The sequence below is a fragment of the Notolepis coatsorum genome (genome assembly GCF_963971535.1).
Source record: "Notolepis coatsorum genome assembly, chromosome: 2".
Taxonomy (NCBI): domain Eukaryota; kingdom Metazoa; phylum Chordata; class Actinopteri; order Aulopiformes; family Paralepididae; genus Notolepis; species Notolepis coatsorum.
Genome location: NC_140166.1, coordinates 15,153,191 through 15,297,369, shown reverse-complemented (window position 1 = coordinate 15,297,369; position 144,179 = coordinate 15,153,191). Strand labels below are relative to the sequence as shown.

Here is a 144,179-nt window from a genome sequence, read left to right as displayed (position 1 = left end):
TCTGTCCCCATTCTAAGGAATATTGTTATCTTCCAAATAAAGCTGATGAGGTTAACCTGCCCAGAGTCACTGTCTAGTAGGTGTGTGTCTGTGTGTAGGGGGGGGGTGTAAAGGAGGGAGGAGAGGAGTGAAGGAGTAAAGGAGGGAGGAGAGGAGTGAAGGAGTAAATGAGAGAGGTGAGGAGTAAAGGAGGGAGGAGAGGAGTAAAGGATGGAGGAGAGCAGTGAAGGAGTAAGGGAGGGAGGAGAGTAGTGAAGGAGCAAGGGGGAGTAAAGGAGGGAGGCGAGGAGTGAAGGAGGGAGGAGAGGAGTGAAGGAGTAAATGAGAGGTGAGGAGTAAAGGAGGGAGGAGAGGAGTGAAGGAGTAAATGAGAGGTGAGGAGTAAAGGAGGGAGGAGAGGAGTGAAGGAGTAAGGGGGAGGAGAGGAGTGAAGGAGTAAGGGGGAGGAGAGGAGTGAAGGAGTAAGGGGGAGGAGAGGAGTGAAGGAGTAAGGGAGGGAGGATAGTAGTGAAGGAGTAAAGGAGGGAGGAGAGGAGTGAAGGAGGGAGGGAGGAGAGGAGTGAAGGAGTAAGGGGGAGGAGAGGAGTGAAGGAGTAAGGGAGGGAGGATAGTAGTGAAGGAGCAAAGGAGGGAGGAGAGGAGTGAAGGAGGGAGGGAGGAGAGGAGTGAAGGAGCAAGGGGGAGGAGAGGAGCGAAGGTGTAAGGGAGGGAGGAGAGGGGTGAAGGAGTAAATGGGGAAGGAGAGGAGTGAAGGAGTAAATGGGGGAGGAGAGGAGCAAAGGAGGGAGGAGAGGACTGAAGGAGCAAAGGGGGGAGGAGAGGAGTGACGGGGGGAGGAGAGGAGTGAAGGAGTAAGGGGGGAGGAGAGGAGTGAAGGAGGGAGGAGAGGAGTGAAGGAGTAAGGGGGAGGAGAGGAATGAAGGAGTAAGGGAGGGAGGAGAGGAGTAAAGGAGGGAGGAGAGGAGTGAAGGAGTAAGGGGGGGAGGGAGGAGAAGAGTGAAGGAGTAGGGGAGGGCGGAGAGGAGGGGAGGAGAGTGAGACAAAGCATGTCCATCATCTCATCTTCTGTCAGAACCAATGTCCCTCCCCTCTACTTCCTGGAAGACAGAAAATAGACTTGTCAATCAAATCCAGTAATAGCCACTGTGAGACACTTTAACAGTCAAACAGTGGAGACACAACATTAAGCTGCCAGGAGGGAATTCATTATAGTAAATTGCCAAAATTGTCTCTTTGAAATGTTAAGGAGACGATGTTTAATGTGAATGAATGACTTTTGAAACAACTTTTCAATCATGTCTCCAGTTCTGCCTGTCTGCCATCCTGGAGAGGAGAGATCAGTTTGAAGTAAATGCTCACATTAACTAGACACTCGCATCCCAAACTAAAATAGCTGTTTAGATCAAGAGGGTCTTTCTTTTTCAAACTCAAAATGACAGAATCTCATCATTAACTGTCACTCAGTTATTTATTTGAAAAGAAAAATCATGCTCTTCATTATTCCTTTTTGTTTAACAAAATTTGAACCAAGGCTGAAAGAGTTTCTATGTATCCTCATAGTGTCCCAGTGTGTTATTAGAACACTGTGTTGGAACAGGACTTTATCATCTCATTCAGCTGCCAAGCTCCTCAAAGCCGGCCCTAGACTTTTGGGGCCCAGGAAAAAGATTATTTGGGGGCCCTTCCGTTTACCTTAGGTCATTCCTCTGCACCATTTTGATATTTTGTCATACAGGAGGAACCCTAAGAACCATCCAGTCATTAGATCAGAACCATCCAGTGATTAGATCGAGTCGAATAGGTTCCAATATTCCATTCTAACAGTGAATATATATAAAGAGGTTGCTTACCAATAAGGGCTTTAAAGATAAACAAATACCAGTGTTTGTTGCACCTTTCTGCAAGAGATGGCCAACCCACCCTGTCCTCCAGGACAGCGGTTCTCAACAGGGGTGCCTCAGCTGCCAGGGATGCCGTGAGATTTCTCACAAAAAAATCTTTTTTAAATAGAATTACAGAAAATTATCACTAAAGTGCTATGTGTTGCAGCTGCACTGTTTTCCATGGAAATAGCATATTTGGAACTCTCTCATAAGGAATAACTAATTGAAATCTCATCTTATACCACCTGGAGAGTTCGTTTCAGTGAAGTGCCCCTGGACACCACACTCAGACCAAAATGTGTCCAGGGGCACTTCACTGAAACAAGCTCTCCAGGTGGTATCAGATGAGATTTCAATTAGTTCTTCCAAGAGTTTGGATGGAGATGTGTCAGGAAGCTTTGTCTCAATGTTCTCTGTAAAGGGGTTCTTTATCCAGAGTAACTTGGTGATCCTTTTCTGTATTTTTTGTGTTTTTGAGAAATGGTCAAACTTATCCAAATATGCTATTTGATTTACTACTACAAACAGTGTAATGTCAACAGTACTAAGCACTTAAATAAATGTTATTTTGAAAGCAAGCACTTTTGTCATCATTGTATTGTAGCAAAAAAGACAGGAGGGGAAAAGTCTATTTTTTTTTTTAAACTTAAATTTTTATTAAACATTTATAGACATAGAACACAACATATACAATAACATCAACAACACTATTAAACAGACAAACAAGAAAAAATGTAATACTCAAAAACAAAATAAAAAATACTGACTTGAGCAGAAATTCCACAAACATAAATAATAAACATAAAACAGTTGTCATACCCTAAACAAATTAAAATAAAAAAGCTAACTAAAGCAGCATTTTGTGACATGGGTTCAGAGACCCTCCTTGAACCTCTTTCCTCCTTTACCCTTCGCCCTCTTGTGTTGCATTTGGTTCTTCCTCTGTGATGTCGTTTTCGTTCCCCTTGTAATCCTCCCACTTTCCCCATCTTTCCCCAAATTTCTCTTCCTGTAACCTCAGCATGTGTGTTATCCTCTCCATATCCTGTATCTCCTCCACTATTCCTACCCATTGTGCTATTGTCGGTGGGTCTTCTTTGTACCACAGTCTTGTTATTGCTTTTCTGGTCGCTATCAACATTATCTTTATTAAATATTTGTCCCCCCCTTGTATTCCCTCGTGTGTCAGGTCTCCTAAGTAAAGCACCAGTCCTGTTTGTGGTAACCCTAATATTCTGATCATTGCCTCCCCTATCTCCTCCCAATACCCCTTCAGCTTCTGACATCCCCAGAATATGTGCGTGTGATTTGCCCCCTCCTTCCCACACATCCTCCAGCATGCTCTTTGTGTTGGTGCATATTTTCCCTTCAGCTCTGGGGTTATAAAGAATCTGATTATGTTTTTCCATCCAAACTCTGGGGAAAAGTCTTTATCGTATTGTTAGCGTTTGTGGCTAGGGGAGATTTGTAGAGACCCAAATGCTGGACAGTGGAGGGAGGAGAGAGCCGAGGCACGAGTCGACGTTGTAATTGACAAACTTTACTGAGTGTAGTCAACAAGTCCGACCAGGGACAGGCAGGGCGAAGGGCCGAGATCCCGGAAAAAAATGGGGACGAGGACACGGAAAACGAGCCGGGGGGCGGAGAAAAGAACCCAGGAGGGGCACAGCAGCAGGGGGGCCGGGGAACGACCAGAGGGGAGCCCGGAGAAGGGCCCACAGGGCACGGGACCAGGGGCACTGGAGAGGGGGACAGAGGCCCGGAGAGGGGGGCTGGAGACAGGGACAGAGGCCCGGAGAGAAGGGCTGGAGACAGGGACAGAGGCCCGGAGAGGGGCTGGAGACGGGGACCCGGTGAGGGGCTGGAGACGGGGACAGGGACCTGGCGAGGGGGGCTGGAGACAGAGACAGGCCCCGAGAGGGGGGCTGGAGACAGGGACAGAGGCCCGGAGAGGGGCACTGTAGAGGGGGACAGAGGCCAGGAGAGGGGCTGGAGACAGGGACAGAGGCCCGGAGAGGGGCACTGGAGAAGGGGACAGAGGACCGGTGAGGGGGGCTGGAGATGGGGACAGAGGACCGGCGAGGGGTCTGGAGATGGGGACAGGGGCCCGACGGCGGAGGCCGGACACTGGGACAGGGGCCTGGTGAGGGGGCCCGGAACAAAGGGGCGAGGGCAACAACTCCAGAGCAGGACCCCGGACGGGGGCCACTCCAGGTGCAGACCTCGGGACCGAACCAGGGGGCCCGGAGAAGAGGGGCGGAGGCGACGGCCCCGGAGCAGGACCTCGGACAGGGGCCACTCCAGATGCAGACCTCGGGAACGAACCAGGGGGCCCGGAGAAGAGGGGCGAAGGCGACAACCCCGGAGTAGGACCCCGGACAGGGGCCACTCCAGGTGCAGACCTCGGGACTGAACCAGGGGGCCCAGAAAAGAGGGGCGAAGGCGACAACCCCGGAGTAGGACCCCGGACGGGGGACACTCCAGGTGCAGATCCCGGGACCGGGCGCAGGACCCCGGACGGGGGTCCCTCCCGGCGTAGACCTCGGTGCAGACCTCGGCGTTGACCACGGCGCAGACCACGGCGTAGACCACGGCGCAGGGCTGGGCCAGACGAGGAGCCTGGACCAGATGAGGAGCCTGGACCAGACGAGGAGCCGGGACCAGACAAGGAGCCGGGACCAGACGAGGAGCCGGGACCAGACGAGGAGCCGGGACCAGACGAGAGGCCGGGACCAGACGAGGAGCCGGGACCAGACGAGGAGCCGGGAGCAGACGAGGGGCCGGGACCAGACGAGGAGCCGGGACCAGACGAGGAGCCGGGACCAGATGAGGAGCCGGGACCAGGCGACGAGGAGGGCCCGGGCGTGGAGGCCGGACCGGACGCAGAGATGACACCCGACGTGGGAGCCGGACCAGACAACGAGGAAGGGCCGGGTGCGGAGGCCGGACGTCGAGACGGGACCAGGCGAGAAGCCGGAGGCAGGCGACTCCCTGGGGACAGGAGCAGGGGCACGACCCGGACTAGACGTCGGGGTCTCCCCGGGAGCCGGAGGAGGAACAGGGACAGCTAGAGCTGCTCTAGCAGGGGCTAAACTGGCAGTAGAGACTGAGTTAGCTACCTGGGTAGTGCTAGCTGCAGGACCTGTGCTAGCTGCTAGGGCTACACTAGCCGGCGGGGCTAAGGCGCTAGCAGTAGGAACTCTAGCGTGCGGAACTGAGGGACTAGGGCGTAGGAACCCTAGCAGACGGGACCGAAACGCTAGCAGCAGGAGCTCTAGCGGACAGGACTAAGAGGCTAGCAGCAGGGGCTCTAGCAGACGAGACTGAGGTGCTAGCAGCAGGGGCTCTAGCAGACGAGACTGAGGTGCTAGCAGCAGGGGCTCTATCGGACGAGACTGAGGTGCTAGCAGCAGGGGCTCTAGCGGACGAGACTGAGGTGCTAGCAGCAGGGGCTCTAGCGGACGAGACTGAGGTGCTAGCAGCAGGGGCTCTAGCGGACGAGACTGAGGTGCTAGCAGCAGGGGCTAAGCTAGCTGTTGAGACCATGGGGTTAGCCGACGGGGCGGCTCCAGGGAAACTGACCTTGCTAGCTGAAGGGGCAGTCCTAGCAGTGGGGAAACTGACCTTGCTAGCTGAAGGGGCAGTCCTAGCAGTGGGGAAACTGACCTTGCTAGCTGAAGGGGCAGTCCTAGCAGTGGGGAAACTGACCTTGCTAGCTGAAGGGGCAGTCCTAGCAGTGGGGAAACTGACCTTGCTAGCTGAAGGGGCAGTCCTAGCAGAGGGGAAACTGACCTTGCTAGCTGAAGGGGCAGTCCTAGAAGTGGGGAAACTGACCTTGCTAGCTGAAGGGGCAGTCCTAGCAGTGGGGAAACGGACCTTGCTAGCTGAAGGCGCAGTCCTAGCAGTGGGGAAACTGACCTTGCTAGCTGAAGGGGCAGTCCTAGCAGTGGGGAAACTGACCTTGCTAGCTGAAGGGGCAGTCCTAGCAGTGGGAGACATGCTGGTGGTAGAGGCTACATAGGCAATTTGGAGTAAGCTAGCAGGGGCTAAGCTAGGTGCAGGAGCAGTACTAGCTGCATAGAGTGCTAGCAGTGGGGGATGTGCTAGCTGTAGAGGGTACACTAGCAGGAAGAGCTAAGGTGCCAGCTACAGAGGCTACATAGGCGATCTGGAGTAAGCTAGCAGGGGCTAAGCTAGGTGCAGAAGCAGCACTAGCTGCAGAGAGTCTGCTAGCAGTGGGTGCTATGCTAGCAGGCGGGGCTGTGCTAACCACGGAGGCCATGCTGGCCGAAGGGGCGGTCCCAGCATCTGAGGCTATGTTAGCTATAGGGCCTGTGCACACAAGGGCAGCTAGGTAGGTAGCTACTGCAGAGGCTGCTCTATCACCAAAGGTTCTGCCAGCTGCAGAAGCCTCGCTAGCAGTAGCAAGAGGCAGTAAGCTAGTGGTAGAGAACGAGCCTACACTGAGACTCCTAACAGAAGAAACCCTTGACTTAGCTGTGGGGGCAGAGGTTCTGCTATCTGCGCTAGCTACGGGAGCTAGGCTAGCGGCTGTGCTAGTAGCAAGTTCTCAAGTTCTCAAGTTCTTTAATAGTTGTCATACAGAAGTACAGAATACTTTCATACAAAATGCTTCTTACTGTTACGCTCCAGAGACTGTGCTAGACAAGATAGTATCAAATAACATAATAACATAATATAGCATGAATTTAGAAGAAGAATGAGGTCACAGTTGTTCGGTATAGACATATGTACAATGTTCTGAGTTACCATATAATATACAATACACAATACTATGCAGTGTACTAATGTACAGTACTATCTAGTGCAAAGCAGAAATGGGATGAGGTACAATTTTAGGTACAATTTACAGTAAGGTGTACGAGTTGTAGTGCAATCCTTCATCCATAAATATAAAGTGTGGGGAGTGGGTGCTACAGTGTGTTTGTTTAAAGTGGGTGTGTGCTATAAAGTGTGTGTAGTGGGTGCTACAGTGTGTTTGTTTAAAGTGAGTGTGTGCGTGTGGATGTGTGTGCTATGTGTGTTTGGTGGTTGTTGTTGTGTAGTGTTCATTCATTGTTCGTTTAGCAGCCTGATGGCCTGGGGATAGAAGCTACTTCTGAGTCTTTCTGTGCTCGCCTTGAGACTCCTGTGTCGCTTGCCTGACGGCAGCAGTTCAAAGAGGCAGTTGTTCGGGTGGCTCGAGTCCTTAATAATTCTCTTAGCCTTCCCCTTGCAACGCTTGTTGTAAATGTTCTGGAGAGTGGGGAGCCCCCCTCCAATTGTGCGTTCGGCTGAACGTGTCACTCTTTGTAGTCTGCTTTGGTCTTTTGCAGTGCTATTCCCAAACCAGGAGGTGATGTTGCCGGTCAAGATGCTCTCTATTGTACATGAGTAGAAGTTCTTAAGGATCTTCTGGCTGACTTGGAACTTCCTTAGGCGCCTGAGGAAGTAGAGGCGTTGTCGTGCCTTCTTTACCACACTGTTAATGTGTATGGTCCATTTCAAGTCCTCGGATATGTGGGCTCCGAGGTACTTGAAGCTGTTGACTCTCTCAACCGGTGCCCCGTCGATGCTGAGGGGGCTGTAGTCCTTGACCCCCGACCTCCTGAAGTCCACAATCATCTCCTTTGTTTTGCTGACGTTCAGGGAGAGGCTGTTTTCCTGGCACCATCCCGCCAGGACCTTGACCTCTTCCAGGTAGGCCCTCTCGTCGTTGGCAGAGATCAGGCCCACCACCACTGTGTCGTCAGCAAATTTGACGATTGTATTGCTACTCCGCTGAGCCACACAGTCGTGTGTGTACAGGGAGTAGAGGAGGGGACTCAGAACACAGCCCTGGGGGGCCCCTATGTTGAGGGTGATGGATGAGGAGGTGCAGTTGCCTGCTCTCACCACCTGGGGTCTGCCAGTCAGGAAGTCCAAGACCCACTGGCAGAGGTCATAGCCCAAGCCCAGGTCCCTGAGCTTGGCTATGAGTATGGAGGGGACTATGGTATTGAATGCCGAGCTGTAGTCGATGAATAGCATTCTCACATAGTTCCCCTGCCTCTTGTCCAGGTGTGATGCTGCTGTGTGCAGCACATGGGATATGGCGTCCTCCGTGGACCTGTTGGGGCGGTATGCAAATTGCAGGGGGTCCATGTTGATGGGGAGGGAGGAGCAGATGTAGCCCTTTACTAGCTTCTCAAAGCACTTCATGGCTATGGAGGTGAGAGCTACAGGGCGGTAGTCGTTGAGGCAAGCAGGCTTGGATTTTTTGGGTACAGGGATAATAGTGGACTTCTTCAGGCAGGTGGGGATGACAGCCTGTTCTAAGGACAGGTTAAATATGTCAGTGAATACTGGGGCCAGTTGGTCGGCACAGACTTTTAGGACGCGGCCGGGGATGCCGTCCGGACCTGCTGCCTTCCTGATATTCACTTTTTTAAAGGTCCGCCTCACCTCATGCTCTGTTACCCTGAACACTGCGCCTCCATCAGCAGCCGACCCCCCCCCCCCCATTGCCGAGGCTTGTGAGCTGGTGTTGTTATTACCAGCATCAAACCTCGCATAGAAGGTATTGAGGTCGTTTGCTAAGGAGATGTCATTGTTCAGTTTGAGGGAGGCGCCTTTGTAGTCTGTCATCGTTTTGAGCCCCTGCCACATAGCTCTAGAGTCAGCTTGTTCAAACTGGAGTTCAATTTTATCCCTGTAGCGCCGTTTGGCCTCTGACACTGTCCTCCTTACGTTGTGTTGCGCCACCTTGTGGTCATTCATGTTGCCTGCCACTAGGCCGTCATTGTATGCTTTGGTGCGCTCTCTCAGGGCTTCACGGACGGATTTGTCTACCCAGGGTTTTTGATTTGGGTAAACTTTCATTTTGGTAGTGGGGATTGTTTCTTTCACCCTAGTACAGACATAGTCCAGCACTGTCTCCGTGTAGGCATTAATGTTATCTGTGTCGCGGAATACAATCCAGTCTGTGTTGTGGAACACTGACCGGATCGTATCCTCTGACGTCACATCCCATTTCTGCACCTCTCGCGAGACTACGGGAGTACTTTTAATTCTTTGTCTGTACTTTGGTGTAAGGAAAATGGATGCGTGATCTGACTTGCCAAAGCCACTATCAGAATGAGCCTTGTAGCCACCTTTAAATTGCGTGTAACAGCAACACGCCTCTGGTGTTGCAAGTCACATGCTGGTAGAAATCAGGCAATACCTTTCTCAGATTGGCGCTATTGAAATCTCCCAGTACTAAAATGGCGGCGTTAACGTTCGTCGCTTGTATATTATTTACCTCGTCGTGTAGTCTGGAGAGCGCGGCGTTGTTGTTGGCTTGCGGTGGAATATACACTCCGACCAGGACGATCGCCGTTAACTCCCTCGGGAGGAAGAAAGGACGACACTTGATGGTTATATATTCCAGTTCTGGGGAGCAGTAGTTGGATAATTCCTTCACGTTCGTTGGATCACTCCAATTTTTGTTAAACATGAAGGCAATACCTCCACCACGTTGTTTACCGGACTCTGATTGTGTCCGATCCTTCCTATGGATAAAGAAGTGATCCGTTGGTTGAATCGCGTGATCTGGAACCTCCGGTGTTAGCCAAGTTTCGGTGAAGCAAAGGACATTGCAGTCCCTAACGTCTCTTTGATATTGAATCCTTGCTCGGATGTCATCCAGTTTATTGTCTATTGATTGTACATTGGCTAGCAATATACTGGGAAGTGGTGTACGGTGTCGTCTGGATCTCAGCCTGTTTCGGATCCCAGACCTTTTTCCTCGACGTCTTTTCCTGGGGTCTAGGAACAAAGGATCCGGTCCTAGTCTCCGGAGGATTTCTTCCGGCCATTGATGTGGTTCGGAAAGTTGATCCAGCGAGTAATCCAGTTGGTAAGTTTCCCGTAATCCAATGTCAATGATTGACTGACGGTCATACACATATAATGCACCAACAGTTGGTGCAAATAAAACTCCTAATACTATAAAAATTAACAAAATAAAGCACAGTCTCGTCGGAGCGATCAGAAAGGCAGCCATCACAGCAGCGCCTATAAGTGTGTGGGCTGTGTTAGCAGAGAGAGCTAAGGGGGTAGCTGTCGAAGCTACAATGGCTACAGGGCCTAAGCTAACCACAAGGGCCTTGCCGGCCGACGGGGCGGTCCCAGTACCAGAGGCCTTGCTAGCTATAGGACCTGTGTTGGTTGAGAGAGCTAAGGGGATAGCTGCCGAAGCTACAATGGCTATTCAGATTCAGATTCCTTTATTGAGCCATTTGTGTAAAACACATTGGTAATTTTAATTGTTGCAGCAATACAGTGTATGCACTTTCTTTTCTTTTTTCACAGTAAACGACAACACCAACACAGACACATGACAAGAAACGAAACAGTGCAGTGGAGGATTAATCAATAAATTACATATATATATATAAAGTGAAGAGTGCAGAGTTCCAGTACGGACTAGTGCAGTGCAGTCAGTGTCATTGTGCCAGTGTCACTTGGGGGCAGAGGGGGGGGGACCTGAGGCATTGATCAGCCTGGCGGCTGAGGGGAAGAAGCTCAGTCTGTGACGAGCTTTCACAGCCTTTGGGATCCTCAGCCTTCTCCCAGAGGAGCAGGGTGAAGAGGCTGTGACCGGGGTGGGATGGGTCGGCCATGATCTTCCTCGCCCTCTTCAGCGCCCTGGAGTCGTGCAGGGACCTGAGGGAGGGCAGGGGACAGCCGATCACCCTCCGCGGAGCGAATCACCCGCTACAGCTTGGCGAGATCTTTGGGGGCTAAGCTAACCACAGGGGCCTTGCCGGCCGGCGGGGCGATCCCAGCATTAGAGGCTTTGTTAGCTATGGGGCCTGTGTTAGTTGAGAGAGCTAAGGGGGTAGCTGCCGAAGCTACATTGGCTACAGGAGCTAAGCTAACCACAGGGGCCTTGCCGGCCGACGGAGCGGTCCCAGCATTAGAGGCTCTGGTTGCTATAGGGCCTGAGCTGGCTACCTGGACAGCGAGGCCTGCGGAGCCTATGCTAACTGCTATGGAGGCGGTACTAGCTACTGGGCTAGTACTAGCTGCCGGGGCGCCTGTAGCCTTTCTCCAACGCGTTCGTGTTTCCGCGTCTCTGATTGGCCAGGTCATGTGACATGTACGCCCAATCGTGGGACCGCAAGTTTCTACACTGGTTAAGCTTAGGCTCTCTTTCGAAGTTGGTTAAGGTTAGAGTTTGTCTTAGAGCATGGCGATAGAACGCCTGCCCTGATTCCAAACTCTAACCTTAACCAACTTCGAAAGAGTCGCCTAAGCTTAACCAGTGATAAACTAGGCGTTAGGTAGTTTGCAGGCTGTTCGACCCGGAAATAGGCGCAGAACTTGCCATCCCACGATTGGCGCACATGTCACATGACCTGGCCAATCAGAGCGCAAAACGGGAACCCGGAAACACGGATGCGTTTGAGAAAAGCTACACGCTGCCGGGGCAGTGAGGACCACGTGGCCTATGCTAACTACTAAAGGAGCAGTGTTAGCTACTGGGCTAGTGCTAGCTTCCTGGGCAGTAAAGGCCGCTGGGCCTATGCTAACCGCTATAGGGGTAATACTAGCGGTGGCGGTTATGCTAGTAGGACTAGCTGAGGTGCTAACCACCGGTAGTCTAGCAGGTGAGGCTAAGCTAGCCTTTCTAGCACTACTAGCTCTCCGAGACCTACACGCAGCGTGAGCTACGCTAGCAGACGGAGCTACTGAGGTCTTACTTGCGGGAGAGGGTGTGCTGGAAGCCGTGGCTTCGCTGGGGGCAGAGGACCAGAGCGCCCAAATCAACAGTCCCAGCTGCCGGTCGTATTGCGCGAGCAGTGGAGCCTGCTCCGCGCTGCACGTCTCACTTGCGCAGGTGAGCAGCGCGTGCAGCTGCATCCTTTCCAACAAGGATGAAGAGCGGAAATCTCCCTTGAAGAAACGCTCCACGGTAAGCAGCGCGTTGCTTGCTCGGTCTCTCCCATTGTCCGCTGGGTTCAGGTGAGGTTGCGCCATTCTGTTAGCGTTTGTGGCTAGGGGAGATGTGTAGAGACCCAAATGCTGGACAGTGGAGGGAGGAGAGAGACGAGGCACGAGTCGACGTTGTAATTGACAAACTTTACTGAGCGTAGTCAACAAGGCACACGTTACAGGGGTACAAAACAAAACCGAACTTAAAACACGGGAACAAAAACCTCAGCAGGGCTGGAAAATGTGGCTAGGAAGCAGGAACAGACTCACAGGGGAAATAGAGAATAACAAGGCTTTCACAAAGGATAAGCATAGTAGCACGACAGGATAACACAGGGGAGGCAGAACACAGCACGGAAGGGTACTGCGACAGGATAACAAAACAATGGCGCGACACTGGTAGACGGGGTGTCATGAATATATAGAGGACTAATTAGACTGACAAGAAACAGCTGGGGCTGACAGGCTAGGACACATGAATAATAATAAAACACTGGGAATACAGGACTAGACGAACATATGAATATGAATACACACACAGGGAACAACAGGGTTAGACTAGGACATGACTAATAGGCAGGGACATTACAGATTACATGAGACCAGGCTCTGAGCCAGGCAGAGGCTATGACATGTGATAGAATGAAAATGAACGATGACACTAACAAATAGTGCAGAAGGCGACAACCCCGGAGTAGGACCCCGGACAGGGGCCACTCCAGGTGCAGACCTCGGGACTGAACCAGGGGGCCCGGAGAAGAGGGGCGAAGGCGACAACCCCGGAGTAGGACCCCGGACGGGGGACACTCCAGGTGCAGATCCTGGGACCGGGCGCAGGACCCCGGACGGGGGTCCCTCCCGGCGTAGACCTCGGTGCAGACCTCGGCGTTGACCAGAGGAGGAGCCGGGACCAGGCGACGAGGAGGCCTCGGGCGTGGAGGCCGGACCGGACGCAGAGACGACACCCGACGTGGGAGCCGGACCAGACGACGAGGAAGGGCCGGGTGCGGAGGCCGGACGTCGAGACGGGACCAGGCGAGAAGCCGGAGGCAGGCGACTCCCTGGGGACAGGAGCAGGGGCACGACCCGGACTAGACGTCGGGGTCTCCCTGGGAGCCGGAGGAGGAACAGGGGCAGCTAGAGCTGCTCTAGCAGGGGCTAAACTGGCAGTAGAGACTGAGTTAGCTACCTGGGTAGCAGTAGGAACTCTAGCGTGCGGAACTGAGGGACTAGGCGTAGGAACCCTAGCAGACTGGACCGAAACGCTAGCAGCAGGAGCTCTAGCGGACAGGACTAAGGCTAGCAGCAGGGGCTCTAGCGGACGAGACTGAGGTGCTAGCAGCAGGGGCTCTAGCAGACGAGACTGAGGTGCTAGCAGCAGGGGCTCTATCGGACGAGACTGAGGTGCTAGCAGCAGGGGCTCTAGCGGACGAGACTGATGTGCTAGCAGCAGGGGCTCTAGCGGACGAGACTGAGGTGCTAGCAGCAGGGGCTCTAGCGGACGAGACTGAGGTGCTAGCAGCAGGGCCTAAGCTAGCTGTTGAGACCATGGGGTTAGCCGACGGGGCGGCTCCAGGGAAACTGACCTTGCTAGCTGAAGGGGCAGTCCTAGCAGTGGGGAAACTGACCTTGCTAGCTGAAGGGGCAGTCCTAGCAGTGGGGAAACTGACCTTGCTAGCTGAAGGGGCAGTCCTAGCAGTGGGGAAAATGACCTTGCTAGCTGAAGGGGCAGTCCTAGCAGTGGGGAAACTGACCTTGCTAGCTGAATGGGGCAGTCCTAGCAGTGGGGAAACTGACCTTGCTAGCTGAAGGCGCAGTCCTAGCAGTGGGGAAACTGACCTTGCTAGCTGAAGGGGCAGTCCTAGCAGTGGGGAAACTGACCTTGCTAGCTGAAGGGGCAGTCCTAGCAGTGGGAGACATGCTGGTGGTAGAGGCTACATAGGCAATTTGGAGTAAGCTAGCAGGGGCTAAGCTAGGTGCAGGAGCAGTACTAGCTGCAGAGAGTGCTAGCAGTGGGGGATGTGCTAGCTGTAGAGGGTACACTAGCTGGAAGAGCTAAGGTGCCAGCTACAGAGGCTACATAGGCGATCTGGAGTAAGCTAGCAGGGGCTAAGCTAGGTGCAGGAGCAGCACTAGCTGCAGAGAGTCTGCTAGCAGTGGGTGCTATGCTAGCAGGCGGGGCTGTGCTAACCACGGAGGCCATGCTGGCCGAAGGGGCGGTCCCAGCATCTGAGGCTACGTTAGCTATAGGGCCTGTGCACACAAGGGCAGCTAGTGTCACGTTTTAGACTCAATCGTGAAAGTTGTAATAAGATATTTAAAGATATAAGAGATGAAACACTTTTGAAGGTATTTATTATAAAAAGTGAACAAGCAATGTAATATAAAAAGTGAATAAGCAAAGTATTTATACAAGGTGAATATAGCAAGGTACAATTGAAATCTAGATTGTTACAACCGGCCGGTCGAGTATATAAAAGAAAGAAAAAACAGTCGAGTCATTGTGGGTCAGTCCAGCAGTCTCATCCGTGGAGTCCAGTCAGTCCGTCCAGTCAGTGTCCAGTCTCCAGCAGAAGTAAAAACAGAGAAGAAGAAGTCCCCCTCCTTCCCTATTCGAGTGTTTTATTAGCGATCCCATAGTCCAGTGTGTATGTGGTCTCTGTCCTGAGTGCACGTTGTGTGTCTGTGTGTATTGGTCCGCCTGTATGTCTGCCGTGCACGAGTGCGTGGTACGCACATTTACGTGCGCATTTGTGCGTGTGTGTCTCTATGATAACGATCTGTGATTAATGGAGACTGGAATATGTGACCAGTGGTTGACCTGGTCGTATATTAGTTGGCTTGTGGCATTTTGTCATAATGAGTTGAATTATTTGATCCGGGCTAGTCTGGTGGGATCTCTCACCAAAGAAGTCACTGTGTGCGCGTTGAGAGCGAGGGTGTATGTATGTGTGTGTGTGTGTGTGTGGGGGGGAGATGTGTGCGTGTGTGTAGGTTTGTGTGTGTGTGTGCTTTGAGAGTGTGGGGGTGTGGAGTGAAAGTATATGTGTGTGTGTGTGTGAGCTTGTCCTATGTGTAAGTGTGTGTGTATCTGGTGTGTGTGTATCTGTCCTGTGTGTATGTGTGTGTGTATGCTTGTGTGTGAGAGGGACGGAACCACAGCCTGCACCAAGGGTCAGCAGGTCACTGATAAGAATCTGTGAGTGGCCCTCTGGCTGGGAGAGAGACGTCTTTTTAAGGGAAACAAACTTTGTACAGTGTAATGATGGGAGAATGTCTCTGCTATAAATTTACATGATATACGTGTCATATTTCAACAGTCCCCCCTTCCCTAACTTTAGTTAGGGAAAAAATGAAATATAAGGGGGACCATATGCAAAATCATCAACAAACAACCAAACAATAAAAAACACACCCAACCGGCCGACCCAACATATCATACCGTAAAAAGCACAAGAGTCAATAGAGAAATGGCACAATCATCAACTTCTCCACTGGTCACATCAAACAGAGTCCTGCATGTGGCCAAAAAACCTCCCGAGACAATCCACGGCCTAGAAAGGACGGCCTACTAAAGAATATACTTGAATAACAATTCGCTCAAAACTATGATATAATTGGAGGATAAAAAGCTCACATCGTCCCATGTCCCGATATATGGTGACGGCCCTTGGCGCAGCCCACAGTACATCAGACTCACTGTGAGTTGTTAAACAGAACATAACAGTGTACAACAGCAATCCGTGGCAATCAAGCGGAAGAAGGAGAACCAGCCACACATAGCCCGGCGGGGGGGTCATGGCCACAACCCCCTCACCAGAGTAAATGTGAACTTGGTCCGCCCCTGTCAAAAAACCGCATGAAAACAAATGACACGTCAAAACAGGAAACAAATTATCTACACAATAGCTACCTCTAAAGGACACAGGAATGGAGACCACTCCAATGTTCCTACTAACACCTAGCAAGAACAAGGCTGCGGATGAATCAAACACATACCACAGACCTCAACCTCACTAAGCATGAACCTGTTAAAAGGCCAAAAAAATCTAATATTGAAGTCCAGGAAAAAACGTCCTTGGCACAGGACACCGCCGTCCAACGTCCGCGATAAAGAATTGCAATAATAATTACTGTTCCTGGTGGACCCCAGGAAGACCAGCAGGCTATGGCACCAGCCAGGGGATCCGTAATAAACCCAAATAAAATCAAATAATAGGTAAAATGACTAAATGTATGATCCATGACTGCTCACTACTCCGTCGTTATAGACAGCTAAATGCATGCTCGTCTCGCATCGGAGCGTGGCGGCGCTGCCTGCGCAAATAAAAACGTCTCCCATTTATCAAAAGAAAAAACAAAACACCTGGTTTTATCGACCCGCTTCTCCTATTTATAGCAACTGCAGTATCCATATTCCAATTTCATTAACATAATGTTCTATGATTAGTGCAGTGACCGCTTGTCAGTGTCACACACCCCCCATCCTGACAACGCGCCCGACGCATATCGTTCTTATTCGGGCCGGGTAATGATAAGTTGTGGACGTCGGCTGAACCGAGCGCAAGGGGCCCACATCGTCCAAAAGAAAACAATGCCCCCGGCGCCGGCAGGAACATGCCTCGATCGAGCGCACGTTGCTCCAATAAAATAGGCGGCGCGTCCCAGTATTGTATGCTCTATATACCAATACGTGCGTCTTCATCAATGCAGTCCTGTGTGAATTATGTGCGTGGTCCCGCAACGTTACACATCTACTATGTATCGCAAGCGGCACGTCCCCGCGCCGCGGACCAAAGAAATAATAATAACAACAACAACATGATGATTATGACGAATTGAAAACGGGGGACCCTGATGCAAACAAGACGAAAGTCCTTCTCCCCCCTTTGTATGGCACGCAGTCCGCACACTGCGTGTAACTATAATTATGTAATAACATATAATGCAGGACCTCTTTAGGGGGTCTTTAATCGGCATGCAACGAACTGGACCATGAGTCCGGAATTAAAGCAATTTTCATGTCTTTGGTATATATTTTATTCCATGGAAGGTTACGTTTGTCAGAGCCAAACGAATGAACAATGAAAATGATATCTGTATCGCCCCACTAGGCATATTATACTTTATGGTCTTCGTGCCTTGCGTTTATCAATAATACGTTTATTCATGCATATGTAATACGTGAAAACCCTGATATAGGACGCAGCAGCTGGGAGCAGAAAACGCCCTCAGACACTTGCGGGTTTGCATTGAAAGCGAATAGCTGTAAATGCATAGTCCATATGTGTCTTTAAAGATTTCCAGTTCCAGTGTTCTATTGTCCATTTTGCATGTATAACCAGCTATTATATATTTAATTAGAATATCAGAATTCATTATAGAATGATGATCAGTGCGACTGTACCCCACAATATGGTTAATTCGCATTAGAAAAGATAAAGATTGCTGGTTTAACAGCATCTATAAGTGTGGTAATAACGCAGATATTGAGTGTATAATATTTCTGTGAATATGCGCGTGGTGCACGCCTCTGTATCCAACCAAAACGAAAACGATTGCTTCCAGCCCACGAGTCGCGCGTCCGTGGTGGCTGGTGGGCCGGCAGTGCGCACGGCGGTGTTCAGAGTGGTCGCAACGAGAAGTCAGGTACCCACTTCCCCTATATAGCATAATATAATAATATACTACCCGCTCCCACAACTGCTTACATAGCATAATATAATAATATAATATAATACCCACTCCTTCTCAGATTTGGAGTATATACCCGCCTATCTTTAATGAACTAGATACATTCATCTAATCGTCAACGCATAGTCAGAAACTGCAATGCCAAGAGGGTTCAAACAGATTCCGGTTCCACAGACCTCCCCTCCCTCGTGCGGCCGCAACGAAGGATTCAAAAGTCTGCGAAGCCAAGACCCCTCCTCGCAGAGCAGCACAACCATGCAATATGAACGATACATACTTTAACAACAATAGGTTGGCCCCCCACCACCAATATATTCATTTTAATATAATGATAATGGTCACCTTACCAAGAACAATTATAGCAATGTATATATACCATGCATTACTATAGCACTCTACACACACCGTTCTCCGACGGCGAGGCCTGGAGCCTGCATCATACAATATCTGACAAATATACACCATGGCAAGGAAACAGCTAACGACCTATGGATATAGCCTCTAAGACATAATAAATATTCCACACATTTGGAGATAAAATAACACTTAGAATTTAAGATTCTGCTTTGGCACTAACCTGTGGCACTAACCTGTGGCACTAACCTGTGACACTAACCTGTGGCTCTAACCTGTGGCTCTAACCTGTGACTAACCTGTGACTCTAACCTGTGGCACTAACCTGTGGCACTAACCTGTGACTAACCTGTTTAATCGACTAAGTTCATTTTGCAGACTAGGATTGCAGTTGGCTGACGCAATTAAGAGACTAAATCAGGACTAAGCGAGGCAGATCAGTCCTTTGCCCGTAATCTGTTCGTAATTCTCACGCACTTCAGACCTACAATCCTATGTTTTTGTCTACTTAATAACTCTGGCTAGGGTTCAAGTCCCTGTACATTACAGCCAGGCCTCCCTGAGGTCTTTGGGTTACCCTAACTTGGTGTAGAAAAAAGAAAGAGAGAGAAAGAGAAAGGTGTGAGGGGGAAAAAAATTAAATAAAAAAATTCTAGTAGTGTAGATTGCACCTTGCTTCTATTCATTTCAACAACACAATTCAATGGGTTTACTTATATTTTTAGCAACTTATTCACAAGACAATAATGAGAATGCATCCACTCATAACGGCTGTTTTAACTATGCAGATTTCGACTTAATGTAACAGGTTTTTCTGCTTACCTTTGAGAGTGGATCCTCTGAGTGGATGTTCAGTCAGTATTGTCCGCGAAACAGGTTGGCAAGTCCGAATGAAGGCCCACCCAGGGAAAGCCAAATTGTCACGTTTTAGACTCAATCGTGAAAGTTGTAATAAGATATTTAAAGATATAAGAGATGAAACACTTTTGAAGGTATTTATTATAAAAAGTGAACAAGCAATGTAATATAAAAAGTGAATAAGCAAAGTATTTATACAAGGTGAATATAGCAAGGTACAATTGAAATCTATATTGTTACAACCGGCCGGTCGAGTATATAAAAGAAAGAAAAAACAGTCAAGTCATTGTGGGTCAGTCCAGCAGTCTCGTCCGTGGAGTCCAGTCAGTCCGTCCAGTCAGTGTCCAGTCTCCAGCAGAAGTAAAAACAGAGAAGAAGAAGTCCCCCTCCTTCCCTATTCGAGTGTTTTATTAGCGATCCCATAGTCCAGTGTGTATGTGGTCTCTGTCCTGAGTGCACGTTGTGTGTCTGTGTGTATTGGTCCGCCTGTATGTCTGCCGTGCACGAGTGCGTGGTACGCACATTTACGTGCACATTTGTGCGTGTGTGTCTATGATAACGATCTGTGATTAATGGAGACTGGAATATGTGACCAGTGGTTGACCTGGTCGTATATTAGTTGGCTTGTGGCATTTTGTCATAATGAGTTGAATTATTTGATCCGGGCTAGTCTGGTGGGATCTCTCACCAAAGAAGTCACTGTGTGCGCGTTGAGAGCGAGGGTGTATGTATGTGTGTGTGTGTGTGTGGGGGAGATGTGTGCGTGTGTGTAGGTTTGTGTGTGTGTGTGCTTTGAGAGTGTGGGGGTGTGGAGTGAAAGTATATGTGTGTGTGTGTGAGCTTGTCCTATGTGTAAGTGTGTGTGTATCTGGTGTGTGTGTATCTGTCCTGTGTGTATGTGTGTGTGTATGCTTGTGTGTGAGAGGGACAGAACCACAGCCTGCACCAAGGGTCAGCAGGTGTGACGTACGTGGGTTGGTCATTATCATTATTACTGTATTTGGAAGACCATGTGAACATTAGATTAGTATCGTTTGTATGTGTGTGTGTGTGTGTGAACAGGAGAGCTAATGATATCTCTTCTTTTCTTCCTGTCAGGTGCTGCCCGTCCCTATACTGAAGGGTGCTGATTGCCTAATGAAACACAGCTGATGGCAGTCACATCAAGAGGGGCGGGTGCACAAGTAGCTGACAGCACACACACGTCAGGAGTCTCGTTGCTGGAGTCACTTGCCTTGTGGTATAGTGGGGAGGCTGCTGTCTCGCTTACCTATGGCCTGAGCACAACACTGTGTGGCACGGTGCTTGTTTGCATGGAGTGTGGGTTAGACTCCACAGCTGTGGTGGCCGGAGATGGGCCTAAGGTAGTATTGTGAATACTAAGTGTTTGTTGAGTTATCTCATATGTATGTCTTGTTTGTCCTCCCATACCTTTTCCCCTTTGTGTGTGTGTGGGTTGAAATCCCCACCGACGACATCCCCTTTTCCCTTTGGGAAAAGGGCTGTGGGTTGAAACCCCCACTATACAATAAAACCTGATTTACCATTTGAAAACGTCTTTGTTTACTATCTGCCTACCCGGGACTGTTTGAGAAGCATTTTTCTACTGAGGGGGTTGTTTTTTGCTCATGTACCACCTGCCCAGTTACTATCTTGTATGGTCGATAGACCTCTGTACATGACATGGGGGCTCGTTAAGTTTGCGCAATTGTATGGTTCCTTGTTGGTAAAATAACGGGGTGACTTGTCGATTGAAGCATATCAGGTGTAATAAGATAGCGTTTTCTAAATTGGTAAGTTAGTGGGTTCCATTGTCCGTGCACAGTTGATTGATGTAAACCATTATTGTTGTGATCATAAATGTATAGATGTAGCAGTACTGACTATCTGTATGTCATGTATGTCATGTATGTCATATATGTCTATATGAATTGAAAATGGGGGACCCTGATGGAAACAAGACAAACGTCTTTCTCAGGTCTGCATCCCCTTAACAATTGTATGTATTGAGCCGTACTGTATTGTACCCATTCTGCAATCTGTTAAATAAAGTTTTCATTCATTCATTCATTCATGCTCTAACCATTCTATTTTTCTGCCACATAGGTAACAGGGGGGGGTCACCTGCTTGGCTAGAGGGTGGGGGGCACGAGTCGTGATTCCGGTGGAGCGCGCAATGAAATCGGTAAGCGATTGAAGATATGTGTAGCCTTTCATCCAGGTAGTGGAGTAGTTTATCTGGGATAGGCTAGAGTGACAAAGGTGACTCCTAGTTGAGTGGTTAGGACCATTTGTTATTATTTTCTTTTAGTAGATGTGGTCAGTTGGATTGTTTTGGTTAAGAGGTATGAAAGCAGAATGTGTCTATTATTATTGTGCACGGTCATGGTTAATTAAGTGAGGACGTGATATATATGTATATATTTTTTTTACGCACGCATAAAAACATAATATGGCTGCGTCGGCGTTTGTTTTTGAAGCCTTTGTGGCGGATCCGACAGAGGATCAGGTGGAAGGTTGCACTAAGGCGGAATTAGGCCTTATTGCTAGGCATTATGATATTGCTGTGCAAAATTCCCAATCCAAGGCGGATATGAAGGCAGCTGTTATAGCGGGGTTGGTGGAGCAACAGGTGTTTAGCACGGCTCAGGGAGTAGTGAGTCATAGTGATCAGGAGGTTGCACACACTGGCGAATGGGTTGACTCTCCCTTACGTGATCTTAACCCGGAAGGTGGTGCTATTAGGAGGAATGGTAGTACGGCCGGAGCTGAAAGTGAGGGCGCGGGCGATTCGGATAAAGACTCCACGTCTTCTGGCCATGCGCGCTCTAGTCTGCGTTTTGCCCGTCTCCAGATGGAGGAGAGAGCTCTGTTGCGCAGAGAGGACAGAGAGGACAAAGCAGCTGTACGAGACAGAGAGGATAAAGCTGTACGAGACAGAGAGGACAGAGCAGAGAGGACAAAGCGAGACAGAGAGGACAAAGCGGTTGTACGAGACAGAGAGGACAGAGCAGCTGTACGAGACAGAGAGGACAAAGCGGCTGTACGAGACAGAGAGGACAGAGCAGCTGTACGAGACAGAGAGGACAAAGCGGCTGTACGAGACAGAGAGGACAGAGCAGCTGAGAGAGACAGGGAAGAGCGAGGAAGGGAGAAGGAGAGAGATAGAGAGCTCCAGATTACACTGAAGAGGATGGAGCTGGAGAGTGTTGGCTCTTCTTCGCCCTCATCTGAAGGTGGCCAGGGCAGTTTTAATGTTGGGCAACATATTGCTATGGTTCCTGTTTTTCGAGAATCTGAGGTGGAGGCATTTTTTGTTAATTTTGAGCGGGTAGCGGGGGCTGCGAATTGGCCGGAGGATCAGTGGGCACTATTAGTGCAATATAAGCTCACGGGTAGGGCTCAGGACGCATGCCAGTTTTTATCAAAGGAGGACAGCATGGTATATGAGAAAGTGAAGGGTGCTGTCTTGCGCGTATATGAACTGGTGCCGGAGGCGTATAGGCAGCGGTTTAGGGGACTAAGTAAAGCTCCCTCGCAAACACATGTCGCATTTTCCCATGAACAACGGATGGTGTTCACTCGTTGGTGTGAAGCGTGTAAGGTGGATGGGGTCGAGGCTTTGAGCGAGTTAATCCTCATGGAACAATTTTAAAAATTTGTGCCCGAACACATGATAATACAGTGGGAGGAGCGAAAGGTTTCTACCCTCCAGGAAGCTGCAGTTTTGTGTGACGAGTTGGCAATGATCCACAAAAATGTTTCTGCATCACATGTTTCTGTACGAAATGGTGTGTATGTAGGAGGGGGCGCGTTTTCTCCGTCGGGGCCGCCGTATCACGGAGGTGACGAGCGACCATTCCGACCTCGCTCACCGCCGTCTCGAAATGCCTTGGGTGATGAGCGAGCATTCCGATCACGCTCACCGCCGTCTGAAAGGGTGTGTCATTATTGTAAAAAAGAAGGGCATTTTGTGAAGGACTGTCATGCGCTAAGGGATCGACAGGAGACCAGGGAGTCAGCCCAGGAACCGAAAGGGGTGGGGTTGATTGGTACGGTGTCATGTCCTGACCAGCATAGCTCTTTTGAGCCCTTTTTGTTTGATGGTTGTGTGTCCCTGTCGGGTAAAGTTAAGGACTACCAACGGGTGAGAATACTCCGTGATACAGGAGCCTCTCAATCGTTCATCCTGGCTGATGTATTACCATTGGATGTGGACTCCTGTCGGTCGAGCGGATTGGTGAGAGGTATTGGCATGGGGTGTGTGCGCGTGCCGTTGCTTAAGGTGCATGTACAGTCTGCACTGATCACAGGTTGTTTTCCGGTCGCGGTTCATTACATTTACATTTAGTCATTTAGCTGACGCTTTTATCCAAAGCGACTTACAAGTTCTGTACGACAAGCCATCAGGAAGGGCACAACTCTATCAGCTGAGCAACAATGTTCATCAAAGTGTTGAGTGCTACAGTGTAGGTTAGTTTATTAGGACAAGTGCATGACAGTACGGTTAGTTAGGGTTAGATTTTTTTTTTTTTTTTTTTTTTTTTTTTTTTTAATTCAGATAATGGTTGAAGAAGTGCGTCTTTAGTCGACGGCGAAAGATTGGACGTGATTCGGCTGTCCTAACTGGGGTGGGTAGTTCATTCCACCATTGTGGGGCAAGGACTGAGAATAGGCGACTTCTCTTTGATGACCCTCCCGGAGCTTGGATAGGAGTACTGTAGGTCTGAGGCGGCCAGAAGATGCAGAGCGTAGGGGTCTTGAGGGTGTGTAGTTAGAGACCATTGACCGGAGGTAGGCGGGAGCGGTTCCCTTTGCCGCACGGTATGCTAGGTCGAGGGCCTTGAAGCGGATTCGTGCAGCAATGGGGGTTCGCCCATGTTTTCCCGTAAAGGGCGTGGATTTCGTCATGGGGAATGATATCGCTGGGGGTAAGGTCGTCCCTGTGTTGGAGGTTGGAGACGCTCCATTTACTAACTTGTTGTGTGATGCATTGATTAATAATCACCCCAATGTCCCTTCTATTTGTGCTGTCCCTAGGCATTTTGAGGCGGGGGATGAGGTGTTTATTGCGCTGCCCACGCCTAGTACGGTGCTCACTGCCCGGTTCTCAGGACCTTATGTGGTAAGAGGAAAGGTCTCTGCCACTAAGTATATGTTGCATACGCTCGGGCGGCGGAGGAGGACACGCTGGTGTCATGTGAATAGGCTAATGAAAAGTCCTGCCCGCGTCTCGTCGGAGTTGAGATGTGACAGGACTGTTGTTTCACATGCTGTGTTGTGTTCTAATGTACCTTACAGGACGCACGGGGTTGATGTTGGGAGTGCGAACACCATTGAGCAATTCGCGTATGGTTGACTACAGTATACCGTCATGGCCTCGGTATGAGGAAGGTGCCAGCCACGTCCGGCGGCTGATGCGTCTGGTATTGGGTGAGGTGGTAGTTGACCGTGTGGGCCCAAAATAGGGGCATGTGGTCTATATGGAGTGTGATTTCTATATATTTTTGTTCTGTTGGTACTAATCGGATGTTGGTTGATAATAAGTGATAATGTTTTGCTAACCCTGCGGGTTCGCTCTTATGGGGGAGGTGTGACGTACGTGGGTTGGTCATTATCATTATTACTGTATTTGGAAGACCATGTGAACATTAGATTAGTATCGTTTGTATGTGTGTGTGTGTGTGTGAACAGGAGAGCTAATGATATCTCTTCTTTTCTTCCTGTCAGGTGCTGCCCATCCCTATACTGAAGGGTGCTGATTGCCTAATGAAACACAGCTGATGGCAGTCACATCAAGAGGGGCGGGTGCACAAGTAGCTGACAGCACACACACGTCAGGAGTCTTGTGGCTGGAGTCACCTGCCTTGTGGTACAGTGGGGAGGCTGCTGTCTCGCTTACCTATGGCCTGAGCACAACACTGTGTGGCACGGTGCTATCTTGTTTGCATGGAGTGTGGGTTAGACTCCACAGCTGTGGTGGCCGGAGATGGGCCTAAGGTAGTATTGTGAATACTAAGTGTTTGTTGAGTTATCTCATATGTATGTCTTGTTTGTCCTCCCATACCTTTTCCCCTTTGTGTGTGTGTGGGTTGAAATCCCCACCGACGACATCCCCTTTTCCCTTTGGGAAAAGGGCCGTGGGTTGAAACCCCCACTATACAATAAAACCTGATTTACCATTTGAAAACGTCTTTGTTTACTATCTGCCTACCCGGGACTGTTTGAGAAGCATTTTTCTACTGAGGGGGTTGTTTTTTGCTCATGTACCACCTGCCCAGTTACTATCTTGTATGGTCGATAGACCTCTGTACATGACAGCAGGTCACTGATAAGAATCTGTGAGTGGCCCTCTGGCTGGGAGAGAGACGTCTTTTTAAGGGAAACAAACTTTGTATAGTGTAATGATGGGAGAATGTCTCTGCTATAAATTTACATGATATACGTGTCATATTTCAACACTAGGTAGGTAGCTACTGCAGAGGCTGCTCTATCACCAAAGGTTCTGCCAGCTGCAGAAGCCTCGCTAGCAGTAGCAAGAGGCAGTAAGCTAGTGGTAGAGAACGAGCCTACACTGAGACTCCTAACAGAAGAAACCCTTGACTTAGCTGTGGGGGCAGAGGTTCTGCTATGCGCTAGCTACGGGAGCTAGGCTAGCGGCTGTGCTAGTAGCCTGGGCTGTGTTAGCAGAGAGAGCTAAGGGGGTAGCTGTCGAAGCTACAATGGCTACAGGGCCTAAGCTAACCACAAGGGCCTTGCCGGCCGACGGGGCAGTCCCAGTACCAGAGGCCTTGCTAGCTATAGGACCTGTGTTGGTTGAGAGAGCTAAGGGGATAGCTGCCGAAGCTACAATGGCTATTCAGATTCAGATTCAGATTCCTTTATTGAGCCATTTGTGTAAAACACATTGGTAATTGTTGCAGCAATACAGTGTATGCATTTTCTTTTCTTTTTTCACAGTAAACGACAACACCAACACAGACACATGACAAGAAACGAAACAGTGCAGTGGAGGATTAATCAATAAATTACATATATATATATAAAGTGAAGAGTGCAGAGTTCCAGTACGGACTAGTGCAGTCAGTGTCATTGTGCCAGTGTCACTTGGGGGCAGAGGGGGGGGGGGGGACCTGAGGCATTGATCAGCCTGGCGGCTGAGGGGAAGAAGCTCAGTCTGTGACAAGCTTTCACAGCCTTTGGGATCCTCAGCCTTCTCCCAGAGGGGAGCAGGGTGAAGAGGCTGTGACCGGGGTGGGATGGGTCGGCCATGATCTTCCTCGCCCTCTTCAGCACCCTGGAGTCGTGCAGGGACCTGAGGGAGGGCAGGGGACAGCCGATCACCCTCCGCGGAGCGAATCACCCGCTGCAGCTTGGCGAGATCTTTTGCCGCTGCAGCAGGGAACCTGCAGCGGCTATGGGGGCTAAGCTAACCACAGGGGCCTTGCCGGCCGGCGGGGCGATCCCAGCATTAGAGGCTTTGTTAGCTATGGGGCCTGTGTTAGTTGAGAGAGCTAAGGGGGTAGCTGCCGAAGCTACATTGGCTACAGGAGCTAAGCTAACCACAGGGGCCTTGCCGGCCGACGGAGCGGTCCCAGCATTAGAGGCTCTGGTTGCTATAGGGCCTGAGCTGGCTACCTGGACAGCGAGGCCTGCGGAGCCTATGCTAACTGCTATGGAGGCAGTACTAGCTACTGGGATAGTACTAGCTGCCGGGGCGCCTGTAGCCTTTCTCCAACGCGTTGGCCAGGTCATGTGACATGTACGCCCAATCGTGGGACCGCAAGTTTCTACACTGGTTAAGCTTAGGCGCTCTTTCGAAGTTGGTTAAGGTTAGAGTTTGTCTTAGAGCATGGCGATAGAACGCCTGCCCTGATTCCAAACTCTAACCTTAACCAACTTCGAAAGAGTCGCCTAAGCTTAACCAGTGATAAACTAGGCGTTAGGTAGTTTGCAGGCTGTTCGACCCGGAAATAGGCGCAGAACTTGCCGTCCCACGTTTGGCGCACATGTCACATGACCTGGCCTATCAGAGCGCAAAACGGGAACCCGGAAACACGGATGCGTTTGAGAAAAGCTACATGCTGCCGGGGCAGTGAGGACCACGTGGCCTATGCTAACTACTAAAGGAGCAGTGTTAGCTACTGGGCTAGTGCTAGCTTCCTGGGCAGTAAAGGCTGCGGGGCCTATGCTAACCGCTATAGGGGTAATACTAGCGGTGGCGGTTATGCTAGTAGGACTAGCTGAGGTGCTAACCACCGGTAGTCTAGCAGGTGAGGCTAAGCTAGCCTTTCTAGCACTACTAGCTCTCCGAGACCTACGCGCAGCGTGAGCTACGCTAGCAGACGGAGCTACTGAGGTCTTACTTGCGGGAGAGGGTGTGCTGGAAGCCGTGGCTTCGCTGGGGGCAGAGGACCAGAGCGCCCAAATCAACAGTCCCAGCTGCCGGTCGTATTGCGCGAGCAGTGGAGCCTGCTCCGCGCTGCACGTCTCACTTGCACAGGTGAGCAGCGCGTGCAGCTGCATCCTTTCCAACGAGGATGAAGAGCGGAAATCTCCCTCGAAGAAACGCTCCACGGTAAGCAACGCGTTGCTTGCTCGGTCTCTCCCATTGTCCGCTGGGTTCAGGTGAGGTTGCGCCATTCTGTTAGCGTTTGTGGCTAGGGGAGATGTGTAGAGACCCAAATGCTGGACAGTGGAGGGAGGAGAGAGACGAGGCACGAGTCGACGTTGTAATTGACAAACTTTACTGAGCGTAGTCAACAAGGCACAGGCCACGTGAGCGGATCGGCGCGGCCGAGAAATCCGCTCTTCGCTCTTTAAAGCTTGGTCCGCTCCGCTAATCACTCATGTTGACCCCGCCCCCAAGTCGCTCTCCGCTCGCTCCCCGCTCACCTTGAATCGAGCGCTCCCCGCTCCCCGCGCCAGATCGCTCGGCAGTTTTTTTTCTTCTTTTTTTGGAGCATGGTGTAAATGAGCTCAAACTACAACAGTCTACACCCCCTGGGCCCCTTAACAATTGTTTGTATTGAGCCGCATTGTAATTGTAGCCATTCTGCAATGTTAAATAACGTTGTTTATCCATTCACTATCTCTATTAAGCGATGATAGGCTAGCCGAGCCACAATGCTATGGTCGCTGCCATTAACGTTAGCATGTAAGCTAACGTCAACAACAATGGCGTCGATACTTTTTCTAACTGGATTGAGTGTGGGCGTCTCTACAGTGACAAAGCCTGAACGAACAGCCTATCACAGGTTCACCCTTCTCATTGGTTGAAAATGGCCTTCATGTTTGTACATCGCCATCTGTTGCTTTGGCATTGTACTGCATGTATATATTACATCAGTGTTAAACCACTGTGAGCGGCCTGGAGTGGATTGGAGCGGAGGAGAACTCTCGCTCCGGACGTCGCGCCGACTCATTTTAAAACCCACTCCTCGCTCACGTCAAAACCGGCCGCTCCGCGCCCCGCGCCGCTCACGCTCCGATCCGCTCACATGCACTGACAAGGCACACGTTACAGCGGTACAAAACAAAACCGAACTTAAAACACGGGAACAAAAACCTCAGCAGGGCTGGAAAATGTGGCTAGGAAGCAGGAACGGACTCACGGGGGAAATACAGAATAACAAGGCTTTCACGAAGGATAAGCAGAGTAGCACGACAGGATAACACAGGGGAGGCAGAACACAGCACGGAAGGGTACTGCGACAGGACAACAAAACAATGGGGCGGCATGAATATATAGAGGACTAATTAGACTGACAAGAAACAGCTGGGGCTGACAGGCTAGGACACATAATAATAATAAAACACTGGGAATACAGGACTAGACGAACATATGAATATGAATACACACACACAGGGAACAACAGGGCTAAACTAGGACATATGACTAATAGGCAGGGACATTACAGATTACATAAGACCAGGCTGTGAGCCAGGCAGAGTGATATGATGACATGTGATAGAATGAAAATGAACGATGACACTAACAAATAGTCCAGAACGGCGTAGTACCGCCGATGAGCCCACGATGGTGCTGAGGATGAATGCTCAAAAAGTCCAGATTATGACATGTATGTAGGGGTGCCCTGGAATATTTTATTGGACACAGGAGCAGTGGCGGCGGGAGGGAGGGGCTAGCAGGGGCTTAAGCCCCCTCTGAAAAAGGCTTAGCCCCCTCTAAGCCCCCCCTCCCAGTTATGTTTTTTTATTTTATTTATATATAAAATACATTACGAATTCCGTTATATTGGACATTTGTGTCTTTGTGAAGCTGTATATATATCTATTCATCATATCTATGGCTGTCACTATAGCCAATTGAAATGCTAGAAATGGTCACGTGGACTGGAAGAACCAATGGAATTTCTCTTTCACTTCCGCGTTTGGGATGCCGTCGTGCTTTGGAAAAACAAAACAAACGTCTTTGGATAACTTCTTTGCGGAAATACCATGAGCCAGAAGAGGAGCCTACGACCTATAAAGCTTCTTTTAATAAACAGGAGTCATACTTAACTTTGACATTGGCTTTTGGAGGACCGAAACAATAATAACCAACCGGTGACTCTCGCGTGTTGACATGGTAACCCGTAGCCCCTTTCGTGACTGTGATGCACGGAGTGAATCCACAGTCACTTGCTCCTCAATAGGAAACCAACCTAGATTTACCATGAAGGACTGGTTCTAACCGAACCGTTCTGTTTCATTAGGGGATCCGCTTGGCATCACTCATGCACTCCCTCGCGTACGTGCACGCGCACTGAATAAATTCCACAAATGTACCTTTAATACCAGTATTAGTCTGACCACACCCCTCATCAGCTTACCTTCATAAGCAGGTGTGTGGTCACCTGCTCTCCTTCTCGCTTTCAACACAAGGAAGTGCCTCGGTAGTACCCCACTTGACGTGTTGATTAGTTGAAAAGAGTTGTGACAAGTCTACATTGTGCTTAATTTTTTCTTCTCTCATATCCATTGTAAAGAAAAAGTTTGGGTCATAATGTATTCTTCGGAGAGTAGACCCGCTAGACCTACTCTTCACCAGCGGTTCTCCATTCCCGCCTCCGTCGTGCGTTCTGGTGCTGGGCTGTTGCCACTTTCGTGGTTGCCGACCCAGCCCAGGAGACAGCCGATGGATAGTTTGCCTCTCCGAAGAGCCGAGGAGTCGGTGCCGTCGCTCCGGCGATGGCCTGATCTCGACTCTGGTTCCAGGGAATCGTCCGTTGGTGAACAGGGGGTTGTCTTGGAGCCGGAGGATTTGCGACGCAAACTTTTTGCGTCTGCCCCGTTCACGTCGCAAGATGGTAGCATGCAGGCGCGAACGGCCTGGTTTTGGGGAACTGCTGGAGACCAGCGAGGATGCGTCCGGCTCTGGATTTCCGATGGAAACTGAGGACTTCATGGAAGAGGCGGACGGATTCGTGTATGATGGTCCCGTGGAGGAGAGTATCCCTCCTATCCAGGAAACACCGGAGGGGGGAGAAATGGCTCCGTGGGACTCCCTGTTCGAAGATGTCGAGGAACCACCTTGGCCTCATCAGCAGGATGCCCTACTATCGGCCACATCAGACTGTGGCTCCTTGACCAGTTGCAGCCTGCTGCATGTGAGGGATGCGGGTTCGGTGGAGGAAGGTCCGCAGGGGGAACTGCAGGCTTTGTTTCCCGAGCTCATGGCGGTAGCCGCCGCCGCAAACGGCGTGCCGCTGCCGCTGCCATTGCCTGCACCTGTCCCTGATGATCTCATAGGTCATCGCTGGCAGCGTCGCCCAGTGAGAGGGGTGGACGTTGTCTACCCATTTTTCCCCTCAATGGGGGCCTATGTTCGTCAGGGTCAGGCGGTTGTCAACATCATGGGACTAACCCCCACCTACGTACCAGTTACGCGGGTGTCGGGGTTAGTCAAAGGTATGGGGGAGGGCGTGCCTCGGCTTGATAGTCCGATGGCCGCTCTCCTCTGTCCGGATATGGTGTGGGAACCCTTATGCAAGCCGGTCCTCCAGGGTAGATCGGCTAGGCGATTGGCATATTGGGGTGACCAGTCATTCATCGCTGGTACACAATCGCTGGCTGCGGCGTCTAACATCGCCCACCTGGCTAGATTTGTATCGGGGATTATGACGGGCGGCACGGATCTGAACGAGGTAAAATGCGATCAGATCACCCAGGCGGCAGGAGCTGTCCTGCACCTTTCCCAGGTGCTGGCCATAGCCATGGGGAAAGTGCGCGCCCTGGCCACCCTGGGCCAGCGTCATCTTTGGCTGGAGCAGGCCCGTGTGCCGGAACGGAAGAGAGCCCCTCCTCTGACGGCCGCCCTCTCCGACGCTGGTCTGTTCGGGAAGGCCCTGCGGTTGATGACCTCAACATGCAGAGAGATGGCAGAGGAGAGATCCATCCTCCAACCCCATTTTCCGCCTCCCGTCCTTGCCGGTGGAGTCAGAAGGCTTCCACGACGTCGAGCTGTCTCCGTCGTCCCTACCACTGCCTCCGCCGCCGCTGCTGGCCCCTCCAAGAAGGCCAGGAGAAGAGACGGCGCTTCTGCTACCGCCGGGCCATCCACGACCGGAGGAGACGGTAGGGAACATCGAGACCAGCAGACAGTAACCTACTGTCCCTCCGGGGCTCCTCGGGGTGGCAAGACTCGAGCGGCGCGAGGTGGCAGACGCCGCTGAGAGTGACTTTTCCCCTCTGTGTCCCCTCTCCTTTACACCCTCCCCGGCCCCTCTATGATTTTGTGCCTTAAAAAAACTTGTGATAATAAAAAGTTCCCCGACATAAGGGGGACTATGTTTTTTGGCCAAACAAACTGTGTGTTTCTTCAACAAATCATATGGTGGGGTTGTGTAAATATGAATCTGCACTTTTACGTTGTGAGATGAGTCGTGTTGTGTTACGAGATTAAGCAAGGTCTGCAACATACACTCAGTCATAGGGGGTTCTATTAGCCTGACGCTCCACATGCAGGTAGAAACTGGTGTTATTCCATTGCTTGAACTAAGTATATGTGTCTCACAATGCTGTGTTGTTAGTTGCAGTAATACTCGTACACACACGTTCCACGGCCTAGCCGTTACTCTCGGTCAGCGTTTTTTGCTATGTACGACATAGTCAACGGGTGTAGGATTCACACACATGAGACTTGTTTTTGTTGTAAATCCTGTTCACATTTTGTGGGTAGCGGGCATTGTATTAGCTTACGCTATACATTAGCATTCTACCGGAGGTTTTCAAAATGGCTACGGTTGTTTTCTGTGTGTAGGGAACGAAGGGTTTTTTGTGAGGGGGTGTCGAATAAACCCCTCCTTCCCACTTGATTGGTTTAGGAGATTTTTATCTCTTCTGCTGAGCCAGTCAGGGCCGAGCCGGTGAGACGTCTTGGCAGGGGGGGGGGGGGGAGGGTTATCCTGCCAACTCCTATTACAAAGAGGAGCCGGCAGAATTTCCCCCCGTCATAGCGGTGTTGCTATGGCGACGCCTTACATGAGTTACGGTGTCTTAAGGTGTCGAGTTAGAGCGTAGGGCTCACGGGTCTGCTGCGCTCGATTTATGTGTAAACTTGAGTCAGTTGGTCACGTGACTCACAGTTGGCATGTCTTTCTCATGACTACCACTCGTGTGGGAAGGTTTTCTGGGAGGGTCTAGTCTTTACTCTCTGATTAAAAAAGAGTGACTGGATGTAAAATCATGTGAAAACGGGTTTTTTACTCCCAGCTGTGCAGTTGGGTTCATACGGGTGATGCTTTTTCTTTATTATTATAAAGAGTTGGATGTGTCTATATGAATTGGAAATGGGGGCCCCTGATGGAAACAAGACTAACGTCTTTCTCAGGTCTGCCTCCCCATACCGATTGTGTGTATTGAGCCGTACTATGTTGTACCCTTTCTGCAATCTGTTGGTTAAAGTTTTCATTCATTCATTCATGGAGTTGGTTGCATCCCGCCCTCTTGTCGTTCCCCTGGGCGTCTTGGGGATTCAATAAGATGGTCTAAATAGCCTATTATTGATGTGGATATGCCCAACGCACACATAGTGCTAGCTCAGGATGTTCTGTTGGACATTAGGTAACTGACTGGCGCGCCTTGATTGCTTGGGGTTAAAACAGCGTTTTTATAGAGCAATTGGGATGGGGGTTTTTCCTCTTCCGACGCCCTGTGTGGTTGTCGACGGGTTCTCGTTCATATCAGGGGATGATATTGGAATGGATCTGAACATATGTGGAAGGGTCTCACGCCCTGGGGGTGGGCTGCCGGGCGCGGTTCGCACCGGAACGTCTGAGTGGCGCCTTCTTTTTATGTTTAAGATCAACACGCATATCTGCCCCTTCTCCTGGAGTTGGCATGTCGGCGTAGTTAGGGCATGGGACTGGTTCTGGTCGCGCTGGTCCGGATCAGTTGGACCCGTTGTCCGCCGGGGATGCAGATCTGCTGTTCTGGTACCCTGAGGGACTTGGGTTTTTTCAGGGGGAAAAATGCTAGGTCGGTCCGGGTGTCACAGGGTTGAGCGCTATGGAACCCTTGTTGGGTACATTGTATTCTACTCTGTCGTAATGGCTTACGGCCGTGCCAACCTGTACGCGCCCGATCTCGTCGGATCTCAGCCGCCATGCAGGTTGGTCTTGGTTAGTACTTGGTTGGGTGACCTCCTGGGAATACCAAGTACGGGGTGCTGGGGCTGGTTTTCCATTCTTACGCTCTTCTCTTATGCATGGCAAAGCGGGGCCTGTTGGGGTGGTCTTGACCTCCTCGGGGGACCCTGTGCTCCCACGTATCACCGGGCCCGGTCCGAAGTAATGTTTTCGTTGACCCGTAGGCCCGGGATAACCCTGTTGGAAACTGGAACACGGGCTGCGACAGCGCAGGTGTGTTTTGGGTTTTTTTCCTGAGGGGTTATGGGACCAACCACCGCATAGGGTAACACCTGGGTGGTTGGTTCTCTGGTGTGTTGCTGCAGTGTCAACTCCCGGGTTAACCGGTTGAGGGTGCCCCTGCACGTTCATGACGTCTGCCAATCGTGTCAGCCTTCTCTGCCTCGACCCCTCTGGGTGGTTTTTTTTTAAATGGAGCCTTGGTCATGCAACAACGCCGGCATACGCCCCTTCCGCCGGTGCGGCTGTGTTCAGCTGTCCTTTCTGGCGCCTGTCTCGTCCGCAGTCTCCAGGCTAGGGTTAACAGCCTGTTGCCTGGTTTTCCTCGGTGCGCTGCCTGCTTCCGTTGGTTAACCTTTTTTGTGTGCTTACGGCCATGCTGACTGCCTGTTGCAGGGTCAGTGTGCCAGGCGGTGTACTATTGGGGAGGACAGGGCCCGCTCGGCTGAGGGGCCTTTGTCCGAATACGCTGGCGATGTGGGGGGCGGGGCACTAAGTGCCCACCTGGTGGGGTCTTGATGCTGGCATCATGGACTTCTCCGGGCCCCCGTTCCAGGGGGTCCAGTCCCTTTGGTGGGTCTGGGTCTTCCTTCGCGCTCCGCTGCTATGGCCTTGCCACGGGGTTGGGTTTGCCCTTGACCCCGTGATTCTGGGGGCAGTAACGAGGTTGTTTCCCTCCGTTCGTTCCCGGGTGGCATGTGGGTTGTGCGTGTGTGTAGTCGTGGGGTCAAGCCACGGTCTGCTCACCCTGTGCGTTGAGTTGCTTGAGTGCCTCTTCGCACGGTCGGGTCCGTCGCCCTCCCGGGAAACCTCTAATAGGGGGGGTGCCCTCCATTAGGGGGGGTCGGGGGGGCTCGGCCCTCCCTGTTCTGTTGGTTGTGGGGGGCCTTCAGCGGGGTGTATTTGTCGGCCAGTGGCTCCGCTTGGCCTCCCTGTGTGCATGAGTGATGCCAAGCGGATCCCCTAATGAAACAGAACGATAGGTTATGACTATAACCAAGTTCTGTTAATTAGGGGTGACGCTTGGCATCCGACGCCGCTGCAGCCCTTGACCTCACCTTGTGGTGAAAGCTTGGGTAGGAGGAGAGCAGGTGACCACACACCTGCTTATGAAGGTAAGCTGATGAGGGGTGTGGTCAGACTAATACTGGTATTAAAGGTACATTTGTGGAATTTATTCAGTGCGCGTGCACGTACGCGAGGGAGTGCATGAGTGATGCCAAGCGTCACCCCTAATTAACAGAACTTGGTTATAGTCATAACCTATCGTTCGTTATACAAATATCACAGAGACATTTCAAAGGTACTCACAGCTGCACGAGGGTTTCAAACAGAGATACGGGATGGTTTGAAAGCTCGGCGTTGCTAATAAACATTTTAAATATATTTTATAAACTGCTCAAAACGGCATTATTTCCGGCGTTGGGATTAGCAACGGCGAGCTTTCAAACCATCCCGTATCTCTGTTTGAAACCCTTGTGTAGCTGTGAGTACCTTTGACATGTCTCTGTGATATTTGTATAACGAACGGCTTGGCCAGAACCAGTCCTTCATGGTAAATCTAGGTTGGTTTCCTATTGAGGAGCAAGTGACTGTGGATTCACTCCGTGCATCACAGTCACGAAAGGGGCTACGGGTTACCATGTCAACACGCGAGAGTCACCGGTTGAGCATGGATTTTGGAGGACCGAAGCTAAAACAATAATAAGCCCAGCTGCCCAGGGCAGGGCTGCCTGCATTGTGGTGAGTGTTGTGTTTTAATAATAATAATACATTCAATGTATAATACACCCGCTGTTACAGCACACACACACACACACACACAGACACACACACTGGAATGTTGGGTCGCTGTGCCCATTTTAATGTCGGGTCGCTCTGTCCATTATAATTCATTAGCACCTGCTATAAACAATCCAGCCCCCCCAGAGCTCCTCCAATGCCAATTCTCTGGCGCCACTACTGCACGGGAGCCTTGGCAGCAGAAAGGTTGAGAAATTCCTGCTCCAGGACACAATGGTGAGTATCTGTCAGCAGTTATAAATCTGAGAGCTGAGTGATGAACCGAGTCCGAGTTGAAGCTGCAGCATGCCTATGAACTACATCACCACCATAGTCCAAAACTGTCAAGAAGACATTCAACTATTCTTTTTCTACTAATCAGAGGAAAGCTGGATCTGTCTGTACAGGTACCCAATTCTCTGTCGCAGCTTGGAGACAAGATTATCCACATGGAACTTAAATGTGAATGTCTCATCAGATCATGTAGACGCTTCTAGTGACGCCTTTCTCTGCGTTTCCCTAAATCATCCTCGAAAGGCCTTATCCCACTTCTAATTGCAAGATAAAGCTGCCCCCAGCTGCTAAAATCTATTTGGTGCGAATGTCATGTGCACTTATCCATGCATTGTTAGAGGGCTTCAATTAAGCTCAGCAGACAATTAACCCTCTTCAACTTTCTCTTTGTTATTTGTGTGCATCAGTGATTCATTATTATTATCTACTCATGTTTCTTCAACTGTACAGCACGTTTATTTTGTAATTTATAAATGACCATGTACATTTATGTATATGCATAGATTATTGAGTTTAATTGATTATAAGAGGCTTGTAAATGTAGGATAAGTCTTCTCTAACTTGTATAGTATATTATTAAAATACTGTCCTCAGAAGTATGTTGTCACAAAGTACATGACGATGTTGTTATGGCAGCAAAATACATAAATGTAATGTGTTTCAAATACATGTAATGGAAATACTGGCCATCTCTGTCACACACACATGTGCGTGCGTGTGTGCGCGCGTGTGTGTGTGCGTGTTTGTGTGAGAGAGAGAGTTTGTGTGTGTGTGTGTGTGTAAGATTAGAGAGAGAAATCATCTTAATTAATGAATGGGTCAGAGGTCAGTTAGAGAAGCCATTTTAAGTGTAGGTTCCATGCTTTGGTTGACGGTTTGATTGGTGTCAGAAATCAGTTACATTTCTTACTGTTAGTTTAGAGACATTTTCTAACGTCACGGAATTGACTGAACAAATAAATAAATACATCCACAGAGCTTTTAGAAAGGTGCAGAATAAAAGTATTGCTTTTTCCCCCAAAAAAGATTTTGGTGGGTTCAAAATTAATGTTGTTGTTTACATGATAGCAGCAATCATCTCCACTCAATTTGTGTGCAATGATATTGACCTGGGAACATTTTTATCATTTGAATACCTTGCTATTGTATTGAAAACAGAAATGCCAGTAATATGTGTGACATTGTATCGACCACCAAGGTACTCGCCACTCTTCATACAGGAATTTTCAGAACTCATATCGATCTGCATTACCAGGTATGATAGAATCATTCTTAATGGAGATCTAAATATTCATATCAACAAAAAGGATGACCCCAGGGGTTGTGAGTTTCTGAACCTACTGGACAGTTTTGGACTGATGCAACATGTTCACGAGGCCACCCACCAACATGGCAACACTCTGGACCTACTAATAACAACAGGGCTAAACATTGAGAATATATCAGTAAAACAAATTCCAATTTCTGACCATTATTGTGTGTTCTATGGTACAAGCCTAATATTACATAAGACCAGAAGCGAATTCCTAGTTCACAGAAGGCTTCTGGACGCTAGAGCTGAAGCAAAATTCTCTAGTATGATGAAATCATACGACCAATGCAGTAAATCCTCCTTAAATCAGCAAGTGCAAAACTTCCACAACACCTTGTCAACCGTGTTAGATACTGTTGCCCCTCTAAAGGTTAAAAAGGTAAAAACTGATAAAACCAATGTTAAAGATAACAAGAGAAAATGTAGGATAGCCGAGCGAAAATGGAGGAAACTCAAACTCACAGCTCACTTTAATTTATACAAAGACGCCATGGGCGCATACAATAAGGCAATACAACTTGCAAGAAAGGAATATTTTTCCAAAATGATCTCAGAAAATATGGGTAACTCGAGGGTACTTTTTTCCACCATTGACCGGCTGATTAACATACCACCCCCCCATATACCGCAGCAATCAGCCACAAAATGTGAAGAGTTCGCAGTTTTCTTTAATGAAAAAATATCATTGATTAGAGCAAGCATTACCGCTGATATGGATCTGGCTATGAGTGAAACCCCACCTGAGATAACTATGGGGGAATTCACATGTATTACATTACCTGACCTCTGTAAGATTGTCTCTGAGTGTAATTCCGCCACCTCCTGCCTAGATCCTATACCAACAGCATTTCTCAAGCGGGTGTTTGATAGTGTCTCAAATCATGTCCTTGAAATCATAAATATGTCTCTTCAAACAGGCACTTTTCCAGATGCATTTAAAACAGCTGTAGTAAAACCACTACTAAAGAAAACAAACTTAGATGTAAACGAACTAAAAAGCTATAGGCCAATATCGAACCTTCCATTTATCAGCAAGATATTAGAAAAGATAGTCTCAGTACAAATAAACTCCTTTCTCAAAGATAATAACATCATGGATGAACTACAATCAGGTTTCAGAACAAATCACAGCACTGAAACTGCCCTTACCAAAATAGTTAGCGACCTCAGGCTAAACTCCGATGCTGGCAAAGTCTCAATTCTTGTCCTATTGGACCTTAGTGCAGCGTTCGATACGATTGACCATAATATCTTGATCAGTCGTCTAGAAAGACTGGTTGGCTTTTCCGATCATGTACTAAATTGGCTCATAACATACATTAAGGGAAGAAGGTTCTATGTTAAGCTTGGAGACAATGTATCCGAGGAACATAACAGCAATTTTGGAGTCGCACAAGGAAGCTGCCTTGGTCCATTACTCTTCTCACTATATATGCTGCCCCTCGGGGACATCATTCGAGACCACAATGTATGCTTCCATAGTTATGCTGATGATACACAACTATATATCTCCGCAGAACCAAATAACACTACAGCCATACAGTCCATTACAAATTGTCTGTTAGCAATAAACAAGTGGATGAACAATAACTTCCTAAAATTAAACGAAAGCAAGACCGAAATCCTATTGATCGGCCCAAAAGCGAAAAGGGAAGTGCTTTGTAAAAACCTGGGGAGTCTGTCATCCTATGTAAAGACTGAGGTTACAAGCCTAGGTGTCATCTTGGACTCAGACCTGACCTTTAAGTCTCATATAAATAAGGCCATGAAAACGTCATTCTTCCACCTAAGAAACATAGCGAAAGTAAGACCTTTCGTAAATAAAAAGGATGCAGAGAAACTTATTCATGCTTTTGTATCAAGTCGGCTTGACTATTGTAATGCACTGTTCACTGGTCTTCCCAAAGCAACCATTGGGAAGCTTCAGCTTATCCAAAACTCTGCAGCTCGATTACTAACTCATACAAGGAGAAGAGAACATATCACTCCAGTCCTGGCCACTCTGCACTGGCTTCCAATAACTCATAGAATTGATTTTAAGGTCCTTTTCCTAACATATAAAGCTCTTAATGAGCAAGGCCCAAAATACATAGCAAATTCCCTAGTTAGTTATCTGCCCTCAAGAACGCTACGGTCATCCACTACAGGTTTACTAGACACGCCCAGAAACCAAAAAAGGATAGGAAGTATGGCATTTGCCAACTATGCCCCAAAACTATGGAACACACTACCAACACACATCAGAAACGCCAGCTCTATACACATTTTTAAAGGAAAATTAAAAACGTACCTATACAGTCTAGCTTACAAATAGTTATGGCTTGGAAAAACCTGATGGATCCATGAGGCTAGGATAAGCCTTGTGGACCCAACTTTTTAGATGAAGGAACGGGTACATAGGAGACACGCCTCCAGTTTTTCAAAAGTTTTTGACACGCCTCAGCTTCTGAGCTGAAGGAGTGTTTTTGCGGACCTCCCAAACTTTCAAACTTTTTAGATGAAGGAATGGGTACAATAGGAGACACGCCTCCAGTTTTTCAAACGTTTTTGACACACCTCAGCTTCTGAGCTGAAGGCGTGTTTTTGCGGACCTCCCAAACTTTCAAACTTTTTAGATGAAGGAATGGGTACAATAGGAGACACGCCTCCAGTTTTTCAAAAGTTTTTGACACGCCTCAGCTTCTGAGCTGAAGGCGTGTTTCTGCGGACCTCCCAAACTTTCAAACTTTAGACTGTTTTCTTTATGCGTTTTTCTTTTTCTTTCTTTCTACCACAAGACGCGGCCACTGATGGGTCCATGGGACTTGGATAAGTCCTGTGGACCCAACTCTGGCCACTGACCACATGAGCGAACGGGTACATACGCACACAATACACGGCCACTGATGGATCCGTGGGACTTGGTAAAGCACTATGGACCCAACTATGACCACTGATAAAAACGTAACTACACTAGCATTATAAGACCTAAACATTGCTACCTACCATACAAGTGCATTGGTTTAGTGCATTTCCGGTTGCCACTGAGCGGAAATGTTTGTGCGGACCTGTTCTCCCAAACTGGTAAGCAAATGACTGTTTTTACGTTATTTTCATTTTTACGTTACTATTATTATTATTATTATTATTATTTTTTTTTTAACATTGATCTTAACTGATCACTATGACTTTATTGCTTTTATCGTTATATATGCCTATAATTGTGTACAGCACTTTGAGCTACATGACATGTATGAAAGGTGCTTTATAAATACTTACTTACTTACTTACTTACTTACATGTTGCTATTCCCTCCCTAATTCCCATTTCCCCATGTGGAATGCACCTGATTGGATAAATTAAGTGCTCTAGTGTGACATCTAGTGGCTGAATGTTATCTATAGCGCCTTTAACCCTTTACCGGCCAAGTAACCATTTTTGGCCACTTCCCCATACAATATATTTAGGCAGGTGGGAGAGGGGGGATCTTTAATCTATGAAAAAAAACATCTTCCAGCCAATCAGCACAGGTCAGGCTATGACACAGATATTAGGCGTGTTCGTGATTGGCGAGGCGGACGCAGATCTGCGCAGGTTTTACTACGGCCTCGCCAAGCGCGTTGCATGACGGTTAGAATGTTGTCCGACTTGCTCTGAAAATCTGACAACGAGGCGCGGAAATATCGCGGGACCGAGCCACGCACAGCCTTCAGAGCGAGGCGCCACAGTACCTCTCACCCGGCTGCTCCCGCCTGGGAAATGACTTGCTATGGTCGAGCAAAGCGCCTATTGGCTCAGAAAAGTTGTCAGTCACCAGCCACGTGACAGCCAGGGAGTTATGAGACGTTTGATTGATTGATTGATTGATTGATTGATTGAAAACTTTATTACAGTACGGGTCCCGCGTACCCGTCTATCAGATATATTTATTTGTTACGATTCCTGGAGCGTTTCGCTGGCATGTCGATGGTAGAGAGGAGTAGAACCCGGTATGCAGATTTAACACGAGTAGAGGTAGTGCAGGATGAAAATAGATGAAGCACGAGTTGTGGATGAAAGTAATAAGCACTTTACTTTAACGTGACAAACAATACAAAACTGACTCACTGATAAAAACGGAGAAACAAAAGGTTGACAGCACACAGGACGAGGGTAACATGAACAATGATCGAGCACAGGAGGGCAGGGCAAACAACACTAATATACACAGACTAATTGACACATGAGGGTGATTGGAAACAAGACCCAGCTGTGTGGGAAAGACTGAAACAGCCTGGGGTAACATACTGAAACATGAGGAGACTAAATAACACATAGATACAGAAACAGGGGGAGAATACACTATAGAATAGACAATGGGGCACAACAGATACAGACAACAAACAAGTGAGCACCACAGATAACAAATTAATAAACATAGATAAACACAAATGCAGTGGTGTAATGTTCATGAGTCGTGTTGCAAGTCCAATGACCGGTCCATTAGGACTGGGGGGGTGACATTTATTATTATTATTATTATTATTATTATTATTATTATTATTGGATACAGGAATTTGGGTACCAAGAGCTTCCTCAAATAACATGCGTTATCATCATATCATCATGATAAACTTCAAGCTGTCAGACACATACACACATGCGTCGTCTGTTTTGCCTCAATACTGTATATATAATTCTGTTTTGCCTCAATATACACAGTATACATATTTGCAAACAGAATTATTCAGCAGTGTGTTGTGTGTGCGTGCGGCCAGGAGCGAGCAACAAGATGCTATACATTATGGTATATGAATAGTATATTCCACTATAGCAGTATATGGTGTGCTGTACATTTGAATCTGATCTAATTTTGCACACGGCCATCGCATTATAATGAGCTGGACAGGTGTGTAATGTGTGTGTGGTGACGTGAAAGCGTATCTGCCATGCGATACTAGGCGAGAGGCTCTCGTGAAATCGGAAGTGTCCGACGTTCTGACTCCTCCCTCGGCTGCACTCGGCTACTCTCATCTATTTTCGAGGCGAGCCAAAATCAATCTCGAACACGCCTATTAAAGGAGCTCCCGTCTTATACGGAGCTACTGAGAAATCTTGATCCCCAGTTAGACTGGCTGACGCGCCGTTATATTCCTGGTCTCATACCAAACAGTCCTTGTCCCAATGACACAATGCAGGCAGCTTTCTTGGAAAATGATATTTATTTGCTTCACCGTGCAAACAGAATATCCTTGTTTTTTGTTCCTTAAACTGATTAAATGATAATGAATATGATACCTAATTGGATACAAACATTTCGACCTGAGACCTGCGTCGTACGTGCGGTCAAAAACCATTGCCTTTTCCGGGTCAAAACTCCTCCTCCTACAGGTGTACCTGACGCTTATATAAAAGAAGCGCCACCCCCTGGTCACATAAATCCATTGCACATTAAGTCCATTTTGGCCGTTACACACCGGCCCCTAATTGTTAAGGCAGGCAGACATAACAATTCAAAAAATAAACAAAACAAATAAGAGCCAAAACATGTCATGGATTAAGTGCATGGATCCACATTTTCATGAACCAAACACAGTTGTCACTGGCCTTACAATGGTGCTACTTGTTCGTCTGGAAAGACCTCCAGAACCCTGCCAAGTGGCCAGGACCCACGAAGAGCTGAAGAGTCCATGACGACTACAATATCTCCAGCTGCCAAACTAATTCTACTTATGTCCCAGAGAAAGCACAGAAAATCACTGCCTTCCTCAGCGACCTTCACTTGGCGGAACATGGCTTGAATGTCACCCATGAATGCCACCGGTTCCTCTCTGAAGCGAGTTAGCACTCCTGGCTCCTCCTCCTTTCCTGGTTCTTCGACTTCCTGTTCCTCCTCCTTTCCTGTTTCCTCTTCCTTTATCCACCCCTGTGTTGGTAAAAGGTGGTAGGTCAGGAAGGATTCTGTCTGCTGGAAGATCCGCCATCTTTTGCTCCACTGCACTGTCACTGTAGTGTTTGCAAAAGCTGCATTCAGCGATGATCTTCTCAGCTGCATGGGCGTTGGTGAACCAACATTTCTTCCTCACTTTGGACATTGTGTGAGTCCTTCCACCATGTCTCCGATTCTGGTGTACATGCTTGAGAATGAGCATTGAAACATGCTGGTCCTTGGAGAGAATGAGTGGAGGTTTAGCTTCCTCTGGTGTTGATCCTCTGCTCAATGTTCCTACAACTCTCAAGAGTCCATCCTCAAACGCTGTATCCAGCCTAGTCACTCCCACATTGTTGGGCAGACAGACCTCCTTGTTAAAAGGTAATTTCAAGCAGTACCTCTCCTGCTGAAGCACAGCTGAACTTTCAAATTTTTCCAGATGGCTTAGGTCTTCTCTGGACACTTCCTTCTCCTTCACAGCTACTTCTTTGAAGTTGTGTTTGTCCTGATCGGCCAGCATTTCTTCCCGTCTGCACACAGAGATCCTGTTCACTGTAGCAGAGGGAAACTCTGACTCCACAACACCACTGTTTCCATTCAGTGGACCATTAACGACCCATCCCAGCACTGTCCTTATAGCATACGGGCCATTCCTGTGACTGTTGATGACCTCCCAAGGTTCCAATATCTTGGGAGTGTTGGTTCCAATCAACAGGTCGACATTTGCTTTTAGGCGTGGGATGTGTACGTTGGACAAATATGACAATTTAGACAGTTCTTCAGGTGTCACCATGTTCTCAGCCGTGACTGGCATTTTCTTCTGTGTGAGAACTTCCGGAAGAACATAAAAGTCATCGCTGTCCAAACCAGCTACCTCCAACCCAGTCAAGGAGTAAGCTGGAACACCCGTCTCTTGCCCCATGGTGCTCAGTAGGAAGGTGGTTCCTCTGCCTGTGATATTCAGCCTCTGCATTAGGCGTTCAGAGCAGAATGTGGCTGAGCTACCAGGGTCTAAGAAGGCGTATGTTTGTACTATGTTTCCGTTTGCTGCTTTCACATTCACAGGGAGAATGGCTAATACACACCGGTCCTTACCGGCCCCTGTATGTCCACATGTTTGCAGTGAAGTTGGTTGCTGTAACTGTTCTGGAGAAAATGGTTGCCTTTTGATGTGAAGCAGGGTGGGGTGAGTTTGACCACAGACTTTGCATACCAAGCGCCTTTCGCAGTCTCTGCTCATGTGACCAACACATAAGCATGCAAAGCAAACTCCCTTTTCCCTCAGAAAGTACATTTTCTCCTTGTGCCTCTTCTCCTGCAGTTGTTTGCACTCCTCCAACGAGTGACTGCGAGCACAGCAAAGGCATCCAGCTCTCCTAGCATTCACTGTACCTGGTGTTGGTGATGTCAGCTCCTTGGCTCTCTCAGATATTACTGTGGTGGCGACAATGTTTCTTTTCACTCTGTTGGGATATGATTCAAACCTGGTGAGAGATGTTGTGCCAACCACACCAGAATTTGGATCCTGTATGTCACCAAACAGAGGGTCAGAAAGAAGGCTAACATGTTGCTCCACAAACCTGATCATATCACCGAAGTGAGCTCTTTCCTGTGTATTTTCCATTATGCCATGAGCCGTACTCCTCCATTGCTCCCTCATCTTGAATGGCAATTTTGATATAATGGCCCTCATGTTGACAGGCATGTCCAACTCCTGCATGTACTGAAGCTCCTCCATTGCATTGCAGCAGCCACGCAAGAATAAGGAGTAGGCTTGAAGTGCCTTGACATCCTCAGATTTTATTGTTTGCCATGCCAAGGCCTTTTGCATGTAGGCACTTCCTATTTTGTACTGGTTTCCAAAGTGTTCTTTAAGAAGACCCTTTGCCACTGCGTAACCACGCTCAGGAGCCATATGCTGGCAGCTACGCACCAATTCCTGTGGCTGTCCTCTTGTGAACTGCTCCAGATAATACAAAGCATCAGCGTCTGTTGCCTTTTCCTCCACTCCTTGTTCAAATGCTTTGATGAATGTTCTGTATTGGAGAGGGTCACCTTCAAATGTTGGGATATTTCGTGGTGGCAGAGACCTGGAATGCTGTTGCTGCACCAGAGCAGCAGTTATCTCATTTTGCCTCTCCATGATGGTAAGCATGTTTGCAGGTTGGTTTGAATTGATTTGAACATTGTCAGTTGTTCCCATTCTGCTTTCCTGTTCCTTGTGGTTGTGGTTATATTGGCGGTTAGCAGCAGTGCTATGCCAGTGACCACGTTCCTTTGGTCTCACATCCACAGGCTTGTTTGGTGGTATTGACAATTGTGTCAATTTACTTCGTTGTGTTAATGTCCCAGGTTGGTATTCCCTTGCAACAGGATTTAGCTTGTGGTGTTCCCTTTCAAAATAGGAATTCATTGCATTTGAAGGTGCACGAGAGGAGTGCAACACGGCCAACCTTGCAGTGCTTGCAGCCAATTCAGTGTCCACCTCTAGTTGTTCCTTTTTTCTTTTCAACTTTAGTTCCTGCTCCTTCAACTGATGCTCCTGCTCCTTCAACTGATGCTCCTGCTCCTCCAAAGCATGTTTTTCTTTTAGAGAATCAGCACGAGCGAGAAGTGCAGCTCTATCGGCTTCAGCTAAGATCCTGGCAGATGACCTGCTACTTGTTTTTGAATATTTGCTCACAATGTTTGACACACTGTCATTTGGAGCAATACCATCATCCATTAAATGCAAATCACCTTCAGCTGTTTTACCATCATAGTCATCATGTACATTCGTTCTACCTTCAATATTTGAAACCCACAGTTTTGCATTTGAAATACACTCATTGATTGACAACATTTTTGCTTTAAACCAGGTGTCTTGTTCTTCTTTTTCATCATGTAACGTATAACCCAACAGAAGATTGTCATGTATGCATTTCGCCTCATAACACACCTGATTCAAATCTGTAAGAGCATTCTCTACTTTTTCCTTCTCATTATTTAACATGAAACCAAGAATTGAATCTTTTATCTTGGCTGCCATGTTAAATTTACGTTTTCTGCTGGCAACCAATTTGCCACAATGTTCTGCAACAGCCTTGGCAGTCATTTTAACGACACGTTTCCCAGTGACGTCACCACTAACAGCGGAGCGCGCTGTGGTCTCCATGGAAACGTGTGATGCCGTTTTGCGCGTCGCCATGTTATTACATTGTCTGAATTAAAACGAGACGGCTGGTGACGAGTCGCGCAACATAGTCACTACAAAAAAGGTCCGCGTAGTCAAGTGTTATTCCTCTTCAGCAACCATGGATTTACGCTCAACCCCAAGTTATGTGTGCACACAATTTTACATGGCCATGTATTTATATAGCGCTATTCACATACCTCCTTGCGTTGGGTACCATGATGTCGCCTCACGGAACAGTACTCGCGGTCCAGTACTGATCCTCAGCCACTTCGGGTCAGCACCGGTGTCTTCCTCCTCCACGAACGGCTGCAGGCGCATCCGCGATGCAGCAGCAACAGTAGAATCCTCTTCCTCCACACAACAACAGCAGCAGCTCCTCGCCTTTCTCCGGTGGAGATTCTCCGACGTCCCCTAACGCATCGAATCTTCCCCAGTCTCCAAGCAAGAGTCCAACTGGTGCGTGGTTTTTGACTAATATTAAAGGAGCTCCCGTCTTATACGGAGCTACTGAGAAATCTTGATCCCCAGTTAGACTGGCTGACGCGCCGTTATATTCCTGGTCTCATACCAAACAGTCCTTGTCCCAATGACACAATGCAGGCAGCTTTCTTGGAAAATGATATTTATTTGCTTCACCGTGCAAACAGAATATCCTTGTTTTTTGTTCCTTAAACTGATTAAATGATAATGAATATGATACCTAATTGGATACAAACATTTCGACCTGAGACCTGCGTCGTACGTGCGGTCAAAAACCATTGCCTTTTCCGGGTCAAAACTCCTCCTCCTACAGGTGTACCTGACGCTTATATAAAAGAAGCGCCACCCCCTGGTCACATAAATCCATTGCACATTAAGTCCATTTTGGCCGTTACAACGCCTATTGTCACCATCCTATCTGACCAATCAGGATAGACCCTGGGGATCTGCAACTTCCTTCTTTTCACCACAGCAAAAAAAATGCTAATTTTTGCACCTGCTTCTATTGATAACATTTACTCATTTTTGCAGTTGAACAATCATTGTAAAGGATGGGATAGGTGTTTTTTGCATAGGATTAGTGAAATCAGGATTTGTTGTTAGCTAAAAAGTGGTGAAGCCATAAACGGTCATATGCCCCTTCAGGTGAAGTGACATAGTGTCCATTTTTAGACATATTCCCGATGCATCTAGTCAGTCACACTTAGGGTATTATTACTTCTACCATGTAGTGCCATGTAGTACCCTGTATTGCCATGTACCCTGTAGTACCATGTATTGCCATGTAGTACCCTGCATTGCCATGTAGTACCCTGTAGTACCCCGTAGTATCATGTAGTACCATGTACATTTACATTTAGTCATTTAGCTGACGCTTTTATCCAAAGCGACTTACAAGTTCTGTACGACAAGTCATCATGAAGGGTACAACTCTATCAGCTGAGTAACAATGTTCATCAAAGTGTTGCATGTTACAGTGTAGGTTAGTTTATTAGGACAAGTGCATGACAGTAAGGTTAGTTAGGGTTAGGTATTTTTTTTTTTTTTTTTTTTTTTAGATAATGGTTGAAGAAGTGCGTCTTTAGTCGACGGCGAAAGATTGGACGTGTTTTGGCTGTCCTAACTGGGGTGGGTAGTTCATTCCACCATTGTGGGGCAAGGACTGAGAATAGGCGACTTCTCTTTGATGACCCTCCCGGAGCTTGGATAGGAGTGGGTCTGAGGCGGCCAGAAGATGCAGAGCGTAGGGGTCTTGAGGGTGTGTAGTTAGAGACCATTGACCGGAGGTAGGCTGGAGCGGTTCCCTTTGCCGCACGGTATGCTAGGTTGAGGGCCTTGAAGCGGATTCGTGCAGCAATGGGTAGCCAGAGCCATGTAGTATCATGTAGTACCATGTAGTTATATAGTTTTGTCCGCTATTCTTCTTTGGGCCTTTATCGGCTACTGTTGCCATGGCAACGCAAATTCAAGAAAACTCCCAATACATTTTATTATTTATTTTATGTTATGAATCAGCCTGCCAAGTTTCATAGATATGCCCCCTAAGGAAAAATATGCTCCATAGCCCCCACATTTTTAGGGTACCGGTCGAGGGCCTGTTCACGGACACTTCGGTTAACCTTAATTTACAGGGGGAAATCTTTTTTATTTTTATTTCAAAATTGTAGATAACTTTTGAAATAGCACCAAAATAACATTCTAGAGTTGAAATTGTGAATTTCCAGGTATTTCAAGAAGTGACCGGTAAAGGGTTAAACCATATAATTCATCCTTGTAAATGGAGGATTAACCACCAGGGTTGGGTAGGAGGGGTGGGGGGGGGGAACACTGTACAACTGTACAAGCAAAACTGTACATTGGAATATTGACAAAACCATACTTGGTCATTTACTGTACATTGGAAGGGGTTGGGTTAGGATATTTACAGGGGCCAGTTTCGAATTGCAGTCTCCCGTAGGTGTTCTTTGAGAGTGGTTTTGAAAGTGGGTAGTGATTCACATTCCTTTACAGCTTTGGGTAGGACGTTCCACATTGATGTGGCATAATTGCGAAACGTGTTTAGTCCCTTGTTTGAGCCGAATCTGGGTTTAACATGATTTGTGGAGCTCCCTCTGGTGTTGTGATTGTGGTATTCACTGACCTTTGGGAAGTATTTTGACATGTACATGGGTACCTTGGTCGTGTAGTGTATCTTGTAGACCAGGCCCATTGCAAGTTGCTGTACTCTGTCGTCTACTCTAAGCCATCCTAGGTTGTCAAAGTGGGCAGGGGTGAGGTGGGTTCTAGGAGTAAGGTCAAGCAGTAGTCTGACCAGTTTGTTTTGAGATGTTTGTAATTTAGTTTTTAGCGCCTTTGAGGTGCTTTGGTACCATGAGGTGCAAGCATAGTCGTAGTACCCTTGAATGAGTGCTCCTGCCAGAGTCTTCAGGGTATTCTTGTTTACCAGAGAGGAGATCCGGTACAAGAATCAAGTTCGTTGGTTGACTTTTTTTTATTACATTGGATGCCATTTTGTCACAGGAAAGATTAGCCTCTAGGATGGAACCCAGGTAGGTAATTTCATCTTTCCTTGTGACAATATTGTCACCCATAACTGAGAAGGCGTCGGTCTTGCTGAGTTTGTTATTTGAACCGAAGAGAATGGACTCTGTTTTGCCCATGTGTAATGATAGTTTTTTATCAGCAAGCCATACAGATTCTGCCTAGTTCCGAGCTGAGGGGTTTTTCAACCTGTAACTTGTTCTTGTCAGAGACCAGCAGGGCTGAGTCGTCCGCAAACAGGAACAAGTTGCAGTCACAAGCTGACGACATGTAATTTGCATAAATTAGGCCAGTAGCGGTCCTAGTATGCTTCCTTGTGGAACACCACAGCTCACTGGGAGGGGGGGGATAGGGTCCCATTCAACTCAATGTTGGCCGAACTGAAACTGTCCACATTTGGCACAGACAGATGTGTATTCACACGCTGTAGTGACGTGATGACCCTTCCTTCTTTTATAGTTTCCTTGACAAAACTACCTTTATTATGGCTGCATTCATTGTCATTTCCATGGACACAGTGAATAAACAGGGCTGCATGCACAGATGCCATGAAATTAAATGATTTAACTTTTCCAACCCATTTTTGGTTCTTATTTATAAAAGAGACTAAACAATATGGGGTACCAATAATATAATATAATGTATTCCAAATCAATTCTGTTAAGGCAAAATAACAAGTCGCTTAGTTGTCCTTGGGCTTTGACGTTGTCCAAAAATAAGTCAGTCAAAGCTTACCAAAAGCACGAGCAGTGAACTCCAAGACCACGTGACTGAACTCAAACTAGAAAGAAACAGACTAAGAAATGACGTAAACTCCATGATCAAAACTGCTAAAAAAAATGTCATCAATGACAAAACTGAGGAAAACAAAAATAAACCATGTGAACTTTGGAAATTACTCAACAATCAACTAGGCTGCAGTAAAAAACTTAAAACCAGGTTCTCAAACATAAACATAAAGACGGACAACACGCTCATCACAGACAAGCTGGATGTAGCCAATTACTTAAACACTTTCTTCACAAACATAGCCACAACACTGGTAAACAAACTACCCTCCCACTCAGGCAGTATGGGGTAGAACACATAGTAGCATACTACAAGAACCTAGGCGTCCACAAAGACGACTTCAAACTGGAAATGGTAACTACAGATGAGGTACTCAAAAAACTGAGCACCCTCCAACCGAACAAGGCCATTGGCCATGACAACATCCCCTCCAAATTCCTCAGAGACTCAGCAGCCGCCATCACCCCAGTCATCACACACATAATAAACCTCTCCATAAAACAGGGACACGTCCCCAAGGACTTCAAAATTGCGAGAGTAACACCCCTGCACAAAAAGGGCAGCAAATTAGACCCAGGCAACTACCGCCCTGTTTCTATCCTTACATCCATCTCGAAAGTCATGGAAAAAATAGTATACGAACAGATCGAAAAGTACCTTTGCGGAGAAAAATCTAATCTACGAATTCCAATCTGGCTTCAGAACATCCCACTCCACTGACCTCCACTTCTCTATTTGAACGACCACATCAAACAAGAGGTGGACGCGGGCAAATACTGCGGCATGGTCATGCTGGACCTACAAAAGGCTATCGACACTGTCAATCACACCATTCTGATTGACAAGCTAAAAGCAATTGGTTTTGATAGTCTATCAGTGAGCTGGATACAATCCTACCTGGAGGGGAGAGAACAGATGGTAGAGGTAAACGGTACCCTATCCCCCCCCCTCACAGTGAGCTGTGGTGTTCCACAAGGAAGCATACTAGGACCTCTATTATTCCTAATTTATGCAAATGACATGTCGTCAGCTTGTGACTGCAACCTGTTCCTGTTTGCGGACGACTCAGCCGTGCTGGTCTCTGACAAGAACAAGTTACAGGTTGAAAAAGCCCTCAGCTCGGAACTAGGCAAAATCTGCATATGGCCGACAACAAACTATCATTACACATGGGCAAAACAGAGTCCATTCTCTTCGGTTCAAATAACAAACTCAGCAAGACCGACGGCTTCTCGGTTACAGTGGGTGACAATATTGTCACAAGGAAAGATGAAATTACCTACCTGGGTTCCATCCTAGAGGCTAATCTTTCCTGTGACAAAATGGCATCCAATGTAATAAAAAAAGTCAACCAACAAACTCGATTCTTGTACCGGATCTCCTCTCTGGTAAACAAGAATACCCTGAAGACTCTGGCAGGAGCACTCATTCAAGGGTACTACGACTATGCTTGCACCTCATGGTACCAAAGCACCTCAAAGGCACTAAAAAACAAATTACAAACATCTCAAAACAAGCTAGTCAGACTACTGCTTGACCTGACTCCTAGAACCCACCTCACCCCTGCCCACTTTGACAACCTAGGATGGCTTAGAGTAGACGACAGAGTACAGCAACTTGCAATGGGCCTGGTCTACAAGATACACTACGCGACCAAGGTACCCATGTAGGCCTACATGTCAAAATACTTCCCAAAGGTCAGTGAATACCACGATCACAACACCAGAGGGAGCTCCACAAATCATGTTAAACCCAGATTCGGCTCAAACAAGGGACTAAACACGTTTTGCAATTATGCCACATCAATGTGGAACGCCCTACCCAAAGCTGTAAAGGAATGTGAATCACTACCCACTTTCAAAAACACTCTCAGAGAACACCTACGGGAGACTGCAATTAGAAACTGGCCCCTACAAATGTCCTAACCCAGTTGTACAGTAAATGACCAAGTATGGCTTTGTCAGTATTCCAATGTACAATGTACAGTGCCCCCCCCCCCCACCTCCAATGTACAGCCGCCACCCACCCACCCACCCACCCAACCCCACCCACCCACCCAACCTCCTGTCCTCCTCCAATGTAGTTTCTACGTCAAATGTATATACACTCTTTTTCTGGATACTTTTTGTATCACAAACAGTACTGTATTTGCAAATCTGATATGTCATAAATGTATAGATGTAGCAGTACTGTCTATCTGTATGTCATGTATGTCTGTTATGATGAATTGAAAATGGGGGACCCTGATGTATTGATTGATTGATTGAATTGCTTGAAAACTTTATTAACAGATTGCAGAATGGGTACAATACAGTACAGCTCAATACACACAATTGTTAAGGGGATGCAGACCAGAGAAAGACTTTCGTCTTGTTTACATCAGGGTCCCCCATTTTCAATTCATCAGGACGAAAGTCTTTCTCTGGTCTGCATCCCCTTAACAATTGTATGTATTGAGCTGTACTGTACCCATTCTGCAATCTGTTAATAAACTTTTCAATCAATCAATCAATCAATCAATCAATCAATCAACTCTTTGCGTAGGAGAACAGAAGTGGTCGCGCTGCGCCGTAGAGACGCATACCAGCGCGTGCGACATGGCAATGCGCATGTGCACGAAGTCGTCCGAGAAGGAGGCGTGGCTTCCGCTGAGCAACCAGGAAGAGTTGCCACGCGTGTTTGTGGATTTGTTTTGAGGGACTCGCTGCCTTCTCAACCCCTGCTTCTTTACACAACATATGTGAATATTAACCACACATTCTGTGTCATCACAACAGCCTTAGCTAACATTAACAGCTAGCAGGCTAACAGATTAGCCCGATCGCATCAGTCACACGTGTGTGGAGTCGACCTGGAGCTGGTCGTTGTCAAGGTAATACAACTTTCCACCAGTCTTCCCCACATTACTCTCTTCTTCCTTGCTAGATCCCCGTTTATTGATTTGTCAGCGTCCACATTCACAGCATGTCTTGATGAGAAGCTAACTGTTGTATCATCATAACTAGCAACTGACTTGATTTTGTGTTTCTGTTTCTCCATCTGTCTGTCAGTGTCCAGTAGTAGGAGGAATACAATAGTACTAGTGATGTCTTCAGTAGACCAGCTCTCTCTGAACATCAGCACCAGCGGCTCCCCCACCAAGAGACCTCCCAACAAGCAGGACCGGCGTTCTTGGGTCGGTACCAACATTCTGTCCTAAACGCTGAAGAAATAGTCTCTCAGAGTCAGTTGACTAGTAGCCTAGTCATCATAGGAGATGGAATACTAATATATTGAATGATCAAATATGTTGCTTGCTATGATATCACTTGGACAGTGCTGCATTCATGTTGTTAAAGCCAATGCAATGGATCGATGTGATTGTTGGAGCCCTACTTCCTTCCTACTCACCAATGCCTGGTCTGTTGATTAAAGAGTCATTTCTCTTCACAGTCCATGCTGTTACTAGTCATACTAGTTCTTAGTTATCAATGCAAAGTCGATGGGGTCAAGCTCCTATCTGTACAAGCTGACTGAAGCTAACTGAAATGTACTCCACAGTGCACACACAGTAAAATACATAGGGCACAATGTAATCTCAAGGTGCTTTAACATGGCATACTAAAGAAATATATAAATCATAATAAAACATTAGAAAAGCAGATAAATTAAAACAATAGAATGGCCAAGGAAAGGACATAAGTCAAACACGTCAGGACCCTAAAGATAAGCACTGTGGAAGAGATCTGTCTTCAGTTTTGATGTAAAAACAGTCACTGCGTTCCCCCATAGTAGATTTCAGTGAGTCAGCAGGAGCTTGACCCTGTTGACCTTGCACTGGGTGAGCGACTTTTCGGAGCTAGTATGAGGAACAGCATGGATTGTGCTGAGAAAAGGATTCTACTAATCATCATCATCAGTGGTAAGTAGGGATAGGATTCCAAACATCTATTCTGGACTATCCCTTTTTAATGCGAGTCATAATGTTGCTAAATGGTGTTTGTGGAATATATGCCCCCCCCCTCTTTATCCTCCCCAGCCCTCCCCAATTCACCTAAAACCTTCCCCCCCCCCTCCTCCTAGCTCAATCCATTTGTCTCCCCTGTACAATCAGTCACCCTTTGTCTTTCAACCCCCCCCCCCCCCCCTCCTTCACTTCCCCAACCCAATCTACCCTATCTTTGACCTGAACCTAGGTTTTACTTGATTCAGGAGCTCTATGGAGGATACGTAGGCCTGTAAACTCTGTAAACTCCTGGAGTCATACAACGCCATAACTCGTATTTTTTTCTTTCTTTGTTTTACATGGAATATGAAACAAAACATGACAACACAAAATACAATAATAATAGACATGACTTCACAGGACAATAATAATACTAACAATAACAATAATGACAATAGAATAATAAATACAGAGGCAAAAAACCCAACGCCATAACTCTTGACTTTTGTACTTGATATTCTGTTTGAGCTTAAATAAACCTAAATTCCTCCACATGTTCATGTTGTTTTTCAGAAGGAGAGGTCATTGAAGAGAAAGTCGGCTTCCCTCTCGAAGCAGTCGACCGGCGTGAGTTCAGAGGCTGGGAGACCCGCTGAAGATGTACCACAGTCCCAGAAGGTGCCTCTTATCTGGGACCTTCTCACACACCTGTAACACACCTGTGTGCTTCATCCTGGGCAGTGGTGGAAGAAGTACACAGTTCCTTTACTTAAGTAAAAGTAGAAATACTCAGATAAATGAGTACTCTGGTAAAAGTCCTCCATTCAAATTCTACTAAAGTAAAAGTAGAGAAGTATTTGCTATTGAATGTACTTAAGTATCTAAAGTAAAAGTACACATATGTATATCCATATACATTTGTGTATCCATTGACCTCTATAGGTTGTGTTAAAGTGGTATGTGGTCCAGTTATGCTGCTCTGATTGCGTCCTCTTGAAGTTGACAGGCTTCAAATGTGAAAGTATATAATCTTGGGCGGCCACTATTTGGGGGTATATGGTCTAATGTGGATCTATTTGGGGGTCTATGGTCTAATGTGGATCTATTTGGGGGTCTATGGTCTAATGTGGATCTATTTGGGGGTCTATGGTCTAATGTGGATATATCTCAGGGTCTGTGGTCTACTGTAGATCTATTTGTGGGACATGAAGAGGTTTGTGAGACCTTGCTTCAGGCTCCCTCAGACTTCCTCTCATCCTGTTACTTTTGACTGTTTTCTTGGCATCTCTTCCTCCTGGTCTTGTTCTGTACCAGTTCTGAATATCTGACACCTGCTAACCCTTCACCACACAGGCCAATGGAGAGAAGAAGAGGAGACGAGTGGAGAGGAGAGAGGAGCGGGCAGAGCAGGACGGGGAGCAGAGAGGAGAGGATAGGCCGTTCATTAAGACCTCCTCTCTGTTCAACCACAACCCTGACATCCCAGACGTCCACAGGTAGGGATGCTTAGTAACGGTGGTGATCAGTGTTGCTAGAATGTTTGGTAGCAGTGGTCAGTGTCGTAAGAATATAGTCAGTATTCTCTCTCTATGTCTCTCCCTCTCACTCTCTGTGTCTTTCTCTCTCTAGACCAGCAGTAACCCAGTTGAAGGAGAGAGTTTTCAGCAGTGATTCATTCTCTGATATGGACCTACACCCTCATCTGGTCAGAACACACACACACACACACACACCACACACCACACACCACACACCACACACCACACACCACACACCACACACCACACACACACACACACACACACACACACACACTCACTAATCTGTTCACGCACATGTATGCAGGCACACACACGCATACATAACAACCCTCTTATTATCCAAAGACTATGTGCCTACAGAGTATTCTTGGAGCTGATTGGTTGTCTGTATCCATCAGGTGGCGACTCTCAACAAGGTTCTGAATGTGACGACCATGACCAGGTTAATGTTTACATTAACTTAACCTTACCATGTTATCTGTGTAGACTGCCCATGTATAAGTGTAGACTGATCATGTAGTTACAGACTGACCATGTATCTGTGTATACTGACCATGTATCTGTGTAGACTGACCACATATATGTGTAGACTTACCATGTAGTTACAGACTGATCATACAGTTGTAGACTGACCATATAGTTGTAGAATGACCATGCAGCTATAGATTGACCATGTAGTTGTAGACTAACCATGCATCTGTGTAGACTGATCATGTAGTTCAGGGGTGGCCAACCCGCGGCTCGCGAGCTGCATGTGGCTCTTTGCCCGTCAATGTGTAGCTCTTCCATAAAAAAAAAGAAAAAAAAGGTTTTTATATATATATATTTTTTGTATGTCACTCATTCCATAAGGACGTAGAATAAACATTCACAGATTTTTTTTTAAATGGTCCATTTGCATGTTCTTGGTATCTGACTCTAGGGACATATATGGATCAGTGTCAGAAATAGTGTGTCTGTTACTAGGCTTGAGTAAATTGTAATGAACCAAAGGTGAATATCAATTATATAAAAAAAAAAAAAAAAAAAAAAATCTTTGACTGTTAATAACACCATGCTAAAATTGACCAGACCTGAAAAATCTAAGCAAATGAATAAAGGGAAGATGATTAAACAGGTTTTGTAGATACAGTACTGAATTCTGCCATATTTTTAATAATGTACATTTCTCCACCATTTTTCATCATATTGCAACACCGTTTTTTGCTAGACGTTCACAGAAAGGTAGAGAAACTAACTGCGTTCTGTTTTATGGCAATAACGTTCAGGTTTGTGGGAGATAATCCCAAAAAATAAGAGAAATAAAAAAGTAAATCCAGAAGTCAGATGATTGACAGGGGCTGGCGTGAGCTGGGTAGGGTCGTTTTTCGAAATTCGAAGGCCCTGAGTCTCTTCCTTCAAAAGACTACTCACTTTTGGCTGTGCCACTTCCTCCTGTCAATATGCGCCGGTTTCCGACTCAATGCCCTGAGATTTCTATAATCTTATATTTCACTAATAACAGTTAAAATCATTGGTAAACAAACGTAATGCTGAAAATATACACTTTTACTGTATATTTCGGGCATAAGAGGTTAACCCTGTGAGGCCCAAATTAAAAAGACATTAGCAACTTCAGAGGCCAGAGGGTGGGACATATAAACACATTTACTATCAAACAGCATTGTGAGGCTGAACAACAGGACCAATTGACTATACATGTGCTTAACATTTTTTAAATAAACATTTACAGACTTTTTATTTTTTTAAATGGCTAAACATGATTTTGTAATTTTGCAACCGGGGGTCTCACAAGGTACTCTTAACCCTGTGAGGCCCAAATAAAAAAGACATTAGCAACTTCAGAGGCCAGAGGGTGAGACCTATAAACACATGAAGGGTGCCGTGACTGAAAAAAAAGGTTGAGAAACGCTGGTATGGTGTGGCTCTTTGTGGTACCACAGTAATTTTTGTGGCTCTTAGTCTCTGACTGGTTGGCCACCCCTGATGTAGTTGTAGACTGATCATGTAGTTGTAGACTGATCATGTAGTTGTAGACTGACCATGTATACGTAGACAACTTTGTAATTGACCTATAGCCATGCATTAAAGCATTCCGTCTCCAGACGGATTTCCGTCAATTTGATTGGGGAGATCCGTCCATTTGATTCGCGGTCTGACGGAATTGACTACCTGGTATAATATGATTTGTAGATGCATACACATTTAAACAAAATTGAGCCAATCAGAGGCGCCAAATATGAAGAAAAAAAAATCGCGCCGCGCCAAGCAGAGTCATCACTCAGCGACTCGAGAGACAGGACGCTGCTCGCACTCGCTGCTATACCGATTAGCTAACGTTAGCTTAATAGCGTCGGTTAAATGGAAGGAGTAAGCCGGCCACTAAAAAGAGAACCCACCGCGGGGTTCTCAGATGAAAAGGATGAGCGGGACCACCTAACAAAAGAAAGTTTCGAGAGGAGAGGACGTTTGAAGAGACTGGCTAGGCAGCGCTACTGGGGGCTGTAGTGGTGAGTTAACTTGTTCCGTGTTCCGCAACGATGTCAAAAACAGAAACAACACTTTTGTCATTGTCGTGTTACTTCACAGTACAATACGTGAGTCCCCTGCTGTGGTTGTGAGTAAGTTTATTAGCTTAACTCCGTAGCAACATCACACAGGTGTATCTGTAGACAGTCTCCTCCCCACCGTATATTCTCTCCCCACCGTATATCTTTTTTCTTCCATCCCCATCTAATGTACGGTCTCCTCCCCATCATAATGTATATAATCTCTGTTTGTTAGGATCTATGGGTAACTACTGTATATTTCTCTCCCACCCACCCCCTCCTAATGTACAGTCTCCTCCCCATCATATCATGTATATAATCTCTGTTAGGATATATGGGTAACATTACTGTATATTTGCATATCGTATATGTCACAAATGTAACAGTACTATATACCTGTAGACTGTAGTATCTCCCTATGCCATAAATGTCACTATGAATTGAAAATGGGGGACCCTGATGATGTAAACAAGACAAACGTCTTTCTCTGGTCTGCATCCCCTTAACAATTGTGTGTATTGAGCCATACTGTATTGTACCCATTCTGCAATCTGTTAAATATTGATTGATTGATTGAACATTTTATTAACAGAATTGCAGAATGGGTACAATAGAGTACGGCTCAATACACACAATTGTTAAGGGGATGCAGACCAGAGAAATACTTTTGTCTTGTTTACATCAGGGTCCCCCATTTTCAATTCATCATAACATATATGACACACATGACATACAGATAGACAATACTGCTACATCTATACATTTATGACATACCAGATTTACAAATACAGTATTGTTTGTGATACAAAAATAGTCTAAAAAAGAGAGTATATACATTGGAGGAGGTTGGGTAGGTGGGGTGGTACATTGGAGGTGGTTGGGTAGGCGGGGTGGGGTAACTACATTGGATTATCGACAAAACCTTACTTGGTCCCAAGAAGAGGGTCTTGTGTATTAAATAAAGCCTACAGTCAGGACAGTAGGCTCTACAAGTAGGCTCCCTTAAAACGCTAACGCTATTAAAAAAAATAGTGGAGATTAAAATAAGAATATGACTTGGCCTGAAAAAAAGTTCAGTCAGGAGATTTTTTTTTGCTTTAATCCCTGCCTATAGCTGTGCAGACAGACCATCTAGCTACAGACTAGTGTTGTAGACTGACCCATCGGTGCCCTCTGTCCAGAAACACACTGACCTGTACAGACTTGCCCCTAGACTGACCTCTGTGTGTCTGTTGTGTCTAGTGTCCAGAAACAGACCATCCCTGTCCTGTTGGCTGGGCGAGACGCTGTGGTCAGATCACAGACTGGATCTGGTGAGACACACATGCACACACACACACACATCTGCAGGGAACCATTTTAAAAACGTTCTCTCCATCACATCATGTAATGCAGGTTCAGGCACACTGCATGAAAACAATTCCAAATCTCTTCATCTTTATTTGATCTTATCTGGATCTTTGTTTAAATTATCTGGGATCTCCAATGATACGGGGTCTTTCTGTTTGTCTCCCTGTCCGTCTTTCTAACTGTCTGTCTGTCTGTCTGTCTGTCTGTCTGTCTGTCTGTGTCTCTCAGGTAAGACGTTGGCATATGGTATTCCTCTTGTCCAGTCTCTCCAGGCTGCAGAACCAAAGATTAAGAGAGCAGATGGACCTGTGGCTGTTATCATAGTCCCTACTAGAGAGGTATCTATCTATCTATCTCTATCTCTATCTCTATCTATCTCTATCTCTCTCTCTCTCACATTCGTTCTCTCCCTCTCTCATCATAGGTCTTCACTGTGTGAAGGCAACATGTTTGTGCAAGGCAACATCAGGCTTGACTTAAAACATTACTTTCCTAACTTAGTGAAACTAAATGTAGCAAATTAACACATAGATATAAATGTACTGAATTGTTATTTCTTATTTTATTTCTTATTATATTATATAAAAAAAAAATCATATTATATATATATATATATTTTTTTTTATACCCGATCCAGCTATTTTAGTCATATCAGGGCCGATATCAATATCGGATCCGTGCAACCCTAGTCTCCTGGCAACAGAGTGTCTACAGTACTGCCCTTTCACATGATATTGTTCTCTCTCTCTCTCTCTCTCTCTCTCTCTCTCTCTAGCTCGCCCAGCAGAGCTTCCAGACCTTCCAGAAGTTGCTCAAGGTCAGTTTGACATCAGTAAAACATCCTTCCTATGCTTCCTAACATCCTTCCTATGCTTCCTAACACGCTTTCTTTTTTTTGTATTTTATTTTTTTATTATTTTTTAAACAAACATATAAACAAACATGACAACACACGATAAGATATACAAGCATTAATTGTCAGGGCACATCCAATGAGATCACATTTTAGTTAGTTGTCTTATATAGGATATACCCCTAATACCTGTTATCTAAAAAAACCTACACACATATGCTCCAGCTCGAACCCCCCCCTCCCGGACCCCACCTTGAGAAGTACCTCCACTATCCCTCGCACCTAACCAGACACTACCATTATAAGCTAGCTTTTATTCTCTCCACCACTTCTAACCACATTGACATTTTGGATTCATTGAGACCCAGAATTCTTGCTGTAGATATTTCATGGTAAATTACATCGAGATATGTAAGAAACCAAACTTTACGGCAAATTTTTTTCGGTTGAAACCAGCGTGATGCGATCAGCTTTTTGGCTACTGTGATACCCGATAAAACCAATCTCTTTAGCTGTGGATTTACTGCAAACTCAAAAACATCATTCAATAGTAATACAGAGGGGTGTACAGGTATATTCCAAGATACGAGTTTTGATATTTGTTGGGTCACATCTTTCCAGAATGCCTTAACTGGTGAGCAGTCCCAATACATGTGCATAAATGTCCCTTCGTCCCCCATTTGCACATTGGGTGCATTTGGAATCTTGTTTAAGCCCCTAACACGCTTTCTATGCTTCCTAACATGCTTCCTTTTGTTTGCTTTTTGTTTTATAACCATCAGTTTGCAAGTTGTTTGGAAGAGCATTGTACAAGACAAGGATTAACGTTTACTATAGTTATAGTTCTAGAGTCTGTCACAATGGGTGGTCTGTGACTTACACGTTCTCCCTCTCCCTCCCTCCCTCCCGCTCCCTCCCTCTCTCTCTCTCTCTCTCTCTCTCTCTCTCTCTCTCTCTCTCTCTTCTCTCTCCTCCCTCCCCAGCCGTTTACCTGGATTGTTCCTGGTGTTCTCATGGGAGGAGAGAAAAGAAAGTCGGAGAAAGCCAGGTCTGTTACACATCTTCCTCTTCCTCCTCCTTCTCCATCACTGTGAGGCCCAGAGCTGTACTATATCTTCCTCTTCCTCCATCACTGTGAGGCCCAGAGCTGTACTATATCTTCCTCTTCCTCCATCACTGTGAGGCCCAGAGCTGTACTATATCTTCCTCTTCCTCCATCACTGTGACGCCCAGAGCTGTACTATATCTTCCTCCTCCTCTTCCTCCTCCTTCTCCATCACTGTGACGCCCAGAGCTGTACTATATCTTCCTCCTCCTCTTCCTCCTCTTCCTCCATCACTGTGAGGCCCAGAGCTGTACTATATCTTCCTCCTCCTCTTACTCCTCCTTCTCCATCACTGTGACGCCCATAGCTGTACTATATCTTCTTCCTCCTCTTCCTCCATCACTGTGAGGCCCAGAGCTGTACTATATCTTCATCCTCCTCTTCCTCCTCCTCCATCACTGTGATGCCCAGAGCTGTACTATATCTTCCTCCTCTTCCTCCTCCTCCCTCACTGTGTCTCCTCCAGGCTGCGTAAAGGGATCAACATCCTGGTTTCTACTCCTGGACGTCTGGTGGATCATATCAAGAACACACTGAGTATGGCGTTCAGCGCTGTTCGCTGGCTGATACTGGACGAAGCTGACAGGTACACACACACACACACACAGGGCACGAAATTAGAGCCCGCCACCCACCATCGGCGGGCAGATTTTAGGTTTGGCGAGTGAGACTGAGAGGTCATGTGGCGGGCAACCAAATAGTCATGTAAAATTATTAAAACTGCTGTGTGTTTTGGTCTTACGACAGTCGCCTTTTTTTGCAGCCCCGTCTCTCATGGCGCGTCATCTCGTTGGCTTGTTTACCAACGTCACATCCGCTACTCTTCTTCTGCTCTGTAGTGAGCTAACGTTACGCCCACCTAGCTATCCGCCGATTAGCCAACGTTAGCGTATTAACGTTAAATGTGATACAAATAAGTATGTGGAACCATATTGAAGGAGTAAGCCGGCCGGTAAAAAGAGAACTCAACGCGGCTTTCTCACACGAAAAGGGGGAAGAAGTGGCAGCGAGAGCGGGACCACCTAATAAAAGAAAGTTTAGAGAGGAGTGGACATTTGGAGATGCCGTTAGCGGTGTCTCAAGAGACTGGCTCCAGTATGATGCTGGGGCTGGAGTGATGACTTGTTCTGTGTGCCGCAAGTATGTAAAAAACAGAAACAACACTTTTGTCATTGGGAGTAAATCGTGACCATGAACAGAGCCAGTGTCACATTGGCTGCATGTCTGCGTCCCAGATTACATCGGAGCCTCTCTTTTCAAGACCCTCTGTGGCTAGGCTAACAGCCATGTCAGATCAGACCAGCACAAAAATGAAGATGCTGTTTCAGACTGTACATGCCATTGGAAAGAAGGCAAGACCCTTTACGGACTTCGAGTGGATGTGCGAGTAAGTGAACATGTTTATTCTCTTAAATTAGTATCACTATGACTACTATATGAAACCTGTTAATGAAGCATAATAGACATTTTCTTATGTGACACAAAAATGCGTTTTTTTGGCCGGTAAGAAATATGCTTGGCGGGTCGATTTTTCCCATCTACCCGCCACTGGCCGGTGAGTCAAAAAGTCAATTTCGTGCCCTGCACACACTCACACACTCACACACACACGCACACACTCACACACGCACGCACACACTCAAACACTCACACACTCGCATGCATACACACTCACACACACACGCACGCAAGGATTGCTCTCAATTGGTGATCGGCGGTCAAACCCACACAGTGAATTACCTTTACTTAACTTTGCTCTCTCTCTGATTGGCTGATGTGTGACTGGGCTAGAGGAGGGCTCTCTCTGATTGGCTGATGTGTGACTGGGCTGTAGAGGAGGGCTGTCGGAATTAATTTCAATATTCGAATTTCATTTGAAAAAAGAAATAGAAATATATAGAACACAGATACAAAGTGTTAGTCGAACATTGGCATTGTCAATATCTGGAGCTCACATTTGAACCATTTCCTCCTGCACCCACACCCCTCATATATACATACCGGTATGACCTTTTATTTGACCACTGTGAGGTGCATAGATGTTTGGCAAGGGGATTGGGTTTCTTCATTGAGCGTTTATCCTTATCATTAGGGCACAAGTTACTTGTGTTTTATTATTCATATTTGAATGGTATTCATATTTTATATTCCTAATTGAATGGTATTCGTAGGGACAATTGACAGCCCTACTGTAGAGATACATACAACTAGCTAGCTCAGTCTCCTTATTCTTAGCTAGCCCAGTCTTCTTATTCTTGGCTGGTTCAGTCTTCTTATTCTTAGCTAGCTCAGACTTCGTATTATTAGCTAGTTCAGTCTTCTTATTCTTAGCTAACTCAGTCTAGAGGCTGACATGTGAGTGGATTTTGACTCCCGCTCCTTCCCACTCCCACAGAAATAATCCCATACCATCCCAATCCCAAGTGAGAGTTTCGAAAAAATCCCACTCCCTCCCACTCCCACAGAGGACTGATCCCAATCCCGTCCCAATCCCGAGCCAAACTTTTATAGAATCCCACTCCCGTTTACCAATCCTGCTCCGTTTTTCTTCCTCAGTATAAAATATGCAGTACATGGGTCACACTCACATCATGTCTGTAGGGCTGTATGCAGTGCCATGTTTGGCTGTCATTTTCATGCTGACAAGTTGACGTCACACAGCCAGACATGTTACGTGTAAGGAATTATGGGATTTGGTGTTGGATCATGGATGTATTGACTCTACAAGGGATGGGAATCACCAGTTTCATCACGATACGATACGATATAGATTCTTTGTACAACGATACGATATTTGCCAATATCACAAAGTCTGCCACGATACGATACGATGCAGGTGCCTGCAATCGATATGAGACGATATCATAAGCCCATTTAACACAATCAGTAACATTTAGATCAACTCAAAAAAGGTAACGAAAATATAATTTGAAAAAAATAGATTTAGCTCTTCCAGACATTTAAATGAAAAACAATCTATTGTTTTTAATACAAATAGACCTCCTGTTCACTGTAAAATGCCACGTTTTGATATATTGAGCTTTAAACTTGAAATAACTGTTTCATTTTTTGGAACTCAAAACACACAACCTAAAACCCCTCCCTACCTCCCTCTCCCAAACAGTTCCTAATTTTTTTTTATGTTGCATGATCATGTATACATTTATTATGTATTATATTTGTTATGTTTAAATATCAACATTATCTGGCCATCCTCAGTAAATACTATCAAACTCCTTTGACCTCACCTACTTAAAATCATTGACGTAGAGCAGGGGTGTCAAACTCATTTTCACAGAGGGCCACATCAGCATTATGGTTGCCCTCAAAGGGCCAAAGACCGTATAAATGTTAATGTAATGTCAAATAAATGTAGCTACACATTTACATATTGTTAAACATGGTGTTTCTGTATTTATTACTTATTCAAGTTATACATATTGCATATTCATTTGCATAAATGTAAAAATATATGTTAGCTTATGTTATTTTAACAAATAATTTTAGTTTATCAGAACCCCATATTACTCCACCAATCAATGATCAAACCATTCAAGTAAATAACAAAGAAGAATATCATCAAATACAAGCTATGACATTAAGTTTGTTCAAAACCTTTTTGTCACAGTCAAGAGGGGCAGAACTAACAACTGTGAGCTGCAAAGAACACGTGGGACAGATGTAGCAGATGTTACAAAAACAAATGGCTGCACACAACCTTGCAGAGGCCATACATCCAACTAATGGAAGATAGTTTAATTAACTTTAATTAACAGATTGCAGAATGGGTACAGTACAGTACAGCTCAATACACACAATTGTTAAGGGGATGCAGACCAGAGAAAGACTTTCGACTTGTTTACATCAGTGTCCCCCATTTTCAATTCGTAATGAAATTGCTATTATGTGTCTGCATGAACACACAACTGTAACTGTACTCAAAAATAACAAAATAAGAGTTGTCTCAGTTCACAACTATATTGGTCAAGTTTTGGGTGGGACTTGTTTGCGTCCCTACAGCTTCTTATTCAATTGAGCGAGATGCTCGGTTATGTCACACAGCCAGTTTGCATCTGACAGTTCAGACAATATTTCTTCAACCCTTTGTTACCTATTCCGCCTGGATCTTTTTTGTATTTTGGGCTGTAAAATTGTCAAAGAATGTCTGAGGAGTAAGTGCTTTTGGCTTTTTTCCTTTGTTACCTCAGATGTTCAACATACATGTATGTGTAAGAATGTGTAATAACTAAGGCTGTCAAAGTTAAAGCTTTATTAACGCATTAACCCACAATTATTTTAACACTGCTATTTTTTTAACCCAATATTAATGTAAAAAAAAGCTCTTGGGGGGCCACATCAAATGACGTGGCGGGCCGGATTTGGCCCGCGGGCCGTGAGTTTGACACCTATGACGTAGAGAGAGGGACAGAGAGAGGCTGAGGCTCCCCCGCCCCCTCCCTTTCCTCACTGTTTTCTCTGCCTCTGAGCCGGGTTAGCTTAGCTTAGTTACCGGTAGCAGCTAACTAGTTAGTTTTGGTGAGGACTGAGGATGCAAAGCATATAAGATGCATTGGAAGTGTTGCAGGGGAAAAACAGGCAGGGACTTATTTCCTGGTCGCAAAATGCGGCTATGCTGCCGGAGCTGCGCTTGGGAGGAAATGACTGAGACTTGCCACAGGATTTTCAAAATAAGAGTATCGATATGAACCGAATGCCTATCGCACGGGTGCTAGTGCAGTAAATTCATTCATCGCACAGACCGATTTTTTCATAGCACGCTGTACAGCCCTGATGTCTGCCTTAGTTAAATATAAAACCACCAAACATTTACATTAGTGATGCACCGATGTATCACTCCCGTCCAAATCCTGTTGATTTTGTTGTCATAGTTCCCACTCCCTTCTGCTCCCGTTGACTTTTACTCCCGGTCCTGCCCAATCACGGGATTCAAAGTGAAATTGACTCCCATCCCGTGGGACCCGCGGGAATCCCGAAAAGATATCACCCTCTAGCTCAGTCTTCTTATTATTCTTAGCTAGCTCAGTGTTCTTATTCTTAGCTAGCTGCTAGCTCAGTCATCTTATTCCTAGCTAGTTCAGTCTTCTTATTCTTAGGTAGCTTAGTCTTCTTATTCTTAGCTAGCACAGTGTTCTTATTCTTAGCTAACTGCTAGCTCAGTCATCTTATTCCTAGTTAGTTCAGTCTTATTATTCTTAGCTAGTTCAGTCTTCTTATTCTTAGCTAGCCCAGTCTTATTATTCTTAGCTAGCCCTGTCTTCTTATTCTTAGCTAGCTCAGTCATATTCTTAGCTAGCCCATCTCCTTTTTCTTAGCTAGCCCTGTCTTCTTATTCTTAGTTAGTTCAGTCTTATTATTCTTAGCTAGCCCTGTCTTCTTATTCTTAGCTAGCTCAGTCTTATTCTTAGCTAGCCCGTCTTCGTATTCTTAGCTAGCCCTGTCTTCTTATTCTTAGCTAGCTCAGTCATATTCTTAGCTATCTCAGTCTTCTTATTCTTATCTAGCTCAGTCTTCTTATTCTTAGCTAGTTCAGTCTTCTCATTCTTAGGTAGCTCAGTCTTATTCTTAGGTAGCTCAGTCTTCTCATTCTTAGCTAGTTCAGTCTTCTCATTCTTAGGTCGCTCAGTCTTCTCAAGTTCAAGTTCTTTATTTGTCAAATACACAACAATACAGGGGCATTGCAGGTAATGACATTTTTGTGTTTCGAGCTCCGACTCAACAGTGCACAAGTAAGAAACAACAATGAATGTAAGAATGGTAACAATAAGTAGTAGGAGTAAGATCAAATAAAATATAAAAGGAGGTAAGATCAAATAAAATAGTCAATTATTTACATAACATGTCTTGCATTGTATGTGCATATTAAGGTGCGTGTGTATGTGTGTGTGTTCAAGAGTTTTTAATAGAGCTATCTCCTGTTCTTGTCCTTGTTCAGGAGTCTTGTGGCTTCTTCTTATTCCAAGATAGTGTCCGACTGTCCGTATTGTTTTATGTTTTATTTTCAAGTAAGGATGCAGCCACTGCAGTTAGAACTGTAACATGTCGTGCGGCTGGGTAGCGCAGCGGACTAAGCGTCTGTCTACCACCGCAGAGACAGTGGGATCGAATCCAGCTGCGGTACCTCCGGCTTGGTCGACCGTCCATACTGACACAATTGGCAGTGTTAGAGGGTGGGAAAGCCGGTGGGGTGGGTCCTGGTCGTTGTAAACAGCGACTCCTACAGTTCGGTCGGGGCGCCTGCACAGCAAGGGAAGGATCTGGGCGAGGTAGTGTGACCCTTCCACACGTTACACTTCCCCAGTGAGAGTCCGCGCTGCCAGGTGAAAAGAAGTGGTGGGCTGACTAACGTCACGGTGGCCAAATGCGTCCACATTTTTATAGGATTCTATCACATTTTCATAACAATAGCGAATATTACTTACCCTGCGCCGTTTTCATTGAGGTTTCTTACAAATTAACGATGTTTTATTTGTCCTATATATGCGGATAACATTTAAAATCTTAAAATTGTTGTTTCCCTTTAGACAACAAACATAATGCTAATGATGCACTTTTGTTAAGATAATTAGTTTACCATTCGCGGTCACTGTACTGAGGTCGCATTAATAGTTTACCGCTGTTCAGATCGCGTCAAAGAATAGACGCGTCCCAGTGACCTGTGACCTGTGCTAAAGGTCTTGGGAAATGTATTCATGTAGTTTTCAACATTTTCACCTTTTAATTTTAAACCAATGCTGCCATCTACTGACAACAGAAAGTGTTGTGTATCGTGTATGTGTATCAACTTGAGAGGCACTTCCATAAACATCGTTGCCAAAAACCCGTTCTAGAGATTCCCACTTTTTACTGGGAATGGGGCGTGGCCGAATTAGGTCCGAGACAATAAGAGTGACACATGTGTCGGAGGAAGCATGTGATAGTCTCCGCCCTCCCAGATTGACGGTAGGGGGTAGAGTGCGCAACGACCAGGAAGGGGATTGGGAATTGGCATAACGACTAACATTGGGATGGGAGAAAAACGGAAAAAGGAGGGGGAAAAAGATAATAATAAATAAATAAAAAAGAACTAACATGTAACACTGTGTGTCTCCGGACTCTGGACCTGCAGTTAGAACTGTAACATGTAACACTGTCTCAGGACTCTGGACCTGCAGTTAGAACTGTAACATGTAACATTGTGTGTCTGGACCTGCAGTTAGAACTGTAACATGTAACATTGTGTGTCTGGACCTGCAGTTAGAACTGTAACATGTAACACTGTGTGTCTCAGGACCTGCAGTTAGAACTGTAACATGTAACACTGTTAGCGATGCACCGATGTGAAAATGGTAACCGATAACCGATATTAATATTGCTGTTCTGGCCGATACCGATATTTACCGATGTCGATATCTCTGTATAGAAAACACTTTTTTATGATAATCAAATAAAGAGCTATTTTCCAAAACGCATACTTTTTTTTACTTTTGTAACTTATTTTCAGAAATTACTGATATATTGAAACTATTTAAAGTGGAGATGAAGCAGTGAACAATGTGATCCTAGTTTGTTTGTTGTGTACCTTGTGTAAGACAGGGTTCTATAATCAAATGTGAAATCTATCTTATTTGTCTGAAAAATCAAATATAATATCCCTGTTTTCAACATGGGCGCCGCCATTTTGTTGCTGACGTCATGGCTGACGTCATGGGGCTTGTTTGGTGTATACACTGCTGGTTAGCTGCCTATAGTGAATGGGTCAGTCAGTAAATAAAATGTTGCCTACAAAACAACGGGACCGCTGTGGTTCTGTTTGTATTGCTCCTGGCTGTTCAAACTAATTTTACCATGTGAGAGAGAGGAAAGTTGGTTAATTTCCACAAACTACCAGTGAAAAAAACAGTGTTGTTGGCATGTTGGCTCAGGCTGGCTGCACTCAGGCGGCGTGATCAGCCTGTTGGACAGGGAATGAAGATCCCCAGAGAACACTTCATTGCCTCGGATTATGTTGTTGGGGGTGGAAGGTTTGTCCAGAAGACCACTAATCAGCTGAAGCCTGATGCGGTTCCCTCGGTCTTCGACAGACAGACCGGCGTTAGCTCTCGGGAGCGATGGCTAGCTAGTTAGCACCAGCCGGGGACCGGCGTTAGCTCTCGGGAGCGATGGCTAGCTAGTTAGCACCAGCCGGGGACCGGCGTTAGCAACCGGGAGCGTCGCGGAGCATTCAGCCTGCTGGCTACCTAGATCCACTTCAACCAGCGTCGCGGAGCATTCAGCCTGCTGGCTACCTAGATCCACTTCAACCAGCCGAGCGTCGGGAGCTCCAGCAGCTTGTCGATGTGCTAATAGCCTGGAGCCAGCTACCGTTAGCTTGCCGAGGCTCCAGCACACCGACAAGCTGTGTAGCCAGCTACCGTTAGTGTAACTGAGGGGTACAATTCCCTGACTGTATTGAGAGTATGGTATCATTAAACCACTACTTAGTTATGTACTTTAATTACTGGCCATACAGTACATGGTATATCTGGTGAACACCCACACAAGAATACGGCAATGACAAAGAAAGTTCTAGTTAGAGGTATTTATTATTAGAGCAGCAACGGTAGGTTACAGATTGAGAATTATGATTGCGCTTGTAAGGCGAAGAACACTTAAAGTAGGTCAAGAGCGTAAGTCCATAAGAATAGTAAGATGGGTATAACTGACGCCACCTGTAGCATAAGAATTACATAAGGCACACTCGTAGTCAGCTGGAGACACTAGGGGGTTCCCTCCGGTTGTAAGCCGGCAGGGTAGAGGAATGTTCGGGAGCAAAGTCTGGATCAACGCGGAATAACGAGGCTCCAGATACAGGAGCCAGTGCAATACTCCCTTGGTCCGTAGACAAAGCAACAGCTATACTCCAGTATGCACGACAGCATGGATGAAAGCTAGCCAGCCTCTGTGGTCCTAGAGGCGGGCTCGATGGTGCTCCTCACAGGGTAGATCCCACACAGCAGTGGGGTAGACGGTTCTCTGCTCCAGCAGCCACAGTACCAAAGCAATATAATCCAGCCGGAAAAGGCTCTGCATTCGCCGGTGTAGGTTCTCCGGTGTACATATCCAACGGTTCTCGTCTAGGACTCCTCGGGTGGTGGCGCGAGTTTAGGCCGCCCAGCCTGGATAAGTGCACTAGCTAGAGGTACGACGAACCGGTGGTAATGATGGTCACGGAGAACGGTAGCCGCACGATACACTATAAATAATAGACTATTACTTCACAATAGAATAAGTCGAACTCGACGATACAGCGTTAAACTCTGACACTTTAGCTATCTATTCGCACACGGTTCTCAAGGCTCTATTCAGGGGCAAAGAGGCCCACTTCACGGCACGTTGTATCGTGGTGAAGGCTTCAACTTTTAGGATAAGACTACTGCTGTATCCACCTGCGACGTATTTATACGTAAGGTGAATAATCTAGTGCCAACCTCAGTTCTGTCTCGTATTACTGCGCAAACCTGGACATGTTGAGACATGCCTTGGCGGTGGCTTTGAACTTGCCATTGGGGGTATGGCCGTTGGCGCCTAGGGGTCGCTGTCCAATAGGAGAACGAATATTATGGTCTGGCTTGTACCTAGGTAAAGGGATATTCCGTGTATATATACAAAGAATATACAAGGGATATCAGACGATATACAAATATTATACAAGGTATCTCAAGTAATAAATATATATATTTGGTTTAATCTGACCCTTTGTAACAGTTAGCTTGCCGAGGCTCCAGCACACCGACAAGCTGTGTAGCCAGCTACCGTTAGCTTGCCGAGGCTATTAGCACACCGACAAGCTGTGTAGCCAGCTACCGTTAGCTTGCCGAGGCTATTAGCACACCGACAAGCTGTGTAGCCAGCTACCGTTAGCTTGCCGAGGCTATTAGCACACCGACAAGCTGTGTAGCCAGCAGGCTGAATGCTCCGCGACGCTGGTTGAAGTGGATCTAGGTAGCCAGCAGGCTGAATGCTCCGCGACGCTCCCGGTTGCTAACGCCGGTCCCCGGCTGGTGCTAACTAGCTAGCCATCGCTCCCGAGAGCTAACGCCGGTCCCCGGCTGGTGCTAACTAGCTAGCCATCACTCCCGAGAGCTAACGCCGGTCTGTCTGTCGAAGACCGAGGGAACCGCATCAGGCTTCAGCTGATTAGTGGTCTTCTGGACAAACCTTCCACCCCCAACAACATAATCCGAGGCAATGAAGTGTTCTCTGGGATCTTCATTCCCTGTCCAACAGGCTGATCACGCCGCCTGAGTGCAGCCAGCTTGAGCCAACATGCCAACAACACTGTTTTTTTCACTGGTAGTTTGTGGAAATTAACCAACTTTCCTCTCTCTCACATGGTAAAATTAGTTTGAACAGCCAGGAGCAATACAAACAGAACCACTGCGGTCCCGTTGTTTTGTAGGCAACATTTTATTTACTGACTGACCCATTCACTATAGGCAGCTAACCAGCAGTGTATACACCAAACAAGCCCCATGACGTCAGCAACAAAATGGCCGCGCCCATAATGATAAATGCTTCAAAAATGCACATAACAAATCGTTTTTTCTTAGAAACTGCTTATTTTTATAACGTGATTTTTTCTGTGGCTTATCTAAATACTAATGTGATGCTATGAATATGTATTTATCGCACTGCTTCATCTCCACTTTAAGGCCAAACATGTAAAAAGAAGAAAAAAAAGATAAAAAAAACATTTTTTTTTTTTTTTTTTTTTATAATATCGGCCCTATCTTGATATCGGACCGATACCGATGTGTAAAAAAACGGCCATATCGGCCGATATTATATCGGCGGCCGATATATCGTGCATCACTAAACACTGTGTGTCTCAGGACCTGCAGTTAGAACTGTAACATGTAACACTGCGTGTCTCAGGACTCTGGACCTGCAGTTAGAACTGTAACATGTAACACTGTGTGTCTCAGGACCTGCAGTTAGAACTATAACATGTAACACTGTGTGTCTCAGGACCTGCAGTTAGAACTGTAACATGTAACACTGTGTGTCTCAGGACCTGCAGTTAGAACTGTAACATGTAACACTGTGTGTCTCAGGACTCTGGACCTGGGCTTTGAAAAGGACCTGACGGTGATTCTGAACTCTCTGAACTCAACTGGACCTGAGAGGCAGAACGTCCTCCTGTCAGCTACACTCAACACTGGTCTGTCTGTCTCTATCTCTCTACCTGTCTCTCTACCTGTCTGTCTGTCTGTCTGTCTGTCTGTCTGTCTGGCTGGCTGTCTGTCTGTCTGTCTGTCTGTCTGTCTGTCTGTCTGTCTCTACCTCTCTACCTCTCTACCTGTCTGTCTGTTTCTATCCATCTGTTTCTGCCTGTCTGTCTCTACCTGTCTGTCTGTTTCTACCTGTCTGTTTCTACCTGTCTGCCTGTCTGTTTCTACCCATCTGCCTGTCTGTCTCTACCTTTCTGTCTGTCTGTCTATTATCCAACTCTAGGAGTGCCAAGGTTCCTCTTTAATGTACCGTAAATCCTCAAATATAGGACGGGTCTTCTATTTACCTCAGCTGCAAAGAGCACCAGGCCTTTATTAGAGAGAGGCTTATATAATAGGCAGGCCTTAATTTAAAAAAATGACACTCATGGACATAATTCCTTCATTTTCAGACTTGTATTGCATTATTATTATTATTAATATATTTTTTAATACGTACATTGTCTGTCTACATCTATTTAGACTAGCATTGGTATTTAAATATTGAGTGCAGTTGAGTAATTGTGGGATTAACGTAATTCACACACTGAAGTTGGAACTGTCTATACTAGGTTGTGGGGTCCGGGGACGGTTTAGCGTGTGGTACCTTCTCGACTTCCTCAGTCGAATCGAGTTGTTGACATGCAGTAGCTTTAGCTACTAACGTTATCATAGCATCATGGTCTGTAATGTGTCAACTGGACAACGCCAGCCTCGTCTGCCAATGCCATATAGATAGAGAACGTTAACGTTTGCAAACGAAGTCAACGTCATCCAGCTGACACAACAGATCTAGATATGACAACGTTAGCTAGCGCTAAAGCTAACCAGAGGGAAACATTAATGTACGGTAGTCAGTGTAGCGGGAGGCAGCACTTGATTTCCATTGGCAAGAGTTTATCTCATTCTATATCACGGCACGAAAAATAAAAATAATACTTTTTTTTGCGACCTTATATTAGAGACCGGCCTGTGTTTGTCTAAATGCATCAACACCCCCAGCCATTTTAAGAGGCCCCTCCTTTATTGGAGGTCCCTCCTCTATTTGAGGATTTACGGTATTTAACGTCAGATGCTGAAAAACATGGCTTGTAAACATGTGAATAAGATGTACAGGAGTTGGTACAGATCATATGTCTGATGGGACAGAACCAGTCTACCAGGCCTCAGCTGTGGCTGCAGAACAAAGTACCAGGCCTCAGCTGTGGCTGTAGAACAAAGTACCAGGCCTCAGCTGTGGCTTTAGACCAAAGTACCAGGGCCCTCATTTATCAATGTTGCGTAGAAAGTGTTCTATTTCCGTTCCTACGCACGGAATTTAGAATGTGTGTACGCACAGAAATATCGGGATTTATCAACCGTGCGTACACGGGTCCTAAGCACACTCCGTATTGATAAATACCATTTGTTCTTACCATCAATGCCCGTGCATGATTATCCATATATGGTAATGAAACACCCCCCATGGGATGTGCAATAATGGACTAACCCGAGCAAACTCTGAGAAACTCCACTGAGAGTGAGATTGTTCACGGAGGCACTGTCGAACCAAGAAAACACTGTTATGGGAGAAATAAAAGGCGGACTTGTACACGGTGATGTCAGATATCAACGACTCCCTAAGACCATTGCTGCAATTCTGCCTGGACAGCTCAAAATACTAATAAAGACCGTTAACCACTGTTTGGCGTTGGTGTGTCATTCTAACCATGCTGGAATATGAATGCCTTTATAGTTTAGTTCGATTGGCTACTGGGTATAATATGATTTGTAGAGGCATACAATCTATTTTGTTGTCGGTATTAGGTAGCCTATATGAATTACATATAATAGCATAGCCTACATTATGCAACAGTAACTTGCGCATATATAATAGCACATGGCACAGCCCTGCGAAGCCTGCACAGTAAACAAACTTGATCGTCAATCTAGCTGTTGTATCTTTACGCTTATGCAAACATTAAATAATATGTATAGGCTATAGGCCGTCGTTTTGCATTAATAGCCTATATTCTCAAATGGCATTTAATGGCTATCCGCTGTGGGCTAAATCTCCTCGCTGACGACCAGTATACCTTATATCATATCATATTCCTATATGTCTCCCAGGAATCGTGGGGCTCTGGGGAATAAAGGTTGGGAAGACCCTGCCTATCCTTTATAATGTTATAGGCTATTTCATTTACAGTTTACTCTATCAGCCTACCCAGCATGTAATACGTTCTTTGTTAGAACTCAACTCGTTATTATTTTGCGCATAGATTGCAGAAATACGGGAACGTTTTGATTTATATTTAAAGGAAAACTCCAACATTTTGGGAAATTAGCTTATTTAACATCTTCCCTGGAGTTAGACAAGAAGATACATACCTTTTTTGTCTCTGTGCGTGCATTTAGCTTTGGGAACAGTTGCTCCGTTAGATTTGTACTACTACTAACTACTGGACGCTCGGAGCTAACCGGAGCCAACACAGAACAGGATGGTAAAGCAAATAATTATAATTACTTACTTTCTGGGGTTTTCAAAATAAAAGTGTGACGTTTATAGCAGCGGAAAACATTTATTTTGTACATTATCGAACGTTAACACGAACCTAAACTAACGTTACAACTAACCTAAAGTTAGTTTAGGTTCGTGTTAACGTTAGATAATGTACAAAATAAACGTTTTCCGCTGCTATAAACGTCGCACTTTTATTTTGAAAACCCCAGAAAGTAGGTCATTATATTTGCTTTACCATCCTGTTCTGTGTTGGCTCCGGTTAGCTCCGAGCGTCCAGTAGTTAGTAGTATATTATCAATACCAGCCATTGGATTACTGTTTTCTAAATTGGGGAGGCTTTTAATCGTCAAGGTAAGAGGATTTTAAGTCATGGTATCCATAAACTTCAATCGGTTCGGATCCTTTGAAGGAATGAGAATATCAACAAACCTGTAGGGAACGTCAGGCTACTGTCCTCCCTCACTTCCAGTGATTAAGCTAAGCTATGCTAACGGAGCGACTGTTCCCAAAGCTAAATGCACGCACAGAGACAAAAAAGGTATGTATCTTCTTGTCTAACTCCAGGGAAGATGTTAAATAAGCTAATTTCCCAAAATGTTGGAGTTTTCCTTTAACACATTAACTGCCACGCTTATATCCATCAATGTTTGAAAACTGCCAGCACTGTAAGTCTATGGAGATGTTCACCTTCTTTGCAGGGCTATAACTTTTTAAATTGTATTGCTAAATTGACATTACTATGGCCCATTCAACATCGATTATCTATCGTTCAGGATGTAGGAACGTTTTACCTTTGCATTCACACATTCATACGAAAATACCGTCTAGAATATATATATGTTTTTATCGTTTTCTGCAGTAATTCCTAGAACGTGAGATATAGGCATAAATGCATATATTAGATTATCAAATGCCGTTTGATACCGATCGACGCTATATAAAAAATTTCAACTGTACATTGTCCTAAACGTTATGACTGATCGTGCCCGGGTGAATGGGGCGGGGGGGGGGGTCGTTTATAATTCCGTGATCGTCGTTAAATGCTTCATGTAGTATGGGTGATATATAGATCAGAGCAGTTTGTATGGATAATAATAATCAAAAATGCTGAAACTCACGGCAGCTTCCTCTTAGCGATGGGGGATGATACTGGAGCAAACAGATCCCAGTTATGTTATGGGGATCGAGGCGATCCATTTCCGGTTTGTATAATACTAATATACTCCCAAATCATGTCGATTATTGAGTTATGGCAACGATCCATATCCACGGTGTGTGTCTTGAGTCCCGCAATGATAAACGAGTGGCCGGGCGGATTTAGGGGACGGACCGAGCTCCAACGAGCATATCCGGTTTGGCAACTCACCGATCAGCCACCAGGTGGCAGTATTGAAGCATTGCAGAGTTGTGCTGGCTCAGACAGCATCTGACAAGGCTCCGTGAGTGAAATATGAATACCATACATGGCGAAAAATATGATCAGAATAACGTCGTACGCCGTGATCTGGCAGAATTCGCATGAACTTGAAACCCGTTGTATGACGTTTCTGGCGGAGAAAGTGTTAAAAGGCTTTGACATTGTAAAACGAAATAAGTGGAATTTCGAAGTTATGTAAGCAGAATACAAGTCATATCACCCACACGATATATGCTACCTGTATATCCAGAGCATGTATGCTTTTCATTAATTTAAGACACATTTATTGCAAGGGTTTTGTAATACACATAAACTCAACAAATAACCTCTGTTCTTGTTGCAATGCGTTTTTAATTCTTTCTTATACAGTAGGAAGGGGGAAGAACACTATATTGTGCGTGTTCATATGACTTGTATTCTGCTTACAGCTTCGAAATTCCACTTATTTTGTTTAACAATGGCAAAGCCTTTTAAATATAATCAAAACGTTCCCGTATTTCTGCAATCTATGCGCAAAATAATAACGAGTTGAGTTACGCGGAGCGCAGTCAGTACACCCCGTATATTCCGATAACGCTATATATAAACCATGCTGCATTCATTCAGAAAGAAAGACCTATTATTCCAAATGCTATTTATAGGGTTTTGACCATAATTACACTACTGTCGCTGTTTTACAATTAACTATAATGAATTACGGGGGTCATACAGAACACGTCAGTCAAACTAATGAACAAAAGCTTATTTCCGCATTGAAACTAATGCATGAAACTGATGAAAGCATATGCCGTCCGTCTGCAGTATCCATATTCTACCGCCGGGCGCCAGGTACGCACGGTCAGAGCTGAGCGTAGATATACGCACAAAGTCGAGCACACGTTCAAAGTCCCACACTTTGCTTAGAAATAATCGTACGCACGGGTTACGCACATATCTGCGTACGCAATGTTGATAAATGAGGGCCCAGGCCTCAGCTGTGGCTGTAGACCAGTGGTGCAGCTCAGACTTGGTCAACAGCCTCATGGTCCTAAACGTGCCCTTAGTGGCTTTGAAGAAGAATACAAAGTGACGAGCAACATCCTTGATTGAAGAGCTGGTGGTTTAATGTTCGCGGTGGGGAGCTCACTGTGAGCTGTACCTCCTGGTGAGGAGCTGGTAGTTTAATGCTCACTGTGAGCTGTACCTCTCTATGAGGAGTTGGGTGTCTCCACCTTCACCCGGAGAAAGACGGATTAAATAGGAAAAGAGACAATGGACTTCTACAGCGGTTATGAGGACAACAGATGGTAATGAGATAAAACCACGTTAGTAACCAGAATGTCTTTTCCTTGTCTACAGGGTTAAAGGGATAGTTTGGATTTTTAGACATTAAATTACGTGAAATATTTGCTAGTAGTTTAGCTGATGTAATTCCATTAGTTTAGTCCCGTGGTCGGAGTTCTGGCCAGTTTCTGAGCAAAGATGCATTCATTCAATCTTTTATTTCAACTTGAAAATTCATCGAGGGCACAACCTCATTTCCAATGATGTCAAGCATACAAACATAATAATAAATACATGATATATACAATAAGAAATACAATATACAATAAGTGCAATCATAATAAAAATGTGTCAAATAAATTAAAACAATTACAGATTTTGGTGGAATTATTGGTGATTAAGGATTTCAACTGTTTTATGTTGTTCTGTGTCAGGAGCACAGAAGCCAAAAGCAAAGTTCAGTACAGACTCTAGGTGCTTTAAGTGTGAGAGCCATTCATTGGAACGTGTACTATAGGCTCCAGACGTCCCCTCCAACAGAGAAGTAAGATAAATTGGGCCATTTTAACTTATTTTTTACTGTTTTTTTGTATCCGTAAATGACTGTAGCTGCATATATACCTGTTCGCCGACGACGTCATAACAAATATGCGTGACCTGAGGCAGAAAGGAACATAATCCTGGTCAGAACAACGGGGCAGACTACAATATATTTGCATTTGTTAGCCATGCGTGTGATCTAAACAATCAATCCATGCCAACGCTAGATATGTAAAAGGTGAAAGACACACACTCACAGCCATGCTGATTTGGCTAAATGACATCCAGCCGTTTTCGTTTGAAAGAACTTTTAGTGAGGGGAGTGTCATGGTTTCTCCATAGAGCTCCATTATACTTATTTTAGTGCAGCAGCTCGCACAGGTCCGTGGCAACATAGTCATGTGACTCGGTTGGTATTGCTGATTGGCTCGAACATGGTATGTTTGTAAACAGCGAATGGGTCTATTGAACTTGTGTGATGTTAGAATTCTGTAGATGTGATTTGATGTACAGATACAAATCAATGTAAAATGTATGTTCCAGGTATATCTCGGCTGGCAGGGGTGTGTATGAAGGACCCGGTCAGTATCCAAGTGTCCGATTCTGCCTCTTCCTCTGACATCATCACGCCTACAACCACCGACCCCAGCCCAGCCAGCCAATCGGAGAGCTTTGCCGTACCCGAGGCGTTGAAGCAGCATGTAGTGATCGTGCCCAGTAAAATACGGCTGGTCTGTCTGGCTGCCTTCATACTGGACAAATGCAAGGTAAACTCCATATACAGTATTTAGTCTGTACTACATACTGTCAGACTGGACAGGTGTGAGTTCATTTGGATATAATTGGACTCGAAAAAGTCACTTATAGTCAGTGTTGGGACGTTACAGTAACACAGTTACTTTTTGCCGTAAATAGTACTCTAACGCATTACTTTTTAAATTCAGTAACGCTGTTACCGTTACTAAATGGTTTGTTAGTTCGTTACTGCGTTCTTTTTATGTAGATTCATAGCGAGCGTCCTTATTTCGCCTGCGTTTGTATTGTTTACTGTAGAGAGCGTCTATTTCTTTCCGTAGCCTCATTTCTGGTTTGCGCATTTCTGATTGGCCACTGACTGACGTTCTCTGACGTTCTCTGACCAGACAGCGTCAGTCAGTGGCCACTGGCCAATCAGAAATGCGCAAACCAGAAATGAGGCTACGGAAAGAAATAGACGCTCTCTATAGTAAACAACAAGAGGACGCTCGCTATGAATCTACATAATAAGAACGCAGTAATAACGAACTAACAAACCATTTAGCAACTACTTGGAGAGATAATTAATATACAACATGGAAACGAGATAAAGAACATGTTTGAAGGGCTGCTGGAGTCTACTGGACTAACGTTACTACATCTCGACCACCGCAGACTTTGGTGAGTGCAATGTGTTCACTGAAACTCAAGTTGAACACTTATACAGTACGAAATCTGCCAGGGAATCTCATAATACTAATCAAACAATATAAATATAGTCCTTTCATGCACAATTGATATCCTAACTATTCTAACGTTGCAATGCTTTGATTGATATCTTAAACAACGTTGCAAGATGGTTATGAATGAATGAATGAATGAACTTTATTTAACAGATTGCAGAATGGGTACAATACAGTACGGCTCAATACATACAATTGTTAAGGGGATGCAGACCTGAGAAAGACGTTTGTCTTGTTTCCATCAGGGTCCCCCATTTTCAATTCATATAGACATTTATGACATACACAACATACATGACATTTATGGCATAGGGACATATAGGTATTTAGTACTGATACATTTGTGACATAAGCGGTATTCAAATATACAGTACTGTTACCCCTAGATCCTGACAGAGTATATACATATGATGGGGAGGGGACTGTACATTAGGAGGGGGTGGGTGGGTGGGAGAGAAATATACATACGGCGGGGAGGGAATATATAATGAAACGCTCTAGACCACATTGCTTAGCAGAGTTCGGTGATGTGAATGGAAACTGTCAAGTTGATCAACCGATTTTGAGTATCTGGGGCATGGGACTTGAGCAATTTTTTTTTTTATTTTTTTTTTTAATAACTAAATAGTTACTTTTCACAGTAACTCATTACTTTTGGGTGTAAGTAACTAGTACAGTAACGAAGTTACTTTGAAATGAAGTAACTAGTAAAGTAACTGAGTTACTATTTTTCAGTAACTAGCACAACACTGCTTATAGTGACTTGTGATTATAGTTGAGTTGAGTTTATTTTATCTCGAACAATCAACCATATAAAAACACAATAAAAATGATAAACTAAAGAAACAAATTTAAAATGAAATCTTACATTCTTCATTAAATGATAAACAAATGAGTTTGAGAAGGAGCAGAAGGAAGCAAATGCCTATCTAGTCCTGCCCCTTTCTCACAATATCATACATAAACAAAATCTCTTACAAACCTAAAATAATAAACAAAACAAAGAAAAATAGAAATATATAAAATAACAATTTTAGAGCTAATTTTTGTACTCATCAATGAGAGTTTTCCTATATCTATTTTTGAACTGTACAATGTTCTTGCTCCTATTTGTTTCTTCATCTAAGCCATTCCACAGGATTATACCACAAACTGAAATACACAAACCTTTAACTCATTGGATGCCACCGCTTAAGTTCGCGAGAAGGCGCTAGAGCTTTAATCAATGGGAGGACTGGGAGATTTGCGAGTGCTTAAAATATATCTTAAATTATGGCTATGGGTCTAATACACTCGTCGATTATCAGTGAGTTGCTTGCAGTCAACATGTACATAACGGATTGTTTTTTCATCTGTACATTTCCGCTTTATACCGTTTTGAATACGAGTATAGTTTTGGTGATTTCTAGTAATTCCAGACAAAGACGCGATAATAGCCCTTTAGTGGAATACACAAAACACGTTGTCATTTTTCGGCTGATTATCGAATCTTCCTGAAATCAACGCTAGATCATCATTATTGTCCTTCCTCATGCATACATGAAATGGCCCTCGTAGCGCGGCGCCCCCCCCCCCCCCCCCCCCCACCTCCTGCACCCAACGGAAAACAGCCACACATACACACACAGATACAGCGTCAATCGGGGTAGAAATACATATCAGATCAACGATCAAATTTATATATAATGTTCTTACCTTGTATCTGATGTAATGCAAAAGAAATAATCCAATTATCTGATCGCCATTTGAGGTACTGGGCGTGGAGGTCCGTGCCACGTTCAACAGCATTGCATATGGGGGGGGGGGGGGGGGGGGGCAGCCAGCCTCGCAGATGTATTGTTGAAACAGGTTACCTCGCCTGATTATTTAAACCACGCCAGCCGGAAGGCGTAGGGGGCTGTATTTGCCCTTTTGCAAGCTCAGACCCATTCCCAACAATAACATCAGGCTGGATGGATGAAAATGAATGGATATCGCTAATAAAAGAAATAACGATTAAAACCCGACTATACTCGTGATTGGCGCTCAAGCGATGGCGAGTTAACCCGACTATCATTGTGACTGGCGTCCAATGAGTTAAGAGTAGTGAGGACATAGGGTTGTTTTAAATTATAATTCCTTATTAAATCATATTTTCCCTCTCAATCCCTAAATATTTTTTTAATATTACCTGGCAGTACATTATTTATTGTAGTATAGTAATACTTTAACTTTTGGTGACAGGAGGGTGATGATTTTGATTTCCTTTGAACCCTGAGGGACTGGACAACACAACACTCTGAAGTCAACTACATAATGTAATACTGTGTTTGAGTATTCTGATACTACACTAAAGTCACAACCGTTTTGGAGTTGTTGGAAAGTGTATTTCATTACTTTTGATGGTAGGTTAATGGTCTGTTTCCACTTCCAGTCATTGTGTAAGCTAGCCAGCAGGTCTCTCTCTCTACTGTCACACGCAGAGATGAAAAGGGTACCTATCTTCTTGTCTGACTGGGGAAATAAGGGGACTAACTGGAAATAAGCTAATTTCCCCAAAAGTCGCAGTGTTCCTTTTAAGTTTATGTTAATTCACCTTTGGTCCCCTAAAATAGGGGACTGTTCATGAAAAACTTTCATCTGAAAGTTTGCACCATAACCTCATCCATTGTGTTCCAGTGTTCCATTTCAAATCCAGTGTGCTGGAGTACAGAGCCAAAACAACAACAAAATGTTGTTGTCCTAAACTGTACAGACTACACCATATCTTTCTTTCTGTCTGCGTCTGTCTGTCTGTCTGTCTGTCTGTCTGTCTGTCTGTCTGTCTGTCTGTCTGTCTGTCTGTCTGTCTGTCTGTCTGTCTGTCTGTGCAGTACTCTCAGGGTAATAACAAGCTGATTGTCTTCATTTCGAGCTGCGAGGCCGTCGAGTTCCTCCTGTCTCTCTTCACATCCGTCCTCTGTGGACCTTCAGCCAAAAACACGCCTCCACTCGGCTTCCTGCGTCTTCATGGCAACATGAAACAAGAGGTGAGAGGCATCCCGTGATTTCAGAAACAGTTGTTTCCTCTCTGTTTATATTTTTTATGAACAGCAATAACATCTTGTTGTAAACAATAACATCTCATTGTATTATTGGGAATTCCTCATGGTCTTTAGCTCCTCCTACATGAGGTGTACCCCAAGGGTCCATTCTAGGTCCCTTACTGTTTTTTATATACCTGCTCCCACTAGGTCACATTAACCCTGTAAGGCCCTCGGTTGCGAAATTACAGCATCACTTTTAGCGTTTAGCTATAAAAATTAAAATTAAAAAGTCAAATGTATTTATTTTTATAATTTTTTTTACACATTTACATAGTCAATGGGTCCTGTTGTTCAGCCTCACAATGCTATTGGATAGTAAATGTGTTAATAGGTCCCACCCTCTGGCCTCTGAAGTTGCTAATGTTTTTTATTATTTGGGATTCACAAACAGAACTGTAACTTTTTAGGCAACTCTGCACGGTAACAGCGCTGCAGGAGCCACAACAGGAACATGTTGCCAGGAAACGTTTAAGTAGATCTTTGACCCCGTGGTTCACTCTGTTGCCTGTTGCTTGGTTTGTACTGCCCAGCTACATTGCCCAGAAGATTGCCTGGTGTATTCCCACCCTTAACTCTTTAATTGCCAAACCCGAGATAAGTCGGGTTAACTCGACATGCGTTGGCTGCCAGACCCGAGATATCTCGGGTTTTGGTCGTTTATTCTTTTATTCGATATTTTTATTCATTATTCATCCAGGGACCTTGGTGTTACCATAGGGAATGAGTCTGAGATCGCCAAAGTGCAATACCGGCCGCATCCAGCTAGACCAGGGGTGGGCAATTATTTTTCCCAGGGGGCCGAATGAGCAACTGAAAATATGTTGGAGGGCCGGGCCAAAATTCCAAACTCAATTATGCATAATATACATTTTATTTCTATATAAAAAGCAGTAAATGGCATTGTTTTGACCTCTGGTAAAAGTGTATGTTATTATTTGGCAATTACAAGGTGAGGTTAGCTTTCAGAAATATAATTTATTCAAATAGAATTTATTTCCAAAATGATAAACAAAATGTGAAACATTAATAACAAAGGGCATTTTGAGTTTTATATACTATTGAAACAAGGATTTTCTTAGCTTTCTAAAGACATCACATCATCTTATAGCAAAAATAAACAAGACATGTCACTGAACTGTGTAAAGAAAAGTGTCCCAGTTTTGTAGCCTTTTTTACTTTACATGCCTACGGTATATTAAACATTTAATGTTTTCAGAACTGTGCAAAAAAAAGAAAAAAAAGATCAAGTGTCCCATTTCACTTGTTATATTTCCACATTTTAGTGTTCTTCAGTTCTTTTTTTTCATTCAGTGTGAGAAATCCAGTCTCTGTTGAGCTTTAACAAGTCCATCAAAGTCAGGTTGCATGTCTGAGGTGGAGATGCGAAGCACAGCTGCCAGATGTTCATCAGTGAGAGAGGATCTGTACCTGGACTTGGTAAACGTCATGACTGAGAATGTCTGTTCACATATGTAGGTGGATCCAAAGAGAACCAACATCTTCTGAGCATGTCTCCTCATGTTTGGAAAGTTCTCCTCCTTGAGAGCAGAGTAGAACTCTAGCAGTGATGCTGACTTAAAGTGCTATTTCAGTAGTGAATCAGACTGCAGGTCAATGAGTTCAAGCTGAACAACTATCAACACTGCAGGTAAAGGGAGAGGAAACCAGCTGCATTTCATCCACAACCTTTTTGAAATCTTGAAAACGCCTTGAAAATTCATCATGCAGTGCTCCCAACATGGATGAGTACCTGTGCCGGTGATCAGCTGATGGTTTGACTTCTTTCAGGGTTTTTATGTGTTTGAGATTGTTGCTGCCTAGTTGCCTTGAAATTAATTGCAACTTTGTCATGAAGGCTTTCACATGGCTATGCATTTCATGAGCAAAAATGCCCTTGCCCTGCAGTTGTGTGTTCAGTAGGGATGGGTACCGTTCACATTTGAACCGATACGGTACCGGTACCTGTGAATCGATACCGGTACCCAACGGTACCTTTTTTCTGTACTTTAGTCTCTAAAAATGTAATCTACCTACCTCAGTTGTGAAGAAAAAAATCCAAACTTCAAATAACCACACTTTCGACCGTTTTCGGCTTGCCCCGACTGCTTTGTTGTTGAATCAAGTCAAATCCTAGGTAAGCGTATATTGTGCGTGTGAATGTTTACACAAAAAAAAAATAAAAAAAAAATATTAACACTTTAATCGCCATGGGTTAAATTCATAATTTACCATCCCTCGCCAGCTCTATTTGTCTATGGAGAAGTTCCCCTTCTTTGCAGGGCTATAACTTTTTAAATTCTATTGCTAAATTGCCATTATTATGGCCCATTCAATGTCCTATATGTATTGTTCAGGGTGTAGCAACGTTAAACTTTTTCATTCACATATTCATACTAAAATATGGTCTAAAGTATAAGTATGTTTTTATCGTTTTCTGCAGCTTTCTCCAGAACTTGATTTATAGCTCAATGCATTATATGCATGATGAAATAGTTTGATAGCGATCTGTGCCAGATAATAAATTTCAACTGGAGGTACTTCTAGAAGTTTCCACGTATCATCTGATGATGACTGGATGGGCGGGGGATCGTTTATAATTCCGTGGGCAGCGTTAGATGATTCATCCAGAGTGGGTCATATGTTCATCAGATCAGTTAGTATAGAATACGTTAGAAAATAACGTTGAAACTCACCGTGGCTTCCTCGCGCCGCTGGCAGATGAGCGTGGAACAGAATTTTTTCTATTATGGGATGGAGAAATGCCCAATCCATTTCCAGGTTGTATAATAGTATATACGTCCAAATCATGTTGTTTTTTCGAGTTATTTGCACCGATCGATGTTCACTGTGTCAATACGGAGTCTCTCTAACGATAGCGAGTGGCCGGACCACATATGGATGAGCACTACCGGTTCAAAGGTTAATTTCCGGCTGGCGATCTGCCGATCGGCCACCAGATGGCGCTCTTGAACCGCTAGAGAGTTGAGTGGAGCTTTGCACTGTGTCTCAGGGCTCCGGAAAGGAAATATTGACATCAAAGACGAGTTACGGCGTCTTCGGCAGAATGAGCATGGCTCGGAATGACGTGAAAACTCGTTCCCGGCGATCATAGTGTCAAAAAAATATATTTTTTTAATATTTTTTAATTTTTTTTTTATTATCATGTAATCTTTCGCGGGCCGGTCAGAATCATCGGCCCGCGGGCCGTACAATGCCCAGGTCTGCGCTAGACGGTGGTATCGAGCACCCTTTGAAACCTTGTATCTTGGCCTGTGTAATGGCCAAATGTCTCCGGGCTCACTTTTCTTTGTCGGGCGAGCGGAGCGGTTATAACGATCGGATTGAGAAGCATCAACTGCTCCCGATGCATGATGTGTGGTGGATTATGTTGGCGACACGATGGACACCAATACTTGGAATCGCGATCAGATGATTGGAATATTCTTTTTGGGTTACATCCTAGTGAAGGTAAGGACTATATGATATCAATCCTGCGTTGATCCAACCATGTCTTCACCTCGATCGCAACGTGTGTGTGTAATGTTACTCCACAACGTATGCCGTTGGTGACGATCAAAGCATCAAAAAACTACCCCCCCCCCCCCCCCCCTTTCATGCATTCATGATGAAACATAATACCTACTATATAGATTTGATTTGGGAATAGTAGCATGTCCAGGCAAGAAACGCCAACGGTTATAGTAGAATTGACGTATAAGGCTATTACTCAGCCTTTCGGGAATTACCCCAGACCACTCTAAAACCATACTTATATTCACCACGGTATAACACGGGAACGTATGGATGAAATATTTTTTTCTTTTTCACATACTGAATGATAGATAGTTGATGTCAAATGGGCCATAGTATTGTATCTATAGCTATAATATAGAATACAGTTATAGCTCTACAAACAAGGTGACGCACTCCTATCTTTTAAAGCGTGGCATTGCTATGACGGGCCCGTCTAATAGCTGGCATGAGTTAACAACTAGGCAGTGGCGTGTAGACATCAGTAACCATTAGGGGTGTAACGGTACACAACCACCACGGTTCAGTACGGGTTTTCGGTACAGTGGGGTAGGGCTGCGCGATATGGCCAACATTTTTATCACAATAACATTTATCATATCGTTCGATATCGATATTTCTATTAGTATTAAAAATAATAATAAAGGAAAAAAATATATGTTTTATTATTATTTAAACAACAAATGTATGTTTATTTTGCAGCAATTCTTTGTCGTTGCCGCAATCTTTAGTGTTACACCCCCTCACACTCTAGTTCTCAGGCTGCAGCTGGTTTGAAAGCGAAAATACCAAAAAAAGTGGCTGTGGCTCCAGGGGAGTTGAACAGTTCTGGCTCTACTAGTTTCTTTTCTATCTTATAAATATATATATATTTTTTTATTATCGACCTTTCATATATATATATCGAGGAAAAATATATCGCGATAATTATCGTTATCGTTTTATCGCCCAGCCCTACAGTGGGAAAGTTTGGCTTTCCATGTTCCACTCAGGGGTGATGTAGTGTGCAGTTACTGTAGGGCTGTAAACGAATATTCAATTCCTCCTCACGCACACAGAGAGGGGGGGGGGGTAAGTCTTCTAGCTCTGGCTTGTCGTGTGCATTCACCATACTACTATGAGGCTATGCTAAATTACAGTGGTGTGCGTGGGCTGAACGAGCAACATCCGACCCTTTGCACACAAGTTATATTTTGGGAAGGAGGGGAACTTGGAGTTTTGAATACAATTCTGCATGCAAAAAAAAGTTCTGAACATGCGTTCCGTTAGTGTTTAAAGTAACGTTGTATTTGTGTATTCGTTCGGTACACAGCGTGTCTAGTAACCATAGCGATGTGCTGTTTTTATTTCCTAGTGACTTATTAACTGTTCTCTACTTCTCTCCACCAGGAACGGACGGAAGTGTTCCAGGAGTTCTCCACCTCCAAGACCGGAGTCCTGCTCTGCACGGTCAGTGGACTGGTTAAACTATACAGTCTGGCTGGTTAAACTATACGATCTGACTGGTTAAACTATACAGTCTGGCTGGTTAAACTATACGATCTGACTGGTTAAACTAAACTATACAGTCTGACTGGTTAAACTATACAGTCTGACTGGTTAAACTATACAGTCTGACTGGTTAAACTATACATTCTGGCTGGTTAAACTATACAGTCTGGCTGGTTAAACTATATGATCTGACTGGTTAAACTATACAGTCTGACTGGTTCAACTATACAGTCTGACTGGTTAAACTATACAGTCTGACTGGTTAAACTATACAGTCTGACTGGTTAAACTATACATTCTGGCTGGTTAAACTATACGATCTGACTGGTTAAACTATATGATCTGACTGGTTAAACTATACAGAATGGTTCAACTATACAGTCTGACTGGTTAAACTATACAGTCTGAACTAATGATATGAATGTGTATGTAGAACTAATGAGTATGAATGTGTATGTAGAACTAATAATGAGTATGAATGTGTATGTAGAACTAATAATGAGTATGAATGTGTATGTAGAACTAATATGAATGTATGTAGAACTAATAATATGAATGTGTATGTAGAACTAATCATATGAATGTGTCTGTAGAACTAATAATATGAATGTATGTAGAACTAATAATATGAATGTGTATGTAGAACTATTAATATGCAATGGCTGCCCCTTCCCTCCCTCGAGTCCCTACACTCCACCAGGGCCTTGAGGAGGGCGAGGAAGATCATGGCAGACCCCGCCCACCCGGGTCATAACCTCCTCAACATACTCCCCCACGGCAGGCGGCTACGGCTGCCCAAGACACTTAAGTCCCGCCAAAGACTAAGGGCTAGATCCACAAAGAATGGATTGCACGGAGCAAGTTGCACCCTTACTTACAATTCATTATGAATTGAAAATGGGGGACCCTGATGTAAACAAGACGAAAGTCTTTCTCTGGTCTGCATCCCCTTAACAATTGTGTGTATTGAGCCATACTGTATTGTACCCATTCTGCAATCTGTTAATAAAACGTTCATTCAATCAATCAATCTGCACGGTGATTGATTGAATGAAAATTAAGTTTCTTCCCCTCAGCAGCTTGCCTGGTAAACGAGTCAGGTGTCTAATTACACAGCAAATTATCGCGTTATGAAAATTAACGCAAACTTAATTAAAAATCTCATTTATTCCATACGAATGTAGAATAAACATTACAGACTTTTATTTTTATTTTTTTATGGTCCATTTGCATGTTCTTGATATCTGATTCTAGGGACATCTATGGATCTCAGGGAATGTATTCCCAGTGTCAGAAATACTGTGTCTGACTGTTATTAGGCTTGAGTAAATTCATTGTAATGAACCAAATGAGAATATCAATTCAATAAAAAAAAAGTATCTTTGACTGTGAATAACACCATGATAAAATTGACCAGACCTGAAAAATCTAAGCAAATGAATAAAGGGAAGATGATTAAACAGAAGGTTTTGTAGATACAGTACTGAATTCTGCCATCCGGACACATACAATTTGAAATATGATTATAGAATCTATGGATCGGGTCAAATCTCCCCTTTCCAATGGCAGAGTTCAATCTGGATTTAGTATCACCAGGCGTGATTCACGAACCGTGAATGAAATCTACTGTAAGTATACTTTTTTATAATGTAAATTTCTCCACAATTTTTCATCAGATTGCAACGCCGTTTTTTGCTAGACGTTCACAGAAAGGTAGAGAAACTAACTGTGTTGTGTTTTATGGCAATAACGTTCAGGTTTGTGGGAGATAATCCCGAAAAATAAGAGAAATAAAAAAGTAAATCCAGAAGTCAGATGATTGACAGGGGCTGGGTAGTGTAGTCTTTCGAAATTCAAAAGCCCATCGAAAGCCCTGGGTCTCTTCCTTCAAAAGACTACACTCACTTTTGGCTGCACCACTTCCTTCCACATGCGTTGTCTATCGAACAAACAAACAAAGGAATTAGCTGGAACATGATGGCGTCACCTCAAACTGCTGGGACCTTTGAACGGCAAGTTCAATTTAAAAAAGAATAAAGATGGGACAGTAAACAAGACCGGTGGTTATGCGATTAATTCGATTAATTAATTACAAATCCTGTAATTAATTAGATAAAAAAATGTAATTGCCTGACAGCACTACTAATAATATGAATGTGTATTTAAGCATTACATCACGCGCAGGAGTGGTTTGTGAACAATAAACCATGCCTAGGGGTGGTCGTTAGACCCCCCTAGGCATGGTTTATTGTTCACAAATCACGACTGCAAGTGGTGTAAAGCTTTTATACAACTGCCAGATTCATCCAACCTTATTTCTATACAATAAACATACATTAATCGAAGATTTATTGAAAAAACCATCCGCCAGAAAAAGTTGTTCCCACAACTACAAAAAAGACAAGTTGCCTCCATGTGGAAGCAGCTTGAAGTGCATCCAACCAAACTAACACATCCAACTGTGTATTATTGGAATGATTGAGAGAAGTTGCCTCATGTGGAAGCAGCTTGAAGTGCATCCAACCAACTAACACATCCAACTGTGTATTATTGGAATGATTGATTGAACATTTTATTACCAGATGCAGAATGGGTACAATACAGTACGGCTCAATACACACAATTGTTAAGGGAATGCAGACCTACTTTCCATAGAACTTCATTCTTAGATGCTTCTATATAAAGTAGGTAAAACAAATTAAAAAGTTTTCTTTGCCCTATAGGAAAAAAACTTTTTCTTCGCCCTATTCTTTTATTTATTTTTTTAAACCTACTGTAGAGGGCCTACACTTAACCAGTTGGAAACCAAGCGTACAGTAATAAAATTAGCAATCAATCAATCAATCAACTCAATAGGCCATGCTCACTTAGAACAGCGCAGCACCCAGCTCTCTGACTATCCCCCGCGTTGCAGGCAGAGTGTGTGTGCGTGTGTGTGTGTGTGTGTGTGTGTGTGTGGGGGGGGGGGGTGTGGCGGTGGGTGGAGACTAGAGCGAGCGCTGACAGTCGAAAGGAAAAAAATTTGAAAATTAATCAATCAATCAATCCGCGATTTTTCTTTTGTTACAGAATGATTCAAGACCCATCAATTACATCATCCAACATTGTTTAAACGACTAAGACATTCGCTGTGACAGAATCGCTTGATATTTAGTCGTTTAGTCGCTATCAACATATCCATTTGTAAAGATTATTGTCCACCTTCTTGTGATCCGGCGGAGTGATGTGATGTGGTTCGGTTGTGGGCGGGTCCTGGGCCAGCAGCGTGGAATTGTTGCCAATAAAGACGTGTAAAATGACTGTTTCAGCAAATCAGAATTGAGAAATTTGCATGCCGTTGTATAAGTAGAACTAATAATATGCGTATGAATGTGTATGTACCGGTAGAACTAATGATATGGATGTGTATGTAGAACTAACAGCTCTGTTTGTGTTGTGTTCCAGGATGTAGCTGCCAGAGGCCTGGATCTGCCTCAGGTCACCTGGATAATACAGGTAATACAGTCTGACTGGACTCTATTCTACTCTATTCTGACTCTACTGAACGTACTGTTGCACCACATTCTACTCCACTCTGCTAACCTTTTTTTTTTTATCCACTTTTTCTCCCATTTTCTATATTTTTCTCCCATCCCAATTTCGTATCATCCAATTCAACCCTCCCCTGTCACGAACGCTGTTTCTTGCCTCCCACAAGCCGGCTGCAATGTGGACTAAGTCATACATAGCACAAGTCCCCTCCGGTACTTGAGGTAACAGCAGTCTCATCTTTTCACCTGCGCAGCTCGATCTCTCAGTGGCGAGGAGTAACGCGTGGGAGGCTCACGCTGCCCCCGACACTTCCTGATTCTACTGCGCAGGCGCACCAACCGACCTGTAGGAGTCGCTGTCCACAACGCCCGATCCCCACCCATCAGTTTCCCACCCCCTAATACAGCCAATGTGTATTAGTATGAACGACCAGCTAAACTGAAAGCAATGTGGAGCGCTGGGCTCGAACAGGCGAGCCCAGCGTCTCCACATTCGTGGCGAGCGCCTTGCCCACTACGCCACGTAGCCGCCTCCACTCTGCTAACCTTAATGTTATGTTACATTGTACTCTACCGGGTCTAGCCTACTAACTAGGGATGTCCCGATCACATTTTTTTGCTCCCGATCCGATCATGTGATTTTGAGTATCTACCGATACCGATCTTTCTCGATCTGATTAAAACAATAAATAAAATAAAAAATAAATAAAATTTCTCCCATCCCAATTTCTCACATTACATTCACCCTGAATGTTGACGTTATCCAGGTGAAAAGTTAACTTCATTCAAGCGAGGCATTGCAACCGGAGTAATCTAAAAACTCCGCCTCCAACCTGCTGCTTCATGAGAGCAATGGCGCCATCGTCTGTAAAAATCAGGTGACTGCAAGTTCTGCAACTAGTGGATGTCCCTCATCCTTGACATAAATCATTTGATGTATTTTTCAAGTCAAGAGTTTTATTTGTCACGGCATACAAGTATACAATGAAATGTGGATGTATAATTAAATCAAAGGAAATGCGTTTGTTTTGGCAAAATTCTTCTGCTCTGTGTGACAATAAATAAATGAATGATGATATGCAATTTAAAACCAAAACTAAGGCCTCAGTATGAGTTTAAGATGTGAACATGGTCATGTTTGTTGAATTAAAAAAAAATGTTAAAAAAAATATCCTGTTTTTTTTCCTCTTCCAATCCCGATCTTCTGAAAATCCCGATCACGTGATCGGATCGGGACATCCCTACTACTAACCTTAATGTTGTATTACATTGTACTCTACCCTACTAACCTTAATGTTTTATTACATTGTACTCTACCGGTCTACCCTACTAAACGTAATGTTGTATTACATTGTACTCTACCCTACATTCACATTTACATTTAGTCATTTAGCTGACACTTTTATCCAAAGCGACTTACAAATTCTGTACGACAAGTCATCAGGAAGGGCACAACTCTATCAGCTGAGTAACAATGTTCATCAAAGTGTTGAGTGCTACAGTGTAGGCAGGGGTGTAAAGTACTTGAGTAATTGTACTTCGTTACAATACTTAAGTACTGTTTTGGGGGATTTGTACATTACTCGAGTATTATTAGGTTTGTATACTTTGTACTTTTACTCCATTACATTTCAGAGAAGAAAAAGTCAAGTCAAGAGTTGTATTTGTCATGGCATACAAGTATACAATGAAATGCGGGGGGTCTGCAGACCTACAAAGTACAAATCTCACAGGTCCAACCATTTTAATTAGTATATTTTAATTGTTTATCTGGCGAACTAACGTTAACATTATTAATCCTGCGACCGCAGGTAAACAGCCAATCAAATCCCCATCAATGGAAAATGAACCCGCCCATACCCATGCTGATTGGTCCTTGTGCAACACTAGAAAGCCGGGATCTTTGATTAAACACCTGCTATCAGAAGAATAGACAGTCAGATCCGCATTATGCTGTGGTTAATATTGTGATTATTCAGGGTACTCCAGTATTCTGTGGTTAATATTGTGATATTATTCAGGGTACTCCAGTATTCTGTCTTTAATATTGTGATATTATTCAGGGTACTCCAGTATTCTGCCTTTAATATTATGATATTATTCAGGATAATCCAGTATGCTGTGGTTAATATTGTGATATTATTCAGGATACACCATTCTGTTTTTAATATTGTGATATTATTCATGCTGTGATGTGAATGCCGTCCATGTTAGTTTACCTTCAATGGAGAAGTGCATTAAATAATTTTAATGCAAAAAAAGTGTCCTCTGTTCTTTCATTTCAGCATTGTCTATCGTAGAACACATTCCATTGTGGGCAGAGTGTATGCTTGGTTTCATTCCAGCCTTGCCTAAACACCAGCTGATGATTTCACTAATTGGCTCACCTCTTCAACTAACTCACCTGGTGCAATGTGTAGTTAAAATGAAAACTTGGCCCACGATGGAATGAGTTTGAGACCCCTGGTCTATCCCTTTCAAAAAAAAAATACTTTTACTTTTTAGTACTTACCGGTAAGTACATTTAAAAGTATGACTTTTTGACTTTTACTCAAGTGTGTTTTTAGCCAGATACTTTGACTTTTACTTGAGTCAGATTTTGAGACTGTACCCATACTTTCACTTAAGTATAATTTCTGGGTACTTTTTACACCCCTGAGTGTAGGTTAGTTTATTAGGACAAGTGCATGACAGTAAGGTTAGTTAGGGTTAGATTTTCTACTAAACGTAATGTTGTATTAAATTGTACTCTACTCTGCCTTTTCTTTCTATATTGTGTCAATCAACAGTTGTTCATGTACTATTCACCTTTGGCATACAACCTATTAAACACTGTGTGTGTGTGTGTGGTGTGTGTATGTGTGTGTCTCTGTCTGTCTGTGTCTGTCTGTCTCTTTCTGTGTGTCTGTCTCTTTCTGTGTGTGTGTCTGTCTCTTTCTGTGTGCGTCCGTCCGTCCCCAGTACGACCCCCCCTCCTCAGCAGTAGACTATGTCCACCGTGTTGGCAGAACAGCTCGTATCGGCACCAGAGGAAACAGCCTGCTCTTCCTCACCCCCGGTGAGGCCGCCTACATCACTGAACTGGCCAATCACAACATCAGGTATGTTGACAGACATAGTCACAACAGTCACCTCAGTCAGCCATCTTGCAAGATTAGTCAAACTCACAACAGACTTCAAGTCAGATTTATAATCAGTACAGTTGACCTCTAATCAGATTTATAATCAGTACAGTTGACTTGTAATCAGATTTATAATCAGTACAGTTGACTTGTAATCAGATTTATAATCAGTACAGTTGACTTGTAATCAGATTTATAATCAGTACAGTTGACTTGTAATCAGATTTATAATCAGTACAGTTGGCTTGTAATCAGATTTATAATCAGTACAGTTGGCTTGTAATCAGATTTATAATCAGTACAGTTGGCTTGTGATCAGATTTATAATCAGTACAGTTGGCTTGTGATCAGATTTATAATCAGTACAGTTGACTTGTAATCAGATGTATAGTCCGTACAGTTGGCTTGTGATTAGATTTATAATCCGTACAGTTGACTTGTAATCATATTTATAATCAGTAAAGTTGGCTTGTAATCAGATTTATAATCAGTACAGTTGACTTGTAATCAGATTTATAATCGGTACAGTTGATTTAAGAAAAGCATCAACTGATCAATAAAAATCAACAAGATATAAAGACAAGTATGTAACCTACCTAGGTATAACTAGTGTGATATAGTGTTGTATATGTTAATAATCCTCTTCCTGGTTGTTCTGCTGTCTTCCAGTTTATCAGAAATGAAGCTGCTGGACATTCTATCTAATCTGAGACTGGATGAGACCTACAAAGGGAGGGGCAATTACCACAGTGAGGTAGGTCTGCCTGCAGACTGACGTCATCGTTACAGGGCTCCAAGTACCACAGTGAGGTAGGTCTGCCTGCAGACTGACGTCATCGTTACAGGGCTCCAAGTACCACCGTGAGGTAGGTCTGCCTGCAGACTGACGTCATAGTTACAGGGCTCCAAGTACCACCGTGAGGTAGGTCTGCCTGCAGACTGACGTCATCGTTACAGGGCTCCAAGTACCACAGTGAGGTAGGTCTGCCTGCAGACTGACGTCATCGTTACAGGGCTCCAAGTACCACAGTGAGGTAGGTCTGCCTGCAGACTGACGTCATCGTTACAGGGCTCCAAGTACCACAGTGAGGTAGGTCTGCCTGCAGACTGACGTCATCGTTACAGGGCTCCAAGTACCACAGTGAGGTAGGTCTGCCTGCAGACTGACGTCATCGTTACAGGGCTCCAAGTACCACAGTGAGGTAGGTCTGCCTGCAGACTGACGTCATCGTTACAGGGCTCCAAGTACCACAGTGAGGTAGGTCTGCCTGCAGACTGACGTCATCGTTACAGGGCTCCAAGTACCACAGTGAGGTAGGTCTGCCTGCAGACTGACGTCATCGTTACAGGGCTCCATGCATCCTGGAAAACCAGGATAATTGTACACTATATTTTTCCACTCCTGGAACACACTATGTTCAGCACCAGATAATGTTGAGAAATACAGCACATAATAAATACAAAACAGTGTATAAAAAAGTCAATCAATCAATTAAATATTTTAAATAATTAAAAACAACTGCAGATTGTGGTGAAATGGTTGGCTATTAAAGATGTTAACATTTTACATGCAGGGGCACAGAAGATAAAAGCAATAAAGCATATTTTCCTAATTCAGTGCAAACTCTGGGGACCCTAAGTGTAAGCCAATCACCAGAGCGAGTGTGATACGGTCCAGAGTTCCAGTCCAGTAATGAAGTGATGTAGGGTGGAAGATCATCAATAATGGCTTTGTACAGGGCGGCTACGCGGTGCAGTGGGCAAGGCGCTCACCACGAATACTGGAGACGCTGGGTTCGCCTGTTCGAGCCCAGCGCTCCACATTGCTTTCAGTTTAGCTGGTCGTTCATACTAATACACATTGGCCGTATTAAGGGGTGGGAAACTGATGGGTGGGGATCGGGCGTTGTGGACAGCGACTCCTACAGGTCGGTTGGTGCGCCTGCGCAGTAGAATCAGGAAGTGTTGGGGGCAGCGTGAGCCTCCCACGCGTTACTCCTCGCCACTGAGAGATCGAGCTGCGCAGGTGAAAAGATGCGACTGCTGTTACCTCGAGTATCGGAGGGGACTCGTGCTATGTATGACTTAGTCCACATTGCAGCCGGCTTGTGGGAGGCAAGAAACAGCGTTCGAGACAGGGGAGGGTTGAATTGGATGATACGAAATTGGGATGGGAGAAAAATAGAAAATGGGAGAAAAAGTGGATCAAAAAAAAATAATGGCTTTGTACAGAAACAGATGCCAGTGTAAGTCGTATTTATCTGCCAGAGAGGACCATCCTACCATTTCATACAGGATACAAAGATGGCTACCATAACTGTCACCAGTGATAAATCTAAGAGCAGAATGAGAGAAAGAGTCCAGAGGATTTAGAGTGGAAGCAGCAGGAATGGGCTCTCGGTTATGATGTGAAATGCTCTGAACGTTGTGAGCTATTGAATGTACCCAGAGTCGTATGTGACCATGTTAGGTTGTCGTGTACTATCTTCAATATTTACAATGTTGTTGTTTTTATCTCTATTCTCTCTCTCTTTCTATCTATCTCTATCTCTCTCTCTCCAGAGGTCATCTGGTGCTCTAGAGCAGGAGATAAGGGAGAGAGCGACGGTTCTGCAGACAGAGTTTGAGAACTCTGTTCACTCCAACAAAGAGACCATCCTGGCTGCCAAGAAAGGTAATAGTAGTAGTAGCAGCTGAAGCAGTAGCAATAGTACTACCGGTAGTAGTAGCAGTAGCAGGAGCAATAGCAGCAGCAGTAACAGTAGTAGTAGCAGTAGTTGTAACGGTAATAGTTGTAGTATTAGTATATTTATTTTACCTTTATTTCACCAGGTAAGAAGCTTGAGCTCAAAGAGCTATTTTGCCTCTTTGAGCCTGACATAAAACAACAACAAACTTAAAGTCAAGAACAAACATACAGGACAGTAAATAAACATAGACTAAGGACAAAAAGAGAAAGAGAAAAAGAGCAAGCATAGTAGTAGTATATAGTAGTAGTATATATTGTTGTATATTTCAGTTTAAGTACTTTTTTTTACCCAGGGACAGTGCAGATTAATCAACATTTTCAGTTTCCATCAATGTAAATGTTGGCGGAGTGACCAGGGCCCCATTCCCCGTACCTGGTTCGACTAAGTCGATCAAAAGTCCCATTAGCCAGCTTAAATTAACCTGATGATTGAAGTCAGGCTATCTCGGTTTCTCGAAGGCTGATTCGGTCTCGTTAATTCGAACCAGACTTCAGTAATCGGGTCGTTTTACCTGAAAAGGAGGAGGTGTCGATCCCCGAAAACCATGATTTTCTAACAAGAAGATATCGCCGACAAGTTAAATGCATATCTATAGGCAAATTTTAAGTCCCTCATTACCCCAATCAATCAGATTATATTTCTTTAAATGTGCCTGCTGGCAGTAGGCTTAATGGAATGAATAATCTAATGAGATCTTGCTAGCGAAAATAATTATTTCAACTATTTCAGAATAAGTAGATAAAAACAAGCCCAAAGAGTATCTAATTGATACAAATGAATAGATACTTTATGAGGATATCTGTACTGTATGTGCTTAGGTATCATCTACTATACTATATAAATACATGGTTCCCAAAGTTTTCAAGGCGCGACCCCCGAAATAACGGTGTCAGAAAGGCTTGGAGGCTATTAACAGTTTCACTATTAATCGGGTTTTAATCTGTTTCGGACATCATCCATACATGCATTGAATTGATTAACCTTTGGTTTATACCAGTCATGTTCATCACCCTCTTTTTCATCATCAGATAACAGTGCTTGAACAGATAAATGCATTTTCTCAAATTCATTCATCAAAACGTCAAAGGCTTGCAATTGCTCATTCACTTTTCTCAAGTCACGTCCACGTCATCAAGTCCGTCAAACAGCGCATCTCCTCATGCTTTTTAATCCCAGTTACAGTATCACAATAACGTGTGACAGTGATACAATTCAACAATCCACAGATTCAGATGCCTCGTAATTCACATCCACAATTTATGCTTGAATGAAACACAACCCGGGCGCTCCGGTTAAGCAAATACATCCACAGCGGAGAATATGAAATGAACAGATAGGATCCAAGTTTCATTCATTAAAAATATCTCGCCGGATTCACATTTGCAATGCTCCGTTATTAAAATAACCACATAGTGTGTGTCGCGAGTGCCGTATAGCTATTGTGCATTATTTAGGACAAAGTAAATCCATAGGCTGAATATGATTTATTATCAGCATTTTAGGTCTATTATTTTACATTTCAAAAGCCCCCTCTAGAAAAACGAAGCACAAAAACATAATTCAGAATGGTATAATGGGATCTCTGAGGAAGGGAGTCATTTTTTTGCGAGGGAGTGGCCAGTTTATCCAGCTAACTTAACTAAACCTGCGCTGGAGCAGGTTCAAATTTTTCGATCTGTTGCCGTAGTGATTTAGACAAACCTGCTTCGTGGAACCGAAAACCACCAGTTCTAACCACTGCTGGGGTTTGAACCGAGGAACCTTCTTGCTGTGAGGCAGCAGTCCTAACCACTGCTGGGGTTTGAACCCAGGACCTTCTTGCTGTGAGGCAGCAGTCCTAACCACTGCTGGGGTTTGAACCCAGGACCTTCTTGCTGTGAGGCAGCAGTCCTAACCACTGCTGGGGTTTGAACCCAGGACCTTCTTGCTGTGAGGCAGCAGTCCTAACCACTGTAGATATTGTGTGGGCTTATATAGCCTGCCCCTCCATGATAATGATGACAACAATAATGATGTTAAATATTTGATCTTCTTGCCATCAGCCCTCCAGGCATTTGTGCGGTCTTACACAGCCTACCCTTCCAACCTCAAACACATCTTCCACATCAAGACTCTCCACCTGGGACACGCCGCCAAGAGCTTCGGCCTCAGAGACGCTCCCCAGAACCTGGCTACACCAGCTGGGAGAGACCCTAAGAACACCAAGGGCTCCAAGGCTAAGAACCAGGCCATTGGTAAAGGAGCAGAACACAGGTGAGCTTCCACACAGCAACCCTAGCTTGAACTGTTCATATAAATCAGGTGAGCTTCCACACAGAACCCTAGCTGAAAGGTAGGTTTTAGCTGAGTGGGTATAGGGGGAGGGGTTGCTACTGCTGGCCTAGGTTCTAGGTTCTAGAAATTCACAGTCTAATACGTTACTAAACTCCAACCCACACATTAGACCAAAACAAAAATGTTTAACAAAACACAATACCAAAGGGGGCTCAGTCAACTAGTCTGGTAGTGGTGATGGTAGTGTTGGGATGGTCCTGTTATTGTTTTTGATAACATCTGTCTCTGTGGTGTGGCCTTGTGGGTAACAAGGTGTAGTATGCCTTAGAGAACCAGCTCCCATACACAAACACACAGGTTATACAGACAGATGGGCAACTGCAAAAGGTCTCATATTTTGGGCATAAACATCTTTAGTAATGGTGTTGTGTTGGTGTTCACCTGGTTCATCCTGTAGATCAGTCTGTGTGTGTGTGTGTACGTGTGTGTGTGTGTCTCCGTGCACTCTGCCAGTCAGCTCAGCAGGGGTTGGCTGTTTTAATGAGCAGGGTCAGGTGCATGTGTCAGACACACACACACCCTCTGTTGCACGCTCAAGAGTTTTTCCGTTTAGTGTCCTATCTCTTGAGTGGTACACATACACACACTCTCTATCTCTCTCTCTCACTCTCTCTCTGTCTCTCTCTCTCAATTAACACCACTGCAGACCCATGTCAACTTTCTCTCTCACATGCTGGGTGGTCAGTGGAGACTTCATTACAGGTGTGGGTGTGGGTGTGGGTGTGTGTGTGTGTGTGTGTGTGTGTGTGTGTGTGTGTGTGTGTGTGTGTGTGGCTTGCGGTCAGATGTCCTTGTTCAGACAGGTTCTCTCTAAGGACCACACTGACGCCCATACTGGCACAGTGGCACACACACATACACACACACCCACACTGTATTAGGATGGAGATATGATGCGTTTCCTCTAGACAGATATGAAGTTTGTCTCCATGTTGTCTCAGGTCAAAGGTCACAGTACCAGAGACACGTCCATGTTATCTCTATATACTGTCAGCTAGTACGGGGTATAACTTGTTATAACTATACTGTCAGCCAGTGACGAACTGGGACCATAATTCCTACCGGGAATTTGACTCAGGCAGCCCCCCCCCCCCCCCCCCCCCTCAATGTCCATCTGATACAAAACTTGCGTAATAACACCTCTGATTGCGCCCTGCTTTCGTCTCATTCTTTCAATTTCAGTCCGACGTTCGTCTTCACCCATTCTAGAGCTATCCAAAACATTCATATCTCCGGGTTTCGGCAGTCGATTTCCTCATGATTTAAATCAATAGACTTGTTTGAGATTGGCGAGGCCTGCGCAGGCCTGCTCAGGCGCGCTGCCTCGCGCTGGGTTGTGAATGACAAGTTAACTCATTCCTGCCTGCTTGCCAGTCTGCCAGGCCAACGGGAAAACTCCCGATGGCCAGTCCGCTAGTGCTGTCAGCTAGTACAGGGTACATGGTGACATAGTCTGTGGCATGGTGATGTTAGACCTCCAAAAGGCATTCGACATGGTGGACCACTCTATCCTCTTAACTCGTTCAGAGCCACGCCCATATGACCAAATTAGGTCTAGCGTGCCAACACTGAAGTCAATGGGAGGACGGGGATATTTGCGAACGCTTAAACTATATCTTAAATTATGGCTATGGGTCTAATACACCCGTCGCTTATCAATGACTTGCTTCTGCAGTCAACATGTATGAAACGGATTGTTTTTTCATCAGTACATTTCCGTTTTGAATACGAGTATAGTTTTGGAGATTTCTAGTAATTCCAGAGAGACACGATAATAGCCCTTTAGTGGAATACACAAAACACGTTGTCATTTTTCGGCTGATTTATGAATCGTTTTCAAATAAACGCTAGATTATCGATAGTATATGTGTGCTCATGTACGAAGAGAAGCGGGGTCTGAAAAATCACTTCTCCCTACTTTGGTCGGCGCGAACCTCACACACACGCGCGCGCGCTCCGATGGCGGAGAACGGAACATCTGATTAACCCAAGACTGGTAAAATAGAGTCCTTACCTCACATCAGATGTTCTGCAAAAAGATTAATCCAATTCCTGATCGCCATTCCAAATATTGATCGCGTTTATTGATCCAACGTTATAGTCCAAAACACATAATCTACGCTGCTCCCAGCCTCCCCAGTGAATGTGGTAACACGATACTGTTTGCCCGAGAAGGGAAGCCCCGGACCGGAGTTTTTTTCTGATGCACAGTCCCAGCCAATCCAATGATGTGCAATACCATCCGGGAGATGATAGGCTGCGGTATTTGCCCTTTGCGAGCTCAGACCCATTCCCAATGATAACGTCAGGCTGGATGGATGAAAAATGTATGGATATCGCTAATAAAAGAAATAATGATTAAAACCTGACTATACTCGTGATTGGCATGGAACGCATTGGCGAGTTAACCCGACTATACTCGTGGTTGGCATGGAATGGGTTAAAGGTCCACAATTGTTAACTTTTTGGGCAATTTTACACCATTTTCAATAAAATTCATTGTTTTGTATTTCACCAGTTTCTGCCCTTCCAACGTACAAGCTATTTTTGACTGGGCTCAGGCCACGTGAGCGGATCGGCGCGGGCGAGAAATCCGCTCTTGGCTCTTTAAAGCTTGGTCCGCTCCGCTAATCGCTCATGTTGACCCCGCCCCCAAGTCGCTCTCCGCTCGCTCACCGCTCACCTTGAATCGAGCGCTCCCCGCGCCACATCGCTCGGCAGATATTTAAATTTTTTTGGAGCATGGTGTAAATTAGATCAAACTACAACAGTCTACACCCCCTGGGCCCCTTAACAATTGTTTGTATTGAGCCGCATTGTAATTGTACCCATTCTGCAATGTTAAATAACGTTGTTTATCCATTCACTAGCTCTATTAACACTTTGGTCGCCAGTCTTATATTCATAATAAACCATCCCACGCCAGCTCTATTTGTCTATAGAGAAGTTCCCCTTCTTTGCAGGGCTATAACTTTTTTAATTGTATTGCTAAATTGACATTACTATGGCCCATTCAACATCAAGTATCTATTGTTCAGGGTGTAGCAACGTTATACTTTTTCATTCACATATTCATACTAAAATACGGTCTAAAGTATAAGTATGTTTTTATCGTTTTCTGCAGCATTCTCCAGAACGTGATTTATAGCCCTAAATGCATTATATTGATGATCAAATACAGTTTGATAGCGATCGGTGCCAGATAAAAAATTTCAAATGGACGTGCTTCTAGAAGTTACTACTTATCATCTGATGTTGACCGGATGGGGGGGGGGGGTCGTTTATAATTCCGTGGCCAACGTTAGATGATTCATCTAGTGTGGGTGATATGATCATTAGAGCAGTTTGTATCGAACACGTTAAAATATAACGCTGAAACTTACCGTAGCTTCCTCGTAGCGTTGGGCGAGCAGAAATATTCCTATTATGGGATGTTGAAATATGCGATCCATCTCCAGGTTGTATAATAGTATATACGTCCAAATCATGTTGTTTATCGAGTTATTGGTAACGGATTGCTATCCATTGTGTCTAGCTCGAGTCATGGGACTATTAGCGAGTGATCGGACCGAATTGGAATGAGCACCAGCTTCCGTTTCCGGTTTCTGGTTTGAGCGATCTGCCGATCGGCCACCAGATGGTGCTCTTGAACCGTTGGAGAGTTGAGAAGGGATCAACAGTAGATCTCAAGTCTCCGGGGGAGAAATATGATTGCGATCACAGATTTTTGAAATATTGATCTCAAAGACGTGGTACGGCGTCTTTGGCAGAATGAGCATGGCGGGGAATGACGTGGTAAGGCGTTTTTGGCGACCAAAGTGTTAAGCGATGATAGCTAGCCTAGCCACAATGCTATGGTCGCTGCCATTAACATTAGCATGTAAGCTAACGACAACAACAATGGCGTCAAAACTTTTTCTAACAGGATGTGAGTGACAAAGCCTGAACAGGATATCACGGGTTCACCCTTCTCATTGGTTGAAAATGGCCTTCATGTTTGTACATCGCCATCTGTTGCTTTGGCATTGTACTACATGTATATTACATCAGTGTTAAACCACTGTGAGCGGCCTGGAGTGGATTGGAGTGGAGGAGAACTCTCGCTCCGGACGTCGCGCGACCCATTTTAAAACCCACTCCTCGCTCACGTCAAAACCGCCCGCGCCGCTCACGCTCCGATCCGCTCACATGCACTGGCTGGGCTCCGCCCATACTCGCAATACGCTCGCTGACTCGCTGACACCCACCTGCACTATAGCCTAGCTAAGAGATGGCAGATACGCTATCACGGAAGAACACCGCAAACGCTACAGTAAAATAGTAACGTTAATACACTATTGACACAAACGGAAAATATTAGCCAGATTATTATAGATTCGAAAAGGGAATAACCTTTACCACTATCGCAAATAATCTGTCTGTTTGCGCGCTCGTTCTCCTTGCTTTACCTGACACTAGTCCGAAGTGCATGATATTAGCTTAACAGTGATTGGTCAGAGCCTCTTACATGTCACAGATCCAGTCAATTCTGAATGGCTTATTTCAGTAGGGAGAGTTCTTGTCACAGCTGAACAGCAGAAACTGCACTTGGTACAGATTTCACATTTTCTCAGTGTTGGTACAACCCCACATTGCTTGAAAACAATGCAAAACACTGGAAAATGCCATTTTTACAATAGGGGACCTTTTAATTTAATAGTTCAATTAGGTATGCTCGATATTGGCTTTTTTACCTATACCGATATTGTCCAACTCTTCATTTCCGTTACCGATATCAACCGATACCGATATATGCAGGGTCCCCCTGCATCCCCCTGCATCCCCCCCCCCAAAAACGGAATCATTTCAGGTAATTAACATTACACATCTCTTGTTGTGGAATTAACACAACATTATGCATACTTTTGACAATAAATAAAATCAGAATTTGTTCTTACTTGCTTGCCTGGGTACCGTACTTTTCGCACTATAAGCCGCACCTGGCTATAAGCCGCAGCAGCTAAATTGAACGATGTGTACATATATAAGCCACACTGGACTATAAGCCGCAGGTGTTTTAATGTTTAATTACCATATGTAATTAGCATTGGGACACAATACTGTCGGACAAATAACAAGAATTAACTCATTTACAAGTTGTATTAAGTTTAGCAAATAAGGGAACAGATAAATAACATTTCAATGCAGTCAAAAAAGCAATATTTAGATTTTTACATTTTCGGGTTTGGTCACGTCGAGTCACATATAAGCCGCACCGTTATATAAGCCGCAGGGTCGAAAAATGGGGGGAAAAGCCGCGGCTTATAGTCCGAAAAGTACGGTAAATAAAGGTTATAGAAATGTAAACACATTATTTTTTTTAAAGAAATTAAAACCGATACCGATATTTTCCGATATCACATGTTAATGCCAATATCGGCCGATAATATCGGTAAGCCAATAATATCGGACATCCCTAGTTTCAATGGTATGGCCACAAACTGGGCCAGCTCATACTTGAGGGGAAGGGAACAACAAGTAGAGGTGGGAGGGGTCCTTTCATATCTGAGGACGGTGGACTGCGGGGTCCCTCAGGGCAGTGTGCTGGGGCCCTTGTTCTTCCTCCTATATATAAATGACATTCAGTCAGCCTGCTCATGTGATCTCCTCTACGCGGATGATTCGGCTCTCATGGTGTCAAACAAAAGCAAAACTGTGATTGAAAGTAGACTTAGCATGGAGTTAGGAAATGTCAGTCAGTGGTTTTCAGAAAATCGACTGTCTCTCCATTTAGGAAAAACTGAATCTATTTTATTTTCTACTACAAGGAAACAGAAAAACCAGGAAGGGTTCAAGGTACAGTTAGGTAGCTCAGTTGTCACCAGTACCAAATCAGTGGTGTATCTAGGGTGTACTTTAGAAAACACACCCTCAGGGGAAAGCATGTCTAAAAAGGTAATAGTCGAGGTTAACCACAGAATACAATTCCTAGCAAGAAATTCTAAATATCTGGACAGGAAAGCTCTTAGAGCACTTGCAGGGGCGTTAGTTCAGTGTCATTTCGACTATGCTTGCTTGTCCTGGTATGACAGTGCCCCCAGCAACTTGAAAAATAGACTTCAAACTGCCCAGAACAAGCTAGTTAGGATAGTCCTGCAGCTCCCCACTCGTACTCATTTAGACCAGCCCCACTTCAACAGCCTAGGGTGGCTCAGGGTGGACAAAAGAGTATCCATGATGATCAGCTACCTTCACAATTACTTCCAATATGTCAAAAATAATCACAGCCATGAAACCAGAGGTAGAGACACAAACATAGTCCCTTTTAGATTTAAACTTATTTCGTACGGCCAGCAGACCTTCCTTTATTCAGCTGCAGTACTGTGGAACAGCCTGACCAGCGGCATTAAACAGGCCCTAGGTTAACTGGCTTCAAAAAGTATGTACGAACATGGCTATCGGTATAGGAAAGAGAGGGCAGCATATTTATTATTCTTTTATCTTCAACTGTATATGCATATTGTTTTTTTTTATCAACTTTTTCTCCCATCCCAATTTCGTATTATCCAATTCTACCCTCCCCTGTCTCGAACGTTGTTAGACCATGCCTCCCACTAGTCGGCTGCAATGTGGACCAAGCCTTGCATCACGTGTCCCCTCTGGTTCGTGTTAGTTTAGGTTCGTGTTAACGTTAGATAATGTACAAAATAAACGTATTTACGGTGCTTTTAGACGTCGCTCTTTTATTTTGAAATCCCCCGACCGGAAGTAAAAATAATGCTTCTTTTTCTGCTTGTTATCAATGTAGTTAGGGAATATTAGCAAGATGTTTGGACCATCTGTGAAAAATGTTATTACCAATAGCTTTCTTCACCAAAGTGTTCCTATGGGTGTCTACTAACACCTCTCAATTTATTCAAACCCAAATCCTCTGGGAAAATTCTGGAGAGCCAATCAAAGTTAAGGAGCCCAGGGGGCTTGGGCGAAAAATATGAAAAAATCTAAATCAAATATTAACGTGTGGGGTGACTAACTAGGGGTTTTCAGGGGTGCTGAATCTATTCCAACCATTAGTTTTGAGTAAGAATGGCTCCCTGGCCATAAAATATTGGTATATTATATATATAGTATAATATATTTTAAGCTATAATGTACAGCAAAGGGTATAATCAACGGTATGGGACTGAGGTGTTGTTGGTTTGATTCTATTCTGGAAAATAAAATATGAAAATATTGCAAAACACTAATAAGTGTTCACCTACTGTGCACATGCTCAGTAGGATACACTGTCTGCATGTGGGGAAGGAGCAGAAGTGCTGCATCATGGCAAATATTTCTGCACAACAAAAACGATTTTAACTACTCTTTGGGAGAGTAATTGGTTTTCCTCTGCTGGCAAAAGGTTTTGATAACTGTAAATGTAGCACAATGGACACACCAAGGATAGTCACTGACTTCCAGGAGAGGATGGCGGAGCGGTTGAAGACCTTGGCAGAGGGAGGAAGGACACCATTACTACGGGTGTGGTACTACAGTAGAATCGACCTCATCAAGGTGTTCATCAGAAGTGAGCGTATTCCAGACCACACTGGCCACCTCAGCTGCATCATTGGAATGCTCAACACATTTGCAGCAGTGGGCCACCATCAGTATGCAAAGGGAGCTAGGTTGTATGTACAGCTGATGCAGCACCGACAAGACAGTCCAGCGTACCAGGAAACTCTTACCAAGTTCACAGCGTATGGCAACCATGCAGTCAGGTTCTCAGATCATGAGTGGTCAGGCACGTGGACTGACATCACAATAGAGACCACACTCATGTGTGAGGCCATGTCCTCCGGCGGGCTAAACAGAGGGCGTTTCCGAAATGAATCTGCTCATAAGTCTTGGGTTCAGACTCTGAACCATTTCTCATTCATTCACCAGGAGCTGGAAGGCCAGAACAAATGTGGGGTACCTATCCATACAGATGTCACAAGAGCCCAAATACAGAAAGACAACGATGCTGTCAATGCCATAGTTGGATGGTTGGAAGAAGTAAACCCCTTTGATAACACATGGGACAGGAAGACCCTGGTGTCCTTCTCTACAGGGTTTAGCAGCTCTCCCGGAGACCCAGTAAATGCGGATCAGGCAGAGGAGATTGGCAGAACCATACAGGCCAAGATGGATGGGAAAACTGTTAATGATACAATGCAAACAAAGTACAAAGTCAAGTCATTAGCAACCCTCAGATCTGGACCCAAAGTCAGTGGGGAGAAGCTGGTTATTGACTCACTCAGGCTCTTCAACCGCCTCATCATCATCAGTGAGCGTGAAGTCAAGACCAAAGAATCTCTGCTATTTGAGTTGACACCAACACCGATGTCTCTTTTTGACAAAAAACAGAAGATGGGAAAGCCAGATAAGGCTGCCCTAGCAAAGTTCCTAAAGACATTTGTGGAACCCATCGGGCAAACCCCATGCACGAGCCTTGTGATTGATGGTGGGTGGCTCCTGCACAATGTCAAGTGGGAGGTTAACCTCACCTGGAAGGACATCGCTGAGAGCTACCTCCGGTTTGTGAAGGCCATGGGAAGCCAGTACCTCTGGATCACTGTGGTTTTTGACGGATATGACAACTCGACCAAGGACCATGATCATCTCAGACGTACAAAGCATGCATGCTGTGACATCCAGATTCGCCCAGACATCCAAACCATTATTCCTAGAGAAAAGTTCCTACAAGAACAAGAACAACAAGGCCCAGCTTATCCTGCTTCTAGCTGAGACATTCAGTAGTAATGGAATCTGTGTACATCAATGCTCTGATGATGCAGACACTTCTATCGTCTAGGCAGCTCTAGATGAGGCAAGAGAGTCCGCTGTTGAGGTGAGAGCTGAGGATACGGACATCCTGGTTATGCTCATTCATCATGATGCAGACCACTCAGTCTTCTTCACAACAGCAAACAATGTGTCCCAGAGAAATACAGGACATTTCTGCTCTTTCTACACAGCTTCTCAGGCTGCGATACCGTGTCTGCAATTTCTGGCTTTAGCAAACCAACTTTGCTACGCACACTCTGCAAGACGGACCAAGCTGAGAAGGCCATGGACGTTTTTCTTGACATCCAAGCCCAGAAAGATACCATCATCACAGCCGGCTGTGAAATATTCAAACTCATGTTCCATCGGAAACCACCCAAAGGCTTGGGGGACTTGAGATTTGAAATGTTCAGCAAGCGGGCTGCAGCAGGGAAATCAGCCCTGAGAAACTGCCCCCAACTACAGCAGCAGCAGCACAACATTCTCTCCGGGCATATCTCCAAACCAGAGATTGGCTTCTACTACAAAGTCCATCACTGGATGTTCTGGACTATGGCTGGAAACTGGGAGAAGAAGGCTATGCACCAGTCCCTACCACAGACCCCATTGCCCCAGACTATCTCCTGAAATTCATCAGCTGCAACTGTGAGGGAGACTGCAGTACACACAGGTGCTGCTGTAAAAAACAGGGGCTCAAGTGCATATCTGCTTGTGGCAAGTGTAAAGGATTGATTGAATTGATTGATTGAAAACTTTATTAACAGAATGCAGAATGGGTACAGTACAGTACAGCTCAATACATACAATTGTTAAGGGGATGCAGACCAGAGAAAGTCTTTCGTCTTGTTTACATCAGGGTCCCCCATTTTCAATTCATCATAACATATATGACATACATGACATACAGATAGACAGTACTGCTACATCTATACATTTATTATGACATACCAGATTTGCAAATACAGTACTATTTGTGATACAAAAAGAGTCCAGAAAAGAGAGTATATACATTTGACGTAGAAACTGTACATTGGAGGAGGTTGGGTAGGTGGGGTGGAGGAGAGTGCCATAACAACCAGACAGATGAGAAAAGGAGTGAGGAAGATGGGGAGTTGGCTTAGTAAAAAAACTGAAACCATGTATCAATAATGCACATTTATATGCAACATTACATTTCTCTTGGAATAAAGTAAAAATATATGTTATGGGAAAAAATTGTTTTCTACTAAGAAACGAATGGTTGGAATAGATTCAGCGCCCTGAAAACCCCTAGTTAGACACCCTACAAGTTAATATTTGATTTTTCATATTTTTCACCAAAGCCCTCTTGGTATACCAATAGTTTATGGCCAGGGAGGCAATTTTACTCAAAACTAATGGTTGGAATAGATTCAGCACCCCTGAAAACCCCTAGTTAGTCACCCCACACGTTAATATTTGATTTTTCATATTTTTCGCCCAAGCCCCCTGGGCTCCTTAACTTTGATTGGCTCTCCAGAATTTTCCCAGAGGATTTGGGTTTGAATAAATTGAGAGGTGTTAGTAGACACCTATAGGAACACTTTGGTGAAGAAAGCTATTGGTAATAAATTTTTTCACAGATGGTCCAAACATCTTGCTAAAATTCCCTAACTAATGGGTTGGTTGAGAAGGGAAATTTCATCTATCTAGGGAACCTATAGCTACATCCGGGGTACAATGTTGCATAGGCTGCACATCGATGTTGCAGAAGCATAAAGGCAGAGTGTCTGCAACACCGTTGCTTTGTCGATGTTGTGTTGCAGTTGCTTTGAAGTTGCTGTAGCATGTAGAGGCCTTCAGTGGCGAGGAGTAAAGGCCTCTGCATGCTACAGCAAATTCAAAGCAACTTCAACACAACATCGACAAAGCAACGGTGTTGCAGACACATTACCTTTATGCTTCTGCAAAATCAACGCGCAGCCTATGATGCAACAAAATGTACCCCGGATGTGCGGCTCGAGCGCGCCCAGCCCGCCTGAATACTTTGGGCAGCCGAAGGTGCGCACTCTAGCCATTACAAACGGATTTCCCTTCTCAACCATACATCGTTAGTATAATAATAGCCCTGTTTATGTTTGTTTTCGCTTGTGTTCTTGTATATAGTGTAATATCAACCCAGTCCATCCCCATTGTTTCCCCAATCTCCTTCCACGAATTCATCGTCATAATGCTATCCTTGTAGTCTTTAGACCCGCTATTATATAAATGTTGGTACTTTCGGACCTCCTCTGCAATACGTTCCTGCATTTGATTCATTTTAAACAAACAATTAAACAAGTGTAATGAAACAATACACTAGCTATCGAGCTCCTGTCAGAAAGTTTTCTTTTGGTCTCGAGCTCCTGTCAGAAAGTTTTCTTTTGGTCTCGAGCCAGGAACACTAGAAGTGACAGACAGCCCCGCCCCCATTCACTACCAACCAATCACTGCTACGCAATACCAACGCAACGGGTCTTTAGATTAGATTTTGGACACAGGTACGCAACGCCCAAGCAACACAGTCTACAAGACTGTCTGCAACAAGCGCGCTGAAATCGCGCCGATGTTGTGTTGAAGTTGCTTTGAATTTGCTGTAGCATGCAGAGGCCTTAACGCGTGGGAGGCTCACGCTGCCCCCGATGCTTCCTGATTCTGCTGTACAGACGCACCAACCGACCTGTAGGAGTCGCTGTCCACAACGTCCGATCCCCACCCACAGGCTTTCCCACCCCCTAATACTGCCAATTGTATTAGTATGAACGACCAGCCAAGCCGGTAGCAACGCCGAGAGCTGGGCTCGAACCCAGCATCTCCTGCGTTAGTGGCGAGCGTCTTGCCCACTGCGCCACTTAGCCGCCCCTGTATATGCATATTGTATCTTAATGTTTTATGATGATGTTTTATGTTGATGTATGTCCTGTTTCTTAATACCAGGGACCATGATGGAAATAAGTGCTTGCATTTTATCATGTTTTATCCCTTGGATGATGTCTCTAATCCACAATCAAATCAATCAATCAACATGTTATAACTATAGTGTCAGCTAGTACTGGATATAACATATTATATCTATACTGTGAGCTAGTATTGGATATAACATGGTATATCTATACTGTCTGCTAGTACTGGGTATAACATGTTATAACTATACTGTCAGCTAGTATTGGGTATAACATGTTATAACTATACTGAGCTAGTATAGGGTATAACGTGTTATAACTACTGTCAGCTAGTATTGGATATAACATGATATAACTACTGTCAGCTAGTATTGGGTATAACATGTTATAACTACTGTCAGCTAGTATTGGGTATAACATGTTATAACTACTGTCAGCTAATATTGGGTATAACATGTTATAACTACTGTCAGCTAGTATTGGGTATAACATGTTATAACTACTGTCAGCTAGTATTGGGTATAACATGTTATAACTACTGTCAGCTAATATTGGGTATAACATGTTATAACTACTCTCAGCTAGTACTGGGTATAACATGTAATTTCTCTATACTGTCAGCTAGTACTGGGTATAACATGTAATTTCTCTATACTGTCAGCTAGTACTGGGTATAACATGTAATTTCTCTATACTGTCAGCTAGTACTGGGTATAACATGTAATTTCTCTATAAACTGTCAGCTAGTACTGGGTATAACAGGCTGTTCAGTAAGGAGCTGTAGTTCAAGGGGCCAGTAGGGGGCAGTAGGGGCCTCTGTGACACCTGTTGCTGCTGTGGATCAATAAAGTCATGCAGTGTCCCTCTGGGAATCAAACCTAACTGCTCTGCCCCAGGGTGTGTGTGTGGTGTGTGTGTGTGGGTGGTATTGATTAGTTAGAAAGCTGGTTGGACATGGTCTCCCACTGCGCTGGGAGATAACTGTCCCATAGCTACAACAGACACACACACACACACATGCAGAAATTACAGATCACTAGATCAGTCGTCCATTTAATCATTTAATGTCATAGAAATTGTGTTTCCCCTATTATTGTCCTTGTGTAAATGAAGCCATCATGCAGAAGAGCTCCTCTGTGTTTAAAGTCCAGCTGAAACTGAAGAGCTGTTATGTAGTGTGTCTTAACACATTCCCTGCCACGGTTATATCCATCAATGTAGGCTCACTGCCACCACTCTAAGCCTATGGAGATGTTCACCTTCTTTGCAGGGCTATAACTTTTTAAATTGTATTGCTAAATTGACATTACTATGGCCCATTCAACAGCGATTATCTATCGTTCAGGGTGTAGGGACATTATACTTTTTCATTCATAGATTCTTCCAAAAATACCTTCTAGAATATAAGTATGTTTTTATTGTTTTCTGCAGTAATTCATAGAACGTGAGTTATAGGCATAAACGCATATATAGATTATCAACTGCCGTTTATTCCCGATACACGCTATATTAAAAAATGCAACTGTATGATCCTATACGTTATGATTCATCATGCGCGGATGAAAGGGGGGGGGGGGGGTCGTTTATAATTCCGTGATCGTCAGTAAATGCTTTATGTAGTATGGGTGATATATTGATCAGATCGGTTTGCAGTGAAAAGAATAAACAATCAAGCTGAAAGTAACGTTACTGTCCTCTTACCATTTGCCGATGAGACTGGAGGAAAAAGATCCCACTTATTTGACGTCGATCTACTAGATCCATTTCCGGTTTGTATGGTGCAATAAACGCCCAAATCATATCGATTATTGAGTTATGGCAGTGATCCATATGCACGCCAGTGTTTGTCTGTAGTCCCGCAACGATATGTGACTGCCGGACGGATTTCCCAGATGCACCGATGGCCACTTCCGGTTGTAACTCGCCCGATCATCCACCAGGCGGCGGTATTGAGGCGTTGCACTATTGTGCAGGGTCCCACTGTATCACCAGAGGCTGGGTGGCGGAATTATGAATGCCATGGCGAAAAAATGAAATATGATCTCAATAACGCTGTACAGCGTGGTCTGGCAGAATTCGCATGGCCGGCAAACACGCTGTACAACGGGATTGGCGGGGAATGTGTTAACACATTCAGCGCCAGGGATTAGTCTGGTCCTTGTGGCTAACATGCCACGTTTCCATAACATTTTCACTGTGCGTCACTATGTTTGGAGAGAGCTATATCTATATTCTATATTATAGCTATGGAGACAATACAATAGTCATTTGACAGTGACTTTCTTCCGTCGAACATGCAAAAAAGAGATAATTTTTTCATGCATACTGTTCGCGCGTTATCCCGTGGTGAATATAAGTATAGTTTAGGAGGGATAATTCCTGAAACACTGAGTTATAGGGCGCTACGTGTATTCTACTATAAGCGTTGGCGTTTCTTGCCTGGACACGCTATAATAGGTATTATGTTTCATCATGAATGCATGAAAGGGGGGGGGGGGGTAGTTTTTTTATGCTTTGATGACTGGCCATTCTCTCTTTAGAACTCAGGTTCTTCACCGACCTGAGGAGAGTGGAGGAGGAGAGGAGAGGAGAGAGGAGAAGAGAAGAGACATCAATTGAAATTGATGTCAGATAGTCCTTACCTTTGGTCGGGGGTATTCCAAAAAGAATAGTCCAATTGTCTGATCGTGATTTCCGGTATTGGTGTCCATCTGGTCCCAGAAATAATTTGGCACAATTTATGGATCGAATGTGCCAGATGCGTTTCGAAGTGGTCTGATGAAGCGATTTACTCGACTCCGTCTAAATATAGCGCCCGGGGACATTTGAGTGTAACACATGGTTAGATATAAGGTTTCAAAGGGTGGGCAACACTGCCATCTGGCAGGATGCGGCCGATATTGCACTTTGACAATCTCAAAATCATTTCCTATGGCAACACCGAGGTCAGTGGATGAATAATGAATACAAATATCGAATAAAAGAAAAAACGACCAAAACCCGAGATATCTCGGGTCTGGCGTCCAACGCATGGCGAGTTAACACGACTTATCTCGGGTTTGGCGCCGAATGTGTTAAAGGGGAATGCCACCCATTTTAAGAATTCACATGTGTTTTTCCTGTGCCTCAGGACAGGTCAGTCAGTATTTGTGAACACACCCCACTCTCACTCTCCCTCTGATCTGTGATGTCACAGGAATGTAAAATCCAGGGTTGCTTCATAGATGACGAATGAGGCTCTGGGGTCATAACAGGCTTGTCTGAGTTCTTACACAAAACTGAGCTTTTAATTCTGGTTCAGACCTTCTAGCAAAGTACTGGTACTGTACTGGTGATATTATTTTTAATGTATACAGAAAATAATGTTATTAATGTCTCCTCTCCTCCCTTCCTCTCCTCTCTCTTCCTCTCCTCTCCCCCATCCCCTCTACACTCTTCTCATCTCCTCTTTTCCTTTACACTCCTCGTTTCCTCTCCTCTCACTTCCTCTCCTTCCCTCTCCTCTCCACTCTTTTCCTCCTTCCCTCTCCTCTCCACTCTTCTCCTTTACTCTCCTCATATCTGTTCCTCTCCTTCCCTCTCCTCTCTACTCTTTTCCTCTCCACTCTTCTCCTCTCCCCTCCTTTCCTCTCCTCCACTCTTCTCCTCTCCTCTCTCCTCCACTCCTCCTCCTCCCTTCTCCTCTTCCCTCTCCTCCACTCTCCTCCCCTCTTCTCTCTCCTCCACTCTCCTCCTCTCCACTCTTCTCCTCTCCCCTCCTTTCCTCTCCTCCACTCTTCTCCTCTCCTCCACTCTCCTCCCTTCTCCTCTCCACTCTCCTCCCCTCTTCTCTCTCCTCCTCTTTTCCACTCTCCTCCTCTCTCCTCTCCTCTCCACTCTCCTCCTGCCTTCTCCTCTCCACTCTCCTCCACTCTTCTCCTCTCCTCCTCTCTCCTCCTCCACTCCTCCTCTCCACTCTTCTCCTCCCCTCTCTCCACTCTCCTCCTCCACTCTCCTCCTCCCCTCCTCTCCACTCTTCTCCTCTCTCCTCCTCTTCTCCTCTCCTCTCTTCTCTTCTCCTCTCTCCTCTCCTCTCCTCTCCTCCTCCACTCTCCTCAGGTCGGTGAAGAACCTGAGTTCTAAAGAGAGAATGGCCAGTCTGCTGCGATCAGAGTACGCCAGTGGGATGGAGGGAGACGCCGCCAAGAAAAAGAAGAAGAGGAACAAGAAGAAGAAGACTGCAGAGCAGGATGAGGGGAGGAGAGGAGAGGAGGAGGGGATGGAGTAGGAGTGGAGGATGAGGAGAGAAGGATGAGGGGATGGAATAGAAGAGGAGGAGGAGGCGATGGAGTAGGAGAGAAGGATGAGGGGGTGGAATAGATGAGGGGATGGAGTAGGAGAGGAGTGTGTTTGTTTTGGGGGGGAGACGGCATAAAGAGACTTCAGAGGTCAGTGGTCAGCGTACAAGGTACGCAATTTGACATCAGATATGCTTCGTCACTCAACAATAAGCCAAAATGATGTGACAATAAAGGAATCTGAAAAAGCTGGTGACACCTTGTGAGTTTGACCAGTTGTGCAGCAACATTCTTCAAGTTACACCAACCAGCATCCATAGCCTGACGAAAAGCAAAAGAGTTCCCCTCATCCCCTGTGCATTGTCCCTTTATCCCCGGGACCCCTATCCAGTGGTGGAAAGTAACTAAGTATTTTTACTTAAGTACAATTTCTAGCTACTTGTACTTTACGTGAGTATTTTCATTTTAGGGAACTTTATACTTTTACTCCACTACATTTATCTGAACCCATCAGTTACTAGTTACTTTGAAGAAAAAGGTTTTGCATAGAAATGTGGCAAAAGTGTATGAAGATTATATACTTACCACATTTGAAGCCGGTCAACTTCAAGAGGACATAATCAGAGCTGCATAACTGGACCACATACCACTTTAACATGTCCTTTACAGGTCCAAAATTAGTCCAATGGTTCAAGTATTGAATGCTCCCAAGCACTATAATACACAAACGTTTACTTTAGATACTGAAGTACAGTCAATAGCAAGTACATTATCTACTTTTACTTAAGTAGAATTTGAATGGAGGACTTTTACTTTTACCAGAGTACTCATTTATCTGGGTATTTCTACTTTTACTTAAGTAAAGGAACTGTGTACTTCCTCCACCACTGCCCCTATCTGAGACGTGTCTGTTGTTGGATATGATTTAGTGTAGAATTCCATGGTGTCTGTACTGTAGGTGGAGAGATAACAGGAGAGAGTGAAACATGTCAGAAGTGCACAGATGATAGATAGATACTTTATAGATAATAACACATGCATTGCACATTCTCTCCTACAGCTCAGTCTCCTGTTTTGATAGGAAATTTGTTTTGTAGAGAATTGTCTTGTCCGCAACAAGTGGACCGTATTTATGATACGAGAGTTGCTGAAAATGTATAACAGGATTTTTCCAGTGCTGTAAAGAAATAAAGGTGTTGTGAAATGATTCTACAGGAGGTGATGTCATGTGTTTCTAGCCTGTACCCAGCAACATCAGAGATGATGTTATACATTCCCTTTTAGCCCAGTGGTTTCCTATAGTCCTGATGGAGTTGTGTGTGCGTGTCTGTCTGTTTGTGCGTGTGTTTGTGTGAGAATAGTTCGACCGTATTGGTATCAGCCAATAACTGAGCAGGTTATTTCTCTGTAGCTGAGCAGGTTATTTATATGTAAACAACCACATTGACATAGTCTGCAGAAACAAATAAAGACCAGAATGATTATTGTATTGCTTCCAGTATCTATACAATTGGATTCATAGGAACTTTTTATACAAATATCCGTATATTACTATCATATTAGTGTATCCTTTTTATTGGGCCTAACCGATTATTAACCCATCTCGTGTTCTACAGGTATGTGTAAAAACAATTGGTGCACCCTATTAACCTCCAAACCTCCCTCTGTCGGTCTCTCCCCCTTTCTCTCTTGCTCTCTCTCTCTATCGAGATCCCCCTCAACTTGAACTTTGAACAAGCTGAAGTCTTGTTTAGCCCGTTTCCTGTGTGATTAGCCGGTTTGTCTATAGGCAGAACCAAGCCAGCATGCTACAACTAAATGGCTTTTCGCCCTATTATAAGATTTTACCGAGGTGTCCGAGCCTCGGACACCTCGGTAAAATCTTATAATAGGGCGAAAAGCCATTTAGTTGTAGCATGCTGGCTTGGTTCTGCCTATAGACAAACCGGCTAAGGTTGAACTTAACACGCCCATAGATTTGACTGAACAGAGATGGAGCATCGATGGAACCTTCTGTTATAGGAAGCTTATAATTAGCGCTGGAATTTTAGCTTTATAAACTACGGACATGGCAGATTCACACACCATTAATATCAGAGACGACCTTCGCAATTATGACAATTAGTCCAGTTATTATCCCTAATTACTAGAGGTCTCCAGGTAACACTAGTCCAGTTATTATTACTAATTAGGCTACTAGGTACTTAAGTTGAATACTATATTCACACAAGAACAACAGAGCCGAGCTGGATATCAGAGCTGCTGACTCTTAAATGAAAATAGCACAAATCGTTTGTTCATTCAATTGTAATCGCTCCCTTTTATCTACATTAATAATTAACTGAGTAAAATGTTTTAATGTTTGATTGGCTAATTGTTTGAATGCATGGATGACTGACAATTACAAAAGCCAATGTGATTGATTTCCTCTGGGAGGCTGTGAAGAGAAAGGCCTATATAATTTATTATAATAATGTAAGGCCTATAGGCTATGTTTATGGATACATTAGTTTCGTTTAGTCTTTCAATCAAAATAAGTAGGAAAGCTCTTCAAAGAAATGTACAATTTATTAAAAAGGAAAAAAAGCGTTCACAAAGGCTATAGATAGGCTATAAAGCCACAGTAAAAACTATGCATAAAACTGTTCAAAGGCAAACCACCAAACCTTGAATTAAGATTAATAATGTCCTTAATTGAGAACTCGTGTACATAGGTTTTATGTGCAAAAACGTCCAGCTGCCCTTTCACATGTATATGGCTATCCGACATTTTTATATTTTCACATTTTGAATAACAAGTCAGGTGAAACTAATTACATCATATAGTCAGAACACACTATGTGGGTCTAACAGGCAAATCGCTGCCTATGTTCAGGTCAGTCTGTTTCGAACATTCTATTTGTTGGTTCATTATATCAAAGCTTCTCTGGACTGGTTCGTTCACAGTTTCCATGTTGAATTAATTTGATTTGAAGAGGAATACACCTGCAGTGTCTGGTTTGGTTTTGGTTGGTTGGTTATGAAATATGATTGACAGGTTCAGTTATCCCAGTAGTTCTATGGCTTGTCTTCTCTTAATTCTCTCAACCTGCAGGTCGAACTTTGTCCTCCTTTTTGGATGTGTTGCCTCTTGCACGAGGACTTGTCCTTATGGATGTTGTGTCTCCTGCCTGATCTACGTGCCGACAGTCTGTGGAAACACGGTTCTGTTCGGGTCCAGTAAGGTCGGTTATTACTCGGTTCGTTTCATCGGGGCTGCAGAACGGGCCGCGGAAGGCCGCTGGACATGGAGCCCATCCCCACATCTCCGTGGAGCAATACCCGAGGCAGGAGCGGCCTGTGCACGGGCTGACTAGGGGCCGAGGGGCCCCGGTACAGGTAGAGGCCAGACGGGTCCACGCCGGAGAAGCCGTCGGCGGGGTGCTGGTAGAAGTAAGGCGGGGAGGGGAACATCCTGTGCAGCGCGGAGTAGCTCCCGGCGTCCGCCAGCAGCTCCAGACCCACCGTTGTCTGCCGCTTCCACTTGGTCCTGGTGAGAAGAGAGTTGCAGTTCACTTAGTTAAAACTATAGCGAACATTGTTTAATGAACAGTATGATTTGGTTGTGCTGTTATGAATTGAGGGATTGACAACACTAGCATTGTGGACCCAGTCTCACTCTGTCTGGGGACCATAATATGGTTTCACTGCAGATAAGGGATTATGTTGTATAGGGAACAGTTTGGACTCGAGTGTATTTCCTGTCATGCATTAGTTAACTTGGGTCTTGTTGTCAAGTTGAAACAGTCTATAGGCTACTTCACACATCACTCATTTATTGCTCAGCCTCAGATCGGATTTTTTTGTTTGACTATGCATGTTTCATGTTTTTAAATGTGGCCAATATCAGATTCCAGTGTTAACATGCTCCCCGCATGCGCAAAATGAACAATAATAGATGCATTTACATTTATATTTTTACATTAAAGTAATTTAGCTGACGCTTTTATCCAACGCGACTTACAAATTCTGTACGACAAGTCAGCCGGTACAACTCTATCCGCTGAGTAACGCAATGTTCATCAAACAGTGGTGAGTGGAAAATGTAACCACTGCGCTCAGACAGGTGCGTAGTCCAAAAATAGTAAGTCACAAAAAAGGGGTATAGGGTAATAGGGACCGCACTCAAGGAATATCGTATTATTTTTTATTTTAATACGAACAATTTTACGTGTGTTGCATTTAATACGTAAAATTGTGCGTATTAAAATAAAAATAATACGATATTCCTTGAGTGCGGTGTTGCGTTGCTGATCTACCCCCTTTTTTGTGAGTGCATATAGAGACATACATAGGTAGGTATAATATAATATTATACCTACCTATGTATGTCTCTATATATGCACATATTATTAAAGGAAGATCAATTAGTGGAAGAGTGCATGATATTAGAAGACAGTAACTAAGAAGGTTAGTCGTTTCTTTAATTTCAGATATTGATTGAAGAAGTGTATTTTTAGTCGACGAAAGAGTGGTCGTGTTTCGGCTGTTCTAACTGTGGTGGGAAGTTCGTTCCACCATTGTGGAGCCACTGGAGCGAGGACCGTGAATAGGCCCCCGGAGCTCTGATAGGAGTGGGTCTGAGGGCGGCCAGAGGCTGTAGAGCGGAGGGGTCCTTGAGGGTGACCGCAGTTAGACCATTGGCCGGAGGTAGCGGGAGCCGTTCCCTTCTCTGCGCGACATGCCAGGTCGAGGACCTTGAAGCGGATTCGTGTGGCGATGGGGAGCTCTCTGAGAAGTGGGGTAACAGGGGAGCTCTCTGAGAAGTGGGGTAACAGGGGAGCTCCTGGCAGGAGCACTCATTCAAGGGTACTATGACTATGCTTGCACCTCATGGTACCAAAGCACCTCAAAGTTGCTAAAAACAAGATTACAAACATCACAAAACAAACTGGTCAGACTTCTACTTGACCTGAACCCCTAGAACCCACCTCACCCCTGCCCACTTTGACAACCTAGGATGGCTTAGAGTAGACGAGAGTACAGCAACTTGCAATGGGCCTGGTCTACAAGATACACTATACGACTAAGGTACCCATGTACATGTCAAAATACTTCCCAAAGGTCAGTGAATACCACGACCACAACACCAGAGGAAGCTCAACAAATCATGTTAAACCCAGATTCGGCTCAAACAAGGGACTAAACACGTTTAGCAATTATGCCACATCATGACATCAATGTGGAACGCCCTACCCAAAGCTGTAAAGGAATGGGAATCCCTACCCACATTCAAAACCGCTCTTAAAGAGCACCTACGGGAGGCTGTAATTCGAAACTGGCCACCGTAAATGTCCAAACCCCCCACCCCCTCCTAATAGACAGTCTCCTCCCCACCGCATGTATATATTCTCTCCCCACTGTATGTATATTTCTCTCCTACCCACCCACCCCCTCCTAATGAACAGTCCCCTCCCCATCATATGTATATACTCTGTCAGGATCTATGGGTAACAGTACTGTATATTTTAATATCGTATATGTCACAAATGTAACAGTACTAAATACCTGTAAGTCATGTATGTCCCTATGCCATAAATGTCATGTATGTTGTGTATGTCATAAATGTCACTATGAATTGAAAATGGGGGACCCTGATGTAAACGAGACAAACGTCTTTCTCTGGTCTGCATCCCCTTAACAATTGTGTGTATGGCGGCCAGGTGGTGCAGTGGGCAAGGCACTCACCACCAATGCTGGAGACGCTGGGTTCAAGTGTTCGATCCCAGCTCTCCACATTGTTTTCAGTTTGGCTGGTCGTCCGTACTAATACAATTGGCAGTATTAGAGGGTGGGAAAGCTGATGGGCATGGGTCCTGGGCGTTGTAAACAGAAAAATACTCCTACAGTTCGGTCGGGGCGCCTGCTCAGCGAAGGAAGGATCTGGTGAGAGGTAGTGTGACCTTCCACACGTTACACTCTCCCAGTGAGAATCTGAGCTGCCAGGCTGGCTGCCGGCTGACTGGCTGCACATGTGTCGGAGGAAAGCATGTGATAGTCTCCGGCCTCCCGGACCAACAGTAGGGGGGGGGGGTGCGCAACAACCAGGAAGGGAGTTGGGAATTGGCATAACGACTAACAGGGATGGGAGAAAAATCGGAAAAAGAGGAGGGGGAAAAAAGATAGTAAAAAAAAAAACAAAAAAAAAACAATTGTGTGTATTGAGCCGTACTGTATTGTACATTTACATTTACATTTACATTTAGTCATTTAGCTGATGCTTTTATCCAAAGCGACTTATAAGTTCTGTACAACAAGTCATCAGGAAGGGTACAACTCTTTCAGCTGAGTAACAATGTTCATCAAAGTGTTGCGTGTTAGTTACAGTGTAGGTTAGTTTATAGGACAAGTGCATGACAGTAAGGTTAGTTGGGGTTAGATATTTTTTTGTACCATTCTGCAATCTGTTAAATAAAGTTTTCATTCATTCATTCATTCATTCTCTTTGAGAAGTGGGGTAACAGGGGCTGACTTTGGTGGAGATCTGGCGGCCGCTGCGTTCAACTTCTAAATGAGTTGAAAGTGGCTTGCCTTGAATTTACATGTTGAATGCAGTGGAGGCCAGGTAATTAAAACAAATCAGACCTGTATCTGATTTAGGACCACCACAGGTGAAAGTGGTCCAAATCATAATTGAAAAGATCAGATTCCATGTGCTGTTCACACTGTCATGGAAAAACAGATATGAGCATAAAAGAAAAATCTGGTTTGGGCCACTTTTGCCTGAACGGTCTGAAAGCCTATAAGTCCATGACATCTGCTATAGGTCTCGAACCTATATACGCATAAGAAACCGCGGGTACTTGCAGAGAAAGGCCCATCTATACCTTTTAAACAATTATAGGTTTACGTCACATTAGGCGTTAAAAGCTTTTTATTTGTTTATGGAGTCGCTGCATTAGAGGAATATGTCAAGTCGCCTGACAGCTGACTGCGATAAATTATTCAGAATTAGAGTCGATTGTGTAATTACAGCATGTGCTGTGAATTATTGATACGGCGCTCGCTCCATTATTCATGCCTAAATGTCTTGTGCATAATTTCATCCTCCATGATAACACCTGAAGGGGGGGGGGGACAAAGAGAATGACGTGAGAAATGGACGGACGGACACCCATCATTGAGACAGTTCAGAGCAGGAGACAGATCTGGCGATGCTAGGTGAGTGAGTGAGTGAGTGAGTGAGTGAGTGAGTGAGTGAGTGAGTGAGTGAGTGAGTGAGTGAGTGAGTGAGTGAGTGAGTGAGTGAGTGAGTGTCGATGAGTGAGTGAATGCGTGATCGACTGATCGATTAATTGGTTGACTGACTAATAAAGGAGTGTTTTTCTGGGTCTGAACGTCTAGATTCTCCCTGTTCTAACAGACATGACAAGACCACGTTTGGTGCACAAAAAATTTATAACCACATTTCCTGCAACCAAAAAACAACTACTAACCATCGTATGTCTTATTATGCACATGTGTAAAAAACAACATTTTGAATTGATTAGCTCTTTTTATAATAGGCCAAATGCAACCTTATAATCCTTAAACTATACATATCTGATGTGCATAATATTGTTCAGTTTCTATTTTATCTTCTGATTTTGGTATAGGTTTTGGAATTTGGACGTGCCTCTGCAGACTCAGGTTCAGAGATGTAGCCTATTTTATATATAGGCCTACACATTTTTTAAAGAAATAATAATAGCCTAATAATAATTGCAAAACGCCGATAAATATATAATTATTTTGGTTGTATTTAATATTGTTTTATATTTAAAAAAAAAATGTTACCTTCTGTTTTGATACCAGGTTTTGACCTGCGTGTCGCTGAGGTTCAGAGAGGCCGCGAGCTCCACGCGGTCCTGCACGCTCAGGTATTTCTGTTGTTCGAAGCTGCGCTCGAGCTGCCCCAGCTGCTGGTCGCTGAAGGCTGTGCGCGCCTTCCGGGGCTTCTTCAGCCTCGAGTCATGGGGACTATCTCGCTCGCGATCCCTGGCTGCAACGGACCGGAAATGGAGAGAAATAAATAAATAGAGGGGTGGGGAATATGGTGAACATGATTAGTTTTATGGAACTGGAGAAATGGTATATCAGTTTATTTGTGTACCCATCTACTGCATGCCTTCATTGTAATCATAACCTATACTTCAACATAATAGTATACCAATATAACACTGTATGATAGGATTGATAGCCATGTACAACACTGTATACGTTACGTATATATGCATATATTCCAGTTTACATACCTATATACATACCTAATATGTGCACTATACTGTATACTATATCTATCCCTACCTACTCTATATAGTTATATCAGTATATCCCAAACCTCTTATTAGTTATATATATATCCCACACCTATAGTCTATTAGTTATATCTGTATAGATCCCATACATTGTATTAGTTATATTGGCTAGTGTGGCTTACTACCAATCTACCATAGTGTATTATACTTGACATAACTGTGTCACTGTACATAATAATACTGTACATACATCATATTAGCATATTTACACATAGCTTATTATATAAACTCCCGTTTAATCACATGTATATTGTTTATTGTTATTATTAGATTACATTACATTCAAATGTATTGTCATTATAGCTGTATAATCATTATACAGCACAATATAGTCCGACGAAAATAAGTTTGGCATCCAATCAGAGTGCAAATGTACCAGTAAAGTGTACTACTGAGTAATAGTGCTAATCAGATGTGTACAGAGTCATAGTAGTTCATGTTCAAGTTCATGTTCTTTATCAAATACACAACAATACAGGGGCATTGCAGGTAATGACATTTTTGTGTTTCGAGCTCATAAGAAACAATAGTGAATACAAGAGTGGTAACAATAAGTAGTAGTAGTAAGATCAAATAAAATATAAAATGAGGTAAGATAAGATAAAATAGTCAATTATTTACAGAAAGTTTCTTGCATATAGTTTATGTGCATGTTAAGGTGCAGAGTGTGTGTGTGTTCAATAACAATAAGTATAGTAGTAAAATAAAATATAAAATGAGGGAAGATAAAACAAAAGAGTCAATTATTTACAGAAAGTGTCTTGCGTAAAAGTGTATATTAAGGTGCAGTGCATGGTGCGTGTGTGTTTGTGTGTGTGTGTGTGTGTGTGTGTGTGTGTGTGTGTGTGTGTGTGTGTGTGTGTGTGTGTGTGTGTGTATTCAAGAGTTTTTAATAGGGCTATCTCCTGTTCTTGTCCTTGTTCAGGAGTCTTGTGGCTTGTGGGAAAAAGCTGTCCCTGAACCTGCTGGTTCTTGTGCGGATGCTCCGGTTTGCCAGATGGTAGCAGAGTGAACAGTATGTACAGTGATACAGGTAAAGACACTATGGTAGTAAGTCATACTGCCATGCAGCATAAGATATACATTCAGTGTTTTTAGTTTCATTTAGCCTAATCGTTTGATCAAGATTATTTTATGTATAATTTGTAAACCTTGATCCTTGATTTATAAAATATGTCGGAATAAGTGTTTTAGTTTTTTCTTTTTACATTGATAAAATGTTTGGCTGTATATGAGCTATTAGTTATGGTCTGATGCTATAGGTTCTACCTTATTGTTGTCTTTGATGTCACACGCTGCTTTCAGGAATCCTATTAGGGGCAAGCAGACAAGTCTGTGTGGTAGCGTAATACATTATTAAAGGAACATTGTAATAATTGGTTTTTAAAGAGGCCTGCTGACAACGTGGCTTTAATCCGGGGTCCTTCCTTCGGGGATTGGGGGCGTTTGACCGATGTTTGATTTAAATTATCATAAATCACGTCTGTTATTTTGATATACGTCAGAGCTCACCGGAGATAGTTAACAGAGCATGTTAGTGAAAGGTTGTTTTGGTTGGCCTATTTTCCAGAATATAACAATAGGCCTATACAAATGTTCATAATCAAACGTTAAGAACAGTTTGAATACATTTTCTTATTCGTTTTAAAAAGCCACGAGAGGGGAAATGGTGCACGTGGTATTATTTAATTTTATTCAGACCTATAGATATTTCATAAACTGTAACTTCAAATAGACATGTTTGAATTATTCATACATAGATACGATGATTTTGGGGGGTGGAAGGAGCATGGTAGCCTATTTCAGGAATGTATTTAAACTTTATTTTATTTTAGAGAATTATTAATGGCTATACTTCAGCTCCCCGGCTATCGTGTTGTTATGACATGAACAAACTGACCACTGATATCGCCTATCAGAAGGTGATATAGACACTATCGGATGGTCAGACCGGCTCGTGTTTGGCCTCAGCTGAACAAGCCAAAACTCCCTATCCGTATAGCTATTTTGTGTGCACGTATATGAAGTTATTGGCTATATAAAATACAGTCACGACTTTGAGTGAACCAGCCTTTTGTAGTTCCCCCCACGGTAATAACCAAAGAGGTTATTTTATCCTTATTATAGGCTATTGAGGCATATAAGTAAAAGTTAAACATATAGCCTTTTATGGCATATCTCTGTATTCGCTATTGTCATTAATTTTAATCATTATTGCATAGCTTATTATTAGCTTACATTTAAACTGTAGAGCTATAGCATATCTCGGGTTTGACTGTAAGAAGGGCACAGATAGTTATTATAAAACTATTTTAGCGGTCATAAAAGTAAAAACAAAGCTACACACAAATACACATATGCTTATGCATATTCAATTGCAGCCTATACTTTGTCTGAGGATTTGCCGTGACTTTAAAATCAAATGAAGTTCTTAGTTTTAATAGCGTTCGTTGCAATCAGTAAATATTGTATACTATTCGGCTTCCATTACCTCGGTATTCATTGTCTGAAGAGGAGTTGCTGTGGCTTTTATCCGTGTAGTCGTCGGCCAGTCTAAACGGGTACTGCTTCGTCTCCGGCTCGGGCTGTCGACCCGGGTCACAGTAGGGCAGTCCCGGACCAGAGAACGGCCCACAGGCGGCTAGAGGCTTACAGTCCGCTAAGATATCCCGGATCAGGAAGGACGAGCCGGCGCTCCTCGGCTGAGCTACCTGGACTAACTGTCCGTGACGGCGGGGAGACTCGAGCCCGAGGACAGCCTCTCTCCGCGGGGAGGGAGGCGAGGAGCAGACACTGCTGTCAAGATCGGACCGCGGGCTGAGTTCCAGAGGAGACCGGCAATCCCCAACAGAGTGTCCCCGGGAGAGACGTGGGCTGGCCGGCCGGTGGGAGAGCAAAGAGTCGATGCCGAACCTGGCGCAGCTGGAGTTAGACAGCTCCATGGTCATTAGTAAGGACAGACTAGGGAGAAGCTGGTAATGTCCAGAGTTTATGAGTCAAATCTCGTATTTAAACATATTATTATCCACGTTTGAAATATCCAGGAAAACAGGAACATTTGTGGTTCCACCCAGTTGGCATCATGACGTATACATTTGAGAAAATATCCAATGAAAGACTACAGTCGTGTAGTTTATGTGGCTGAACATATTTGTCTTCAGAATCTGAAAAACGTGTTTTATAATTATATAAAAACACATGATGAACGTTTTTCCTACTCCAATAACTCTATTAGAATATTTTTTTCGAACTGCTTATTGAGTATTTATCATTGATCCATGACGTTATAAAAAACACAAAAAAACAAGACGCTCTGACTTCAGCACCATGGACAGCAACCCGCCAAAAGACCCACGAGACGAACGGAGACCTGTATCTCCATCACCAGGCCGCCCGACAGACAGAGCTGTGTCATGACGTCTATTGACGTGATTCTCCGAAACTGAATGAAAAGTTTTTTTTAAACAGACCAGCTGCCTATAAATCGCTGCCTTGCGCGCGTCTCCCAAATGACGCCCACCTATACTACCAGGTTTATAAAGCCGTCCTCCGGGGCCACCTCTGATTGGATACAGATTTCCTCGTTGGGGGGAAGAGAGGAGGAGCTGGGGGTGGAGGGAGGTGGTATGATATGGAAAAAGAAGGAAAGTGTGATTTATGCTGGAGCGAGAGAGAGTATGGGAGGTGCAGGGATGAGAGAGGGTGGGAGGTGCAGGGATGAGAGAGGATGGGAGGTGCAGGGATGAGAGAGAGGATGGGAGGTGCAGGGATGAGAGAGGATGGGAGGTGCAGGGATGAGAGGATGGGAGGTGCAGGGATGAGAGGTTCGGGATGAGAGAGAGGATGGGAGGAGAGAGGATGACAGAGGGTGGGAGGTGCAGGGATGAGAGAGGATGGGAGGTGCAGGGATGAGAGAGAGGATGGGAGGAGAGAGGATGACAGAGGATGGGAGGTGCAGGGATGAGAGAGAGGATGGGAGGTGCAGGGATGAGAGGATGGGAGGTACATGGGTGAGAGAGGATGGGATGAGAGAGGATGGGAGGAGAGAGGATGACAGAGGATGGGAGGTGCAGGGATGAGAGAGGATGGGAGGAGAGAGGATGAGAGAGGATGGGAGGAGAGAGGATGAGAGAGGATGGGAGGTGCAGGGATGAGAGGATGGGAGGTGCAGGAATGAGAGAGGATTGGAGGTACATGGGTGAGAGAGGATGGGATGAGAGAGGATGGGAGATGCAGGGATGAGAGAGGATGGGAGGTGCAGGGATGAGAGAGAGGATGGGAGATGCAGGGATGAGAGAGAGGATGGGAGGAGAGAGGATGACAGAGGATGGGAGGTGCAGGGATGAGAGAGGATGGGAGGTGCAGGGATGAGAGAGAGGATGGGAGATGCAGGGATGAGAGAGAGGATGGGAGATGCAGGGATGAGAGAGAGGATGGGAGATGCAGGGATGAGAGAGAGGATGGGAGGAGAGAGGATGACAGAGGATGGGAGGTGCAGGGATGAGAGAGGATGACAGAGGATGGGAGGTGCAGGGATGAGAGGATGGGAGGTGCAGGGATGAGAGAGGATGGGAGGTGCAGGGATGAGAGGATGGGAGGTGCAGGGATGAGAGAGAGGATGGGAGGTGCAGGGATGAGAGAGAGGATGGGAGGTGCAGGGATGAGAGAGGATGGGAGGTACATGGGTGAGAGAGGATGGGATGAGAGAGGATGGGAGATGCAGGGATGAGAGAGGATGGGAGGTGCAGGGATGAGAGAGGATGGGAGGTGCAGGGATGAGAGGATGGGAGGTACATGGGTGAGAGAGGATGGGATGAGAGAGGATGGGAGATGCAGGGATGAGAGAGGATGGGAGGTGCAGGGATGAGAGAGAGGATGGGAGATGCAGGGATGAGAGAGGATGACAGAGAGGATGGGAGGTGCAGGGATGAGAGAGGATGGGAGGTGCAGGGATGAGAGAGGATGACAGAGAGGATGGGAGGTGCAGGGATGAGAGAGGATGGGAGGTGCAGGGATGAGAGAGGATGACAGATGATGGGAGGTGCAGGGACGAGAGAGAGGATGGGAGATGCAGAGATGAGAGAGAGGATGGGAGGAGAGAGGATGACAGAGGATGGTAGATGCAGGGATGGAATGAGTTGCTTACTCAAGTATTAGGTATTAGTAGACTACTTTATTTGAGCTCCATTTTCATTTTATATTATTATGTTATTTCTTCCAATACATTTCAAAGCAATTGTACTACCTTTTAGACTACCCCACTATATTTATGTTACACATAAGCCCTTCTAGCCTCACCTTTAGAGGTTAATATATCATAACCGGACCACCAACCCTCCTAGCCTCACGACCAACCCTATAGCTTCTCCTCTAGAGTCTAGAGGTTAATTAAGCAATAATACACGAGAAGCCGTGGTATGTCATGAATATTGCCACGGCTGTGATGCACCCGCAGGCATCACAATATTGCCGTAGGCATCACAGCCGTGGCAATATTATTGCTTTTATACAGCATGTTGCGCCGTCTGGAAAAATATAGGATGAATACAGACAATTCTAGGGTCTTTTATATCGATTTCAGTGAACTTGGCGTAGAAAAACTGTTCCTAAAGATGTCTCGTTACTATGGAATTTCAAATGGAGTAGGCTATCAACAAGCTTGGCAATGCAAACTAATGACGTATTAGTCTCTAGACCAGTGGTTCTCAAACTTTTTACACCAAGTACCACCTGAGAACGTAGCTGGCTCTCCAAGTACCACCATATGACCGGCGTTAAAATACAGTCTATTCAGCTATGCACAGTTCACGCAGGAGGCAAATGTATTCCTAATACCATTATTTATTGTTAACTTTTGTCAGACACAGCCACAATGTACAAAGGGATAGCACTAGAACTAGCAAACGCTTCCACACAACAATGCAAGGGGCATTGAGAACATAATAACTAACATTCTCACATAGCAAGTGAGAAAATTAAGAACAACTGTATTTCAGCAAATGTACTTAATTCTCTCTCTATCTCTCTCTCTCTCTCTCTCACTCTCTCTCTCTCTCTCTCTCTCTCTCTCTCTCACACAGCAAGCAATTGTCCGTCATTCTCTCTCTCTCACACACACACACACACACACACACACACACACACACACACACACACACACACACACACACACACACACACACACACACACACACACAATTATTTTGTTACAAAGACTTAATTTCATGCATTCTGGTGCAGGAATTTTTAAATTTGTACCCTTTAAATGCCAGTGTTTGTGATGGGCATCACAAATTATTGTAAAAAAAGAAAAGAAAACACATATTCAATACATTTTTGAATGTTTACCCTTTAAATGCCAGTTTGTGTGATGGCATCACAAATTATTGGGGGGGTTATTACAGGCTAGGCATGTGTCAATGATTAGCAGCAACACATATTTTGATGGATTTTTTGTAATGTCAGATTTAACACCAACTCTTTTCAGAAAAGTGGGAGTATTTCATTTTTTATCTGACATTACAAGAAATCTAAAAAATAAATGGTTATGATCAGGGCTGAAGTTGAATTAAAGATTTATGACTGTTTAGACTGCATTACTCTCTGTCACAGTGATCTCCTGGTTGTTCCCCACTTAGATTATCTAACTATCGCGCTGCCGCAACCAGAAACACTGGCCTGGCCTGCTTCTGACTGCAAAAAGATTTTTTTTTTTTTTTTTTTTTTTTTTTTTTAGCTTTTTTGGAAATGTTTTCAAGTACCACCAGCAGTACCACCAAGTACCACTAGTGGTACGCGTACCACAGTTTGAGAACCACTGCTCTAGACTCTAATGCAAACGAAAGTCGGAGAAAGTCATCAGCACCTTGGGGGATCAGCACCTTGGACAGTTCCGGGAGTTGGGCCAGTTCAATGCCCAGGCCGTCGACTTGATTTCTTTACAGATTTTCTCCAGCTCGTCTTTCGGATCGGCATGTCTAATAATGCTGTTTTTATCTGAATAGCGGTAGATGTAGGCCCGTCCTCTTTATCTATCCACTCGTTTATAGTTAACGGGTACGTTAAATCAAACGTAACGTCATGTTGATACAGTTTCCGTTTGATGAATGGCAGTTGAAACTTTCTACAACATTCTAAAGCCAGCGCCATGGTGATTTAACCGTGAGTATATCATGAATATACTCACTGTTTAGAACGCTCTCGACCAATCACAATGCGTGGTCGTAACTACCTGTTGTATAATATATCATAACTGGACCACCAATCCTTCTATTTCTTTTTTTTTATCAATTTTTTTTTATTTATTATTACTTACATGAAAACAAGACAACACAATAACCACAATAACAATACACAGAACTTCACAGGGAGATAACAGAAACAATAATAATACAGAAATAACAAATTATATATAAAAAAAAAACAAAAAAAAAACAGAGTACAACATTTTAAATTTAAAGGGGTACTATCTCATAAATGGCCTTTCCCAGTATTCAGCACCGTTTCCCGGCCGTGTGGCCCTATATTAATAAAACTTATGTCTCTAATTCTCAAAAAGGCGTATTCTTCCAATTCACCTCACAACATTCACCCTCACCGAACTGAGTCATCTCAAAATGTGCATATCAGTGATGTCAGAGATTTCCCAGCTGCATAACAATGTGGCAGTTGCCACCGGGCCACACAGTGGTTGGAGCCCAGCCTCAAAACGGCCTAAGGTCCTGAGGTAGAAAAACGCTGCTTTTGAGTACCCGAATAGAAATACAAAACAATGAACCTTCTTGAAAAACAAAAACCTACAGAGGTGTTCCATAGACTCACAGGAACCGTGTAAAAGTGCCCAAATAGTGAAGAAATAGCAAAATAGCTCCCCCCCAATAAAATCCCCCCAGTTAAAGTCAAGAGGACAACACAAAAGACAAGACATTTCCTCCTCCCCCTCCCACGAGACCGCCGGACTCCCCCGGACAAGCACCCCAACCCCGCTCAGCCGCACACGGCGGTTCTGACCTTTTCTGCTGCTGCGACCCATAGTTCAATCCCAGCCTGCCCCACCCCAATCACCCGCGCCGTGGATATCTCAAGATAAATCACATCCAACAGTGTTAGGGACCAGTTAATCACTGTGAGCTTCTCAGGCTCCTTCCACCTCAATGCTATTAGCTTCTTCGCTGCTGTGACACCCGCTAGGATAACCCTTTTTTGTTGTACGGACGCGGGTAGTGTTGTTATCCAATCCTTCTATTTCTATACTTTTACTTCAACTTTCACTTCGACTAGGGTATGCCTACTATTCTATCAGGGTACTTTTACTTCTACCAGAGTACTATTATATCAGGATATTTCTACTGTTACCAGAGTACTATTATATCAGGATATTTCTACTGTTACCAGAGTACTATTATATCAGGATATTTCTACTGTTACCAGAGTACTATTATATCAGGATATTTCTACTGTTACCAGAGTACTATTATATCAGGGTCTTCCTACTGTTACCAGAGTACTATTATATTAGGATATTTCTATTGTTACCAGAGTACTATTATATCAGGGTCTTCCTACTGTTACCAGAGTACTATTATATCAGGATATTTCTACTGTTACCAGAGTACTATTATATCAGGGTATTTCTACTGTTACCAGAGTACTATTATATCAGGGTCTTCCTACTGTTACCAGAGTACTATTATATCAGGATATTTCTACTGTTACCAGAGTACTATTATATCAGGATATTTCTACTGTTACCAGAGTACTATTATATCAGGATATTTCTACTGCTACCAGAGTACTATTATATCAGGGTCTTCCTACTGTTACCAGAGTACTATTATATCAGGATATTTCTATTGTTACCAGAGTACTATTATATCAGGGTCTTCCTACTGTTACCAGAGTACTATTATATCAGGATATTTCTACTGTTACCAGAGTACTATTATATCAGGGTCGTCCTACTGTTACCAGAGTACTATTATATCAGGATATTTCTACTGTTACCAGAGTACTATTATATCAGGATATTTCTACTGTTACCAGAGTACTATTATATCAGGATATTTCTACTGTTACCAGAGTACTATTATATCAGGGTCTTCCTACTGTTACCAGAGTACTATTATATCAGGATATTTCTACTGTTACCAGAGTACTATTATATCAGGGTCTTCCTACTGTTACCAGAGTACTATTATATCAGGATATTTCTATTGTTACCAGAGTACTATTATATCAGGGTCTTCCTACTGTTACCAGAGTACTATTATATCAGGATATTTCTACTGTTACCAGAGTACTATTATATCAGGGTATTTCTACTGTTACCAGAGTACTATTATATCAGGATATTTCTACTGTTACCAGAGTACTATTATATCAGGGTCTTCCTACTGTTACCAGAGTACTATTATATCAGGATATTTCTACTGTTACCAGAGTACTATTATATCAGGATATTTCTACTGTTACCAGAGTACTATTATATCAGGATATTTCTACTGCTACCAGAGTACTATTATATCAGGGTCTTCCTACTGTTACCAGAGTACTATTATATCAGGATATTTCTATTGTTACCAGAGTACTATTATATCAGGGTCTTCCTACTGTTACCAGAGTACTATTATATCAGGATATTTCTACTGTTACCAGAGTACTATTATATCAGGGTCGTCCTACTGTTACCAGAGTACTATTATATCAGGATATTTCTACTGTTACCAGAGTACTATTATATCAGGATATTTCTACTGTTACCAGAGTACTATTATATCAGGATATTTCTACTGTTACCAGAGTACTATTATATCAGGATATTTCTACTGTTACCAGAGTACTATTATATCAGGGTCTTCCTACTGTTACCAGAGTACTATTATATCAGGATATTTCTACTGTTACCAGAGTACTATTATATCAGGATATTTCTACTGTTACCAGAGTACTATTATATCAGGGTCGTCCTACTGTTACCAGAGTACTATTATATCAGGATATTTCTACTGTTACCAGAGTACTATTATATCAGGGTCTTCCTACTGTTACCAGAGTACTATTATATCAGGATATTTCTACTGTTACCAGAGTACTATTATATCAGGATATTTCTACTGTTACCAGAGTACTATTATATCAGGATATTTCTACTGTTACCAGAGTACTATTATATCAGGGTCTTCCTACTGTTACCAGAGTACTATTATATCAGGATATTTCTACTGTTACCAGAGTACTATTATATCAGGATATTTCTACTGTTACCAGAGTACTATTATATCAGGATATTTCTACTGTTACCAGAGTACTATTATATCAGGATATTTCTACTGTTACCAGAGTACTATTATATCAGGATATTTCTACTGTTACCAGAGTACTATTATATCAGGGTCTTCCTACTGTTACCAGAGTACTATTATATCAGGATATTTCTACTGTTACCAGAGTACTATTATATCAGGATATTTCTACTGTTACCAGAGTACTATTATATCAGGGTCGTCCTACTGTTACCAGAGTACTATTATATCAGGATATTTCTACTGTTACCAGAGTACTATTATATCAGGGTCTTCCTACTGTTACCAGAGTACTATTATATCAGGATATTTCTACTGTTACCAGAGTACTATTATATCAGGATATTTCTACTGTTACCAGAGTACTATTATATCAGGATATTTCTACTGTTACCAGAGTACTATTATATCAGGATATTTCTACTGTTACCAGAGTACTATTATATCAGGATATTTCTACTGTTACCAGAGTACTATTATATCAGGATATTTCTACTGTTACCAGAGTACTATTATATCAGGGTCTTCCTACTGTTACCAGAGTACTATTATATCAGGATATTTCTACTGTTACCAGAGTACTATTATATCAGGATATTTCTACTGTTACCAGAGTACTATTATATCAGGATATTTCTACTGCTACCAGAGTACTATTATATCAGGGTCTTCCTACTGTTACCAGAGTACTATTATATCAGGATATTTCTATTGTTACCAGAGTACTATTATATCAGGGTCTTCCTACTGTTACCAGAGTACTATTATATCAGGATATTTCTACTGTTACCAGAGTACTATTATATCAGGGTCGTCCTACTGTTACCAGAGTACTATTATATCAGGATATTTCTACTGTTACCAGAGTACTATTATATCAGGATATTTCTACTGTTACCAGAGTACTATTATATCAGGATATTTCTACTGTTACCAGAGTACTATTATATCAGGATATTTCTACTGTTACCACCAGAGTACTATTATATCAGGGTCTTCCTACTGTTACCAGAGTACTATTATATCAGGATATTTCTACTGTTACCAGAGTACTATTATATCAGGATATTTCTACTGTTACCAGAGTACTATTATATCAGGGTCGTCCTACTGTTACCAGAGTACTATTATATCAGGATATTTCTACTGTTACCAGAGTACTATTATATCAGGGTCTTCCTACTGTTACCAGAGTACTATTATATCAGGATATTTCTACTGTTACCAGAGTACTATTATATCAGGATTAGGGCTGTCAGTTTATCGCGTTAATTAGATTAATTAATTACACAGCAAATTATCGCGTTATGAAAATTAACTCAAAATTAATTACATTTTTTTTTTTTTTTTATAATTTTTTTTTTTTATCTCATTCATTCCATAAGAACGTAGAATACACATTACAGACTTTTTTTTATATGGTCCATTTGCATGTTCTTGGTATCTGATTCTAGGGACATCTATGGATCTCAGGGAATGTATTCCCAGTGTCAGAAATACTGTGTCTGTTACTAGGCTTGAGTAAATTGTAATGAACCAAATGAGAATATCAATAAAAAAAAAATTTAATCTTTGACTGTGAATAACACTATGCTCAAATTGACCAGACCTGAAAAATCTAAGCAAATTAATAGATGGAAGATGATTAAACAGAAGGTTTTGTAGATACAGTACTGAATTCTGCCATCCGGACACATGCAATTTGAAATATGATTATAGAATATAGAATATCATGCATAAAATGGTTATGCGATTAAAATGCGATTAATTAGATTAATTAATTACAAATCCTGTAATTAATTAGATTAATTTTTTTAATCGCCTGACAGGACTAATCAGGATATTTCTACTGTTACCAGAGTACTATTATATCAGGATATTTCTACTGTTACCAGAGTACTATTATATCAGGATATTTCTACTGTTACCAGAGTACTATTATATCAGGATATTTCTACTGTTACCAGAGTACTATTATATCAGGATATTTCTACTGTTACCAGAGTACTATTATATCAGGATATTTCTACTGTTACCAGAGTACTATTATATCAGGATATTTCTACTGTTACCAGAGTACTATTATATCAGGATATTTCTACTGTTACCAGAGTACTATTATATCAGGGTCTTCCTACTGTTACCAGAGTACTATTATATCAGGATATTTCTATTGTTACCAGAGTACTATTATATCAGGATATTTCTACTGTTACCAGAGTACTATTATATCAGGATATTTCTACTGCTACCAGAGTACTATTATATCAGGATATTTCTACTGTTACCAGAGTACTATTATATCAGGATATTTCTACTGTTACCAGAGTACTATTATATCAGGATATTTCTACTGTTACCAGAGTACTATTATATCAGGATATTTCTACTGTTACCAGAGTACTATTATATCAGGGTCTTCCTACTGTTACCAGAGTACTATTATATCAGGATATTTCTACTGTTACCAGAGTACTATTATATCAGGGTCTTCCTACTGTTACCAGAGTACTATTATATCAGGATATTTCTATTGTTACCAGAGTACTATTATATCAGGGTCTTCCTACTGTTACCAGAGTACTATTATATCAGGATATTTCTACTGTTACCAGAGTACTATTATATCAGGGTATTTCTACTGTTACCAGAGTACTATTATATCAGGGTCTTCCTACTGTTACCAGAGTACTATTATATCAGGATATTTCTACTGTTACCAGAGTACTATTATATCAGGATATTTCTACTGTTACCAGAGTACTATTATATCAGGATATTTCTACTGCTACCAGAGTACTATTATATCAGGGTCTTCCTACTGTTACCAGAGTACTATTATATCAGGGTCTTCCTACTGTTACCAGAGTACTATTATATCAGGATATTTCTACTGTTACCAGAGTACTATTATATCAGGATATTTCTACTGTTACCAGAGTACTATTATATCAGGGTCGTCCTACTGTTACCAGAGTACTATTATATCAGGATATTTCTACTGTTACCAGAGTACTATTATATCAGGGTCTTCCTACTGTTACCAGAGTACTATTATATCAGGATATTTCTACTGTTACCAGAGTACTATTATATCAGGATATTTCTACTGTTACCAGAGTACTATTATATCAGGATATTTCTACTGTTACCAGAGTACTATTATATCAGGATATTTCTACTGTTACCAGAGTACTATTATATCAGGATATTTCTACTGTTACCAGAGTACTATTATATCAGGATATTTCTACTGTTACCAGAGTACTATTATATCAGGATATTTCTACTGTTACCAGAGTACTATTATATCAGGATATTTCTACTGTTACCAGAGTACTATTATATCAGGGTCTTCCTACTGTTACCAGAGTACTATTATATCAGGATATTTCTACTGTTACCAGAGTACTATTATATCAGGATATTTCTACTGTTACCAGAGTACTATTATATCAGGATATTTCTACTGTTACCAGAGTACTATTATATCAGGATATTTCTACTGTTACCAGAGTACTATTATATCAGGATATTTCTACTGTTACCAGAGTACTATTATATCAGGATATTTCTACTGTTACCAGAGTACTATTATATCAGGATATTTCTACTGTTACCAGAGTACTATTATATCAGGGTCGTCCTACTGTTACCAGAGTACTATTATATCAGGATATTTCTATTGTTACCAGAGTACTATTATATCAGGATATTTCTACTGTTACCAGAGTACTATTATATCAGGATATTTCTACTGTTACCAGAGTACTATTATATCAGGATATTTCTACTGTTACCAGAGTACTATTATATCAGGATATTTCTACTGTTACCAGAGTACTATTATATCAGGGTCGTCCTACTGTTACCAGAGTACTATTATATCAGGATATTTCTACTGTTACCAGAGTACTATTATATCAGGGTCGTCCTACTGTTACCAGAGTACTATTATATCAGGGTCGTCCTACTGTTACCAGAACACCACTCCCTCAGGCCATTGCTACTTGTACTCAAGTAAAGACATTGAGTACTTCTACCACCACATGGAGAGGAGTACGGAGGAGGAGAGGGACATAAAAAAGGAGTGAGAAAAGGAGGAACAGAAGTGATAAAATAATAAAGGAGGAACTAGGAAGGGGAGGAAAGAGTGAGGGAGAGGAGGATGATGATGAGGAGGAGGAGGTGAGACGCCGCCACACGTCTCTGTATTCTCTTCCTCGTTACTGTATACATCAGACACATTATTTATGAGACCCGGCAGAGAGATGCTCCCTCTCCTCCCGCACACCTACAGCACCCGTCCCGCTCGCCGGCCGGGATAATGAGCGCAGCACACATCTCCTCTTCACAGGGAGAGGAGGAGGAGATATCTCCCAGAGAATCCCTGTGATCCGTCTGTAGTTTGTACCTCTGACTCCCACCTCGGTGAGCTCCAGATTAATGACGACAGACAAACAACAACAGCAGCTTGTTATCTGCCCATTCGCCCGGAGGAGAAACGACCAGCGAAGCACTTGATGTGGATCCAGGGAGGAAACTCATCGGCAGTTTGACTTTTTGATCAAGTTGTTTATTATCCTGTGGAAGAGCGCAAATCAAACAGTTTTCAGATGTTAAAGCCAGCGCTGACCCGGGATACAAGAGATGCCGGATAAAGTGGTTTTTAGTGTAAATGTGCTCCTCAAGTTTTCAAAACAACACATCAAAATTCCTCTTTAGCTCTGTAAAGTGTTCCTGTGTGTTTCTATCCCTCTGTACTACATACTGTGGTGGGACTAAAATAATCATCTTTTTCTAGTTTCTTAGTGTTGTAGCTTTGGACCTTTTTTGATTTTTTTTTCAAATCAAATAAAAAAAAAAAAAACAGGTCCAAGGCTACAACACTAAGGAACTAGAAAAAGATGATTATTTTATTTTATTTTATTTAGTTCTTTACTAAACTAACGTTATTTGATATATGATATTCACAAATAGTCACTTACTTCGCTGTGGAGCTTTCTGTGAGTCACTAAATTGAAAGTGGTTTATAGGCTTGTAACCTTAAAGGAACACACCAACATTATGTGAAATGCTCTTACCGTCTTCTCCAGAGTCAGACGAGAAGACAGATACCAATCTCCTAGTGTGACGAGCCTGGTGGTGTTCAGACTTGCCACGGTTCAAAAACAAACCGACAGCTATAGACTAGCTGGTCCGTATGCGCTTCCATTCATTTCTGGTAAGCTATAGGCGAGCTTGCAGCCGGACAGCTTTCTACTGAACACAGAGAGGAAATTGGTATCTATCTTCTTGTCTGACTCCGGAGAAGACAGTAAGCGTATTTCCCATAATGTTGCCGTTGTAGGAATGCGGTAATAATAGTGAAAACGGAGTCGTGTTCCGATGCAAAAATACTATTTTAATACGCACTCTACTGTCGCACAACAACACTGCCATTCATCTTTCACTCGTCTCACTTTAACTACGTCATCCCCCGCTAAGGATCACGGGAGATGTAGTAAACACCACATAAGGCTAGGATGCCGTGAATTATGTCCCAGTAGCCACTACACACGTCCCCCCAGAATTCACAAGAACTGGTCCCAAAAAACGTCCAGGGGCTCTGACGACCCGCCCAAAACGACCCCTGGGCAGGCACAGGAAACCGAGGCAGTGGTAAAGCAGTAGGCTGACCCTGAACAGGCCTCGGACGGCAGGTCCGGGGGTCCGCCGTAGCTAGAGTAGGCGTCGGGACTGCCCTACCAGGGGGCCGACCGCGGCGGGGCGGTTGGGCCAACTCAATGGGGCGGTCCAAATCCAGGTGAGCAGGCTTCAGGCTGTGCAAACCAAGCGTTGGCGCTCCGCTCCCAAAACTCCGGCAGTTTGAGTGAAACGGCGTTCAAAGATCTGCGATCCGCGTTTTGTTGTTCAGTAGACATGTTCAATGCAATCTCCGAAATACGTCCAAGAGAAACGTCAGGGTCACCAATGTAGGAATGCGGTAATAATAGTGAAAACGGAGTCGTGTTCCGATGCAAAAATACTATTTTAATACGCACTCTACTGTCCCACAACAACACTGCCATTCATCTTTCACTCGTCTCACTTTAACTACGTCATCCCCCGCTAAGGATCACGGGAGATGTAGTAAACACCACATAAGGCTAGGATGCCGTGAATTATGTCCCAGTAGCCACTACACAGTGTTCCTTTAAAGTTCCACTTGCATTCTGTTCTGAGGCCAGTGTTCACTGTGTTTAAAGGTGATCATATACAGGCAACTTTCTGAGCTAGTTCAGATGGCCAGTACTGCTTTCAACAGGGCTCGGGACTGGTACCAGATCAATGTGTGTTAGGATTGAGGGTGACGATAAGGTGAGGAGAGCACAATTGCAGAGAAGGATGAGGAAACCGAGACAGAGACGAAGGGTGATACTTAAATGAAGGGAGCTTTACTGAGACAAAACCAAAATACAAAACAAACAAAAGGCACTGACACAGATACTAACAAACAGCGAGTGAAAACAAGAAAACGACAGGGGCATGAACTCACTTGACATCAAAGGAACAAGGGAACGACACGGGGAGAACGTGGAGACAATGACGCCACAATAACTCTACCAACCAACAAACAATATATACTGAAACCAATTTGCAATCACCACAGCTGGGGAGAGACAGGCACAGAACAAAACAAACAATCAACCACTAGACAATAAGCAATACACCAAACAACACTAACCAGGGAAACCAATTCACACCAGGGTGGGGAAGTTCAACAATAACACACACAGTGACATCCCATTAACCCTTTCCCCGCCAATAACGTCATACGACGGGTTTCAAGTTCATGCGAATTCTGCCAATAACGGCGTACGACGTTATTCTGATCATATTTCATATTTTCGCCATGGTATTCATATTTCCATCACGGAGGCTGGTCTGATGCTGTCTGAGCCAGCACAACTCTGCAACGCTTCAATACTGCCACCTGGTGGCTGATCGGCGAGTTGCAACCGGAAGTTGATCTCTTGTGATCCCGGTGCGTCTCCCTATTCCGTCCGGCCACTCGTATATCGTCGCGGGACTCAATACAGACACCGTGGATATGGATCATTGCCATAACTCAATAAACAACATGATTTGGGCGTGTATTCGTATTATACAAACCGGAAATAAATCGCCTCGATCCCCATCACATAACTGGGATCTGTTTGCTGTTTGTTGTATCATCGCCCAACGCTAAGAGGAGGATGCCGTGAGTTTCAGCGTGAGTGTTTATCATTATCGATACAAACTGCTCTGATCAATATATATATCACCCATACTACATGAAGCATCTAACGACTATCACGGAATTATAAACGCCCCCCCCCCCCTCCGTTCACCCGCGCATGATCAGTCATAACGTTTAGGACCATGTACAGTTGAAATATTTAATATAGCGTCGATCGGTATCAAACTGCATTTGATGATCTAATATATGCATTTGTGCCTATACTGTATCTCACGTTCTGGGAAATACTGCAGAAAACGATAAAAACATATTTATACTCTAGACGGTATTTTCGTATGAATGTGTGAATGAAAAAGTAAAACGTTCCTACATCCTGAACGATAGATAATCGATGTTGAATGGGCCATAGTAATGTCAATTTAGCAATACAATTTAAAAAGTTATAGCCCTGCAAAGAAGGTGAACATCTCCATAGACTTACAGTGCTGGCAGAGATCAAACAGCGATGGATATAAGCGTGGCAGAGAATGGGTTAATTATCCCATTTATTAAAGTAAGCATGTGAGTTATCAAGGGTAGAATCAGTGTCTGAACCAACTGGCTCGTCTGGCCACAAGAAGGAGGTAGAGGACCAGTGTCAGGAGGTAGGGGACCAGGTAGGCGACCATTGTCAGGAGGGAGGAAATGTTCACTGTCATTCTCATAACCGGCCCGCGTGACTACTTTCCTTCCGTGTTCGGTTTGCGCGATCTGATTGGCCACTGACGTTTCTCTCAGCGCCCAATCGCGTTACTCCTAACAATCGCGCCTAGCTTTCAGTTCCACAGCCCAAGTCCTTCAGTCCGACATCACATCAATATAAATACCGTATTGTTTTCATCTCTCTATATTAACGTAACTAGCTATTCATATCAATCGAAATAACGTATTGTTTTCATCTCTCTATATTAACGCTCTGTTTACGTTGGGTGGACGAGCAGTGAGTTTTAATATTGAGCACGGCATAACTTATAACTAACTTATGCTGCATAAGTAGGTAATATGCTCTTGCGCGTGACGCGACTTTGGGCTTCATTATTCAGCCACAGGCAGGAGTCTTTAGATCACAGGCTGGTCATGCATAATCTCGCCCACCAGACTCTTCTACCAAATTGACTAGGTTGCGCAAGTCAATCAATAGATTACACTTTCTGTAGGCCTAACACTCACCTACTCATTCTGTTGTGACACAACATGACATGTTAGGGTTGTCACCTTCCGTGATCATGTTTGAACCAATGTGTAAAAAAATCTGTTTTAGATTAGGCTGTAAAAATCTGTTCTATAGGCTATATTTAGTCTAGTTTATTAGACAAAGCATTTAAAAATACTTTGATGAGTCTACATCAATAGCATTAACCATACATTGTCAAGGTTGACAGAATAAAGTCTAGTGATGCACGGCGGTAGCAGTATATTGATGCACGGCGTATATTGATGCACGATAGTTAGTAGTATATTGATGCAGGTAGGTAGCGCATGCAGGTAGGTAGCTGATGCGATGGACTTGTGGAGCTGAAAGTTCTGAAAGTTAGGCCGTGATTGGGCGCTGAGAGGAACATCAGTGGCCAATCAGATCGTGCAAACCGAACGTGGAAGGACAACTGGCTTAGGAAAAGTATTCACGCAACCGGCCCAGCAAGGGCCGGCCCTGGGGACATTACAGTACCTCCCCACTCAATGGGGGGCTTCCAGACCCCCGAGAACAACGTCCGGACACCGGTAAAGGAGGAAGCCGGGACCCCGGAAGGAACCCAGGGAGAGGACCCGGAGACCTGGGGCCGGGAGCCAGAGCAAAAAACCCAGGAGGGGCATAGCAGCCAGGAGGGCTGAAAACGGGTGCACAGGCCCGGAGAGGGGGGGTGGGGATAGGAACCGAGGCCTGGAGAGGGGGGGCAGGGAAAGAAACAGGGAGCCGGAGAGGGGAGCTGGGGCTGGGAGCAGAGGCCTGACGAGGGGGGTGGGGATGGGTGCCGAGACCCGGAGAGGGGGGCTGGACCTGGGAACAGAGGCCTGACGAGGGGGGGTGGGGATGGGTGCCGAGACCCGGAGAGGGGGGCTGGACCTGGGAACAGAGGCCCGACGAGGGGGGGTGGGGATGGGTGCCGAGACCCGGAGAGGGGGGCTGGACCTGGGAACAGAGGCCCGACGAGGGGGGCTGGGGACAGGTGCAGAAGCCCGGAGAGGGAAGCTGAACCCCGGGGCAGGATCCCGGATGAGAGACCCTCCAGCCGCCGGAGTAGGGACCGGATCAGGAGAGCCGGAATGGAGGTGCGGCGGCGACGACCCCCGGAGCAGGATCCAGCGCAGACCATGGCGACGACCACGGCGAAGACCACGGCGAGGACCAGGGCGCCGATCACAGCGTAGGGCTGGACCAGACGGGGAGCCAGGACCAGTCGAGGAGCCGGGATCCGTCGAGGAGCCGGGATCCGGTGTAGCAGCCGGACCAGGTGTAGAGGCTGGGCAGGACGTGAAGACCGGACCGGTCTCAGCGACGAGGTGTGGCGTAGGATCCGGAGATGAGGAGCCTGGAACGGTGACAGCCGGGGCTACGCTGACCGGAGCCAGGCTGGCAGCGATGGCTGGATCAGCTGTGGAGGCCTTGTTAGCGGTACTAGCCCCGCTCGCCCTCTGAGTCTTGCTAGGCCTCGGAGGTTTGCGAACTGCGGGAACTAGGCTAACCGTGGGGCCTGAACCAACTGTAGGGACTAGGCTACCGGGTGGGACTGTACTAGCTGTGGACATCTGGTCAGCCTCATGAACTAGGCTGACCGTGAACCTGGAGCCTAGGCTAGCAGTGGGGACTGTGCTATCTGGGGAAGCCTGGCTAGCTGCG

The 144,179-nt window shown here is 44.4% G+C and overlaps 2 protein-coding genes across 3 annotated transcripts; one reads left to right on the top strand and one right to left on the bottom strand.

The window, feature by feature from the left end:
• Positions 1 to 52,547: 52,547 nt before the first annotated feature.
• ddx31 (DEAD (Asp-Glu-Ala-Asp) box polypeptide 31) lies at positions 52,548 to 116,651 on the top strand. Of its 2 annotated transcripts, none has more exons than XM_084307981.1 (21): positions 52,548 to 52,754; positions 52,940 to 53,057; positions 54,381 to 54,485; positions 55,161 to 55,303; positions 55,437 to 55,512; positions 55,747 to 55,790; positions 59,140 to 59,210; positions 59,476 to 59,585; positions 60,023 to 60,064; positions 61,084 to 61,148; positions 61,672 to 61,791; positions 72,299 to 72,405; positions 78,721 to 78,944; positions 82,508 to 82,663; positions 87,641 to 87,700; positions 91,187 to 91,237; positions 94,234 to 94,373; positions 95,064 to 95,148; positions 96,957 to 97,068; positions 99,187 to 99,397; positions 115,264 to 116,651. In XM_084307981.1, the coding sequence occupies exons 2-21, from the start codon at positions 52,968 to 52,970 to the stop codon at positions 115,430 to 115,432; spliced, it is 2,181 nt and encodes a 726-aa protein (XP_084164107.1). In that variant the 5' UTR covers positions 52,548 to 52,754; positions 52,940 to 52,967; the 3' UTR covers positions 115,433 to 116,651. The 2 variants fall into 2 exon arrangements, with proteins under 2 accessions (XP_084164107.1, XP_084164106.1); XM_084307980.1 differs by having other exon boundaries at positions 52,933 to 53,057.
• A 2,037-nt stretch (positions 116,652 to 118,688) lies between these two features.
• LOC311223285 (barH-like 1 homeobox protein) lies at positions 118,689 to 126,720 on the bottom strand (the record flags this gene model as incomplete). The annotated part of the gene is made up of 3 exons (XM_084308078.1): positions 118,689 to 118,971; positions 123,258 to 123,462; positions 126,270 to 126,720. The coding sequence occupies 3 exons, from the start codon at positions 126,718 to 126,720 to the stop codon at positions 118,689 to 118,691; spliced, it is 939 nt and encodes a 312-aa protein (XP_084164204.1).
• Between the last annotated feature and the right edge of the window lie 17,459 nt (positions 126,721 to 144,179).

Coding starts and splice junctions, on each gene's coding strand:
- ddx31 (XM_084307981.1), top strand. CDS start 52,968: ATGTCTTCAGTAGACCAGCTCTCTCTGAACATCAGCACCAGCGGCTCC. Junction 61,792..72,298: donor ATACTGGACGAAGCTGACAG/GTACACACACAC, acceptor TGTGTGTCTCAG/GACTCTGGACCTGGGCTTTG. Junction 78,945..82,507: donor TCATACTGGACAAATGCAAG/GTAAACTCCATA, acceptor CTGTCTGTGCAG/TACTCTCAGGGTAATAACAA.